Below are 130,936 nucleotides of genomic sequence, written 5' to 3' on the forward strand. Positions count from 1 at the left end.
CTCATATTAGCTTGATGGAACTTGACTATTGTGACAGATGTGGGGGGAAAAAGCAAGGTTCAACGTCAACAAGATTTTGAAACCTGGCTGCAGCCAACCCTCTGCAGCCAGCCAGTGATGGCGGTTGGGGAGTTATGTTGGGCGATAAGGTGTGTGATGAGGTTGAGGAGGTCAGGGCTTTGTGAAAGTGCACAGAACAGTGTGTCCACATACTTATGGCCATATAGTGTAGCTTTTAGTTTATTCTCAGGTTCTGGTATATTCAAGTAAAACTGAAGTAAATGGACTGAATTGTTTGGTGATCAAAGCATTTAAAATAAAAATGATTAATCCACTGACCTTGCTTTGGATATGGAAATTATATTGATGTATTCTACTGAGGGGTGTTTCTATTATTCTGTCAACCCTTTGTGGAGGCCTTAATATAATGCAATATAACTATAATACTTAATCTCTGACACAGTTGTCAACTAAACTGAATATGACAGAAGTTTTGACTTTTTCCACACGTGTCCATAATGGGCTGACAAAAACTGTCGTGCACGTGTCAGTACACTCAGTGACCGACACACGGCCTGCCCCCCCCCCCAGCCTGGGGCCGTACAAGTGCTTCGTGTACAGTGTCGGAGTTTGATACAAGTTTTGCACATTTTGTTTCTCTTCTTCCCCCGGGGGACACAACTTGTCCACGAGGGTGCGTCAGTCGCTGGGTCCTCGTGCTGGCTCCCTGGCGTGTCTGTCAGACACACCTAAGTGGAAATGAGCCATAATTAATGTAATTAGTTTCACCTGTGCTCCAACACGTCTGCCTGGGAAACACACGTGTATTATCTTTACACACGTGTAGCCTATTGTACATACCTGGGTTAAGTAGTGGGCTACTATTGGCCTACTCCAATTGGGACTTCAACTGCGTGTTAGCTTAAAGTTAGCTTCTTTCAAGTTTTAATATACCCCCACATTATCACTTAAATAAAATAGTTGTATCTTATTGGTGTTATTCGCATGCACCACGTGGTTTTACATTCGCTTTTCATATAGACAGAGACAGAGCTACAGGTGGCCTTTGTAACTCTAATTACTTTGTAGTCTGTGTTTTATGACCCAATTCATTACATAACGAACCATCTCCACTCCACTTTTCTTTTTTTCTTTTTTTTTTTGCCTTAGATAATCTAGACGCAGCTCCGATTGGCTGTCACTGCTGTTGATGGACACACTTAATTGACCAATCGGCGCTCTTTTCGTCGATTCCTGAGGGGGAAGCACGCTGGTGAATGGCTGCGCAGGAGATGGGGGGGGGGACTGCGTTAAGTAACTTGTTGACAGTTCATAGTGTGTGACCCGTTGAATTTATAATATTCCCAACACTTCTGGAAGCTGTCAAGTCCGTCTAGGCCTCAGTCGGCCTCCTGGATCCTGTGCGGTTCTTTTACTTTATTCTTATATTACTTCTGGCGAGCTGTCGACCAGCTCTGAAACATTTGTTGACTTTAACTGCAATTTAAAGGTAAAAAAAAAACATGACTACAGAGATCCCGGAGATTTTCAGGGCCCTCCTTGAGCATCCATTTACTCTCCCGACCTTTGACGAGAATGGTAAGTGGCTGTCAAATCAAACAGTGAGGTGTGCTTTGTTGGAGTTTTCATTCAAGTTGCATGCAGCACCGTGACCTAAGAGTTTGTTTTTTATGCAAAGAAAGTCGCCGAAGTAGGACCACCGAAGTATACTGTTTCTGAAGTATCTGCAGACAACTGCGTGCCTGTTGCGTAATCCCTATCAGCCGAGCTGGATGGGAATTTGTGCCAGTTGCTGGACTGCAGGGGTCCCTGGCTTTTGGTTAGAATCCACAGCAGGATTAATTCAATCAATTTCCATCTGAAGCAGTGGCCTTCTGACTACAGTCTTACAGATACTGCAGCAGAAACAATGCAGTGTTTAGTGTTTTGCCAGCACCTTGTTTAAAAAAAATAAAAGCGTCTTTAGTGGTCATGGGGTTGGGAAAGAGGAGTGGTGACATCAAGATGGAGCAGGGAGATATAGCTATTGATATTGTGATTTAAGACTACATACTATTGGTGATTTCTGCATATTGTAATGCAGCCTTTTTAATATGTTGTCTTTCTTGACATTAACTGATGGGTAACATGATTTCTGAATCTCTTTGGCTGCTGTAGCTGAATGAGAAGAACAGACAGCTTGACCATTTTAGCCATTAAGTCAGCTAAAGTTTAAAAAAAACAAAAAAAACCTGCACAGTCAGCCCCTAATTATCTCTGCATTATCACCGTGAAATAGCCAGTGGGGAACAAATGTCAATTGGAGGAGGACATGTCAATCCACATGGTTTGTCTGCTTAGCAACAAGACCAACGTCTATCCTCTCTGGCCTCTCTGTCCTGTTGCCTCTCTTGTTAAAACAAATGCTACGTGTCCTTTAACTCCAACTGGATCCTAGCAGCTTAATCAGATGTTTGGTGTGTGTGTGTGTGTGTGTGTGTGTGTGTGTGTGTGTGTGTGTGTGTGTGTGTGTTCTTTTTTTCCCTGGACAAATCCTGTCTCTGGGATGTGTCTTATCAGGTCAAAGAAAAAACATGATGGTCCTATTATTGTCCTTCTGTTTGATGTTTTGGTACTGAGTGAATGTCTTGGTAAAAACTATCTGGTGGTTCTGGAAACTCTGTGCTGATATAAACCAGTCTGTGTGGTCCTGTGTTTGTCACCTGCTGTTATCTGTCAAGGGATATGTGTGTGTGTGTGTGTGAGAGAGGGGGGTGGTGGGCTTTGAAGATTCATGATTAAATCACTAGATGGCTCTGTTTGCCTTCTCTGGACCGTGTTAGGATAAATCCGATTAGTGTTAAGTCATTACATTGAGACGTGTGCTGTTGCTGCTGGCCCCATTTAGCAGGATGTCACAATCACTTCTCAGGAGCTTCTAAAGAACCCTCACAATATGCATAATTAATGACATGTCAATCGTTCATTATCTTCCACTAGATCTTCCACTTCCATAGATAATAATAATGACATTGACAATTATAGATTCATAGTGCTGCAGTTTTGTTAAAAAATAATTAGATGGTGCTACACAAATATTAGATTATTTTAAGGTTTTTAGAGCTGTTTACAGATGTCCACATTAACTTTAGTTGTTTGGAGTCCCAGATGAACTCATGGGGGTTGTCACTCAAAGTGTCTTTGATGGTCATATAAACGTGGGCTTGAAATTAAATTTTTGGATGAGCTGGTCCTTTACTCTAATAATTACATCAAAGAATGACATCATACAGTCTGTTGGCTGTGATCATAGGCTGCAGGGCTTGCGTGAGGTTAATGTACCTCCATAAAAGGGACCTTCTAGGGACGAGTGTTGCAAATTAGCATCGGCTATAAACATTATGATACTTGCATCGCATAGCTGTTTTCAGTTTGTCTATGTATACTGTATCTGTCCCTATCAAATAAACCATAAGCAAGTAAATACCAGCAACTGTCAGTCAACACTAGAGTACCACTGACCATAATTACAGTAAATGTGTGGCATGACATCACACACACGTATGACCAGGACAGAGTAGATTTCATAATTCTGTGTGTGTGTGTGTGTGTGTGTGTGTGTGTGTGTGTGTACTGCTCCGAGACCGTCAGCATGCAGTTGCTAAGAATTTGCTATTCTGGTATTTCAAAGTTGTGGTTTCCTCTATTTTTAGATTTTGTTGTCGACTGTAGTACCTGTGGAAGAGTGCTTAACATGTGCACTGTGAGCGTCACATTTCTTTATGTATATGATCTGCCATGGGTACCATTATCTGTTCCCCTCTGAGTTAAGATTGCCTTCACTGTGTGTGATATTTCATCATGTTCATTTTTGTTAAACTGCACAGTCATGCTGACGACAAAGCTTGTTTTCAGAGAAGTCCATTCACTTCTTATTAACTTTCCCAGAAAGGGAAATAGCATTGTAAACAGATTAAATTTGTTGCCATGCATCTGCGTGAGCCAAAACAGTCTGCGTCTGCTGCTGTCTCTGGCCATATCTGCACCTGTTTGTCAAGTCCCATGACCTATACCTTGACTATAAGCATCACATTATATGATCACATCTTTGACCAGCTCCCAAAGTTTAAACAACTCTGTACAATGTGTGATTGCTGATGCAGAGAAGAACTGCAATGCGTTCTAGAGAGAAGTATTTGATTGTATGTGTGCAAAAATGTAACTAAATGTATGTCTAAGCTTTTGTCTATGTTTGCTTTTCTTAAACTGTCAGATAGTGTGTTTATGTAAAATAGCAGGGTCAGAGTTGTTTCTGTCTCACCACTCACACTCAGCACATGATGTCAAGATCGAATGGAAGTGGCTTGCTGTAGGCCTTGTTCTCTAGTCTTTGCACACTGCCTCTAAAACAGAGTTTTTGTGAGACTGCAGCATAGAATTAACAGCTGTGTAGGGATGTGCACTGCACACACACATGTTTTTTGTACATACTGTACATCCTTCATGGTGATTATCATTTCGTATTCCAAGATAACAGGTAGTTTAATGGGAGGTTCTTAACTTGACTCATGACATATACTTAAGGATAATATTTCTGGAGTGTGAGGGAGGAATGTTTGTGTCCTTAGTTTAATGCCAGATATTTTAAATGAGGCATTGTGGTACTTCACCAGGTGTTGTAGAAGGTGATGAACCCCAACCACCTTCACCCAGCTCTCGTGTGCCCACTGTAGCAGCCGACCTTGAAGGCTGTAGCAGCCGACCTTGAAGGCTATGTCCCCTCGTAATGTTGTGCTAAAAACAGATTCTGTGTGACATATACAAGCAACACGGGAGGAAAACACGCCCTTCCCACCACCACCGCCTCAAGAAAACCCTAGGTTGGACAGTGTTTACCATGTTGTACAGAGCTGCCTTATGCAATTTATATTACTGATGTTGGTGTAGAAACGGACGCATCCTCTATTTAAATAAATTCATCTGTCAAAGAACACAGGATGTACTTGCATTAGAATCATGTTTTGTTGAAGATCGAGTGCACGTACATCCTGTTTTGATTGCAAGAACATCCTGTTTTATCTACCTTAATAAATAAAAAAAATAATGTGTCAGTTTCTTTTGTGAGTGGGATTTACCTTGTATTTAATGTGCATATGAATACATTAACACATAGAACACATCAGGACGAACAAGACAAAATATTGGATGATTTTTTGGGGTTAGCACAAAATTGGCCTTCTTTTTTTTTTTTTTACTTCTACATAAGCAGAACAAGCGCGTTACTACTGGCTGAAGGTGGACAGGCAGAAGTACCCACCTGCATAAAGCTGTTGTGGGACTGACATACCAATACAGCATGTTCTGTGCTGTTGTGGCAACTCTGCATTAGGACTCTGGGGTTAACACGCAGATCTTGGGATGTCTGCTCGGCTGCAGCAATGCACCCATAAGTACGTCGACACTGTAATGTAAACCTAAAGGTAGGGCCAATTACGCTTTTGGACTGCAGCACTCCCTGCACGTTTCTGCATGTGAATGACATGCGCAGCTTCATTGGACGGATCCTGTAGACATGTAAGGGGCGGCAGCTGCACATGTTTCAGCATGTGAGCGGGGCGATGTTGGCGAAGCAGCATATAGGCATGTGCGTTGACTATATGTTGAATGCACTTCTTGGGCAATGTTTTGCCAGTAGTTAAATAGTGAATGAAGTTGCATGATAAAAAATATATATATATATATTTCTGAAGATGGTGTGATGGCGCTGCAGTGACATATATTTGACTCTTTAACTAATCATACTTTGCTGAAAGTTGTGAAGCCCGTCTGTGCATATAATATGAAACATTTTTAAAACAAAGATAAGAAAACAAACGACACAGATCACTGCAGGAACAACTTGGATACAGGTCAGGCTTCATAGCTATGTGTCATGTCTATGTTATTTGCTAGTGACACGGGTTTTTTTTGTTAACGTATATACTGGAACATATATAACTCGGTCAACCAATGACATCTCAGGTAGTTGCGACGTGACAATCACTATTGGCTCTTCGCTAGAATTCCCGCCCCCCTTTCAACAATGTAATTAATATTCATAAAAGCAGGACACGGCCCGCCAATCAGCCCAAGGCTGGGCGGGACTCTTTGTAAAGAGGGTAAGGTTGTTCGGAACATCAAAACCTCTCGACTCCCAAATTTCCCGAAGAACTGGGCCAAAGCTACCGGGGATGTATTGACGGTCGTAGTCACGCTTTAACGTGGATTTAAAACCATTACCGACAGTGGTGAAACCGGTTGGATAGCTAACGTTACCGAGCAAACGGGACAACTGCTGAGCTCTCTTCTTTGTCAGTTAAACTACGTGGATAACATTAACAACAAGGGGAAAATGTCGGGAGAGCCACTTCTCATCACACTGGAAACGGCCACCGGGGCCCCGAGTTCATTCCCGGTGGTTTTGAAGAAAATAATGGAAATGCCTCCGCCGAATATACTGGACGGCGACGACGGTAAGTGCAGTAAAATGTCGGAGAGGAAGGGGCGAACGATGTAGCTCGGTTAAAAACGAGTTCCGCCGAAAAAAACGTCTAACGCTAAAACACGTGAAAAGAACGGGTTTCATAACAAAGTGCTGGATATGTTAACGTATGTGCGGGGTGGGGGGGGGGGGAGCTTTTTGGAGTCACTGTGAACCAGCTGTGTTGAAAATTGTTCACCGTTTCGAAGCATTTGATAGTTAAAAATGGCGGCATCTGCCGGCCAAACCCGTTTGTGTTGCATTTGTATGGATGGATTACATCTGAGACTAGAATGAAATCGTCAAAATACAAGTGGTTTCACTGTTTCCATAATTGTTGGCTTCGAAACATCTTGCCGCGGAGCTTGTGCCTTGAAAGGCCGATACTGCTTCGAGCGTATCACTAGACCTGCTTCACCATCTAGATTTTTCTAGATACGCACCTCATTTTCAATGCAGTGTTGTTGACAGAAAGTTTCTCTTTCCTAGTTGCTTTAGATGATTCAGTATTTTGTTGACAGAAGTAAGGAAGTTATAAATATATGAATGTCAAAGTTTGTGTTGAAAGGCGTCACTTGCCGGCTAATATTTAGCCTACAGTTGTTTTATGCCTCTGATGTTTTCACTGTCAATTCATAAATCTCCACTGTGTTGTCCAGTAAACACTTAACTATGGTTGACAAACTCTCATTGGATGAATCTGGAGCGCCATCCAAAAATGTTAAAATACAGTTTTATAAGTTTAGATTGCTCATACAATAAACACTGTACTTGTGACTGTATATTGGTCTCATGAGCACTCAGCTGAGCATTAAGTAGTGCGGAGAGGACTTTTTACAATCAGAAGTTTTCCACATTTGAAATGATAAAAATTTGAACGTGAACAACAATGGGACACAGATAGTCCCACAGACTGATGAGCTTCAGCCAGCGTTTTCTGCCAAGTTGAGATGTTTTGTAGCAGCTTGCAGTTGAGATTAGGTTTATCAACTGAAGCAGTTGTGGAAACGTACGACTCTTTAAGTTCTTGGGTTTGGTGCCTGAGGGACATTTCTGGATTGTGTTTCTTTAGAGAGGAAAAACAAATATAATCTACCTCTTTAAAAAAGGGTGAATTGTCAATTGTACTTTACTTGAGCAGTTTTCCCGTTGACCTCCGTAAGATTAGACACACAACTGCGTTTACCCATTTATGTGAAAACTGTCTTATATTTAAATGTGTGTCTTTACTGTGTTTCAGATACCGATAAGGAAAAGCTGTGTCTGGGAGATGATGTTGACCTGGGCGGAGGAGGTAGCAACATGGGTCCTTCAGCCGCCCTGACCCCCGCTATCTGGGACAAAACCATTCCCTATGATGGTGAAAACTTCCACCTGGAGTACATGGACCTTGAGGAGTTCCTCATGGAGAACAGCATCCCCATGTTGCCTGACGAGGACTCCCTAAAGGGCAGCCCAGCGGTGAAGACAGAGAAACCAAAGGCTACCCCCTCTGCACAGATAAAGGTTACCAAAACAGCAAGCGGGTCTCCACTGGCCTTGCTGCCCATTCAGGAATTGGACAAGTGTGAGGAGGAAGTGATGATCATCACCAAGGGCGACTCTATCATCTGCGATGTTACTGCAGGTGAGAGGATGTTGGAGGATCAGAGACTAGAGGGCTGCAGGGTTTCACTAAACTCTTGCTGAGTATGTATTTTATGAAGCAGTAAACCAGATGTTTGGGGGGTCAGATGACTCAACAAGTTAAACCCTAGTGTTTTGGAATGGGAGCTAGGGTTCAGGACATGACTATTCACTGTGTCATACAGATGGACCTAATCAGAAGATTTAAATGTGCTAGCATTGATTAACGAGACGTCAACACTATGACCTTCAGTCCAATATTAATGCTTTTAGCCTTTTTGTTCATGTTTGCACATAGCCATTTTTTCAGCTACCTCAAAAATCTTTGGAACAGATCTCCATATTACAGTTATGTATATGTATGTATACTATTTGACTCATAAGTTTACAAATCTCTAGGAACTTTTTCCCAGCCGCGATTTAAAACATAGAGAACAACTTTAAAACCAGTCCCTGAGTTTTTTTTCTGAACAAATTTAAACCGTTTAAAAATGCTTGTTATTTTTCTGATGCATGCTTTCATTGTACTGACAGTGTCGCTGACCTTCAGTTTCACCTGCAGCAGTCTAATATTTCAGTTCTCATATTCCTCTTCTGTCTTCTCAGAGGTGACCACTGAAGAGGACAGTGTGACCTCTGATACCATCAGCCCTGATGAAATTGAGGTCGATATCAACTACGAGCCAGATCCCACTGACCTGGTCCTGTCAAGTGTGCCTGGAGGCGAGCTGTTTGACCCCCGCAAACACAAGTTCTCTGAAGAAGAGCTCAAGCCACAGCCAATGATCAAGAAGGCCAAGAAGGTGTTTGTGCCTGATGAACAGAAGGTATGCTGGGAGAGAGACAAGGGGAGCCTCTTAAACACAAAAACCCACTTTTGTGTTTGTGCACAGTCTGTTTTATGTAAAACACCACAATAGACAGGAAATTTGAAAACATCTGCTATTTTCCAGAATTTTGTAAATTTGATATCACCATACAATAATGTTTCCTGAAAGAAATGGAATGTAGCCATTTTATTGCCTTGTAATTTCATCAGCCGATTTCCAAACGCAGAGGTGGCGAGCATTTGAGTCTGACTTGCTGTGTAGAAATCAGGCCATGTCAAAGTGAAGCAGTTCTGGCGACTCACTGTGACTCAGCAGTTTGATAATCTTCAAATTGATGTTTTCCTTCCTTCCCAGTTTGCTGAGAATACAGGTTTTGTTTACATGCACAAAGGAGCCTGGCTGCCGGCCATATAACACACTGAGCTGTTTCAGATTTGGGCCGTGTCTGTAATAAGATACATAGGCTGTTAAATCAGGTTACCATAGTAATGGAGCTCAGAAAGCACGCTCTGGGTCCGGTGTTGTGTTTCTTTGGCTCAATGCAGCCCTGCTGCTTCTTTCTTCTCCACCTCTCCAGGATGACAAATACTGGCAGAGAAGGAAGAAGAACAACGTGGCTGCCAAACGCTCACGTGACGCCCGCAGGCTAAAGGAGAACCAGATCACCGTCCGAGCTGCTTTCCTGGAGCGCGAGAACACTGCGCTGCGGTCAGAGGTCGCCGAGCTACGGAAGGAGTGCGGCCGCTACAAGAACGTCGCGAGTCGCTACAAAGACAAATTTGGACCACTGTAAGAGGCCATGAAAAGCAAATACATGAAACTGTAAAGACATCCATGTAGCAGACAGCACAATATCAGTCTCTTTGTTTTTACACGTCAAGTTAGAGACATTGTTTGGCTGACAGTAACCAAATCTACTGTACCACTGAGAGGGCGGTGTTAGCCACAGGGGAGGGGGGAGATAATACCCCTTTTATGACACAACTGGAAAAAGTAGACCCTCCTCCTCCTCCTGACCAGAGCTGGCTGTGATGAACAGGCATTACTATTAGAAATGGGAATATAATGTAATAATTGACATTGTTGACTTAGAGAGCCCTAATGTACATGAGTATGAGTTTAATGTTGGCCTCTCTCCCTCCTCCTCCCCTTGTCATTCATCCTTGTTCTCTTCTCTTTCAAGTGAGGTGCCGGAAGACCAATAGACAACACTTGATTTATTCATTTATTTTCCTAATGAATAAATAAATCAAACCTGTGGGGGTGGTATGTGAGAACAGTAGAATCGATCAGATGAAGAAGAGGATAAAGAGGAGAACATGTATGAGGGCGTGACTGATGTTGCCATGGAGATGCAATAGCATGTAAAGACCCCATATGTTTTTTATTTCTTTTGTTTTTTTTAATTCTATTTACCATCCACGAGAGCGAGACGAGTGTGAGAGGATATTCAAGTGCTTCTTCAGTACACCTCCTTCATAAAGTGTACTTTTATCGTGTTTTGTATGCCTTTGGCCGAAAGAGATCATTTGTAATGTCTTTTTGAAACTGTGGGTTTTATTTTCATTTATTTTTTAAATGAGATAGGTAGGTATTTGGGTAGCAATAGCAAAAGTTTAGACTAAATTGTTAGTCATTATTATGGTATTGTAGAAATATACAGATTTGCAGGTTGCTTCCAGTTCTTTCCACATTGTAATAAATTCTGAAACCCACATGTCCAGTTTAATTTTCAGATATATATTAGATTTAGATTTATGTGAAGAGCTGGGCTTTTCTTTGCCCACAAAAACTTTTTGACTGTGACATTTCCAGTAATTTAAGCTTCTTCAGGGGATTACAGTGTCGTGGCCAAAAAAAGACAAAATGCAGCCACGTTTCACTTCTCTTCATGTACACATACTCATTACCAGCAACACAGAGCTGTGCATAAACACTCTGCCCTAAATGTGTCAGTGTGTGTCTCGCTGTCGCTCATCACAGAGTAGGACGCCTGCTTCACTCCCTGCAGGTCGTCAGGGTTGACTCGTCCACTTGTGTCAGTAATGCTTCAGACGTGACGTGTAGAATCCACCGATGCATGTACTGTAAATAGTTGTAGCCTAAAATTATACTTTCGAGACTTCAAACTCTGACACAGTTCAAGTCAAGCTTTTCGAACAACTGTTAAGTTTTGGATCAATATCAAGCAATGAGGCTGTCGGATGCTAACAGGACCTTAGTTTGTGTTTTATTAAAGGCAGCTGGAGGTGAAATGTTCAACTCCCGCTGCTAGCATCAGATCTATATGATATGTATGTTGTCTGTTAATTAAAGTAATCAAGCTCCTACTTGCTTATTATCCACAATATATTGCTTGAAATGAACAATCACAAAACTAGGTATTCCAAAACGTTTGACTTGGGGTGTGTGTGCATTTAGATCGTATCCACTGTTAAGTTTTGAGGATGTGTTGGTGGACACATTTATCACCCAGCTGTTCTGAGGCTTGTAAACGAGCAGTTTTTTTAAATTCTTTTTGGACAAACCAGGAAGCCTAAATAGGTGCAGACTATAATGGGGCATCTCTTCATGGAACCCCCAAAACTCTTAAAGCCATTTAAATGCAGTTTACAGGGGGGCATATTGTGTAACATAACATCCCAAAGTAGAGTTGAGGATTTTTTTACTGTCCAATTCTGACAAAAGAGGAAAGCTGTTATTTTGCTGCTGTGTTTCCATCTATAGACATAGTGACTTTTTACCAAAATAAATTTTAAAAAAAATTTGGGGGAGAGGGTTTTCATGTGTGAAGAATGTTACTCAAGTTTAAACTAATGTAGGTTATTTTTTTTAACATTACAGCCTGCAATAAATACAGTTTCATCTGTTCTTGCGTCGTGCTTTTGTGTCAGACAAAGTTCGAGCTTTCTTGTGGAGTAAAACTAAAAGTCAGGGTGTCCACGGTGTTCTTTGTGGAAACACTTAAACTCCCAGCATCATTAATGTCAGTCAGAAACTGTCACATTCTCCATCATACAGTCTCTGAAGTGTAATTCTGACATGAATGATACTGAGCTTCCTGACTCATTTTAATACATTTTTAATGCTTTCTGCTATATTAGAGATTGCATCTGCCTACTCTCTGGAACAGGTCAATTGGTTAACTTTGATGGGTTGTTTTTAACCTTCCTGGTTCCGTCTTTGTATTTCTTTGTAAAGAAACGTCTTGGCATTTTGAGTGTGGCTACCTTCTGTGTCTTGTATATACAGTATGTAAAAAAATAAAGCCTTGTTGAGAAAGTCTTCCGAGTGTTGAGTTCCTTCTTACGGAGGTGTTTCTTTAGATTGTAGCAGCGAGCAGGTCGTTTAGAAAAGTCCAGTCTCAAGAAATTGACGCTCAGATCCACAGTGACAGGCTGTTGCACCAATCAATACAGAAATGATGAACTACCTTCTGATTGTATGGAATATATATACATACAGTAGTTGTATTGTGTTCTGGTATACCATATTGTCTTCTGATTTGAGTCAGAAGTGAATACAATTATGATATATATAATTTATATATAAATGAATAATTGTTGCACGAGTAAAACAAAACAATGAATTAAAATAGACCAGTTAAATATTAAGACGTTGCATTAAGAAGAACTCGTTCATGTGGAAATGTTTTATCCAGGCACTAGATTTGCGTCTGTCAACGCCTCAACACTCTTAACTCAGTCATTTCTTTCATTTGGTTCTCCCCACAGTATCCACAGACAGTGTTACTCTGTGGAGGTGAGAACCACTAAGTGTTCAGTTTGGCGTTTAGGTGCACCAGGCCAGTGTGAACCGTTGGTGAGCACAGCTGAAAGTGTGAAACATCGCCATCTGGTGGAGGAAGTTAAAAGTGAAGAGAGCTGGACAAAATGTGATTCAGTGTTTCAGATGACTTTGTACCAGGAGAGGCGCTGCCTGAAGTATCTCTGAAGAGGTTTATACAAGCAAAATAATACTACGTTCAATCTCAACTCTTGATCACGATGGAATAGAGAATACTTAAAACATTTGTCAGTTTAATCTGCAAGATTGTGCATTGCTCACATTTTACCTATGAACTGATCGTTGATGGTAATTAAAGTATAAAACAAAATAAGCAAATCAATAATAGGTAGATTTATTTCAGTTATCAGAGTAGTAAGATGACAAAAACCTTGAAAAAAAACCAAAAACAAATTCCCACTGGATGAAGCGTGGCTGAGTAGTAAGAGATCTTTAAAGTCCATTGACGATTTTGTTTTTATGTTGCTGTACAAAGAGTTCATTATGACACTTGAGTGTTTTGTGACTATCAATATCCACTGTGTGAGCATGGGCAGGCTTATTCTTGAGATTTTTTAACATTCAAAGCAGAGGGAAAGTGAAGACAGAAATATAAAAGAGAGCTTTATTGACAAGTCAAAAAAAAAATGTTTCTTGAGGTTTCAAAGAAAATCTGCAAAAAGCTGAAAAACTAATGAAGGCTCAGGCCATGGCGTCTTCACCTCTTCTTAAAGCCATACTTCTTCCTTTCATAAAACAGATCTGTTTTGGAGCTGCCCAAATTCACAATCTTGGGACAGCCGTCTCGCTGTGAAGGAAACAGAAAGAGGAGAGATTTAAAAAACATTTTCATCTCAAAGAAGCTGGACAGTATTTACAGCAGGGATCAGTTGTAAGTGCTGTTCTGTTCTTCAAGGCTTGTTAAATCATAGGAAGTAGTGCAAGATAAGAAAAATCTCACAACTATGGCCTGGTTAAATCCTTATACACTCTCTCTTTTCTATCTAGTTAAGAGGCTGAGTGTGCTTAAAAGACACTCACATCCTTCTCCTGGATGGTGCACTCTTTGCAGTAGTAGGCATCAGACACTCCGGGCCCCCCGCAGATGACACAGCGTCCCTGATAGGAGCCGTAGTTACACTCATCACAGATGCGCACCAGCGTGCACGGCCTCACGTAGGAATCACAGATGACACATTTCCCATCACCTGAGAGGAGCGGGGGACAGGACGGATGGGAGAATTAATTAATTAATTAGATCATTTCGTATTTGTACAGTTTAACTCAGCCGTCACCATTATTTCATAAAAAAAACGACAGCAACGAAATGCTCGTTGAAACAATGTGTCCCTTAAGTCTTCCACAGCTGCAACCTGCATTATTTTGAGAACTGGGGACATTATAGTCAGCTGAAAAAGGTGTTTTTAAGATCAATCTCGACGCTGACGTAATGTCACACTGTAAAACAAATGTGCTTGTTTGGGTGTGTGTCGAGGTACAGCAGCCACAAAGGTCAATCATTACCGATTGATCCAGATTGATAATGTAGTCTATGAAATAATGGGTATGAAGACAAGTCCTCATAGAAAACACAACTCAATGAGGTATCTTTGATCTGCTTTCTTTCCCAGCAGTCCACTATAATGTGAAATTGTGGTGCTGCAATTTACAGCTTTGCTTGAAATATTAATAATAACTTACTACTATGCTATACTTCTCTTTTAAGCTGGAAAACCATGATGGGCTTTCTGATTCTGATTCTGGAGGTGAGTGTGAACAATTGTCAAGGCAAAACTTAAATTGTCTGATTAATTGCTTATGCAGACCTAAGGTGAGTAAAAAATTAATCAAGTTACTTACTTATGACAACAACAGACTTTAAGCTTAGAGGAAAACACATTAAAACACTCAATCTGTTATATTAGTCATAGATGGAAACACTTACATTTCTCGCAAAGTCTCCCGATAGCTGAGGAATGAAAACAAAGCAGTCAGTGTCGTCAGGCTTGTTAACTCATATCGCTTTGCTAGATTAGAGGAAATAAACTTTTCCTTTCTCATATTTACAGTAAAGTTCATTATTTAATACAATATTCTGTGAAACTGTACCATTGGCCACCCTAGCGACATACACTTGTAGACACTTCTAAGCTAACACCATGGCTAACATTCTTTCAATGAAACCCATGCTGTAACCGTTAGCATGGTAGCTAACGTTATCTCGAAAAACATCAATAAAGGACATCCAGCTGCAGCAAAAAGAAGAGTGTTAGATAACGCGTGGAAGGAAATAGACTAAAACTTACCAACACCGGCTTGTTTTCGGCAAAAGATCAAATCTGGATGATGTTTAGCCATTGTCGGCTAACGTAAGGCGAGCGCTGCTGATTTGGTTCAACTTTCACCTTTGACCGGTAAACTTTGTATGAGGAGTTCCATTACCGCCACCTAGCGTCTCCAAAAAGAGAGAGGACAGAAAAGAAAAATCGAGTGCATCTTGCTACATATCCCCCTTTTTTGTATTTTACCAAAAGATACATCATACCAATTTATTTTCATAAAAAAATAGCTGTGCACGAATTATATCTTAATAATTAAAAAGTAGAAATAAACATTTTTTTAAAAATGATCCTGATCCTTTCAGATTTATAAAACAAAATTAACCATTAAAATTCTGTCTTGCATGGGTACATTTTCAGTTTATATTTTATTAAATGTACAAACGATATAAAACTGAGACTGATAAATCTAAGTTTAAATTACATTTTGTAAACAATCTGAACAAAAGTCAAACTACCGTGAGGATATTGTCCTTTAAGGACCTGCAAGACCGCGGCCTATAAATTCGTGACGTCACCCCTGACCGACACATCTTTGTCAGTGAACAAAATGGCAACCTACTGTCTGACTGCCACCCGGCTCCAGGTAAGAGACGAAAATTGGCTAATTGTACCATATTTACAAACCATTGAAGGATGCCAGCTGCTTTATTAGACCTAACAAATCCTATGTAATGTTAACCTGGCCTAATTAAAGCTCCAAGAGCGGTGGCCGAGGGTAAATAAGATATGAAACGGTCACCGGCTAGCTGGCCAGGTCATCGTGTCCTGACTGACTGAACGCATCCATTGGGCAACAACTAGTTTGGCACTGGCTTAATAAAACATGGCTAATGTCTCCGTTTACAAGAACTCATTGCCGATACCCCCAGCCCTTAAATGAACATAGCTAGGTTAGTTTTAGAAATGGAGTTTGGTGTTCAATAGCAAGGTTAACCACAAGGTTAGAGCTCCCAGCAGACACACAGGCGAGCAGCGTGTGAAAGACAGAAAACACATGTGTTAAATTATAACAAATAATACAGCAAACACAGTCTTGCCCATTATTTTTTGGGATTGCTTCAACAGAAAGTAATTCATTCAGTCTGTTTTGAAGTTAGCATGATATGTGGCATATGTTCAGAAAGCAGCAGTGTGCTGTCAAGACTCTTGCAGCTGACTAGTGAAAAGGGACCAGCAGGTGTCTAAACTCCTAATATCTGAGCCCAAAGTGACCTCTAATTGACGTCTGTTCGAGCTCACTTTGATGTCTACACATCGAGCCGGGTGATATAGAAGAAAAAGAGCAGATAACGAGAACAACCTCTTCTGTCGACGTAATAAACAATATCTTTGTAGGCTTGGAAAATCACATCTTGTGTAGTTCATGACATTAGACTGAATAATTCAGCTGGCAGTGAAAAGTGTTTGGGAAATTCTTGGAGAAGTCAGTCAAAGCTCTTTAGAATTACTTATGTCAAAAATCTGTGCATGGCAACGCAGTAATAAATGCCACAGTTGGTTTACACCAATAGAAAGTGAATAATATTTATATATGAATAGAACACCCAGCCTCAATTTGAACCCTTCTTTGGCTCTGTGATTGATGTCTAAATCATAACTGGATAACTAATTACAGATATAGAATAAAAATAGATATCTAATAATGTATTGTAACACTTCAATAAGCTCCTTAATAGATTGACAGCAAAAGTCAACAGATTTAATGGTTGTAGGTTCAGCTGCTCACGGTCTTTCACTGAATGACAGCTAATCTGGTTCATTGAAGACCTTCAGTTGTTTGTTCTCTTGTGTGTCCTCTTTGATAACTGAACTCTATTTGGAGACAGTCTACTGCGCAGCCTTGCTTATTTCTGGTAATAACCCTGCTTTACAATCACACATTGGTACGGATTTTGCCTGCAGGGGGAAGGGGGGGGTGCATCATGTTCATCTGGTGTCCCTCTGATACCTGACACTTGAGTGGACTGCAAAACAACATTTCATTCTCCTTTCATTCACCTCACCATATCAATACGATTTTTAGGCTCAATATTTTCCTCAATGCTCTTTTCAGTTTTATTCCAAGAATATTTTCAGGAGGAATGAATACAAAATTGATACAAAAACGTACAGAAATCTTTTTTGGATGAGGGCTAATGTATTCGTTTAAGCTGCCTTAATAAAGTCTGTATGTAGGGAAACAGTGCTGAAGTTTGTGTCAGGTTTTGTTCACAGCTCTGTGATTATGCTCATGCTTGTATGTTTTTGTTGTTGTTGTTGTTGTCTCCAGCTGGCTCTGGGCCATGGTGCACGGCGCCTGCATGTATCCGCAGCGTACAGAGCCAAGGCCAATGTGTCTATGAGCCGCTTTGAGCCCACTTCCTTTATCAACTATGAGAGGCTCCAGTCCAGCATTGATATTGTGCGAAAAAGGTCAGTGTTCTCTTCTTCTACTCTGTATTTGCTCTGGCTCACATCGCGGTTTCCTCACAACACTCCCTTATCTGTGGGATTGTTTGATTACTAGTGTGTGTTTGCCCTTTATCACAGTTTTTCATCATAGTTGTAGCCATAACCAACTCTCGTCAGTCAGCCCGATTCAGTGCATCATCTTCTCACTCCTTAAGTATTCCTATTGTAGCATATTGTATCTGCACAACTCAAGTTTTCATTTATTATTTTTATACAGTAGCTGTGGTCTCATTGTTTGACCTGCCCTCTGCTGAAACTTCCTCTCATGTTGCAGCAGCCTACTACCAATAAAATGTTGTTTCATTTTTCTGTCCAGGCTCAACCGGCCCCTCACCTTGTCAGAGAAGATTGTGTACGGCCACCTCGATGACCCCCACAACCAGGAGATCGACCGCGGGCGCACTTACCTTCGGCTGCGTCCCGACCGTGTGGCCATGCAAGACGCTACGGCCCAGATGGCGATGCTCCAGTTCATCAGCAGCGGCCTGCCGACGGTGGCCGTGCCCTCCACCATCCACTGTGATCACCTGATCGAGGCCCAGACCGGAGGAGTGAAAGATCTGGCCAGAGCAAAGGTTAGCGACCTTTATATGTTTACGGTAATTGTACTAGTGTCTCACAAGTAATGTTGTAACTTGTTAACATGAGTTGTCATCATGGTTCTAATCCTAGGAAGTCAACCAAGAGGTCTACAACTTCTTGTCCAGCGCTGGTGCCAAATATGGAGTTGGCTTCTGGAAACCAGGCTCTGGAATCATCCATCAGGTATTATTGGTTAAAGTTTGGATGGAATGCCGTAAGGCCAGTCTTATTTGTAGCACGCTAACGTTTAGATTTCATGTACAAACAGATCATCCTAGAGAACTACGCCTACCCAGGAGTGATGCTAATTGGCACAGATTCCCACACACCAAACGGTGGCGGGCTTGGTTCCATCTGCATCGGAGTTGGAGGAGCAGATGCTGTAGATGTCATGGCGGGAATCGCCTGGGAACTCAAGTGCCCCAAGGTTAGCTGAATACAATATGTTGCACACATTCTGTCGTTTGTGCCGTCTTGGACCTTTTGTTTCCTGTCACCTCTATCCTAAAATTTCCTGTATTTTCTTTCTCTAAAGTAACAGTAGTTGTTTTTCTTTCCACCTCTTCCTTACTACAATGAACTTGCCAATCTCTTCGTCAAAGGTGATTGGTGTGAAGCTGACGGGCGCACTCTCAGGCTGGACATCTCCGAAGGATGTCATCTTGAAGGTGGCTGGCATCCTGACAGTGAAGGGAGGCACTGGAGCCATTGTTGAATACCACGGACCAGGAGTTGACTCCATTTCCTGCACTGGTCAGTTTAAAAAAAAAAAAGCATTTTCAACCTTCAACTTTTTTTATTTTAATTTAGCTTCTCAGCTGTTTGGCTCAAATGTAATAATAATTTATTGTGTGCAGGAATGGCCACCATTTGCAACATGGGAGCAGAGATTGGAGCCACAACCTCTGTGTTCCCCTACAACCACCGCATGAGGACCTACCTGGAGAAGACTGGACGTGGACGTATGTTTAGGGATTTAGTCCTTCATAATGTCATACAAATGTTACATTTGTATCACTTTGCATAGTGACAGAGTGTCCATAGACAATAACCACTAAAAGGTTGTGTTTAGATAGTGATGTCCCAGAATTTAATTCCATCAAATGACATATGTTTGCATTAGATTTGGACGTACAAACCTTTTCACCTCCTACTTCACAGAGGACGTAGAGGTGTACTGTGTCAGGCAGTTTGGTGTCTTGTTTGAGTGTCTCACACTGCCCCTCTTGTTGTCTCCCAGAGATCGCTGCCCTGGCTGACAAATACTCTGACTTGTTGGTACCCGATGAAGGCTGCGAGTATGACGAGCTCATCGAGCTCAATCTGGATGAGGTCTGTCTGTTTTTAGAATTATCTTTTGGAGGGGGGGAGGGGTGACATGAAACAAAGGCCAGGGATCACTTAACACCACTTTTGTGATTGATGAGGTGTAGCCCAGAAGGAAAACCTGAAGTTTCCACAGAAAATTCAGAATTTGATTGGCATTAGATCGTAATCATAACCCTTTTATTGCCCACTAGAACCAAGTTTTATATTATTTCCATCTGGGTTGTTAGATCCAGGTTTTGGTGGGCATAGAGCAAATAAGACTCTGAGTGTGTGTTCTCAATGCTGGAATACCGTGATATCTCAGAATGCTGACAGAATTGTTCTATACATCTCTAAATACCCATTGCACCATTCATATTAAACGTCAGTCATAAATGTAGCAAAACACATGTGTAAGTCATGCATCAGTTCACGGCTTCAATTACAGAGTTCGGTTTATTTGAGAATAAGTTCCTTGAACATTGTCCTGTTTCTTCCTCTAGCTGAAGCCCCACATCAACGGACCCTTTACCCCTGACCTGGCTCACCCAGTGTCTGAAGTAGGTGTTGTTGCTGAGAAGAACGGCTGGCCGCTGGAGGTTAAAGTCGGTAAGAGCCGACATGGGATGGATTGGCTGCACAGCTGTAGTCGCACTCCTGCTATTTACCGTGTATTTCTATTTACCGTATTTCTGGCTCCTCTCCCCTTCAGGTCTGATCGGCAGCTGTACCAACTCCAGCTACGAGGACATGGGCCGCGCTGCCTCTGTGGCCAAGCAGGCTTTGGATAAAGGTCTGAAGTGCAAAGCTCAGTTTACAGTCACCCCCGGCTCCGAGCAGATTCGTGCCACCATCGAAAGAGATGGTTATGTGAGTGTCGGTGCACCTCCCTTATACTGATTGATGATTTAGGTGATGTGACAAAAAAAACTCAAAAGTGTGTGTGTGTGTGTTTTCCTGTAGTCAAAGATCCTCGGTGATGTTGGAGGTGTGGTCCTGGCCAACGCGTGTGGACCCTGCATTGGTCAGTGGGACAGGTAGGTGACGGCGTAACTTTGGAAGTATTTGCACCATGCCTGACAGTGTCAAAATAGTTCAATTTGATTTAAGTTTTTTTTTAAGTGAACATATTGTGTGTGTGTTTACATTCAGGCAAGATGTGAAAAAGGGAGAGAAGAACACAATCGTCACGTCCTTCAACAGAAACTTCACTGCCAGGAATGATGCTAACCCTGCAACACACGCCTTTGTTACCTCCCCTGAGGTAAACTCACTTCACACTACCAGATGTTGCTAGTAGTTGCTTGGTTTGCTAGTTGTGACTACCAACAAACACACAAGCTTATATTTTGAATCTAAAGGCCTTCTATCTCCTCCTCCTCCTCCTCCTCCTCAGATTGTCACTGCCCTCGCAATCGCAGGCACATTGAACTTCAACCCAGAGACAGATTATCTTACAGCCCCCAACGGTGAGAAGTTCAAGCTGGACCCCCCCAACGGAGATGAACTTCCTGCCAAAGACTTTGACCCGGGCCAGGACACCTACCAGCACCCGCCCGCTGACGGCCACAGCCTCAGGGTGGACGTCAGTCCTGAGAGCAACCGGCTACAACTTCTGGAGCCCTTTGACAAATGGAGCGGGGGTGATCTGGAGGACATGAAGGTCCTCATCAAGGTCTGGTCACCCTCCTGTTGCAGTTTGTCGATGAAACGTTCTCACTGCAGCTGTGTTGAGAACGGAGATGTTTTCAACTTTCCCTCTCCCGTCTCCACAGGTGAAGGGCAAATGCACCACAGACCACATCAGTGCTGCTGGACCTTGGCTGAAGTTCCGCGGTCACCTGGATAACATCTCCAACAACATGCTGATCGGTGCCGTCAACAGCGAGAACGATGCCATCAACAAGATCAAGAACTACCTGACAGGGGAGTATGGAGGAGTCCCTGATGTGGCCCGTCACTACAAGGTGAGGATAGGGGAAGGGTACCAGGTACTGGATTATTGGGCCAAAGCTGCTACTTTCTTTAGGTAGTCTGTCCTTTAGCATTGAGTTACTTTGATGTAACTCCAGTTCTATCTGTACGTGTATAGCCCACTGTCACTCTGCTCACAAAGTGAATAAAAGAATGTAAACACGGATACTGTGGGGAATATAATTAAAGGAAGAAACAGCCTGATCAGGTGTCATACATCTGTCTAGTGTTGCTATCAACAGGTGACCTGACCTACAGCATATATCTCTACAGAAGGACTCCCATTAATCCCTTGCATCAAGTATAAATCTGGCTTAATACTCTTTCCATCCTCTTGTGTGTAGGCCAACGGTGTGTCCTGGGTGGTGGTCGGAGATGACAACTACGGTGAGGGCTCCAGCAGAGAGCATGCTGCACTGGAGCCCAGGCATCTGGGAGGAAGAGCCATCATTGTCAAGAGCTTCGCCAGAATTCACGGTACTGCACAAAAACCCCTGGAGATTGTACTGTCAACCTTCAATATATGAAGAGAAGTCTTAGAGGGCCCATTTGGGCAATGTCCGGTGATTTTTTAATAGCCTGTCATTTTAGTGGTTTTCATTCATTGTCTCAATTTACAAACATGGTCTCTGTCCCCAGAAACTAACCTGAAGAAGCAGGGTGTGCTGCCACTGACCTTCAGCAACCCATCAGACTATGACAAGATCCGCCCTGATGACAAGATCTCCATCAAAGGACTCAAAACCTTCACTCCAGGAAAGGTAAGCAGGCATGACAGCTGAACAATGGCCTGCTTCCAGTTTGTTGTTTCTCCTGACTTGCTGACAGCTGTTAATAAAAAGCGTCCGTAATGAGAGCTCCTTCTCTTCACCTCATTCTCCTCAGTCTCTTAGTGCAGTCGTGAAGCACAGCGACGGCAGCGTGGAGACCCTGGAACTGATCCACAGCTTCAACGAGACACAGATCGAATGGTTCAAGGCGGGATCCGCCCTCAACAGGATGAAGGAGCTGCAGCATTAAAGAAGAGGAGCGGGGAGAAATTTCAGGGGGAAAACAGGGTGGTGAGAATTGTGGGGAAGAGGGGGAGGGGTGGAGTTAATGATTGGTCCATCATCTGCATTTTCACACAGTTTGGACTGCAGTAATGCGTCCGTATACCTCTAAGAGTTCAGTGTTGTCAGTAGATTACTTCAGACATGTTGCCAAGCTAATGTTGATGAAGGAACAATGGCAACTGGTCTGCGGTCAGATATTTCTAAAAGCTAAAGTATTTATCAGTGCAGAGTGTTCTTGAAGATACTGCAAGCTGCTATGTTTCAAACAGTGATAACTGGTTAGAAATCAGTCCATTATAAAAAAAACAAAGGGGACACACACACACACACACACACCAAGCTTTGGCGACATAATACTCTGCCAGCTGATGTGCTGCCAGTGTTTTTGCAGCTGTTCAAACAGGTCAGTACAACCTGGAAACCACTTCACACTGGAGCTCAGCCAGCTGATCACACTCAGTCACCTTGTTGCTGTAGGATTGTGTTGCACACTGCATGGCAAAAATAATGATAATAATAAGCTTCAGTCAACCTGCCCCAGTGTCATTTACGCTCCACCCTGAACAGGTAAACACTGCTATCTGTTGCATCTCTGGGTCCATTTGTTGTTTAGTGCAGTTGTGCATAAACTTGTGGGCACACATTCATTTATTTTCTCACGTACTTCTGCCCTCTGGTGGCCATGAGGAGATACTGCAGCGTGCACAAGGCACTAATTGTATCTAAATGCCCACTTTGAAAGCAGCACCTCTTTCACACAGCTGTTTTCTATGGATTGTTGAAAGGCGTTCTGGGAAACACAAGTGCATGAGGCAGTTTTGAGAGAAAGTGGATTCCACATAAAATTAAATGAAGCTAACATAGCTTAACTTGTGGGATGAATTGAACATAACACATTGGTTACTGTGTATCTAACAGTGAGAGCATTTAGTTTGTTTTTGTATTCAGCGAACTATGTCGTTATCCATCACAGTACACAGTAGTGTTACTAAAGGTTGCAGAGAACCATTGCATTACCTATGATACATAAGGACTTGTACGCTTTAACACTGTGTAAGAATACAGCAACCAACCTTGTCTTCCCTGGCACCACCACCATCCTTAACCTCTTTATAAGGTCAAACAAATCGTATAGTTTTCCCCATTCTTTATTTATTTATATTTTTCCTGCAAAAGGTTCAGATCTTGTATTCATTTTACATATAAGGCTTTGTTAAAATCAGTCTTCTTCTTGTACAGGGGAAACTTTGACTTGTGTCCTCTTCCATCCCATGTTTCAGTGCCCTTTTTGTGGGGTAATAAGTGACTTTTTGTATTACTTTTACCACGACAAAATGAAATGAAATGTAACAAAGGGAAAGTAACAGCACTCTTATACTGTAAATGACCACTTGTTTTAATTAAGTAACATGGCTACTCATTAGAAACCCAGATTACTGTGTCAGCTGGTTTTGGTCCTCTGTGGATATAATTAACTGAAATTCACTCCAAAACATCAACATGGCGGGGGGGTCATTCCAACAGATCACAAGATGAGTTTTTGTCCTCATCCTTCACTGTTGCAGCCCATGCAGGCAGAATGCAGTTTTGAAGAAGAAGTTAATCACATGAAGTTTTACCACTCTCTTCCTCTGACCCACTGTATGTAAAGTGTCTGGTTCCATGTACATTTAAGTGTTTGTGTTTTTTTTTTTTCCTCTCAGATGATCTTTTCTGTGTTACAGAAATGCCAATGGGTTGTAAAATAAAAATTCACAGATCTCATTTATTTACATTGGCTCCAGTGATGTGACTAAAATCTGTGCACGGTCGAGTTACTGGTATTTGTACGTACAGCGATATACTGATCTGATATATATATATATATATATATATATGATATAAACATGGATCATTGAACAAAGTAAGCAAGTGCTCATCATCCTCGCAAATATATAAGTGTAAATCACATTTAGAGCGACAGGTTGTTGACAGCTCAGATGTATCTGCACACCAGAGTTCACACATCTGGAAAAAAGAGAAAACAAAAAGTGAATAAATAAGGTCTGGCTTGCTTCCACAGAGTAGATTTCCATTTGACACATTTTGTTTTCTGACTCTGTCATGTTCTCTTAGAAGCGGATGTATTAGAGAAAGTAAAATGTCTTTGTTTTTGATCTTGTTTAATAGCAGTTTGACTGGTCAAGAGTCGGCCTTAAGATGTTTTGACTCTAGCACACAATCCGACATAATAGTATACACACAGGACACGCTGTCAAGAGTGTGGCCTCAGAGAATAGAAGCTCAGGCCTGAATACTTAAAGTAGTGTACACATGCCTTAGCCTTGCCCCTGACTGAAACACTGCTAACACTGATCAACTGAGAAGAGGATGAACTGGAAGGGAAACCAGTCGAGAGAGCATTTAAGCAGCCTGTTTTTGCATGCATAACCTCTATTCATTATCACGGTCCAAAGTGGCCTTTAAAGAATGTTGCCGTCCCTCCATAATAAGACACATGTCTCCTCTAACCCAGTTTTCATCTCTTTCAGACAAAGTGGCCGTTCTGAAGTGTCACCGAAACGAGAAGCAGACATAAAGGCCCGGGAACTATGTATAGGGCGGAATTTCCACTTGTAGAATGAAGAAACCGCAACGTGCTGCACATCAACAATAATGTACCATAACATGGCAAATATACAGTACCAGGGCAGTAAACATTAGTTTGTACTCTGTGTTTGAAGAACTCCTCCACACATGTTTTTAGATACCAAAATGGTGCATTAGTTAATAATAATAATGAGCAATATATTGTACAGGTGTGCCTGAGTGTATATGGTAGCATATGTGCAGATGGTAGGCTGCTTTCCACAAACTGTCATTTACAACTAGATGATGTCACCAGAGACGTCACGGGAAGGAAGTGGTCCATTGAAATTGAATGACTGAATGGGAGAGGGGGGATGGATGCCAGTACAAAGCTGCCAGACACCGGCTGTGATGCAAGAAATACATCCAGTTTGGAAAGAAAATGACTCCACACCATAGCGTGACAGGAGCAATTAAACACTGTAGAAAAGATGAAGTTATGACGTTTGGTTTAAAAAGAAAAGGCATATTATACAATACACTGTAAAAAAAAACCACCACTTGTAACATGAGTAGATTTGACTTCGAAATCATTTGAAAGTCCGTTCAGCATCGATCACTAACAAAATAAAGGCCCAGTCCATTCAGCATCCAATTAAATCTCAGCAGTCCGATAGAAAACATGAAGAAACGTCTCCATCCGTGCAGAGAACAAAGAGTGGACTGTAGTGTGGAGAAGCCCGCTGTTGTTTTTAGCACAGTAACCCCCTGCACCCCCCCACCCCCCCACCTCGCCCCATCCCTGCTGCCTCCCTTTCATTTGCTGCTTATTTCATCCCGCCTGTGTGCTGCGCCGCATCCATACCAAGATCCACTGACTGACTCGCCACATGTCCCCGCCGCTTTCGCCGGGTCTCTTCGCATAATCGCCTCGTGTCGCCTCGGAACGCGGGTGGGGGGGGGACCGTGTCGCGTGTGACTGACAGCTGATCGGCGCCTTGACGGTAAGTGATCGTGCAATCGATCGGCTTTATGGGTGATTTGCAGCGTGGCTGTAGCCTTTTATTCTCTGTGTCTCAGACGGCGTCGGCTGTCTTTGGCTCGGAGAACCGATTCACCTGAATTCATCATCTTTGTGTATGTGGCGGCGTTTTTATGTGCCGAGTTTTGGTGCCACATTTTTTTTTTTTTGGGGGGGGGGGGGCCGTCAGTTGAGCATCCTTCTTGTCTCAAGCTGCCACAGTGTGAGAATGTTCTGGAAACAGCCCGCCTGAAGGGCTTTTATTTTGTAGTGAATTATTTAGGCTCTTCCAGCCTCACATGCGAACACATTACACCACAAAACAGGCTGTGTGTGTCTTTAAAAGGTTAATATAAAGTTTAAAGACTGGCTCCCTCTGTGTGTGTGTGTGTGTGTGTGTGTGTGTGTGTGTGTGTGCAGAGTAGCTGACGTGCCTGCCATGCTGATGCAGGGGAGTACAGACAGCCACAGTGCCCTGGTTTCACAGGGAGGGTGCTTTTGGCCTTTTGTCTGTCTTTTCAAAGCCCCTCCAGCTCTCTTCCTCCTCCTCCTCCTCCAGTCCAGTCTGCGATCATGGCTTCAGTTTGTTGATGCAGCCTCCTGACTGAATGTTTTATCAACTCATCTGACACACTGAAGCACTGCAGACTCATTAGGGGACTCCTTCCCCCGGCCTAACAAAAGGGCTAATGAAAGAGGAGCTGGGCTTGCTGAATTATTTAGGCTACATATTTATGCCTTGTCATCCATCAGTCATGGCAGCCTATCAGCCGCCCCCCCCCCCCCCCCTGTGCCACCGTGACGACAGATGTGTGTGTTCATCAACGCAGCATCAGGACTATCCAACATGACACCAGGAGGATAAAAGCCCCCACTCATCACCAGCCATTTGCAGGATCTTTTCCGCTAAATGATTTTATAAAAAGAGAGATTAAAGCCACCCCGGCGATGATGATGATGAAGCTGGGGACCTTTGAACCCTTGTACTATTTTAGACGTGTGGTGGAGCCTCAGAGGAGCCAACCTAACCCTCACTAGTTCTCTCATGTTACTCTAAAGTACAACCCTTCTCTAATCCTCTTTTTTTAATCCATTTGATCGGGAAAATATGTTTTCTGAAAGAATAATAATAGAGCCATAAGGCCTTTTTAAGTACGAATGCTGGAAAGTGTTGCTTATAGTACCCATAAATGCTAGCCTGCAGTACACAAGAATTACATGAAACCCGATATTAATGTAAATTGTTACTCCTGTAATGTACAGTCTCAAGCAGATTTGTTATCGATTACATTGGAACACTTTATCCTCCATATTACCACCATTTCAGTTTTTAGTTCACGTTCATTTGACATTATGAGATGGAAGACATTACACCATTGCAGTTCTTTATAGCAAAGACGCAGGAGTGGCAGGTGACGAGGCAACACCATTGTAGCAACAAACTAAATACCTATATCGTCTTAATAAAACACCCCAAGACAAACGTAAGAGCTAGACCTGAGAGCAGGCACACGGGGGTCCAAGCAACTCACTCAGGACAACCCGGAGAAAAGTTAGTTGGTTGTTTTTCTTTTTGTTATAAGAGGTTAATCTATCTGTTACGCAAGCTGAGATTTGTTTTCAATGCCATTATCTCGAGATCACAAGTGAATTGTTTCCTTATCTCGAGAAAACGAGCTTTGTTGGCTCAAGATCACCAGACAATCGAGTGTCATGAGAAAACAAAAGGTCGTCTCCACTTATTAGCCTACTTATTCTGTTTGTCAGGGATCAGGAGTGCCATGGTGGACCGTACAGTCTGATGCGTTGATCAATAATGGGTTCTCCCTCATTTGACATTTTCAGCTTAAATCAGCTTCAATTAAATTGTGTGCATGTTAGCATGCTGACGTTAGCATTTAGCTCAAAGCACTGCTGTGCCTGGTACAGTCTTAGCCGTTAGCTCGGCTGTAGACTCTTGTTTTAATGTGCAAAGGTGACTTCCTGCTGCCACAGAACATAAAGGAACAAGTGTCCTTGTTGGTATTAAACCTCTTATGTAGCTTGTATAATGTGCTGCTTGAATTTCATATATTTAATGAACCAAAGTAAACCAATTCCACCTTGTAAAGCTAATCATTTATTTAGTATTTTTCTGGAGTAAATCTTCTGTTTGTCTCAAGAAGAAATGCCACCATGACTTTAAAACTAGTGAGCTATCCATTCACGAGAAATATTCCAAAACACTGTTAGTCTTTTAACAATTCATTAACCAACAAATGTTGTTTTTGCATTCATATTTACGTGATTGTAATGGACTGTTGTTGTTTTCTTTAGTGTACCTTCACAATCTCTGCTTACAGTTGTACATGCTACAACTACTACTGATTAAACAAAGAGAAGAGTAAGTTACAATCAATAAGAATCATTTCAGCTCAGCAGATGGAGGCTGGAACAGTGGGGACACCTTGTGACTCTCGTTGTCCAGCGTGAAAGACAGCTTCCATATAAACCACACACACACACACACACACACACACACACACACACACACACACACTGCTATATTTAGACTGACAACGAGAGAGGCAGAGTGTGATATTGAATGGAGCCTGTGGGATTCACTCTGACACGCGCTGAATTCATCAGTCTTTGTCAAACATTCAGCCTGCAGATGTTACATCAATACTAAGATTCACTGGGAGGTGGCTGCCGAGACCACAAATAACAGGCTTCAGTGTAGAACTATGCCCTGCAGCCCTTTGTGTTTTTGTAGCGAGTGTCAAAACGATGAGCCGGGTAATGATACACACATCACAACTCCCAGTTACAAGATGATAATTGGATTTGTGTCATGGCATGGTGACCGAGCTCACTCGTCCTGAGAAGACAGAGCAGCTTGTTGTTTGAACACAGACTGTGAGGAGCAATCCTGTAATGGGTGCTAGTGGGGATTTTAATATAATAGAGAGTGATGAGCTGAGCCGTGCCGAGGCCCTCCGGGGCTGGATTGTTATTTACATGATCTCGGGACCTTTTTCAAAGCCAGAGAGATCACAGCCTGGCGCTCGCAAATCAAATTGCTTTGTTATTCTCATTTTACTCACTTGCCTACAAGCTCTACTCTAAAACACTTTAACACTGGTAAAAAAAAAAAAACAGCTGCTCGCTTGTTTTGTGATTCATTTGTTCTTTTAGAACCAATGTGACAACTTTAACAATATGTGATGTTTCTCCCACACAGCTACAGTGGAGTCTGAATGGAAACCTTCAAATTTAGGTGTCAGTCCCTCAAAAATCAAACAGCACGGGCGTCTTTCTAGACTCACGATTTAGCCTCAACATTTAACATTCACGCAGAGAAAAAAAAACATTTCTGCACTGACGAGAGCCTCAAAGGACCAGAATGCAAAGCAGTCAGAGGACGTGTGTGTTTTGAGTAAGACCCTTCTTGATCAGGGGTCCACAATATATCAGTACTGGGCAATCATTTCTTAAAAATGTGTCCTCCTTATCATAAATACGCCTGATATATGACACAGAGTTAACGTGTGGGTGATTCTTTTGTCAATTATAATCGCAGTTTTAGATCATTTCAGTGGACTGCAATTATAAATGTTGATATCTAACCAACAGTGTGCATTTCTAAAGCCTCTCGCGATGACTGAAGGGAGCCGCTTTCCCCTTTTTATATTATTATAAATGATATTATTATTACAGGTATAGTGATGCACTTATCTCTTTGAGTTACTGCAGACATTTGGAAAGTTTTGGCAGTATATAAATGATAAGTCAGAACAGGTACTAATGAATCCCTGTTTTTTGACATCTGCATTATATTTATAATAAAATGAAAAACATCTGCATCAGTACGGTACACAACAACCATGAAAATGATTGGTTGCTGGATATCAGTCAAAACTGAGTAGTATTTTAATTGATATGAATTGGAAAAGCTTCTCCGGCTGCTGTCGTTATTTAGAAATATAAGAAATGAACGTAGACAAAGCTGTTGTGTGTGTGAGTACAACCAGGAAGTAAATGACAGCACACACAACGTAAAATAACATTCAAAGGTCACAAAACTTGCACCTGAAGTTTCTGTATGTCTTTGTCAACTTTTGATATTTAATAAAGCCTTTATTTACCTTATCTCCCCTGCTCCTTTATTGCAGGGTGCTGTTGCTCCTCTCCTCCACCTATAAGACCTCCTCGCTGATCACCTCTCCACCCTCACACACCCTCTTGCCATGCAGGAGGTGTAACCCTCCTCCCTCTTCTTCCTTGTGCCCCACCGGAGGAGACACAAAACAGAAAAAAACAAAACCCAAAACAAAAATCTGTAACCAGTCAAGATGTCAGACCCTGATCCCTCCTCGCCGGCAGACCCCCCGCTGCCACTCACCTCCCCCCGAACCCCCCTGCAACTCTCCTTCCCCTTCCTGAGGGAGGGCAGTCGGGTTTGGGAGAGGGAGAGGAAACCACCTCAGCCTGGAGAGCTGCCCAGCCCACTGCCCACCAAACGCACCCGCACATACTCAGCGTGAGTAGCAGAGATGCAAGTCTTTTATAACCTTGACATTAATCTAATGGTCAGTAAGTGATTTATTATTGCTTTACACATCAGTAATACGTTTTATAAAGTACAAATAAAACAGAATAAAACCTCACTTCAGACATTTTCTGCATGAATGTCTCAAATTTTGGTCATGATGTATGATGCACTGTCTCTCTCTCTCTCTCTCTCTCCCTCTGTTTCGGTCCATGTCTCTCTTTCTCTGCAGGACAGTGCGAGCCAAATCAGGTCCAGTATTCAAAGGGGTGTGTAAAAACTTCTCCAGGTCTCAGGGTCATGGATTCATACGCCCCTCTCGCGGCGGAGAGGACATCTTTGTCCACATCTCTGAGTGAGTGAATTTGGTTGGTTAGTTGACCATGTTGTATTGTTTGGACTATACATACTATACTATACACCAACTGAACCTTTAACTCATAGAACAGTGTATTTAACACAATATGACATTTCTGCCATCATTTCCAGGGATGTGAGAATTGGCGGGACTTTGGTCCACATTGGATATACAGTAATATCTGCTAATTTGGATGAACGTGGCTAATAAAATTAAACAAAACACAATAGCATGGTATTAGACTGTTATCTGAAGAATTTGCAACAAAATGTGCCACTGTAAAAGTAGGACAACATTCACAAAAGAAGACAACTAATGAAATATACATGTATTTATATTTGATTATTTATATTAAAGGGGCACTCTGGTCATTTTACACGTTAAGATGAGTTCATGGGGAGTACCACTCTGCCTCTGAAAACAGCTGTATAATGTCCTCTGTGGCTCTGGACGTTTCCAAAGTCTGGAAGACATGGGCACCATGGGAAGTGTAGGATCTAGTGTTGTAAGTCAGGATATATAGGCTGCCTCTATTTTGAACATCGTGCTCAACTTTATGGAAGTGCAGTTTTGAATTGCTGGAGTACCTGTTTGGGAGCAGGTGGCAGGTAGATGCCTTTGCCTTGTTGTGTGGAAATGGAGGCTAGTGGTGGTGGAATGCAAAAGAAATCTCATAACCTGATGTTAGTTTCTCAGTAAATCATGGCCATTAAATCAGCGCTCATACTTGGAGGGTTACTCATTTCAGTTTCACCAGGCCACAGCTTCTCCTACTCATTGGAGAAGAAAAGTAAAGGTTGACAGAGACGATGCCAACTCCAGCTTTACTTAAGTTAGTCGTTGCCCATGAATGAATCAACAATACTGTGTTGACTTTGACATTTCGCTTGTGTTTCCTGGACAGCATTGAGGGAGAGTACGTGCCTATGGAAGGGGACGAGGTCACGTACAAGGTGTGCCCCATCCCTCCCAAGAATCAGAAGATCCAGGCTGTCGACGTGGTGATCACCCACCTGAACCCGGGCACCAAGCACGAGACCTGGTCAGGTCAGATCATCAGCTCCTAGACTGGCGCTCCAGGTTGCGAGGCTGCAAAGGCAAAGCAGGGGATTTGGATTTTATTTTAGGTTTTATGTTTTCAGGGTGTGAGGTTTGGGACCAGGTCTAGGGAAGAGCTGGGTCTGAGGTGGCTTGGTTATGGAAGGATGTTGGTGAACGTGTAAAGGATAGGGTAGGAAGTGAAGCTTTGAATGTATTTGTTTGAATGTTTTCCTTTGAAGGTTTCATCATTTGGGTTTGAAAGTTTTAATTTAGGGTTTGAAAGTTTGGATTCGAAGGTTCGGGTTCAGGGCTTGGTGCTAGAATTTTTACTTTGACCTAGGGAATATATTTTAGATGAGAAAACAGTGGTTGTTAGGGAAGCGATGTCTTCTACGAGTTGGGATGCTGAAGAGGCCGAATCACATTTAGAATATATTTGACCCAGTTTAGCGACACTGACGCTACAGACTGGAGAGTTTAAGCTTCAAGGGATCAGCTTCAATCCCACTTTTATTTTCCCTCTTTTTACAATTAAGCATGGAACTGATATAAATGATGTGCCATCACTGCCAAAAGTCATGTGACAAACATCTGATTGAAAAATGCACGTTTTGGCCACATTGTGTCTGTGTTTACGGCGACAGATGGAGACGGTTGCCTCACAGCAGAACATCTAATCAAAAGGAAATAAAAGATTTTGAAACAGCCCTTTCTGTTGTTTATGATCAGGCTCGGCTTGAAAGGAACAGCTGCTCAGATCTGCCTTCATCTCACTGCCTTCGGAAAATTGAAACATTTTCAAGGTGGTTTGACGTACCAAACACTGCTAGTGCGTGACTGCCAAATGAAAACAGTGAGTGCACTCACAGTGGAAAGTAAGCCTGACAAAGATCCAAATAGCTCTTAATGCGTTTCGGCCTCCAGAGCTGTGATAAGCTCTACATATAAGGATTTACTCTCCTTCTTAATATTGTAGCACTACTGTATTTTGTCTACTTGGCAAATGTAGAAATCCAGTATCATTGTAGCCAGCTCCTATGACGGTCTTAAGTTTTGGTGGTAGAGACAGTAGCTGGATGTTGTGAGGACCTGCCACTGGGAAACCAGGCCAGAGGGCTTGGGGAAGGAAAACCGGAGAGGGAGGAAGGTCAGGGAACGGGCAGAGGATGGAGTGATTAACTATAGATGTACTTCAGCACAGATTTGCAATGTTTTAAAGCAGGTGTAAGAAGAAAGACCACGATTAAAGTCAGCAGTTCTCAGCCTATGGGTGGTCAGGTTAACTTGATGAAGTTAAAGAAATAGTTTGTTACACTGGGAAAATATGCTTACTTGCTTTCTTGTTGAGAGTTAGATGAGAAGATTGACACCACTCTCTTGTCTGGTAAATATGAAGCTACCACTAGCAGCCAGTTAGCTTAACTTAGCAAAGACTGGAGACATGGAAACAACCTGGCTCTCTCCGAAGGTAACAAAATCCATCATCACCTTTGAAACTCACTAATACGCGTTACATCTCATTTGTTTAATCGATACACAAACCGTGTAAAAATGACACGGTCTGTATGCTAAGCTAAGCTAACCGGCTGCTAGCTATAGCTTCATATTTAGCATACAGACATGAGAGTGGTATATGAGAGTGGCATTGTTCTTTTCATCTAACCCTCAGCAAGAAAGTGAATACGTGTGTTTACCAAAATGTTAAACTATTTCCTGAAATCATTCATAAACTTTATCATTGAAAAGACAAAGTTTTAACGGCCAGATTTTCCTCACGTTTTCTAGCGTTTGCGATACGTGACTCCCTCTTGTGAAATAAAGGTTTTCTCTCAATATTAATCAGGTTAAATAAACTGATGAAGGAAAAAAGGGAATCACCACATCACACTTGAAAGAGGAGGGTCAAGCTGAGGAGGACGAACTGCTGCTTTTTAGGTGAAAGGTTGAACACGGCAGTCCAGCAAGTTTCGTACGTCACGGCAAATGACTGTGGAGAAAAAAACAAACAAACAAACAAACAAACAAAAAAAACAGAGCAGCAAAAGCTTCCTGTTGTAAGTTTAAAAGGACTATTTATTTATTGACTTATTTATTTTCATTTGTAACTATGAGACCATCAGGTGTTTGGTAATTAAAAGCTGCATTTCTAAGTATTTGTGCAAATGTCAGCCTATTTGAATACACTGCACACCTCACTCTAATGATACTACCCTGTTAATATCCCTTTGCTCCTGTCAGGAAATCATTGACAGGCAAAAAAAACACCAACCCTTTCAACCTTTCCGAACACAAGTTTCTAATTTCTACATAATCCTTGTCTAATTTTTAATAACTATGTGATGTTCAAAATAACAATAGCAATTGTTGTTTTGGAAATCGGCATGTTCCGTACCGTTTGTCGTACTTTTTACGTAGAATGCGTTGATTCTGTTTGGACATGCACTAACACAGTTGGAGCCTTCAGAGAGGCGTCGTCAGGTCTCCTATGCATCTTTGATTTCACGCCGTGAGAACATCATAGTAACACTGTTTAACTCTGTTTGCTTTCTTTACTGTGAGAGAAACAGGTTGAATTGAGTTCGCAAGCACTTTTTATTTTTGTCAAATCACTGTGACAGTGTCTTTTGGTCATTAAGATAAAGTTTCAATAAAACTTACTACTGTATTCACAGACCTGTGTGGAGATGTGTTTATTATTTCGATCATATAGGGCAAAGACTGTTCTGTGCTCGTTTTGAGTTTAGATTTTCCCTCAGTCTTTGCAGTCTTAACCGGTGTCAGTACAAAGTGGAATAACTAGGGCGGTTATTTTGAGAGCCCTCTTTGACAAAGTTTTTGCTGTGAACTTTGCCTCAGTGTCTGTCTGTGTTTGGGGAAAATGTTCGTCTGGGTTTGTCTTGGCACAGACTACGTTAAAGAGTTAGAGGACACTCCAGCACAAATAATCTGCTAGTTCATTTCATTTCTCTCTTAAAACACATGGGTTAAAAAAAACAACACACCAAACACAAATGTACATGCATAGTAGTTACATTTATTTCTTTGGCTGTAGGCAGGTCTCAAAGGACTTCATGGAGAAAGATCAATATCAAAACCAGGTTGCTGCAAGACAGTTTGCAACAAAAAGTAAAGAAAACACAAGCAAAGGTAAAACACGTCCAATCGACCAAAAAAAGTAAATCACACTGTCTTTAAACTCCTTGAGAAGAAACAGGCCACCACTGACCTGACCTGGCAAACCAGACACAGCAGACTGGATTCCTACTTATATCAAGGGCAGTGGTGAAGGAAGTATTCAGGTCATTTACTAGTAAAAGCAGCAATACCACACTGTGAAAATACCCCATTAAAAGTAATTCATTGAAGATGTTACTGAAGTAAAAATACGTAAGTATAAGGAGCAAAATGTACTAAAGTGCTCATAATACAGTAAAATTGCCCCTTTTTACTGTTGTAGCCGGTTGGGGTTTTAATTATTGGATATACTTTTGGGTAGTTGATTGATAACAATGCATCATATTTTATAAGCTCATCATATGTTTTGTATGAAAAAGCTTAATTTGCAAAGTAACTAACTCTGGAATAAATATAGTGGAGAAGAACTATAAAGTGGCATAAAATACTCAAGCAAAGTATAAGTATCTCAAATTTGTACTGAAGTACAGTACTTGAGTAAATATACTTATATTTTACCACTGACTATAGAGACGGTTAGAGTACTTTATATTTGAGTTATCCTGTTCAGATTCTACAACAGGTTAATGGAAATCAGCTGTCACCGACTCCTAATAGCTTCCATGTTATTCAGTAAAGAGATGAATGATCCAGCATGTCTGCTGTCATATACGAACCCTATCTCTAGTGCATCTTGTCATATTTACATTCTGACTCCATTACAAAGCATGTTCACAAGGAAATGAAAGGTAAGAGGGTAATATTGTGAAAAACTGTCCAGTTTTTTGTATTTTTATGAAGCCCCTCATTTTGACCACTAGGTGTCAGTAATCTGCAAAGTGTGTTCCGACTGCAACTGAATCTCTGATGAGGGAGAAACCTGAATTTGTTTCTGATGGTGCTGTACTTATAGGACTGCATTTGTAGTATTTTATGGACAGGACATTTTCAAACATAGCATAACATCCTGGATGTTTATTTGTTGACAAAAAGGTTTTCAAAAGCTTTCAAGCCCTTATTAAGCCAAAACTGGAATGAACCATCAAGAGTGGGTGGAACAAAGAAACAGTCGGCTGCAATTGGACTACGAAGCGAGGGAGCCAGGGTAAGTGCTGCACTCAAAATGAGACTGGACTGCACACACCAGCCTCCATAGAGACCCAGGCTGGACATACAGGTTCCAGATGAAAATGCATCCAGTAGGACAAGCAACAGATGTTTGCAATAGTAATTGTGAAGTTGGAGGTTTGGTGAGGCCATGCCCCCAACAGGTTTTGGTCGCTGAGTGAGAGGTTTGTCATTCCAAATATATGAAGAAATAAAAGAAACAAGGGTCTTGTTGAAAGATTTGCGAATAAAAACCGGAAGACATTGAAAAGGACACAGAATCTTTGGGAGAAGCAGCAATATGCAACATGAATGTATGTTAACTGAAAAGCTTGATTTTAATGCTTTGTTTTTGCTGTTTTAGTTCAAGCTCAGACACAGACACATGCTGACAGACAGTGGACACGCACAGATAGAAGCTTGACACAACGAACTGTAAGTGGCTGAACAGAAGAAACGTGAAGAAGCTTAGTAAATATACAAGGGGGAAAAGTAGTAGTGAAACAATATGCTGAGAACAGGAGCAACAGCAGTGGGTAAAAATATATAAATGGAAAGTAACTGAGAGGCACATTTTTATTGATTGATTTTGTTTATTTTACACATCACAAAATATCAATTACACCTACAACGCAGACGGCCTGAATATGAAGCACACATATCACACACACACACACACACACACACACACACACACTTATAAAGTTTGTTGCCATGTTCATGTCAGTTCCCTTGATGTCATGGTGATGGATGAGTAACATTTATGTCGGGGAAATCTGGTGTGTGTGTGTGTGTGTGCGGGAGAGAGAGAGAGACACACACACACACACACACACAGAAGGGAGGTAGAGATAGTAATTGTAATTGTTCCAAGTAATGAGCTGGTAATGAATTCCTGTCATTAAATTGTGTGTGTGCCTACGTGTGGATGTTAATGGGTCACACTGCTCCGACCGTCAGACACCAGAGTTAACTGACTGTGTGTAACCGGACATTTAATTAGGGTGAGGAGATGAACTGCGTGAGGACACTCTCAGCTGAAAACAATTGTCTGCAGGACTCATTTACTGTGTTGCAGGTTGTGGATGTGCGTACGTGGTGCAGATAGACACAAGAAAAAGCCTCTGAACTGAATCACAGAAGTGTGTGTGTGTGTGTGGTTTCACTGCGCCTTATCTGTGTTGAGTTTTATGGCCTGACAACCTTTGCTCTTCTCTTTTCTCTCCTTGATTTCCTTTTCCTGGGGTGTCGGAGAAATTTACAAGCCGTGTGTCTGTTTGTCTGCCTGTCTCTGACACATACAGGGAAACACAAACACACACACACACACACACACACACATTTCACCATAAACTACAAAACAAAAAATAGTTTTTTATGCTTATATCATTATGTTTGTGTATGTTTCCTTCCAGTTTACCTTTAACCTCCTCCTGTACCAGCAGGCAGAGATTACAGACATAAAAGCAACACAGAGTTTCTGAATACCATGTAGGAAAGGCTAGTTTGCCAACCATAAATGGGTCAGACACTAATGCCACAGCTCACTGGGTGAAGCAGCAGTCCCTTAAAGGAAGACTTTGGCCTTTCTGGAAATTCAATTGTCTGCTATCCTCCTCAGTATTAGTTGGTGAGACTGATGTCAATTTCATTGCTGTGTGTTCAGTAGAGAAAGTGGTCAAGGAAAGTGCTAGAAGCAGAGGGAAACAGCACCTCTACCAAAAGAGGAAAAATAAACCTTCCAATTGCTCCAACATTTTATATTATATTATACATATATTTCTACACCATTAACTTGTTATCTGGCCACCTGCACATTCATGAGTCATCTGGGTTTTGTTCAGAATTACAGAAATGTACGAAGCGGCATCTTCTAAGATGCTGCGCACATTCAGCACACGGTATACCACAGAATTAGTTCCAGAGGTTTCATATGTGCAAGGCCTCGCCACCCCCTGCTGTCTAAGGTCATTTCAGCTTATTTTAGGGCTTCATTACTAACATCAGCGGCATCAACCTAGAATCATTTTTATTGGCATTCCCTTTAAAATGTCCATCTTTTGTTATTATGAAATCTGCGTTTATTACCACCAAGCTCCCAACCAGCTCAAATCTGTGCTCTGTGTGTTTGGGTGTTTGCCTGTGTTTCAAGCTTGTAATTCATGCAAACCTTGGCACAACAGTGAGAAGGTTATATGGCCCGCCTCTGTGTCTTCAAAGGTTGTATATTAACAACTTGATATGGAAAGAACAGGTGAGCGGCCACTTAGAGGAACAGAGGGAGTGTGAATCTGAGAAGCGAACGCCTCAGAGGAGAAAACAGACAAAGATTTGGGCACTGGCTGTTGCTCTGGTGAAATAATCTTTCAGCGAGGCCGTGGTGGATCAGACAGCAATTCATTTCTGGAATTTGCAGCGCAATTAAGAGGAAGTTCTAGGAGCCTTTACCTGATCATGGACTGTCTTTGACAGCCGAAAAATATAAATGCAAGGAACGTCAGAGCTGAAAATGGGAACGCGGTGGTGCTGGCTGTGTTTGTGTGTGTTGGGGACTCTTGCTGCTCCGTGTCGGGGCGTCAGGCAGTGTCTGGATGGGACTAGGCCTACAATCAATGTGATCCTGCTGGATGATAAAGTGTCTCCCTGGAGTCTGGCGTTTGTGGAAGGACAAATACACAAGGCCCTAGAGACAGATTCAACCATTAACGCTGCAGAAGGTAATAACATACAGTATACAATACGACATGAAGACGGCTGCGTGTGTACACAGACTTATGGTGCATTACATATGTTATATATAAGACCTGACACCACTTGTCCAAAATTGCTTAGGTTTGTCATATATGTTAGTAAAGTTGCAGTTTTTTTAAGCGCTTTTTAGGATTTTTAGTCTAAATTTTAATTTTGTCTCATAAAAGATCCAGCGTTTTCACTGTTAATGCCTACCAGACTTAACTAAACTAGACAAGTGATAATATTTCTTAGATTTCAGTGAAGAAATGACTGATAACAGTTAAAATATGATTTAATCAGTGTAATGAATTATAAGATAAAGGCCATTATACTATGGACCAAAAGGAAACAATCATCCTTACTTACTTAATGTTTTGTGCTAGCTTAGCCTGATCTTTGGTGTGTATGACGACAATAACATTTAATTACGTTTTGACTCACTTAGACACTGCTGGATTAACCTGCTATGGGCCCCCCAGGAAAAAGCTATTATGGGCCCCTATTTGTAACTGTTCAAGGCCCAAAGAGGTCGGCTTCAATATTTTGTAAAGAAATAGAAAAGGTCCTAAAAAACGAAAACAGATGTATGTATCAGAACTTAGTTTTTGCTTCTTTCCTGCCCAATTAATCATCTCGCGACCCCTCTGATTTATCGTGAGACTGTTTGGGGGGCCCAACCTCAAGGCCCGCACCCCTCGGCTACTGGTCCTACCTTGATGATACAAATAGAAGACATGGAAATAAAGAAACAGCATTGCTCTTGTTAGTCCCAGTTTTATAAGTATGATGAAGTAAAGGAAAAGATCAGATAGCCGGACATGCTATTTGCAGCTTGTGTTAGCAGCACTTTGCTTAATACCGTCCTTACTCGGACAAAAGAAGTAAACCACCATCCAAACTCTTTAGTGCAGAGTAGCTCTTACATCCGCTACGATTGAACAATCAGTGTTTGCGGGAGGGATTTAGCTAATGTCAAATGACACCCATTTTAATGAAACCCACAAACTTAAACTATATAATTCATGAGATGTTTTTCTGCCTTTTTTTCCCCTGTCTTTCTTTCTTTCCACACACCACAAACCAGGTGTGAAGTTTAATCTCACAGCCACATTTGGTGGGTTCAACACGACCTTTTATCGACATACAGGCTGCCAGAGTAGCGCGTGTGAGGGAGTGGATGAGCTAAAAAACCTGATGGTGAGTAGCTACAACCACCTCAGCTCATGATATTTTGTTTTTAACAACATGTACGCATAGACTCGCTTGCGTCCTCAGTGTGTACCTGGAGCTACAAATCTACCAGGGGGCAAATCAGTGATGGATCCCTCCTAACTGAGCTGTGCACACAAATGTGAAACACCACAGACAAACTCTTCTGTTTTCTTTTGCAGAACTCAGGCAACATGGGATGTTGTGTGCTTGGGCCCACCTGCACCTACGCTACTTTCCAAATGGTTGAGTAAGTGGCGTTTTTTCCAAGGTCACGTTCACACAGAGTTTGACACGTATAAATGCTCCAGTATGGCGCACCTTGAACCTGCTCCTAAACACACTTCCTAACATTAGGTGGTTTTGTAGAGGCTGTGTCTGCAGCTACATGTCTCTGCGATGCCCCTTACCATTTCGTCTGTTTTTGTCTCTCTGTCAGTGTGGAAAAAGGTCTGAAGTTCATCCCACCTATCATCTCGGCAGGAAGCTTCGGTCTCTCCTGCAACTACGCGCTCAACCTGCAGCGCCTCCTGCCGCCGGCACGCAAGATCTCTGACTTTTTCACCCACTTCTGGAGAGCCAACAACACGATCAAATCAGAGTGGGACACGGCCTATGTTTACAAGAAGCAGAGCAACACAGAGGATTGCTTTTGGTGAGTCACCAAGGAGATGTATTTGAAAAGTAACCCACTTTTGTGAGTAAATGATCTGTACAGGGACTTTATTGTACCATCAAGGGATTCTGCTCTCAGGAAAGGTTGACAGAGCTGGAAGGAAATGAGAGACTTTCCTCCACAGCAGCCTGACAAACATCATCAAGATCAAGACTTTTTTAATCCGACATCTGTGGTGGTGTTTATGAGGAGGCCATACGACCTCCTCATAAATGTAGACGTGGGTTCCCAGCTTTGAGAAAGTCAAAGGAGGCTGTGTGAACCGATCAGGATCCAAAACATTTGACTCAAGTTTACTATATTATGAGGAGGTCAGACTGAGATATGTGGATATGCTTTGGGTTTTTGCTGTTAAACATAACGCTGTGTTATCTTTTACATCCCATAAACATATTTTTAAGTGTGTAGCTGTGACATTAATATGTGACATATGACAGTAAATGTGTCCTCTACAGGTACATAAATTCACTGGATGCAGACTCCAGCAATTTTGCCAAAAATATTCAGAGAACGGTGCTGCGCAAATCAGAGGAACTGAAAAAAGTACTTGCATCACCCAAAAACAGGACAAGCAACTGTGAGTCTAAATACAACACGCATCCGCCTGTCTGATTTAACTGCTCTGCTATTGTCATCGATGGACGTGCATTTAATTACTGCACATTCTTGCAAGTTTTTACAAGCTGTCAGGAAATAAACACACTGTATGCCTGCGCACTCACAGACTTGTAATAAAAGGTGTACAAATTTTGTACACAATGGTTTGCAAAGAAATGGGGGTTGAATTTGCTGTGGAAACACACACACACTACACACAAAAAGAAATAAATGAATGTGTTCAGTTAGTCAGAAGTCAGAACTCGAGTTTCCTTTTTGCCTAACATGAAGTTTCTGGTCATGAACTAGGTCCACCACATGACATCAAATGGATATGGCAGCAGTATCAAATTATTACTTAAATAAGAGTGTAGACTCAGGGTTGCCAGCTCTGTCTCAGCTCTTGGCTTGTGACACCCGTTTTTTTAGGCCTTGTCTCACGCTTTCACGCTGCCCAAACAAATCTCACGCCAAATAAAAAGGAAGTCAGCCGCTCCTTCATGAAAAATATACCTATAGGTTTTACAGAAACATCAATATATTTGCCCACACTGTTTGTATGTAGTGTTCTTTTTAAGTTTAATAAATACCCCTGGCCATCTCACAGCAGCAGGAACTTCATGACTTACTTAATTCAGTTAAAGCGGTTATTATATTGATGTTCTGAGCTTTTCTATACATCGGGAGGTAAGATACAACACACAGATTCTAGGCTTATGCAGCTTATTTGGAATAAAGTAGCTCAGTCCTGCAACTCCATCAAACCTGTCGGGACATTTCAATTATGAGTAAAAGTGCCTCGTCTGACAGAGAAAGCGAATCTGAATCTGACTCCAGCTGACTGACGAAAGTTGGCAACCCTGGTATACTTTTAAAAGCACTTGTACGTTTAACTTTCAGAGGCTGACAACTTTTCCACTTCCTATTTTCCACCTTCAAAGTAGGACCATAAATGCAAAACTCAACAATTGGTCAAGAGAAATATTTGCGTTACTCCAAACCACTCTACTGTACAACTTTGTCTAAACTGTCCCTTCCAAAGTAACCACATAGGTCATGCTAAATTACAGGGGAAGGTTAACTTGTGCACCAACCATAGCTTTTTGTTTCATGTTGATGCAGCTATAAAAGAGGGTATTTTGGGTTTGGTATTAACTTTAACTTTTCTTTAACTTTAACTTTCAAGGTTGAAGCAGAAATTTAAATGGAAATCAGGGTCAGGGGCTTGACTCCCTCCAGGGCTACTATGCTAAAAATCTATTAGTCTGTGGTGTAATATACAGCCTCTATGTTTGCAGTGTTCATCATGTGCGGATCACCAATGGACATAGTGGAGGTGAAAAATGGCTCCAAAGAGGCCGACAGCAGTGATATTCTCTTCGTCCTCATTGATCTTTACAAGTCAGTGCTCTTCATTCATTTCATCTCTTATTCCATCTCTAATCTCCAGTTCATATATCTTGTCTTTTTCCTTATATTGATGCTCTCTGCATGTGTGTGTGTCCTGTCGACATGTTTGCACTTACTGGACTGTTCATGAATGGATTCTCTGCATTCCCACATCCTTCTCTTTGGCATTTAGTATACAGCAGTGATTCCCATCCAGCATTATTTGTATCCCATAGGGTATTTCTGCTGTTGGGAGTACATGGAAATATTGTGGAGTATCCCATGTAATGAAATAGAAATTTGTCCACATATTGAGTCATCTGAAATTGTGACTAAGAGGGCATGAAAAATAGTTAGCAAGCAAGCAGAGAAGCAACAGTTAGCTAAAAGTCATGAATACACAGCTGAAGTAAGCTAGTTAGCTAAAAAGTTATGGATACACAGCTGAAATAGTTAGCTAAAAGTCACGGATACACAGCTGAAATAGCTAAAAGTCATGAATAAACAGCTGAAGTAAGCTAGTTAGCTAAAAAGTCACGGATACACAGCTGAAATAGCTAAAAGTCATGAATAAACAGCTGAAGTAAGCTAGTTAGCTAAAAAGTCACGGATACACAGCTGAAATAGCTAAAAGTCATGAATAAACAGCTGAAGTAAGCTAGTTAGCTAAAAAGTTATGGATACACAGCTGAAATAGTTAGATAAAAGTCATGGATACACAGCTGAAATAGCTAAAAGTCATGAATACACAACTGAAGTAAGCTAGTTAGCTAAAAAGGTATGGATACATCGTTGGAAATAGTTAGCTAAAAGTCATACACAGCTGAAGTAGTTAACTAAAAGTCACGGATACACAGCTGAAGTAGTTTGCTAAAAGCAGTGAATACACAGTTGGAAGTAGTTAGCTAAAAGTCATGAATAAAGAGTTAGAAGTTATGGATAAATGGTTAAAATGTCCACTGCCGGTCCAAGTTGCTGTAATACACTTGCAAACTTAACCAGACCGCCTTAACTTTGACATGTCTGTTGTATTATTGTACCCTCCATTGATGGTTAAAATCAATTGAAACACATGATTATGACCTGATTGGTGCTGACAAATAATTACTTGAGTTCATCTGACAGGGCTGTGGGGATAGTCTGAAAGGGTTGGGAACTACTGGTGCACACTAATAGCATTTCATAATTTTCATTGACAATTCAGTTTATTTATCTTAGAGTTTTGCTGTAATAAAATCTAATAAAAAAAGATTTGACTGAATCTGTGAGCTTCAGATCCTCCGGCAAGGAGGTACTATTAAGTAATTATAAAATGTGTGAATGATGTATTCTTGTAAGGATGATGCACATATAGCACTTATAAGAGCACCTCTCCTGTCTCCTCTCCTTAGTGATAAATACTACACCAACACATCGTCACTGCCGTCCATGAGTAATGTGTTGGTGCTGACCATGCCCAACACCAGAAACTACACTATCAACACAGACCTGAAAGACCCCAACACGGTGAGGATATCAAAATGACTCAACTCCCTTCTTCCTCGTTCTGCTGTTTAGAGGAATAGTTTGTATTTGATAGAAATACACTTACTTGTTTCCTTGCCATGGCCCGCCTGGCTCTGTCCAAGCTGTTTGTCTCTCTCTCTTTGCAGATGAATGATTACATGGCTGCGTACCATGATTCGGTGCTGCTGGTAGGCCAGGTGATGAGGGAAATACATGGAAAACCTCAGTCGAAGATTCAGCAGATGGAGTTTCTCAGTGTGAAGTATTTCAGAAACATCTCCTTTCATGGTAAGGAAGGAGGAGGAGATAGTGGGAGGATGAACCTCGAATGTACTTAACATTAATGCCAGCAGTCAGTATGGGTGTAATGTTGATTTCTGGGATGAGACAAAAAAAAAACAAAAGAAAAAATTACCTGCAAAACAAATGACCCATCGGCTTCAGCTTTACTTTGTAGTTTAGTGCTAATTAACAAATGTTGCTAACACGCTAAACTAAGATGGTGCACATGATAAACATTATACCTGCTGAACAGCAGCATGTCAGCATTGTCATTGTGTGTATGTTATTATGCTGATGTTAGCATTTAGCTCAAAGCACTGATGAGCTGAAGAACTAGCGCGGCTGTGGTCTGTTGTCGGTTAAAACATATTGAGTCTAAACACACTGGAATCAGCTCATTAAATACTCACAAGGGGCAAGGTTGTAATTGTAAAATTGAAAAGCTTCACAGATTGAGAGAAAATACTGGTGACATGACCTTAATGGCCCTGAGAGTTGATTTTGGTTACTGGTGTGTGTGTGTGTGTGTGTGTATGTGTGTGTGTGTGTGTGTGAGGCCTGACAGATGGAAGCTGTTATCACTCATTTGTGTTTTTCACTGACAAGATGAAGCGATGAGGTGTTATAGCCTGCAGGCTGTAGCTGTAAGTAGCCTGTGTGTAATTGGGTGTGTGATTGAGAGACACACTAAAACAGAAGTCCCTTCACAATGTGATGCATGTCTGTCAGCCTCTTTCATCCTTGAATAAAGATGTTTCTATGATTCTGCTCAGGAAGTGCTGGAAACTACAAGCTGGACGAACATGGAGACAGAGACGTGGCTCTCTCGGTCATTTACACCACTACTGACAGCAAGGTACGTTGTTCTCCTGTCTTAGTTATTATGCCATTTAGCAGTGAAATATATATATATATACACATAAGAAACACAGACCACTCTTCTTTCACAAACAAGTATTTTCTCAGCAATGTTTCACAAAGATCTTAGAAAATAAAACCCTTGAATCTCTTGCTGTCATACAATGTTTTATGCTGAAATGTGATTTTCTCCTCTCGTGTGATCCTCAGTACCAAATTTTATTCACGTTCGACACTGAGCTCAACCAAACCAGCGTGGTAGAGACAGACCCTTCCTTCATCTGGGGAAAAACACTGCCTGTTTCCAGACCAGACGAAGGTACAGCTAAAACACACGCACACACACACACACACACACACACACACACACACACACACACACACAAAGCCACGACTAGTCTGATTGTGTCAGCCGGCCGCCACAACCTATAATCATTAACTGCCGTCCTACGCACATTCACACACATGTGCACACATACAAGTGCACAAGCAGACACATAGCACATCTGTCAGGTGACAGTGTTAAGTGACCATTGGCTTTTTATTGCTGTCAATAAGGTTCCAGATGTGTTATAAAGAGGGAAACTTTTTATTTGTATTGAAGGTTTTACTGTCTCTAAGGTGAAGTGGGAAATGTCTCAGTTATTGTTTGGAGTGGTGTCTCTGTTTCAAGGTCTAAATACTGTTAAATAACTGATAATAACTGACAGAATTTACCTACAAGTGATCATGAACATGTTAAACTGTTAAAATCAAGTTGCATTTGTTACAATCAGGTAAAGTTCAAATGTGTGGCAGCTCTTATTTTGTGGCACATGCAGAATTTGCCCTGCGGGTGTCCTTCGAGACACAAACCTGTTATGGCATGAATTATCTGAATTATATGTCCACTTGCATTGCGTTCATCTATTTCCCTGTTGTTATACATGTACAGTGCCCTGAATGAGTGAGAGTTTGCTACAGTAAATCCCTAAACTTTAAATTGTAACCTTTTTTGGGGCCCACAGCTTCAGGCCTGCCATATCATGACATCATTGTCATCGTGTTGGCTGTTACAGTGTTTGTGGTGGCCATCATTGCCTTCATTTTCTACGGGTGAGTGATGAAACAGTGTACTTTTAGTGCATAACACCTCTTAACAAGTACATCAACACTGACCAACCTGAAGAAATCCAAGTCGAATGATTTCTTTGTCCTGATTTTAGAGCCAAGGGAAGTTTTTGTGTAAAATGTACAAATTAAACCAAACTAAATAAGGGCGATCATTTGTTGAAAGTGCACATCTTGGGTTATTTTTTCCCTGTGCAGACAGAACCGGAGAGAGCGTCTGCTCAGGAAGCGCTGGTCCCACATCAGCTCTGATCTCATCACACTGCTGGAGAACAACGAACTCAACGTCATCTCTCTTAAGGTGAATGAGGTCTACACCTTTCATCACTCTCTCACTCACTGACCCAAACAAATCTATGATCGAGTGAAACCTTCGACCCAAACTCATTTTCTACAGCTCCCACCGCTTTTCTAACCATTTGTTTTTCTCTTTAAATGCTCGAGTTGATTTTATTCTTGAACATGAATGCACCAGAGGGGTTTGGCTCTGTTAAAATGTCCTTCATCTGCCCCCGTCAGATTGAAGACGAGAGGAAAGACATGAATTTCAAGATCCGCCGTGCACTCTACGATAGGAAGGTAGCTGGACACGACGTCCTGCAGTAGTTTTCAAATCAATCAGCATGCTTTTGAACGTGTCGATTTGACTGCTGGTCTGACTGATGCTGCTGGAATTCTTCCAGATTGTGATTCTGAAGGAACTGAAGCACTCAGACGGGAACTTCAACGAGACCCAGAAGATAGAACTTAATGCGGTAAGACAATACGGTGCCTGTCCTTTTGTATTAATGTTTTTCCATGCGAGCCTCTGTGCCATTTAAAGAGCTACTGTTTCTTCTTTTCTCTGCAGCTCCTGCAAGTCGACTATTACAACCTCACAAAGTTTTATGGCACGGTGAAGTTTGATCAGGGTGTGTTCGGAGTGTTTGAGTACGGAGAGAGGGGGTCGCTCAGGGTACGTATGGCATGCACACACTCACTTCAAGTCCTTTCAGGTTTGAATGGAAGTTCAGTTGGCATATATCAAATGACTATTTTGATTGACAAGTCAAGAATATCGGCACGTTAGCACAGAACAAACAAGACAAGATCAAATATCAGAGTATAATCATTTCACCAGCTTTCCAGTATTTGTTGAGACTTAAAGTAGCAGCACTCACAGGCATCCACATACACAAATGCCCTCTTGTCCCTTTCTTCTTCCAGTATGTGCTGAACGACAAGGTTTCGTACCCAGAGGAGACCTTCATGGACTGGGAGTTCAAGATCTCCGTCATGTACGACATCGCCAAGGTGAGAGAGAAACGCGGGGCTCTGCTGATGAACAACTCCTAATGTAACTCTGAAGTGCCATATTGTGTTTGTATGCTCGCACATGATATCGTATGGAGCTTTATGAATGACTGAAGAGCAGGCGCCATATGTTCAGCTCGGCACAAACGCACGTCTGATGTTATCACATCACAACATGCAAGACGTACTCAATAATAGTAGAAGTGTCAGGGATTGTATGTTGCAGTACTTTAATATTAAAAACTTAAATTACTATCATTACTGTAATCACTTATTACCAATAGGAATTTCCCAAAGTGGAATCTTGGTTTTTTGACATAAACATGGATGTAAAAAGAAAACTTGAACTCCTAACCTAACAAAAATTGAGTACAATAGGATTTAATGTATGTGGGGGTTTATAAGGTTCATATCAAGCAGAATGTGTTCGTTAAGACCTGAATGATACACACTTACACCATTAGCAGTTGTTGTTGCAGTTCCTCCTGACAGCCAGTAGAGGTCACAGATGACTTACTGCCCCTTTAATCCAAAGCTTCTCACCTCCTCCCCTGGTGTAGGGCATGTCCTATCTCCATGCCAGTGACATCCAGGTGCATGGTCGCCTCAAGTCCACCAACTGTGTGGTGGACAACCGCATGGTGGTGAAGATCACAGACTTTGGCTGCAACAGCTTTCTTAGCCCCGGCGGAGGTAAACCGTACTAAAAAAGTTTTATTAATTCCTTCACTTTCAGCACTTCACATAACACATCTCCTTCCTCTTTCTACTCTCCTCTTCCCCCTCTCAGACTTGTGGACTGCTCCGGAGCATCTGAGGAGTCAGGGCACCTCGCAGAAGGGAGACGTGTACAGCTTTGCCATTATCGCTCACGAGATTGCTCTCAGAAAGAGCACCTTCTACACCGGGTGCTGCTCCAACCGAGCAGGTGTTACACACTGACACAACCAACTAAGCTTTCCCTTAAAATGTACACATTTAAACTCTGTGGTTTGAAAAGCCTCCTATATGTCTTTACCCCAATAAACGTAAGAGTCCATATTGTAACAGTCCTTACATCTTTAAACAAACTAATGCAAAATGGGATTTGAAGAGGCACACAAGAAGTATCCAAGTACCTTGCTGTACTGCATTTTTTTTAAGTCAAAGAAATTATTGATAATGCTGGAGAGGGCCTTGCTTTTTAAAAAAAACTGAAGAAAAGAGTACTCTAAGAATCTAGAGCCTCTGATCCAGAGCCAATGTTTTGCTTCGATACACACACTCAGTAATATTAAAAGTAACTTTGTGGGGAATTAATGTCTGTGTGTTTCCTAACAGAAAAGCTATCCAAGGTCATCATGTCCTACTTCAGACCTGATCTCAACTTGGAGACGGCTTTAGAGAAAGAGTTAGAGGTGCGTTAATGCCCCCTTTATCTGTGTTTATTGTCTGGTATGTCTTTAAAGATGTGTGTCCTCCGTCTCCCAGGTGTACATGTTGATAAAAAGCTGTTGGGACGAGGATCCAGAAAAAAGACCTGACTTTAAGAAGGTAGAAAACTGTTTGGGGAAAATCATCAGGTAATCGCTGTCTTTACTTTCATGAGCTGTTGTTGCCATCAGATTTGTGATCCATGTATCCAATTCTAGCCTGTAGAAGCTCTGAGAAATGGATCGCATATTTGTAGTTGGTTTTCTTCTCCTCACCTTCCCTTGTATGTCCCTAGTAAAATCCATAACCAGGACAATGAGAGCTACATGGATAACATGATCAGACGGCTGCAGATGTATTCCAGAAACCTGGAGCACCTGGTGGAGGAGAGAACGGTCCTCTACAAAGCTGAGAGGGACCGAGCAGACTGCCTCAACTTCATGCTGCTTCCTGGGTCAGTTTACACTTAAAGGAGATATTTTGTAGACACTGGCCTGAAAACACATATACCAAAATCATACATGTACCCCAGTAAGACGTGAACTTTTACACAACACAGTGAGTTACGCTGTGGGCTACAACTTGAGCCTGCTTTTAGCACTTCCTGTTTGCTATGTACCATTGGATGTACTGACAGCTATCAATGAATTACTTTGATACTGAAGAAAACTCAACGATTCTCAGGCAAGTTCTTTAGTTATAAGGAGTGTCTTCTTTCTATGATGTCTAAGTGGGTTTATGGACGTTTATTTTCAATGGACATTGGAGATAATGATATCGTCAGAAGGTGTAAGTCACACTGAATATGTGATCATGTCTGTGTGTTCAGATTTGACTGAATTATGACTCCGATTTGTGAAACAATCGGAAAAAAGATGCTCTGGTTTAGCCAATTTGACTGGACCGGAAGCACAGGTGGATCATTCTGTTTCGCCTGTCTTTGCACACGTTTCTCTCTGTGTAGCCCAGTGGTGAAAAGCCTGAAGGAGACGGGTGTAGTGGAGCCAGAGCTCTACGAGGAAGTGACAATATATTTCAGTGACATAGTCGGCTTCACCACCCTGTGCCAGTACAGCACACCGATGGAAGTTGTGGACATGCTCAACGACATCTACAAGGGCTTTGACAGCATCGTCGACCACCATGATGTCTACAAGGTATTGACAGGGGATTGAAATTCAATAGATAAACAAATAGACTGATAGACAGACCTTGGACGTCATCATTTCGTCCATCCACACTCAGGTGGAGACGATTGGCGATGCCTACATGGTAGCCTCCGGGCTCCCAAGGCGAAATGGGAACAGGCACGCAGTGGACATCTGCCGCATGGCGTTGGACATCTTGGCCTTCATGGGGACCTTCCAGCTCCGACACCTGCCCGGCATCCCTGTGTGGATACGCATCGGCGTTCACTCAGGTAGACGGCACAAAACTCAGGGATCGCTCATTTGTAAACAGAACTGAATGCTTAAGAGCTAAGACAACGAGAAAGGTCCTTCATGGCCAAGTGCATCCATTCTCCAAATCCTTCTAAAAGACTTTGCTCTGTTGATTCACCTCCCTTTGATCTGTCCACTCCGTTTCTTTTATCCTGTATACAGTTGTAATCAATGAATGTTTGCGTGTGTGTGTGTGTCCAGGTTCCTGTGCAGCAGGTGTTGTGGGGATGAAGATGCCCAGATATTGTTTATTTGGAGACACGGTCAACACGGCATCTCGTATGGAGTCTACAGGACACCGTGAGTAGATATATATAAAAATACATGCATACCAGGAGACATTTAATCAGCAGACTGATTTACACTGACATTCATGCTGCCAGCTAGTATGATCTAGTTATGTTGCAATAGCAATGGCTGCTCATTGCTCTGGTGCAATTACAGAAGCTACCAATCAACCTAATTAAATAAATGTACCACACCCAAGGCCCTGTAAAAAACAAAACAAATGATGGCTGTTGTTTTATCTTTTAATATCCTCCAGCCCTGCGGATCCACGTCAGCCAGCCTACTATAAATATCCTGCAGAGGACAGACTGCAAGTTTGAGCATGAGGTCAGAGGAGAAACGTATCTGAAGGTAAAGATGGGCCTCTTCATTCAATTTACCAAACAAGTCAGACAAATAAACCATTTTGAAATGAATCCAGAAACACTTGATTCAGCAGAAAGCACCGACACTGAATGTCTGCAGACTTTATTGCCACATTTGGATGCAAAATGTAAATGTAAATGTGTGTGTATGTGTGTCTTTTCCAAGGGTAAAGGCACAGAGACAACCTACTGGTTGACTGGTGAGACAGGCGAAGACTACGACCTCCCAACTCCACCCACAACGTAAGCAAACCCTCCACCTGCTGAAATTTGTTTGAGGTGTTTGAGGCTCAGTGTAAATGTTGCATCACCGTCATTGTGAACAGGTTACAGGAGGCTTTTTCTTTTTCTGGAACATACGCACTCTCAACAACGTCTGTAAATCTGCATCAGGCAGGATCATTTACAGTCAGTAAAATATGGGAAATTTGCTTAGTAGCTTTCATGCGGCGAGTTAAATGAGAAGATTGACACCACTCTCACGTGTGTACAATAAATATGAGGCTACAGCCAGCAGTTAGCTTAGCTTAGCATAAAGACTGGAAGCAGGGGGAAACAGCTAGCCTGGCTCTGTCCATGTGTGGCATGTATTTGGTTTTCTACTGTACGCTTACTGTAGCTCGATAGGATGCTTGAGACTGACCTGTTTTAAACCTGGTTCCTGCTCTCCCAGGGAGAACTTCCAGCGGCTCCAGCAGGACCTCGCCCACATGATCCTAGCGTGTCTGGTGCACCGCTCTCGAGGCTCTGTCCGGAGTAGGAAGCCACTCTCCAGTCAGAGCAAGGACGACGATGAGGATCAGGAATCAGAGGTGGAGTCTGAGAGCGACCATCCTGAGTACCTTCATCTGGCTACTGTGGATAACACCCTCAGTACCTTCCTGTAGTACAAGCCTACTGTAGAGGAAAACACTGACACAGTCTGACTGGATGTTATTACACTATTCAGCAAGAGCAACAGCACGCCGAGATGTGATATTAACCAGTTTGTTATAAAATGATCAGTTCCATCCATCCGAGGCTAACATAATGGCAGTAAAAGTATGAATTTGTCACTTGGCAACAATTACTAACAATTATTAGATTTGGTTCAAATCTATAGATCCTGGCCCTTATTTGTGAAGCTTTTTTAAAAAAAATACACTTACCAACTTAGTAAATAAGGAAGGAATAAGACACATTTATCAAGTGACTACTTACAGCAAAGTTCTGTATAGGAAGAGCAACAATTAATCACGTTTGCTTTGAGCACATCAGACACAAGGATGTAACCTATATCTGCCACGTTGTTCATCCTTTAAAAAGTCCTGCGTATTTTACCCAGTGATATGTTATTTTGCAAAAACATACGTGACAACTACTAAAGTGAAGCAGAAAGGACAAAGCTGGTGGTGCAGACTATGAAGATGAACGGAAAGAGATTGCAAACAAAGCCAAAGCCTGCGTTAAGTGGTGTAACATTTCAATCAAATAATAGGCTAAAACTACCTTATTCTGTACTGGCTTGTTCTTGTACAATCACTCCAAAATGTAAAGTGTGTGCTCGCCTCTGTCTGTCATCTAGGATCTACTCTTAACCACCTTAAGTGACTTTTCTTTACTTTGATCTTTACGTTTTCAGATTTTCTATTTTTAGAATGTGTTTAGTTTGCACTTTTATTCTTGTACTGGTTACTTTATATGCATTTATATTTTTTTTTTACCCAAATGACATATCTGTAGACAACTGCTTTTGACCACAGTTGCATCTCTAATGGAGCACTGGCTGCACATTTCAACCTCTGAGAGGGTTTCGAAGGTAACTGCTACACTGCAACTGTTGACTGCAGAACTGGCTTTGTTATTTCAGAACTCTGTACAGTGACATCATCATGATCGTGTCATGGTTGTAACATCCGGCTCCAAAAAAAAACCGAGATTTTCAAATCTGTACTTTAAACCAAAAGGACAAAGATTTATTTTTGTTGAGTTTGGTGACATTCATTTACATTAAATAATAATAAAAAAAAAACAACATTTTACCTTCTGTCACATTGTTGAAAATGTTGTATGTTGCTCAGGTCCTGATGAAACACAGCTCAATGAAATCAAAACACACAGCGTTTCTTGAAGCCTGTATAGGTTCATTTGAGGTGTTACAATGCATGTGTCACATGGTTTAGTTTTATGTATACAGACACTGAGACTCTATGGACAGCAGAAGAAAGAAACTCCAGCATCAGATACAAATGTTTTTCTATCCACAGCTGCCTGACAGATTTGTTTTTTTGCACAGAATAATGAAAGAGGACCACTATGTAGACTTTTACATGTCAAATACTATGAGAAAACACACTCGACTGTACAGCAGAAACAATTCAACAAACAGTGTACAAATGAAAGAAAAAAAAACAACGTGCGGATCCAGCAAACCAAACAAGGTAACTGGACATGCAAATGGTGCGTTATAAAACTGACCAAATGGAAACACATTTTCATTTGAGGGGAAAAGTAAAGTCTATTCTTGGGGAAATGTCTGTTCAACAGCATTTACGTTAACTAGGACTAAAAACTAGCATGTTTAGTTAACCTGACGCATTTTCAGTATTTCTATATACTGATCATCAGGTGAGTCAAAAAAAAAGAAGCTAGTTATCAAGTAGAAAAAAGCAAAAGTCACCCCCCCCCTCTAAGAAAAGTCAAAGCCCAAATTATTTTTTACTGTGTAACATTCAAAAACAAACCTTGAGAATAAATTAGACAACTGAATGTACAAAAAAATAAAAAAAAAAGGCATGACATTTTATACAAAACAGCTTCAGCCTTCAACGAAAGCTGCATGAAACCGCTTCCCCTCGCTTCCCCCCTCACGTGCGGCTGCATGCGGTGTACTTGCCCTGTCTTTATCTTTAACACCTTATGAAAAATAAAGTTCTCAGAGCAAATCACTGGAAGAAATGTACACAAATGCCAAACCTGGACTCTCAGCGAGACTGTAAACTACCTATTCGTCGACTAAAATGTGAATACAGCTATATTTGAATAAAAATAAAAATGCATGTAATAACACCTATGATCATTTTGACACGTCTGTCCTTTGACGTGTCCGTTTTGCTGCTTGAACTCAAGGCACCGAATGATCCAAGTTAAAAAGAGCCACAAGAAAAAGCCGAAGTAGCAAAACAATAAACATAATTGTGTCTCTTTCAGTCTTCTCCCTCCTGCTAATATCACTGTTCTGATTATCATAAGCATGACGAGTAACAGTATCATCACTACTCTAACATTTACTGTACTAATCCAGCTAATAAGGTATTGCAAGGACCCTTAAAAGGTCCAGGATATCCGTTTCTATTTAACGCTTGAAATGGACGAGACACACACACACACACACACACACAATATTGTATCTGCAGCCTTTTTTTTTCAGATTTAATTATCAAAATGTTATCAAAAAAGTTGCCAACCATGATCTTAATTCTGGATTGTCTCACATTGTTACTGTAACTGCTTATTGCCTGTATAAAACAACCCGAGTGTATCTGTGTGTTTCCCTACCGAGTGTTGGTGCTCAGTCAGTGTTTAACAGCGGGGGGGGGGGGGGGGGGGGTTAAACATAAGATGCTGACAGCCAGCGCTCAATATGGCCGCACAAGTCTTCGAGGCAGAAATAATCTCTCTGCTTGAGGTAAACCTCTGTGGGCAGGGCCAAAGGGCTGCTGATTTTACACAAACTTTACGGGATAAGTCTACTGGTGTTTTATATTTTTACAAAACCAACAAAAGCACTATTTGCCTGTTTGAGTAATGTTAGCTCAAAACTGCAATTAGCCACTTTTTTTTTTTTTTTTTAAATGAAACTGTATATTTGTGAACATAAATGAAGATGGCCCTGTCCTCTAGAGCTGCAACGATTAGTCAATTCATCCATTAGCCGATTCATCGTCATTTTTCAGGCAAGAATGTGAAACACTTGCTGGTTCCGGCTTCTAAAATGTAAGGATTTGCTGCTTTCTAATGAAGAGTTTTTGGGTTTGGGACTGTTGGTTGGACTAAAGAAAGAATTTAAAAGACGTCACTTTGGGCTCTGGGAAATTGCCATGACCTTTTTTCACAGTTTTTTTTGGACATTCTACAGACTAAACGATTAATCGTGAAAATAATCAATAATTGCCCCCACTGCCCTCTTATTCCACTCAATCATCACGTCACACAGGATGTTGGACAGCTGTTAGCCAGTATAGCTTATATGGCTAGCATGGCTAACTAGCTAACCTAGATGACGTCGTTTGGCTCCAACCGCTGCGGATTAACTCAGTTATTTCAGTTATTTATGCCTCCAAGAAATGCTTCAGGAGAGACCTTGTGTCCTGCCCCGTTTCTCTTAGCAACTGTTCTACAATTGATTATGTATGTTTTGTTTGGTTAAATGTTTTCTGATAAGCTACATGACATTGGGCTATTGTAGACATATTGTAAGCTAAATGCGTATCGACACATTTTATTACCTGCTGATAGAAACCGAACACCCTGTTATTTTGAACTTATGTATAATCCTTTATTTTCCAGCATTCAACAACTGTACCTCCAGAGTTTTACCAGTGCATTTACAGTAAATGTGCTGTCAAAACCTTGTGGCAGGTGTATCTGCTGAATGAATTCATTTAATTGCACACCATTATACAAACTACTGTCAGGGGTTGTGCCACAGACTTGTGCAGGGGATACAAATTTTGGTCTGTGGTGCAGTTCCTACAAGTCCCCAATAGAGGCTGTCAAAAGTCACGTGTTTCCTAACTACCAGCTCCATAAACCCTCCTCAATCATACACCTGCACTGCGGCAGATCTGCCCACTGTGAGAGTTGATAGTATGAGTTGAGTGCTGTTCCTTATTCTAACAAACAAAGACAACGACAGAAGACATCGTGTGACCATCACTATTACAAAATGGAGATACACCTCACTCTGCTGTCTCACCCTGTCCTCCTCATTTTGATCTCCCTCCCTCCCTCTTCTCCTCTCTGTTACAGCCTTTCCTCACTCTTGCCAACATCCCTCTGTCAGCTGGGATCCAGCCAGGGCGACAGGCTGAGACGGCGCTGCTGCTGAGCATGCACCGGCACGAGGTGATGCAGGTGTGTACCAGCGCACCGCAGGGTGTTGGTGCAGGGGGGAAATGTAGAGCGGTGTGTGTTTCTGTCTGTGCAGTGTGTGTGTGCGCTGGTTGTTCTGGCTTTGAGCTGTTGGACCGTGACTGTTTTGGTCTCTGAAACCTTTGTAACCACCAACAAATGCCCTCGTCTGTCTCCAGCTACACTGTTTCCATGTGTCAATTCAACACCAACAGAACCAACAAATGGTGAAACTAACATCTAATATCACAAGATCAAACCAGCGTTAACCCGTGTTCACACTGAGAGCAAATAACAAGACCTGCAAGCAGGTATACCAGGGTCAGTTAAGAATGGAAGATGTGCTACAACGGGTGGGATGGGCTAAACAGGTGGTTTAACAAGTGTTTGTGTGCAGTGCACACTGCCAAGATCTGCTCCAGCCTGCTACAAGCTAAACAACCAAGTAAAGTTGGTCCTGGCTGAAATGTCTGCAGTCAACAGCTGGTGGAATCACTGTGGTTGTTTGGTATTAGAGATTTCCTTTCAGGAGGGACCTTCTGCCCCACATACAACATACAGCTGCATCCATCATTGGGATATGATCTGAAATATTTAGGTTAATGTTGATTAACTACTTAATACCTCCGTCTGTGTTAACATTTGGAAATGTAATAATCCAAAGCTGCAGAGCACCGATGTAATCTGATCCTCACACACCATTCGACCACTTATCAGATCACAGTGACGCAGCAAAAACTCCTCGCTGGGTAACGACAGACCGTGTCAATTCTCTTCGGGCAGATTTTATATTCTCTGTCACATTTCGGTTCAGCACCTTGGATCAGCCAGCTTTAATCTGGATCTTTGGTTATAATTTACTAAGCTCCACTACTGCACTTGGCAATATGATGTTTGCACAAACCAACACTAGTTTTTACTACTAAAATTAGTTTCACTGAAAAATACTTTCGAAGATATTGCTGCGACTGACTGTGAGATTTAGGTCATTTAGTAATCTTTCTAACTGGCATTTTGTCAGTGAACTGATAACAATGCTACAAATCTGTTTTGATGACTGTCCATTGAGGCAACACGCATATACACCATGTACAGATAATGTCATAACAAGCCTAGAAAAAAAAAAACTTAAAATTCTTGTGACTTCTACATCCGGGACCCATGGATCTGGAAAAGCTGTGAAATAAAAGAAACAGACATTAGGACATTGCAGATCCATAGCAACGTAGTCTATAAACATTTAATACAATCTATGCTATGTGATGATGGTGATGATGATGATGAAAATGGTGACAGAATGACAGCAAATGACTGTACTGACATGCACAATGTCTGGAAACATCAACAAAAACACACACAGCCATGTCTTAACCACTTATTACGTGTTAATGTGTGCCCCTTTAAACTCTACTTGACTTTGTATGTATGTTTTTGTATGTGGTGGGTGTGACTGTGTGTGACTCTACATTGAGACTGTATATACAGTATGTACACAGACTGGGAAGGACACCACTGCACTGCTGCTGCACTGAAAGGTCAGAGATATTTCATGTCACAGCATCGGTAATGAGAGCCCACAGAGTCGCAGCGCTCGATCAATATCTGTACCACTGCGTCGGGTCACTGATAGACCACACCGAGCGCGTCCATGTTTACACACACGCACACACACACACGCATATGCAAACTGGTGCAGGTCAGTATGACAAACAGCACGAGAGAGTGATGTTTTCATCGCGCAAGTGTTTTATCAAATGGGAAAATGCTGAAAAGTGTTCTACTCCTAGCCAAAACCTAAGCTGAAGCACAGCAGCAGCTCTTTCTAATAGATGTGGGTCTGCCTGCTGTAAAAAAAAAAAAAAGACAACGGAGGAAAAGATGGCGGTTGTTGTTCCAGCCCGGTTCATTAGCAGAGATCATCAGGACTGGAGGCTTGTGACTGAAATAACGATGACAATGTTCCTTCTTACTTCTTGTGTATGTATGTATCTTATCTTATAATATCATTAATTAATGTCATCAGAAGGGCTGAGCACTAATTCAATTCCATTACTGTTAGACATCTTTCTGTACAATTGTTTTAAAATTCTCAACAGAGTATGGTTCACATTTCTCATGCTCTACGTGTTTCAGTAAGCACTGGGTTTACTGAAACAGCTTAGAGGTCGTACTCAATGCAGTGCCATGAAACACCCCAGATCTCTGTACACATCACACACACACACACACACACACACGCACGCACACACACTAAAAGGTCTACCCACTAGCACATCTATTGCACAGTTCCTCACCCATTGGAACAAAGAAACATGACTCCCTCATTCTCTAAGCCACTCATTTGGTGTGGTATCTCTCCCTCCCTCCTCCTCCTCCTCCTCCTCCTCCTCTTCCTCATCCTTCGCGGCTTCCTCCTCCTGCGTCTCCGCCGGCTTCATTCGGCATGAAGGACAGAGCGGAGAACACAAAAGAAAAAAAAACAAAAACAAACAAGACAGAAAATGACAAAAAAAAAAGAAAATGAACACGCTGATGAGTGTCAGTGAGTGGACAGTGAGGAGCTGAGACAGATATATTTCTATATATCCACATGAAAGAGAGAGAAAACAGATAGACAGGAAGACAAAGGGAGGGATCGATAACAGCAGGAAAGAGAGGGAGAGCTGTGTGAATGATGGAGTGAATGATTTTGTGAATGACATTTCGAGGTGAGTGACATTTGGAGCGCTCAGGATCAAAGCACACTTGCATCCGCTTCAATGAGAGGAGACACCCCCACCCCCTTCTCTTTCGCACACACCACAACAAAAAGAAAGACACCCATCCAGAACAAGGGCAGGACCACACATGGACACACAGCCAGGCAGCTTGATCCTACAGCGAGTCTGTAAACATACAGCTGTGTGTTTTGTGAGGGGGGGAAAAAAAAGACAAAAGACTCACCTTGGTTTTGTGGCTCTGCTCCGTACCCAGTCCAGATCCAGCGGTGTGAAGCTCTTTGGACACAACGCACAGGAACTCAGCCTGGTCCTCGGTTCCATAGCTGTATGACGAGCCGATGTTCACCATCTAGAAAAAGACGGGGGACACAGACGCAGAAAGATATACAGAGGAGAGGGGGACAAAGACAGAGAGACAGAGTGAGTGTCAGGAAGAGTTAGAGATCACAGCAGAGACAACAAAAAGCAAGAGAGAGAGAGAAAGTGACTGAGAGGGCTGAAATCCCATTCTACAGCGAGGAAAGAATCTTGTGCTCATGCATGGTGGGGGGCTGGGGGGGAGGGGGACAGGCTGCTGTTAACACACTCAGCAGTGGACTCAAAAAGAAGCATCTCTGACTTACTGGGAACAGCAAAACAACTGTGGGTCAGCGTCTGCAAATCATAGCTGTGCAGCATGCAGTGGAGCTGAGTGCCAAAGCAGTGGGAGAGGGGGGGTCTCGACGTGATTTCTAGGCTACAGTGAGGACAGGCTGACCTATTGAGACTCCATGAGGCACTGAAGTGTTAGTCTGAGTGTCAGTACGGCCATGTTAACGCTGATCCCTATTACTGACATTACAGTGACTCAAGAGATCAATATAATTGTGCCGATTCTTTCTGTGTGTTCACACTGCGAGCGATGTGGCAGCTCTGTTCAAACAGACCGTCGATAGTGGCACAGTAAATCTACTGGTCTGCAGCTACAGCGTTTTAAATATTTATGTGCCACAGTTAGCCTCTTAAAGATGTAAAGTTTAGAGGAGGCTGCTGATTTTTTTTCAATTAATCGATTTATCATTTGGTCTTTAGGGTGCCAGAAAATAGTAAAATAAACCTTGTTTTGTTCAACCACCAAACCAAACCTAAAAAGGTATTCAGTCTGGACAACTAACTAAAAAGTAAATATTCACATTTGAGAAGTTCAAACCAGTGGATTTTTCCATTTTCACATTATCATAATGTTGGATTAACTAAATGATTGATTGACTAACCGTTTCAGTTCTAGTACAGTCAAGTGTAATATCTGCAGCCAATAAAGTAACATAAAGTAGATAATGAACACATAAGAGAAAATTATCATGGCAGAAATGTTCTCAAAATGAATGCATGTAGTGGTGTGAGTGGTACGCATGGGCATTAGCTCAGCCACGCAAAAAAGTTTCATGCATCCACAACGTAGTTAGTGATGTATTTGCTTTTGTTGCTCACAATGTGAACCCGCAGTTTGTGTGATATAAGGTGTCTAAGTCCTGTAATCTTTAGTAGACTTAATTAACACACAGTGGACATTTGATTGTCTATGACTTGCATAAATAAACAGAATGGTTCTCCAACATTAAACACAACTTTTTAAAAATCTACAAGCTGTAGACAAACTCAACTCGCAGGATATGGCCCTCATATGGGTTCTGAACCCTTCGTTAGAGGCTGAAGGTAAAAGACACTGAACACTAGCATGTGCTGCGCCTGTGGTGGCACCATGTCTTTATGTATTTACTTGTTGGGATCATCTGTGAAAGCATACACGGACTCACTAGATTAGTCCTACTAATGGTAAATGAATCGAGACTAATGCAATGTGGGAATCCTAAACTCATTTTGGGAGGGCAGATAGCAAGGCTCAGGTCAGGGCCAAGGGGTCAAGGCCAAGGGTCAAGATTTAAGGGTCAGCAGCAGCGTGAGTCCAACCCACAGTCCAGAGCAGTCCGGTGCGGGGCTTTCTGCAGGCGCGCACGCTGACCTGCTCAAACTTCCAGCCATCCGACATCGTGGAGACCATCTGGGTCAGCTCCTCCTCCTGGCACTGCAACACCCGGTAGACGTGCTTGGGGGGCACCTGCTGGGTAAAGAGAGACGAGGGGGTTGAGGAAACAGGAGATGGAAGAAAAGGGAGGTACAATCATCTTTAAAGCGAGAAATAAAAGACAAACAATAATGTAGCGACAATCAAAACAGGAGGCCCCTCAACAACATCACAGTCACACAATGACCAGATGCTTACATAGCTGCTCCTAGGTCTCATATTAACATGCCTTCTCCAAACCTTTGCAACCTGACATGGAGGTGGAGGACAGCAACCAAAAAGAAAAAAACGAATGTAGTCGTGGGCTAGCTACAAAACCATCACGTCCATTTTCATACTTTTGCACCATATTTAGCCCGAGGCAAACACTCGCAGTCCAGTAAAGTACAGTAGCATGCAGGGAGAGTGGGTGTATGTTTGGGAGGGCAGAGGGATTATGTAAGAGCGAGTGCAGCCATCCTGAGAAAAGAAAGGAGAGAGAAGCCTGATGCACAGCAGCGCTCTCTTTAGCGAGGCACAGAAGGGTGAAATCACCAACAAAGAGCAAATGACTGAAAGGCGCTGCACTTACACCACCACCATAATGTGTGTGTGTGTGTGTGTGTGTTTCAGATGCAGACAGTTAAGTAGTGAAATATGCAGTACAGTACATATTATAACTGCCAGATGCAAAAAATGCAAGTTACTCTTCAACATTATATACACACGATCTGCTGTATTTGGTAGTTTCATTAAAAATGACTGCAGTGACCAGGGCAATCTGTGTTTTGATTTTTAGAGGCACAGAAGAAGACACTCTGTGTATACCTGCGTGGCTTTGGAGTCCCTCTCCACGATCCTCTCCTTGATCAGTTTGATCAGCGGAGTGATGTTGTAAAACTCGGCCTCCTCCAGGACACCTTGAAACAAAAGCAACACACGACGACTCAGCTCCTGTGTGCACGCTGCAGCGAAGTGGTTCCCAACCCTTAATGTCAACCATAACCCCACAGCCCTGATCCACCCCTGGTACCTGCCTGGCAGGAAATCACTGCTGTAGCGTATAATATTACTAATCTGTATATATATTGTGCATTTTCACATTGACTAAACTAAAACTAAAGATACACACACTATGGATCTGAGTAGAGTCAGAGCATATCAAAGACCTTCTTCAGCCAGCTCCTTGTTGTAGACCAGTTTGCCGTGCCGCAAGTAGTTGAGGATGGGGCCGAAGTAGGTAGGGTCTCTGTCAATCACATAGGCTCCCGTCTCGTCCTGTTACAGAGGAGGAATCAGAGAGGCAGACACTGTCCATTACACCATTATCACATCATAAACGGCATGTATTTACATTACTGCAATAAACCATGGGCTTTTAATTGACCCCGAACTCGGGTCGTGTTCAGCGCAATGTTATTCTATCTACCTCTTCTGTAACATAGTTTGTATTTTCAGACCCAAAAGCTCACTAGCTGGAGAATAACATCCTGGTTGGCTATTTTCATCTTGTGTATGCAGTGCTGGCAGCCCGGAGCGGATGTACGTATGCAGGATGCATTGCAGAGGTCTCCAAAATAAAAGCCTAGAGTATAGAGTGGAGGTTCTGTTGATGTTAGAAAGACATGATGCTTTATGGCTCTTGAGGGGAAAATGTAGGCTACTTAAAAATGTACACATTTCTAAAATGTTTTGGAATATTTCTGTGTTTCCATAATATTCCATTAAACCCTGTTTCACATACAACACTGCTATTTTTGATTCCCTCGAGATCTTCCTGCCATAGCAACAGCAGCAGAACACAGAAGACAGAAGTTACTGCTTACTGGCGCTCCAGAGTACTTGCTGGTGACTTTGTTATCATCACACGTGTGTCGACAGCCTGCTTCTCTCCCACCTCCGGGTGTTATGTCATGACTACTGCCCCTCCAACACCCACACACACACACACACACACAGACACACACACACACACACACACACACACACACACACACACACCCTCCCCCTGCTCTTCCTCGTGATGATCACTTGAAGCAAAGCCCCCTTTTTAGAGTTGAATTCACAGAAGAGCCACTGCTGGAAGAAATCCATACAAACAACACACAGGCCTTCGGGAGACTCAAGCAGGGGGGTACAGAGGGGGAAGAGAAGAGGAATAGTTGGGAATTGTGTGAAAGAACATCAGTCAACCAACATTTGGCTGTTGGTATGTACTAAATCTAACTGATATGTTGCGAGCCGGAGAAGGCGGATAGTCAAAATTTGAGAAGATGTTCAGCTTAATAAAAAGAAACCTGCTGCATTCACATGACTGATTCTTTTTATGGCTGTTTGCTGAAGCGGCAACGGACAACCTTAGCCTCCAGCGGCATCTAATACAGATGCATATGTGTTATCCCTTTTATTAGTGGGCCATTACTCATTCTCACACACACACACACACACACACACACACACACCCTAACCTACACTGTTATGACCTTCTATTATTTGATTAAAATCCTAACCCCATAGGCTGAATCCAGACAAAACATTTCTACATTGTTAAAACAAAATATAAGGTCCATTCCTGGTCTAGTCTGGAGGTGTATTTTGACTGCTGCAGGTAGACGTAATTAGGATTTAGTGCTGCTTTAAAATAGTTTTTAACTGGACTTTCAGGTTGTTTATGCAAATCTCGGTTTGTTTAATTGGAACTGCAGTGTCATCAGCTCCTTTCCTCGATTTGACAGTTCCAGGTTGTCCAACTGGACTGTAAACAAACAAGCTGGCTTACAGACAGTTTACAGTTCAGTTATGAGTATAGCAGGCCAGTCTTCTTCGTCCTCCTGTAGGGGCTTTTAGGTCACTCTGAGGCCCGGGTCTGTGGAAGTGGCTTCCTCTACCCCGGGTCCTCTGTTCTCTACTCTAAATGTTAAAGCAGTAACTCTTGCGTAGATAATTACGTCAGCTAACTGACAGACTAGAAAGAGAAGTAATCCCGAAAGAAAAACACAGTCAGACAGAAAGAGTCAGGAGAATAGGGACGTTCTGCTAGCAGCAATGAGACACTTTTGAGTGATAGATGGTGTGTTGTCAACCCAATTTACATGAGGAGTGTCTCTTTGTGCCTGACACTCATCTCTGCCACTCCAGCCAATCTTTGCTGGCGTAGCGTGAGCTTCTGATGAGCCGCAACCAACGTGAGACGTGAAACGAATGCAATGAACGAGGAAACCTACATACAAAAATGGACGGATGCAGACTGTAAAGCAGTCTGCAGGATGGTGATGAGGCCAGATGAGGGACGGGAAAGACAAGACAGCCAGGGAGAGACCTGGAGATCGACAGCCATGACAAATAACCTCCTATTAGAAATGAAGGGTAAATGCACCTGCAAATACCAAATGAGCATGGAGGGACATAAAGACGAGACGAGGGATGGAAACACGTGGGGTTTCTGTGCTTGTGTGTGACAGAGAGACACAAAGATGGAGACTGACAAGATGGAGGGATGGTGTAAGAAGACCAGGAGGCAGCTTCTATAGACACGAGCACGATGTGTGTTTGAGTACGTGTGTCTGCAGTGAAAATCACAGTGATTAGAGTGTGGAAGGACTGTGACTGCAGCACAGAGCATAGACACACACACACACACACACACACACACACACACACACACACACCATCCTAAATGAGCAGAGGAGCTGCAGTGGAGGACAGACCGACGCCTCATCAACGTGACTTGACTTGACAGTGTGGGCATGACAACACTGGCAAAAAGCTTCCTGAATGTGTCAGAGCTCGGTTTCTCTCGCGCTCTCTCTCTCATACACACACACACACACACACACAGAATTAATAGTTATTCATTACAAGAGACGCATTTACAGCCGCAGTACTTTGACTTGCTCACAAAATAATATTTTCTGCAGTTGAGAGGACAGGGACACTAGTTGGTGAGTTAATGTTTTACACAACATTTGTTCAGGGAAATAGGATGTGACTCCACAACATCTCCCTGCAGAGGTAAGCACATCCCACAGGCTACCACCAAACAAAAGCCCTGTTCACTTCTCAAAACATGCACATGCACACCCCCGCCTGCCTGCATTCTGCTGCTTGCTGGAGCATGTGTAAACATTAGGGCTGAATGATACTGAAAGAACATGTTTGCATTATCCATTTTTTTTAAACATTACTTGCCACATGACATACTTCTGTAGCTTCATTTGGAACAATATCACTCAAGAGGCAGATCTAAGAGAAACTAGGGCAGTGGTTGAATTTTCTGGTTGATTGAACGTGACACCTACCCATCAATCTCATTCAGTCAATACTCAGCGATCAATCCAGACTTGTCTTACACTTACTGTAAAGCCCTGGCATGGCAAGCTTGGGGGGGAAAAGGTGCATGATGGTATTTCATTCCTTTTGTCAAGGATTTAGATCAATATTTAGAAGGTTTTCTGAAAGGTGGGAAGCTATAGCTCATTATTTCTTTAAAGCATTTTTATGTGGCACCAGCAAGAGCATCCTGGCGTCTTCCAAAATGTGTTTTTTTTAACTACAATTTTCAAATTCAACACATAGGTGCTTTTAATGTGGGGTAATGAACTCATCTTCAAACAGACTAAACTATGAGGCTTAACAATAAGCCATAAAACAAGCTAACTTTGCCACATTTCATTTTACATCAAAGTGGCTTTTGTACCACAGTGGGCCAAATTTGACCTATTGTGGTGAAAATGCGGAAACACACTCGCATATTTGGCCTGTCCGTGTAATTCTGATCTAAAGAGTTGTGGAAACACTCCGGACACGAGTGTGATTTCTAATTAGGGATCTGGCTAATTCATCATCCCCAGCATCACAGATGGTCTGGCTGAACCACTGACTTCTCAGCGTTGGTGACATTTTTGATGTAGGAGGCATCACGGCAGCTCCACACTGATAAACACATTTGATTTTATGTGCTTCTGCTCCTTCCTGCTGGGTCAATGAGAGTTTCCGGAGGGAATTAAATGCATTCTTTGGACGTTGCCTTAGCAAAACTTTTAGGAAGTATGCATGTGTAATGTTTATCTAGATAGGTTTAATCTCTTGTGAAAATACTTTTTTTTTTCCTGGAAACGTTTCCAAAATGGCAACCACATGTTTATAAGCATATAAAATGGAGCTAGCTGCAACCTATATTGCTTCCCCTTACATTGATTTAATTAAGTAGTTAATAGAGCAAAGCAGTTGAGGATATAATGAAGCACTGTCATGTTTTTTTCCTGGATTCTAGCTAAATTCTATTGTGTGGCTCAAACCAAAGTCTAATTTGTGTATCCTGATAAAAAGGTAAAAGTTTACACAACTCTGTACTGTTTATTCAAATAAAAACCTTGGCTCTTGGTTTCTTGCTTCATGATTACTGGTTCTTGCCAACGCCTCATATTAGATACCTCACAGCACAGATGAGGAGATAAAGCAAGTCCAGGCATGTGGTGGAATCCACACTGTGAGATGGGACAGAGACTTCAACAGAGCTTAAAACTAAAAACAATTATCTGAAAATGTGTGCAGACAACACCACGTTACAGCATCAGGCCACCACAGCTCACCTGTGTGATGCCCCTGGTGTTTAATATGAATCATTGACAATCACAAATCCGCGGTAATACGATTATGTGGTTATAGTCCGGAACTGGCCGTCCCGTTACACCTGTTCGGCTAACATCATCTCGCATCATCAAGGATGAATCTTAGCTACATAATGTAATTGGCTTGGGACGGCGCGAGGTCAGCTCGGGTCGTATTAACGGCAGAGAGCCCTGGGTTTTGGTTCGGTGAGGGGGCAGGGCTGGCTGAGGTGCTGGTAATCTCATTAAAACAGTCGCACACCGCCAGACAGTGTGTGTGTATGTGGGTTTAAAAAACAGCCACGAAGCCCTGAGCAGAAACACGCCAATGTCAGCGGATTAGAGGGGGACTCCTGCGCGGATAAAATCAGCTTCTCTCCTGAGTGAGAGAAGAAAAACACACGGGCTGAACTGCCCCTCTGCGTGACTCAGCTTCAGATTGCTCTGTGTACTAAACAACCCGAGCAGAGGCTGGTTTCAGCCTGGTGTCTGCTGGGAGAGGCAGTATGCTGGGACACCGAGCCCCTCCAAGGACACTTGCACTTCATACTTTACCAGACCTAGTTCTGTGTTTAATTTCCCTAATAGCCCATGGACAAGTCAACACCAGGGTTTCTTCTGGACATTGTTCAGCAGAGGTGATAAGCCACCCAGATCCTGACGCATCCGGTCTCTTGATCCATTTATTTAGTAGATGACGGCCTAAACACAAGCAACGGCAGCTCTTTTCCCCAGAAGGTTAATGTTTTCATAAACGTGCATTCACCTTTTAGGATTTTAGTGGAGGCAGTCTGTATTTTAGGCAAGGCGGCCTGCAAAACCTGTGCAGCACCATCTGTAGAGTTTGGTAACGTGACGCCACGCAACACTGATCTGCCATACATGCATGATCATTGTTATGTAGGAAGCTATCTGTAGTGGTGTGGTGTTTGTTTGTTTGTTTGTTGTGGCTCAAATTTAGCAGGCAGCTTGTGCTGGTTGGTCTGTAATATTAAACCGCACTTAAACATTTCCTCTAATCAGTTGCATCTGTGTTGCCTTTTGGAAAATGCTAAATTCATGATGACAGATTTATTTTTTTGTGCGTGGTTAACTGCGCACCCAATCTGTCGTATCATTCCTGCTTGTGTGCATTCACAGCTGTTAAGATCAGAGGGTGTCACTGATTCAAAGAAACATGGTTTCATGTTCATCATGAGGCCCCTGAAGGGTAAAACTGCAGAATAAAAAAACAATTGCTAAAAAACTTTTCCTCGTTTTGTCACATTTCCACTGTAATTATTCTTGTGACTTACTCCAGCATAGTGATTATCCAACCACCCTACATCTCTCCTTTGGCTACTGGATTGCAGCTCTGCATACATCTGACGCCCTTAGCTGCATACATATTTATGCTCAGTAAGTTCTTGACTTTGAAAATCAGAATCTCTGGGTATAATAAATAAGAACTTGTCCTTGTTACTGGAGCATTAACAACTTACATAATGACACAAGTACACACAGGCACACATTACAGAGGGGCAACAGCACCTAAGAACAGACAACAGATGATACATATCTCTAGGATCAATTGACAAACCCCCTATAATAACCTGAAACATGCCTCTCTCTGGTTAGAAAATACTACAATACATCAAGTCTTTCTATAGTGTATAATCTATTAATATATAAATATTAAATACTGATTCTGGTGGCTGTGTTAGATGCCTGACAAAAAGCAGTTCTGATGCTTCTCAACCATCATGTTCTTAGGTCACAAGTCACAGAGGATCCAGAGCCTCGCCTCCAGCTCACTTCATGTTTTTATGGCGCCAGAAAATAAAAAACACTAACATGAAGTCTGTCTGTGCCTCTCCACATTCAAGAGTTTGCGATTAAGAGCAGAAATGAAAAGACGGCGGACGAGAAAGGAATAATAAATATTCACAGTGCGTCAGCTGCTTAGAGCGAGGATGAGGACGATGAAGAGCGGGCATGAGGGGAGAAAAGAGATGTAGGTGCGTGTTGGTGCGAGTGTGTGTGTGTGTGTGTGAGACAGACAGAGATTCGGTGTGTGCGTGAGTGTCTCGAGGCAGTGCAGAGGGAGCTCCTGTTGGGTCGCGGCTGAAGGTCACATGGGAATATTCTTTCCACAGAGCCTTGCGGCGCAGCAGGGGAACAGCCGTCGTGTTGAAACCTCCCAACTCCAATTTTGGGTTGGTTGTTTTTGGCTCAGTCACTTAAGCTGAAGGAAAACCTGCTCTGAGGTTTTTCTTCTGCAAGCCACAGGCACATGACACTGTTTGGCGGTGGCGAGGCTGAACATGAGCTGATTAGGATTTGGCAATATGGCGATGGTTACTGTGAGATGATATAAAGTCAGATGCTCTGACATCAGTTTGTACTGTGGTTTAACATCTCTGGGTGTATTAGATCAGTAGGGCCGAGGCTGTAAATCAATGAGCAGGACTGTTTTACAGCAATAATGGATTTATATATGACCTCGATTTTTCAGATTTTATATTTTTAATAAAACATTTTAATTTACTGTCTGTTATTTTAGCCAGAAACAGTCCTTCAGTGGACTATCCAAAAAACTTGACAAGGGCTGCAATTAAACTATTATTTTCATTATTGATTAATGTACCGATTCATTTCTCAATTACAATTACGCATTACGCATTAAGTGTTTAATCTATAAAATGTCAGCAAATAGTGAAAAATGCCCATCATAAGTTCCCAGAGCCCATGGTGACATCTTCAGATGTCTCATTCTGTCCGACCAATAGTCAAAAAAAACCAAATATTCAGTTGACTATTTTAGAAGAATAAAGAAAACCAGAAAATATTTGAGAAGCCGAAACTAGTGCATTTTTACCATTGTTAGTTTAAAAAAATGACTCATTTGCTGTCAGCTCTCTACTGTGCTGTCTAACCAAGGCATACGGTACAATGGCCAAAACAATACGTATATTAATTCTCTCTCACACACATGCATGCATATAAAATGACATATACCATGATTGGACATTTTATCCATACCATCCCCTCCTATGGCTAATTTTCATACGGTTTCTTTACAGTAGACTCCAGGCTGTGAGGAAGACCTACTCCGTCCTCTCTCTGTCACACACATGCATATCAAAGGCCGCAGGATAATGGAAATCTGCATCATTTATGAGTCTTGCCAGCCAGTGTGTTTCAGTGTGTTCAGTCTACATGTGACTGGGAGACACACAATACATCCCCACCCCCCCCCACCCCATAAGATGCCAGCTGTACAGCCACTGACTGTGCAGCTCCCTGCAGAAGAGAGGAGGCACGTGTTCATCCATCTGACCCAAGCTACATTCACACCACAAAAGGATGCTGAGAAATAGTGCACATATACAGCATATCAACTGGTCATCAGACGACTCTGCGCCTGCTCTGGGGGCTGCAGGGGTGCATTTCCGGGGCAGAACAGAGTTGTAGTAATAGGTTCTGGGAATGGCACACAGATAACACAGTTATAGTATAATACAGTTAGTCCCTTTAAGGCTTCTGTGATACCTTGGGAGAGCATTCAGTCTCAGGCCACAACGCTCTTTACTTCACGCCAAGACCTGCACACGTATTTTAGTCAATCCCTTCAGTCAGGGTCAGGGTCTAACAGTGCTATTATCACCAGTGTTTTGCTTTCCAGTGTAAACTCACTACCGAGAGCAACTATGAGTCACTGCAGGAATGTTATAAAATGTTATTCACTGGCCATATAAAACTGACAAGAGGGTAATGCTGCCATTTCACTTCAGCCTTCTTCTGTACCAATAAAGAAACTAAATGTTGGCTGAATCACGAACACATGCCATGAGGAACATTAAAGCATCACCAAAGTCAAGACTGCAGGAGACAGTGAACGTTAGCTTGTTACTAAGCGACACAGACACATACCAAACCCCTGTTACAACAAAGTAATGATTATGTTCCGCCTGTTGCAACGTTCACCGGGAATGATTAACGGCTCCTGGCTGGACTCACCGTGTCAGAGTGCAGGTCCTGCTGTTGGCACAGCCGGTACAAGAACGAAGTTTGCTCTTTGAGGAGGGTCTGCCGCGTCGTGAGGAACACCGTGCCGCCGACGTTCAGCCGGACCCACTTGCCGTTATTCCCCCCGGTGGGGTTGATGACTGAGCCGTTACCGATGCTCTGCGACGCCGACCCGTCGGCTTCAGTCGCGCTGGCGGTGGCGGAGGTCGCGCTCTCTCCTGCCTCGCTGTCTTTGTTGTTGTTGTTATTGTTGTTGTTGTTGCTGTTGCTGTTGTGGTGCTGGCGGCCGAGGTGCGGCGACAGCGCGGCGACGTCCGCCGGTTCCCGCTGGTCGTCCGCTGTCGTTGCCATTTGGGAACAGCCGTTACAACACGTCACACACAAGTGGAGACGAGAGAGGGCGTCCGTCCGTGTCCGCTGTTGCCTCGGCTTTTTCTCTCCGTTACCAACCGAGTACGCTCCGCCCCAAACCCGCACAAACTCAAACATCAGCCGCGTGAAGTTACCGGAAATGAGACATACTACATCCTATAGCTACTTTCAAAATAAAAGCTCTATTCACCTACAGTAGATAACTGGCTTGAAACAATCAAGGAGAATCATGAGATGGAAAGCCTGACTTTCCAAATAAAATTGAGACATGTGTACGTTGTAAGATGGACGGAAAATATAACATATGTGTTGGAATAAGGAACCTGGCTGGTGGTTTGCTGCATTAAAGACCTGCTGTTCATAATCCATAATAGAGCATATAACGTTTGTGATGTTGCTGTTCTGCTGTTGTTCTTGACATAAAAAAAGATCAAATGTGTGTCAAAGTGTCAAAAAAGCTCTCCCCGATCTATAGCTGCCAACTGTCAACATGAAATGTACTCATATATGAAGTGATAAAATCAAGGGTAAGTATTATTAGATATGTCAGCAGGCTGTATCTTTGATATGTGGGGCATTTGTGTTTGTGTATGTTTGTGCAGCAAACCTATGCCTCATAGAACTTAAAAAACGTTCTGTAGTTCTCTTTAATTTTGCTTCTTGCTTGACACATCCTTTGCACCAATACTGTCACAATTATTTCTGTTCCTACTATTACCAAAATGTTTTACCATAATGTATGGCATGCAGGCTGAGTTGTCAGACTACTGGTAAAAAAGATAACTATTCTAACTATTCTGCAAATCAAAAAGTAGCATGCAGTGTATTACCAAGAACCAAAGTTAAATATATAGGAAAAGGTGGATAACCTGATGTGTCATACAATCACGTGCCAGCGTTCTTCAAGTGAAAAGTGAATTTAAACGTTTTATTTTGAAAGCAAAAGGTTTAGGTGGTGTAGTTCTCTCTGGCAAACTTGGCAAAGACCAAAACAACTGGGACTTGTAGTTTTTATAAAACTATTCTGAATACTAAATAAAGTTGAAAAAGCACCACATTTTACAATATAGGAAGACTTTATTATCGTTAATATTTACATAGAGTCAGTCCGATCATTTCGTTCCACACTGTGTGAACCTGAGTAAACATTGCATAGAACTTAAAACAAAAACAACAAACAAAGTAGTATTTATTGAAAAAAAAAAAAAAAAAAAAAAAATATATATATATATATATATAACGCATTATCCTGATGGCTAAAATCCCAAACTTTGAGGACCAAACTTTTACACAGTCTGTGCAAAAACACTGCTGATATGTCAATAATCCTCCTGTTCATAATGCTGCCGCTCTGGATACTGAGAAATGAGATCAGTAGTGATTCCAGCAGAAACATCTCGCTGTATTCAGTAGAAACAAGCAAATCTATTTCAGAATGCCTTTGAGGATGATGTAGCCTATTAATGGATTAGTAAATAGTTTAATAACAAACAATCAAGCTGGTAGAGCGTCCTTCCACCTCAGACTGGCATTAACCAGCCTTAAAATAAATGACTGTAACACTAAATTCAGATGGACTGCACATTTGACAATGGCAAATGAAGTCAATCAGACTGTCCCATGTCTGTATTTAAGCTCTTTTTCAGTTGTGATAATGCACTGTGTCTGAGATTTAAACTTTGCCTCTATTTCAGTTGTATTTTTGACCAAATTGAAGGGACATTTATGTCATATTTTACTGACATTTTGCCCAGTAATCACATGTGCACCAACAGGATGTCCAGTGTGTGACAGAACCTTTTCGGATTCCTGATTTGAACAGGAAAGCATGACCTGATATAACTGGATGAGTGGTGTCTTCTGTCTCTGCGCTCTCAGGGCAGACGCAGTGTGGGCCTCATGGTGACGAAGGGAAAGTTGTAGGTGTGTGGGAGACCCTGATGATTCGAGAGGTTGAAGGATTGCCATGAGAACGGACGCAGGCCCCCCTGCGTTGTGGGGCCATTTACTGCCTCCGCGACCAGCTGGACAGCCATCTGGTAGTCCGTCACCTGCACCGCGAGACAGAAATGGTTAAGGAGGGCACAAAGGAAGCAGTGATTGAGTGAGTACGAGGAAGAAAGTGAGGTCATTTAATATGGTTCAAATATGAAATATACATTGTGCACATCCATGAAGAAATCTCTGTTGCCACAGTGATTCAAAACTTCACTTAATGCCACTTATAATGGCTGGAACCATTGTGGGTTCCATGACATTTTAAAACTACTGATCAAATTAAATTTGACCTTTTTAAAGCCAGAAACTAAGAGGATTCAGTATTTTCCTTCAGTCTTATTTCTGTAGAGTGAAGAAAGCTCCAGACTAAGAAGATGATCTCCATGTTAGCAGCTCTTTCAGGCAGGGTAACCCTGGGCACATCTTCGAAACTCTGGGATCTTTGATTGAAAAATGTGAGTACTTTTCAGCGGCATGGCACTAAGCATGGCAATGTCAGTTGGAAGGGTCCAGTTGGATTGGGTTGCCATAACATTTCATAATTCATGGCCCCAGAAGAAGAATCCTAATGACTTTGTTAATTCCCTGACTTTTCCTCTAGTGCCACCAAGAGGTTCACATTTGTGTCTCATTTGTGTCAAATGTCTCTAACTATTGAGTAGACTGCCATGACATTTGGTACAGACGGTCATGTCCCCCTCAGGATGAATTGTAATCACTTTGGTGATCTCTGACTTTTCATATGGCGCCACCATCAGGTGAAAACCTCAATTTGTCCAATGATATGTACCTGATCTCATCAGTCTCAGCTGTTATTTAGTGCCAATTGGCAAATATTTACATGCTAACATGCTAAACTAAGATATTGAACATGAACATTACACCTGCTAAACATCAGTGTGTTAGTATTGTCATTGTGCGCATGTTAGCATGCTGAAGTTAGTTAGCTCAAAACACTGTGCCTAAGTGCAGCCTCACAGAGCTGCTAGCATGGCTGTAGACGCTAAGTCTTGTTGAACAAAGAACATAACTATACTAAACGGGAAAAGAACATAAAATATTATTGCAGGTTTTACAAACATTTAGTTTGGGAACAGAAAGGTCCCGTGTGACAGCGGTGACTAGACAATAAACTAAATCAAACAAAAGGCAATTCAGTATAATATCTTATTAATAGGACTTTTTTATATTCTTCCACTGAAATACAGAACATATCTTAAACTTAATGCTGGCACTAATGTTCTCATGACCTCTGACCTTAGTGTCATAGCAACCCCCTGGGCGTGGTCTCCTTGGTCTCAGGTCGTTACGGCAACAGATGGTTTTACATGGATGGCCCTTGGAGTAGGGGTCTCTCTTGTAGTCTGAAACAGAACCAGTCTGACTTTTGGTCATGCTGCTTACAGTCTGAAAATAGCAACAATATCCTGAAGTGTTTGTGTTTTCTGTCACACCTGAAGCCCTTTGAGTTCAGGAAAGGATATAAAATATGAGGTTATGGTTACACCTACTGTTGTATCTCATGATGTGTTTGAGGGAGCTGAGGTCAGACACCTTGGCCTGGTCCCTGCGGAGGATTTTGGCTCGGGGACAGAGGTCGTAAGAGAAGTCTTCTCCGTATCTCTTCCACATCACACCGTACCCACTCAGGTTGTAGATTTCAACATGAAACGGTATGTTGTAGGATGGCCAATAACCTGCCAAATGTAGCACACTAAAGGTGGAGGTTGTCCAGACACATTAGCACCTAAAATAGCCTTCCTGGATAAAACTGAAAAACCTGTGGGAACACACAAACAGACAGGTGTTTGTTTCTTACCTCTGCGTAAAGCTTGAGTCTGATCAGAGTGCATCACTCTCCCTGGAATCTGCTCCACCACAGTCAGAGCTCCATTCCTGATACTGTGACCCAGGGAAACCCTGCTCAGGTCCACCAGCATGTACTGGCTGTTATATGTACCTAAAACACAGAGGGGGACATGCTCTGTTTCCTGCCTCACAGACACAAAGAGTCCACATGGGTTTTCACTTCATACTAAAAGGACTAACCAAAACAAATCTGGATTTGCATGTTTAAGCCTGTTTTACTATGTTACATGATTACACCATAATTGTGTGGTACTACAGTTGCAAGCAGGGATCATCTTCAGAACTCTCCCTGCTGGCACATTCAAGGACGCTCTGACAGCTGAGACCTGAGTTGCTAAAACGCAGCTGTGTGGTTAGAAAAGAAATACAGAAGATAAACAAGCAACGAAAGGCTCAATTTTTACAAGACTATACAAGACTGCGAGTCTACAGCAACGCTAGCGCCTCTGTGAGGCTGTACTGTAACCTGCTGTACAGTGGTGCTTCGGGAAAGTATCTATACATCAAGTCTCTGCAATTAAATTGATACTGTATTAACATAAACTCCAGACTTTCTAGAAGGACGGAAATGAACTATACATTTTGGAAAGTTAGCATTAACATAAAACATACAAGCTTTGGGCCAAGGCATGCAAAACCACCTCTACAGTAGGGTGGCTTTATCTAATAAAAGATAAATATTGGAAAGACACATTATTAGTCTAACTGTAGCATCTAACTGGCACAGAAAGAAATAACATGCACAGTCTTGCATGTGCCTGAGGGATCTGGAACCAGTTGAAGAAACGAGGTAGTAAACTTCTGGCTCCGGACTTACTGACTTGCACAGACAATAAACCTAACACGATTTAAATGAAATGAAAACACAGGCCAAGGTAAAGGCTCTCGTGTTAATTGCCTGCAGGCCGCCACAATAGTTTGGCAGGACCGGGAGTATGAGAGCAGAGGCTGCTGGGTGACAAGAGGACTGTCAGTCTCAAGAACACTCTGTCCTGTTCTCCCCCGCCCTCCCATAGCAACATGATGAGAAAGATCAAAGCAGCTGCCCAATTAACACACACACACACACAAGTGTTGTGTAATGAGAAGGATGGTCTGTTTGAGAGTCTGCTAAATCTCTATGGAAACTTGTCCAGTCAATTCTTACATAGCCAGGGTTTTAGTTCAAGACCAAGGTCATAGTTTGTGTCCTTTTCTTCCTCTTGTCTGTTCTTCTTTCTCTGCCTTGTCCGACCTTTCTATAACTCAAATAGAGTACTCGTAAAGTAAAAGTACAAAAGTAATGTTTTTGGCATCGAATCTGAGTATTATTTATACATACCTATTTAAATGGCTCGACAATTGTTGGATGGGTTGTCATAACATTTGGTACTAACATTCATGGCCCCCTCGGGATGAATTGTAATTAAGTTGGTGATTCCCTGGTTTTCATTTCAATTTCTCCAATGATTTCTTTGGTTTTGAGATTGCAGGCAGGCAGAAGTTGGCTTGTTTGTGATCAAAAGGTTTGCTTTTGCTTTGGCTCTCAACCGCCTCGTCTGGACTCACATCAACAGGATTTCACCTGAGTTGTATTTGGAGAAGATGTGCGCCCACTCCTCTCCGCTGTGCGCCAGGCTGTTGGCCAGGCGGACTCTCTGCCAGGCCAGCAGGCTGTGAGGGCTGAGGTGGGAGAACAGAGAGACGTTGAAGACGCCGATGGAGGTCTGAGTCATCAGCAGGCCGCTACCAAGAAGGTAGAAGTCATCCAGAGACATCAGGAAGCCTGCAGGTGGAGGAGGAGGAGGAGGAGGAGGAATGGGTCCATGGGTCGAGGGAGTGAGAGGAGAAGGGTGTTTCAGGAGGACAAATATGAAAGAGGGAATATTTGAGAGAAGGAGGGACAAGTAGAAGAAGAGTTTTCAGTCAAAAGAAATCATCATGTTTTGATTCGCTCTCACGGTTCTCATGTTGTCGCTTCAGCATAAAAAAATGAAACGGGTAAACAGTTGGCCTGGCTCTGCCTGACGCTGACGCCTACCAGAACCTTTTACAAAGTAGACATAACGTGTTATTTAATGCGTTTTAGAGGTGCAGGTAGGTGGATTTTGTTTAGCCAGTGCTAGCTGTTATGCGCTAACTGGCTGTTGGCTGGAGCTGTATATTTACTGGACAGATATGAGCGTGATATCTGTCTTCCCATCTCACTCTTGGCCAGAAAGAAATTAGTATATTTCCTAAAATGAAACAACTATTGAACTATTGCATTAAGGTATATAGGAGTATTAATAGCAGCACTAGCTTATTACTAATATTGTTATTTCTACCAACAATACTGCTATTGCTACTATCATATTACTTTTACTCTTATACCTGCTGGTATTACTATTACTACATGCAGGAAGACAAAATACTTCTACTTCTTTTAGTATTCCTGCTACTATCTTTATATTACCATAACTACTATGCCTGCTGCTACTATTAATAATGAATATACAATACTGCTGCTGCCATCAATAATAAACAACACAGGCAGAGGAGTATTTCCACCACGCCTGCTTCTACTTCTGCATGAAGTATTTATATTGTATATTTTCTTGTTCCGTTTGGCCCTGATCTGCTGTTTGTGCTAAATGTTTCACATTGTCGGAGAGAAAGCAGCTTAAGAAGGCTGCAGGGGTCACAACCCACGTCCAGTGGCAGGAGGGTATTTCATCTCTTCATTTTAATATAGTGAAGTGATATCTTTGGCCTGCTGGCCTCTAAAAATAGTGCTTTAAAACCACTTGTGTTCTGATAGCAATGGAGCCTGTAAGAGGATTTTTATGGCAGGGCCACTCTGTAAATCTTTGCCCACAAAATTACTCGGTCTCCTCTGACTTGACAGAGAGGGAATACGTTTCATCGTGGCTCTGTTTTGGGTGTACACACACTGCGGTGGATGTTTCCTCGTCACTGACTAATCCGTGTGCTTAGCAGAAGAATCCATTGAGGATTTGGGTTAAGTCCTCGATGACAGTGTTTATATTTTCCAAGATGAAAACGAAACCGCGTGGATTAAGGACAACCTGTTCACCTCAGCTCAGAAAAGCCGTGCTTTGCTCAAAAATTCAGGTCATGTACTCAGAAAACAATGTTTCGCCTACAAGCTGTAGATCTCACTTTCGCCAACTTCACTTCTGCCTATGTCAGTCCTCTGACGACCTCTGAGGAGAAAGTGTAAATACACTCTTGTGCGTGTGATATTGCACTTCATGCGAGTGTGTCTGTGTGTGTGTGTACCGGGGTAGCTGCTGAACGACATCTTTCCAGTGGCGGTGTGTGTGTCAGACAACCTGAAGTCCCAGTGCTTATAGATTCGCATGGTGGCTGCATACGTATACCAGCTTGAGTGGCCAAACAGCAGGTTCTCAAAGCCTGGCAGCACCTTAGACACAGAGAAGAGGGGGGGGGGGGCTGTGGTGATGAACGTGTGCTCATTGTGTCTTATGTTGGCAGAAATAAGATATTTTTCTTACTAGGTAGGACATGTATGCTATTCAAAAGAAAAAGAATCACTCTTGAATTGTAACAACAACTGTATTGTAGTGATCCCTACATTTTTCATCTATCACCTGCAAACATTCCCATCAGCCTCAGCTGTACTTTGTGTTTACTGCTAATTGGCACATGTTAGCATGCTAACACACTAAACTCAGATGGTGAACATTAAACATCAGCATGTTAGCATTATCATTGTGAGCATGTTGCCATACTAGCATTAGCATTTAGCTCAAAGCACCACTGTGCCTAAGTACAGCCTCACGGAGTCGCTAGTATGGTTGTATATTCTCAGTCGTGTTTGTAATTAACCAGATGTTTTGTCATTATTAAGCACTAAGACTGGATTTGAATGACATTGTCATGTTTACATGGAATGCACCATGGCCCTTTGAACAACATTAAAACCTTTAGTTTAGTTTAACGTTTTAATTTCTTTCACTTCCCACAATGTGTTTCAACAACAGAAGCAGATGAAACCTGCTTTTGAATATTTCGCTCATTACTGGTAAACACGACTACTTAAATTATGAACTAGCAGATACAGACTGTTTTCAAATAGTAAGTAGTGCGTTTTATTTAAATTAAGGGCAACTTAAGTAAAATAATTAAAGAAAACGTATACACATACATAATAGCAACATTAGGGTTCCTGAAATAAAATCTCATGAATTATAACCTAATGATGTAGGATTTCTAATTGCACTGCATCACTCAGTGTCCTCACTTCCATTTGCACTTTGAAAAGGAAAACCCATGCACAAGGGCAATAAAACTAATTAGGTTGAGGCTTCCCAAGTGCTCCCTCACAGCATGAGCCAAATGAGCTTGGCCTAACCTTGATGAGAGCCGTGCAGTGGCCCATTCCTGGCATCCTGAAAGCGCCGGCCCCTGTGGAGGAGTTGGAGCGAGGTGTCAGAGCTGGGACGAGGTCCAGGAGGTCGCCAACACCATTCAGAAACTGGAAGGCGAACGCTGATAGAGGCTGGGCAGGAAGGAGAGAGCAGCAAGTGGCAGAGAGGAATGAAATGATACTGTGACAACTCTCTCACCATCTCTCCAACACACACACACACACACACACACACACACACACACACACACACACACACACACACACAGTCACACACACCTCTCTGTGCTTGCTTTTGGCCCACTGTGCTGCTCCAGCGTGGAGTCCGTCAAGCTGGGCCAGGATCAGTCCCAGATGCTTCCACAAGGGGTCGCTGTATCTCCTCAGTTTCACCTGCTCTCTGGCCCACTGGTCCTGTTTGCTGTGGGTCATTCAGAGAGCCGAGAGGCACTTTGGGCTGTTTCTGTTACTTCTCAAATATGAATGCAAATATTGAGCATTTCAACCAAGAAATTTAGTCAGATGAAAAAGCATCTTGACCACTTTGGGACATGATAACTCTCCATGGAAACTCCTTGCAAGTTTTACAGTTCTGCGAATATACGTAGGTTTCATCTTACTGTAAGCCATGAATGTGAACCTGAAGTGAGACTGTACCTTAAAAACCTTTTCAGGGGATTCAAAACCTTCTCATCCTTTATGAGTTGAGGGTACATGTTGGAGTAATGGTTGAACATCTGTCTGCGGATAAAAAGAATAAGAACAGTGGGAATTAAACCATTTATATGACACCAAGTGACACACACACAGTCCAACAGCTGCAGCTACAGTTATAGAAAAACAAAATAAAATAACATTTTCTGAAGATGTACAGCAGCTGCCACATTTTAAGGGCCTCTTTTACAGTACAATGTTGTGGTTATAATAGGCCTAATAGGCCTTTTTCACTGCTGCACCAAATTGTGCTGTTTGGCCCAGACATTCATGGGAGATAAGATGAAAATATTTTGTGCTTTATTCTCATATCTAGAACACAGACTTGAATTGATGACGTGTTCAGGTGAGCTTGTCCGTGTTTTCTTAGCCGTTCACTAAAAGACCTGTGACACTCACCCAGCAGTGAGATAACCCTCCAGGTACCCAGCCAGGAAGAAGGTGGTCTCGTCTTCCTGTGTGGTTCCTCCATGACCTGCACAGACCTCCAAAACGCCCCATCCAGAGAGGAGCAGAGTGTCATTGAAGTAACCGTACGCCCCCCCCTCCTTCTCCATAACCCCCTCCTTCAGGATCACACTTTTCTGGGCAGCATCCCAGTACACAGTGGCCTCTTGGAGCTCTACCATTGTAGGAGGATGGACAGGGTTACAGGGTTGAGGTTGGATAACACACATTATGCAAGATAATGTCATGACACCAATAGAATGAACCACTTTTTTTTTTTACATTTTCTTGCTTGACTGGTCTCAATAAAATGATTATTAATCTATATAGACTAGCACAAGAGTTCACATTGATCAGTGTTGTTACTTGGACATACAGGTAGAATATAATTTACCATTTGAAACAAAGTCTGATTTATTGTATGGGTAAGTTTGTGCATACATGGAAACATACAGCTAACATGAGTAAACACAAAGGGAGGCAAAACAATCTAAAAATAATTGCTAAAATTGCTTAAATATAGCAATTTGTTTCGAGGCAAATCATTATGTGTCATATTGTGATATATGTCAAATAGAATAGATTAGAACACAATAGACCAAACTAAATTTAGCATTATATAAAACCGAACATGTAGGTTCCACCATCGACTGTATCCACAATATCCACACAGACAAAGAGCCTTTGTTTTTTAACAGTAGGTTTAACGGAATTTATTGGATTCAAAATTAGTTTCCGTCATGTACACCCTCCACACCACGGGAACGCTACTCACGGTAAGTTTGCATTGAAGCAGCCAAAGTGCTCAGCAGCACGCACAGGTTGATGCTCTGCTTCTCCATGTCATCTGATATCTTCTTGCGAATCTCTGCCTTTCATACAATTGAATGATGTCCTGTTATTGTTGTGGTTAACTAGGCTTTCTTCATACCGCTTACTTCGGACGCCGGTAATGAAATGTGACTTCTCAGTCTCGACGGAGCGCAGTTCTTCGGTTGCAGTTCCTGTTAATTGCTTGAGACATATTTCGTCTCGATAATCCTCATATTAGTCTGTGCATCAATTTATCATACCCAGAGCAAAAGCAATCACCCCAGATGGGACTCGAACCCACAATCCCTGGCTTAGGAGGCCAGTGCCTTATCCATTAGGCCACTGGGGCTGTGTACAGCAGAGGGCGGGGTCTCAGTGCTTTATTTCCGGACTACCGGCAACTCGGTTTTGTAAATGTATTGTTTAAAACCTCATTTTTGACAAGCTAAGTTTCTGAAACAACATTTTTATTGATTTCTCTCCATACACAATATGTGCGTGGATATAAATGTTTGGAAAGGCCGAGTGATCACCATGGTGATGCGCCTACGTTTCATGGATGTTCCATTATCTCCCCTAACTAGGGGTTTTTATGTCATCCTAATGTGACTTTGACTATTAAAATGTGCATACAACGCTTTGATATGACGTTCAAGCAACGAGTTAGTTTTAAATGACACAAACTTGCTGGTGTTGGCAAATTCCTTCCAACTGCTTTATATTAAAGCCGTGCAATAATTCAGAGTGTTGTCTATTTTAGACAAATGGAACTTTCACACTTGCGCAGTAGCAAGCATGGTTGTGTTTGGAGAGAAAGGAGTTTCGACCAACACATTAAGAATTTAAGTAAATAGTCTGTATGGAGGTAAATATGTTAGCTATCTTTTTTCAGTGACACAACAACTACTAACCCACCTTTGAGACAGACGACAGTTTCAATTAAATGTCAGGTATGAGTAGTACTCACAGCTAGCGAGTGTTAGCCACCTAGCTTTAGCTCGGTAATGTTCCGTTAGTAATGCTGTGGCTACGTGATACCGTGATACTGCTATGTATAAATTACTAATGCCACCATTGGTATACCATCTTTTATACAGGACCTTAAAAAATCACTAAAGATGCCGCTCTTTGGAAACACATTCAGTCCGAAGAAGACTCCTCCTCGCAAATCTGCATCTCTTTCCAGCCTTCACACGGTGAGTTGAACATACTGTTCTTTGGCAGCTGCATTGTGCTAAAGACGCTGTTTAAATTAAGTTATCTCTCACCGATCCCTTATTAAATCTACACTGATAATTCAAGAGGATATACTTGGAGGATAAACAAAAGCAAACCAATTAAAGAACGTGTTATGAGACAAGTGAGATGTGGATTGTGCAAAAGGGGCTGCAGCTTAACATTGTGTTCACAATTGTTGATTGGGAGTGGAGTCAGACTGATCTGTTGTTGTTTTTTTTACCTTCTTATCTCTTTTAGTTGGACCGTTCAACAAGAGAAATAGAGCTGGGCATTGAGTATGGACCTCCTGTGATGAACATTGGAGGTCAGAGCTGGAAATTTGAAGAGGGACAGTGGATAACAGGTAATGACTTTGATAATGCTGAACACAGACCAGTGCAGTTTTTTTGCTCTTGCATGTGTTGCCACTTCTGCTGGATCACTGTTGGTCTCTGAATGGGCAACATAACATTAATTCTTTCTTCTTTTCTTCTGTTTTTGTTGAACCAGAATCGGGTGGGAATGGGTCTGGTAGGGAACTGCAGCGGCTTAAGAAAAGAAATGTACAGCTGGAGGAAGAGAACAACTTACTGAAACTAAAGATTGATATTCTCTTGGACATGGTAAGAACTGTGTACCTTTTGATTATGCCCTCACATTCTCAATAGCATTAAAGATGCAATACGCATCTTTTTACACTGAGGTAGGAACGTTTATTTTGACCTCTATCCCCAGTCAGACAGATGCAGTGACCTTGGATAAACCTGTGTTTGTCATTTGTCAAAGGGCCCATAGATATTATCACCCTCAGGCTCCATAACCATGCTTGCACCATAGGTTTAGCACAGGTCTGACACTGCTTGGCTTTGTTATTAAAGCTTGCTTAATACATTTTAATTCTACACTTACCACTTCAATGATTGGTGTGATTTCGGGTCTTACCAAAGCTGTTAAATAACTGATATTCAATCATTCCTTTCTAGTTGACAGAGACCACCGTAGAGTACCACCTGATGGAGAAAGAAGTGGAAGATATAAAGACTCAACATCGAAGGAAGAAATGACAAATCTGATCTGATGACTACATAATAGGAAATGTTCTTCATACGGAGTTTGGTGTTTGTTGATTTAAAAAAATGACAAAGATAAAATAAAGTGGTCTTCATTTTTTTCATAATGAGGTCTCATGTTCTGGGTCTCGGCCCTGCTTGTTGGAAAAGCAGGTACCGCTGAATCAGATTTCTATTTGTTCTGTCCTGCATTTGTTTAATTATATCACCATAATTCTGAAACAACTGTGAACATCTTTGTTCAGTACACAGCATATTTTCTACATCTGTATGGCAAGTATAGACAGACATTTTCTTTTTCAATTTTTTTGTATTAACTGTGTTTTCTATTCTGATTAAAATTAAAATCCATCATAAGGAGGCATTTTTTTTCCCATTCACATTTTATAGAATATTACCCTAACCACTTACAGGATCAATACTTTGTTGAGTTGTAACCAGTGACACATTCGCAAGAAGACGAGGAAAAAGACTTAAAAACTACTCAAATCTGAAACAGAATAGCATTTTCTTAACTATTTTGACTTCTCATCCAGCTCCATGGAATATGTGAGCAGTACTGTTGCCTGCTCTTGTATAAATAATCCTAGTAATTTGAGAGTTTATTCTTGACCTTGGTGACAGTAATTTGACAAAAAATGACAACTCAGTAAGTGGACCTTGAGCAAAATTTGTTGGTTTTTTTTGTCAGAATCCTAGTAATATTTTTTACTATCAGATCACGATCGTGTAATCTATGTATTTAGTACTGATTTTATATCAACCAGGATAGAAAATCTTGTGTTTTTATCTTCTACTACATCACTGATATTTCTATTTGATAGTAATATTACCAATATGATGATGTAATAATCATATTTCTATATCTCGTGAAATGTCGTTTAGAATTTAAATGTTTTTATAAGAATGTACCTCTCAAAATTGTTATTTTACTAAAGTAGAATTGCGCATAATGATTATATCCTGTATTAAAAAGCAATCAAGTGTTCATGTCAATGAAAGGTACGGCCTCTTATGAATTCGTTTTACTTTCTGAAGCTAATTGGTGGATGTACATGTCCGTCAAATGCTCAGTACAGCGATTGGTTGAATTGTTCTAAATGCGCAGGCGGAGACTGTCATGAGTCATTGCAGCGTTGCGACGTTTGTGCCTCCGACAGCGGGAGAGACGGAGTAGTTCCTAGCCTTGTCTTCTAGCTCTTTAAACCGCCGGCTTTGCTTGTATAACTCATATTATTCAGCCATATACTAGCAGACATCATCTGTACAAACTTCACTTTCAATAATGCCTCGGGGCGGTAAGTATTATTATTGAAGTTTATCTACCATGCTAATTTTTTAGCAAGCTAATTCTAGCTAGCGAATTGTTAGCTAAAGTAGCTAGGTTAGTATGAAATCCCGTAGAAGTCTCACATGCTTAGCTTTTAGCATGCTAACCGGTTAGCAGGGTGTATTGCGATTAAGGAAAGACACAGCAAATGTACCAATGGTGATTAATTGATGTTTTCACATGAACACAGCTACCAGCTTGTTGGTAATTTCAGCATCTGAAATGCTTTGAATGATCACAAGTTGGCCATTTGTCTTCAACCGCCAGTAACATGTGCACAGGAGACCGCTTTGGCTCACTTAATCATTTACTTTAATTCCTACTAGATGGCGATTGTTACTATTGCCAGTCGTTTTCACAAATGCTTTGTTTAAGTATTGACGAGCTATCTATCTGCCTGATTAGCCTTCGTTTCCCTATTTAACACTCACTAGCCATGACAGTGAAGGGAGCTGGCCTTCAGTGAACGTCATGTGTGTCTCCCATCTCTCACACACACATAATCTCTTCCCCTGTTCATTTAAATGTAGACCTCTAAATAAAAGTCTGAACTGACCTGAACTGTATTGGGATCTTATCACTGAGAGGTGGTCATTGACATATGTGTCCACATACAGAGGGTGAATCAGAATCAGAAATACTTTATTGATCCTTGGGGGGGGGGGGGGGGGGGGGACATACATAAATACATACATACATACATAATAACATAGCATGTACATAATAACAGCAGCAAATGCATCACTTAATGCCATTTAATATTACATCACCACAAACTTGACTTAAGAAATGATCATAGTGTGTTGTCTGGGCTATGCATTTATTCCTATTACATTGTACAGTTGTTGTACTATGTGTTCCTGCACTGAAAATTATTTTGTAAACTTTGAAACAAACTTCAAAAAACGGTTCAATGCAGTTGATTTGCCAGTTGATAACTTGGACAACTGTGTTACAGGGAAAAAAGGCCACAAGGGCAGAGGGAAGCAATTCAGCAATCCCGAGGAGATTGACAGACAGATGAAAGAGCAGAGGGAGTTGGTGAGTGAAAGATCTTTGCTGCAGATATGAAGTTACCTTCAGACCAGGCCTGTGTGTGATTTGAATGTGTATGTTAACAGGAAGAAAATGCTGGTGCAGAGAAAGGGAGCGCTGCAGAGTCTGAGGAAGAGAGCAGCAGCAGTGACGACGAATCTGAGGTGAGTGATGGCAGGGATATAATGTTGACAGTGATAATACTGGGTCTAGAACTTGGTGGTAGACACTGATTGTTGGCTTTATAGCGTTCAATGAATCCTTGGTGTTTAAGTAAATCATTAATTGTGTAATTTCCGACTCTTTTGTATCTCTTTGACACTGAAGGACTTGCACTACACCGAATGTTTAGTTTTCAAGTTTGGCATTGCTGAAATGTATTTAGCTTATACTCTATTGTAATGGCTGTTAATATCCTTATGTAAGATTGTTTACTTTTGGCCAGTGATCAGAGGGAATAAGAAAATTAAACGATTAAACTCGTTTGTACATGTATTTTTTGAAGGACAGAACCACACCCAAACAATGTTTGGGTATAGTAGCGGGTAGACAAACAAGCTTACCAGCCTCTGCCATTACTTACCAGGCTTCACTGGTGGTTTCTTGTCTCACTGATGCTACAAAGGTGTTTCTTTTTGCACACAGTCCAAAAAGAGGAGCGGAGTCGAGGGGCTCATAGAGATTGAGAATCCCAACCGCGTGTCTCAGAAGAACAAGAAGGTGGCTGAGGTAGACGTCTCTGCTCCCAGAGAGCTGTCTCGCAGGGAGAGGTAGGTGTCACACAGTCACTCAGGAAAGGAACATTTATACAAAAGTTATACAATGTCTTCAACTCTGGCGGCTGGCGTCAGGCTTTCTATTTTGACTAAGTATTACTTTATTTCATATGCATGCTCTCCTATTTTCTATATCAGAGAGGAGATAGAGAAGCAGAAATCAAAGGAACGCTACATGAAGCTCCATCTTGAGGGGAAGACTGACCAGGCCAAGGCCGACCTGGCCAGACTGGCCATCATCAAGAAACAGAGGGAAGAGGCTGCCAAGAAGAGAGACGAACTCAGGAAAGGTGAGAGGACACAACATTTGACACACGAACAGTTCTGTAAAGTTGAAACTTTGCTAGAGGTGGAAATGCTGGTTTGATAATTTTTATTCAGTATCAGAGTACAAAACGTAGGCCTATATAAGCACACCATCACACCATGTCTGTTTCTGTGGGTGCTTTTAATTTGCTAGATACATAGTATGTTTGTATAACAATGGTGCTTTCAGTCACCAGTGAGGGGAGCTCCAATGCAAAAAGCTACCGATTGTGAGATGATGATTCATTATTCTCAGTTCAGTTTGATGATTTGTTGTTTAAGATTAGTACTGCGTACACACTGTGTCCTGACATGTAAGGTCAGACTTCTAACAAACATCTTGGCATCATGCAAGATTTGCCACTTTATTGTGTTGTTGGAGCATGATATCCTCTTAATTACAATTTCCAACAGCAGACTGTAGTATTCACAGAACAGTTGTTTTTCTATGTGCTGCAATCTTATGGAAATGTTGACCATTTTGAAACTCAAAGCCTTACACTGTTCTCCATGTTGGTTCTTATGTTTTATCAGAAAAAGAAGCTGAAGAAGCCAAAGCAAAGCGCTAGTCCATCTGAAAGCTTCGACATGCACTTCAGTCTCAGAGGGATGGAGAGAGAAGGAGATACGGGGGAGGGGACCAATTCGAGTGGCATCAGATCAGGGGTGCTCCTGAACTCCTGTCCCTCATTTCAAATCAGAGGGGCGTGGGTCTTCCATGACAGTGTGGTGGTCAGGACAGGGAAAACGGGTGGAGCAAAGCGAGATGAAGAGGACTGCAGCATTTGGGATGCCTCTAGTTTTCTTTAAAAGTCCTTAAGAGGAGACCATCGCAGGTTTTCCAAGTGCTTCACTGCCTCTTTACTCTTCCCCACTCACCATGGTTTTAATTCTAAAGCTGCTGAAGTTATTTCCATTTATTTTGATTCATACATCTTACAAGCATACCTAATGCAGGTTTACTTAATGACTGGACAGATATTACATTGAGCGTGCATGAGGATTTCTTTGGTGCTTTACTTTTCCTTCCATCTCACCTGTTTTGTACAGTAAGAAGGCAAATCAGTGACAGATGAAGAAAAGAACACTATTCAGAGGATATATAGGAATTATACGATGTAGTTAGTATTTGTGGATATGTTGCACAAAGACATTTGTATAATTTTCTAAAGATTTGAGGGTTTGTTTGTTGTTTTTTTTCCCACCATCCAAACATGATTAGAATATTCTGCCTTTTCCTCCAGCCTTTTTTGTTTTGGTCCCACTGTTGGTTTTGCCTTGTTTTGAGCCCCTTTTTTCAATTTACAGTTGGAAGAATTAGCTGTCCTCCTGCCACAACACCTCTAGAAAGTAGAAATTTAGTTTCTTTTGCTTTTCTCCAAATTTACACTTCAGTTCAAATGTGTTTTGTACTCCTTTGCTCAAAGCACCAGGAATATTACTTGAATTGCCTATAATAAGCATTTTAAAGTTAAACATCAGTGCTTGAATCAGGATCAGGATGAAACAAGACTTTTATACACATACTGTACAGGTTCTCCTCAGATACAGGATATAGAATATGGTCAGGGTGGTAAAGCATCATCTCAAACTGCCTCAGTAACTGTGGCCTTGCCCTGTTTCTGATGGGATCCTGGGTGGTTCTATAGGAGGGATTGTGTCTTTTGTTGCCTTTTTCAAAGTTTACACAAGACCAGTTCACTGTCTTTCTCCTGTAATTAAAGTGCTACAGAGAACCTACACTGAGTTGGTTTATTAGGTACACTTACACAGGTGTACACAATAGACAGTACGCAGTGTGTGGGGGATTTGGAAATGGCTTGATCAGGAAAACAGTATTCCCTATAACGTGGAAGTAGCTTAAAGAACATACTGTTAAAACCACAAAGTGTGAGAAATGTAGCCACAGTAAAAATGAATCCCTCAAGTTTTCCATCATGTATTTGAAGTCATTTTTAAAAATAAATCCATTAATAGATAAATGACTATGTTGTATTTTATATTCACATTCTAAATGCTGGTTGTTTTTGTCAGTTGCTGGAATTTGTATTATGATTCATTCAGTCTCTCTTGCCTGCAAGTTGGTTTGGATGCTGAAAGCGATGCTTTGGCAGCAGCTGCAGGTGTCCTCTGTGAATCAAGAACACTTAATGTTGCAGAAGTTTTATTAGTCACATCCAAGAGCTATTTCTTAGTATTCTAAGTATTCCATAGTTAGTTCTGTGTATTTTGTTGTTGCCACCACTAGACTGCAGCATCTGACAGGCACCAGGGTTAACACAACCTCTGAACATCTGCGTGCAGCTCCTGATGCACTGCTGACATCTAATGGGATTAAAGTTGGATGCCATTTTGCTACAAGCCAAAGTGAACATTTATACAGACAATCAGATATCAACAGAAGCACTCGTGATGATTTACTAACCCAAAATATACATATATGACATGAAATTATCATATGAACAAATACAGGAAACATTTTAATAAATAACCATAATGAAATAATATAACCAGGTAATTGTAAAACAATCCTATGCTCTTTGCAAACTCGACTCATGTTATTTCATCCTACTTCTTGAAATAGTGAGAGTTTATATAAGTTTGTCACATACTCATATTTTCAGTATGTGCAGATACATGTGGGGGTGACATACTCTACAGAATGTGCTAAAAGGCTAATGTGCAAGAAAAAGTATATTACAGGTTATTTATATTTAATTCCAGCAATTCTTTCCCCTAAATTTCCTTTTGCAAGTCCGTCCTACATTCATTTTTCCCAATTACTGTATTTTATAATGCTGTGTTATCACAAAGTCTTTATCTGTTAATGAAAACAAACAGGGCAGAGCCAGCCATGTGATTGGCTGTTTGCTCATTTAGACCTAAGCAACAGCCAATCACATAACTGACCTGTTTGTCTTAACTGACAGATAAAAACAGAGTTTGAAAAATTTGAAATAAAAGCCCAAAGATCTGTTGCTTGACCCCAACTCAGATGATGAGTTCCAGCAAGTTCTTGAGGAACCTGCTTTTTTTTTACACAAATGAATAAAGCAGTAAACTCTGGCGCTCTGCAAAATAATAAAGATAACGTTTTAGGAAGTGACATATGATTTTAAAGGGATCCACTGTTGGCTCAAAATGTTCCGGGACGATAAAATACAGTTAAAGCGGGTATTTTATTAACAATGGATCACATGACTACTTGTTTGTAAAAAGGGGTCGCAGTTTTTATTCACTCTCGCTGTTCTCAAAGTGTCATTTTTCAGCCAATAACAACTGACCGCACACTTCCCGCCCAGCACGCGAACAGATGCAAAGTTAGCAAGTCGCTAGTGAGCAGCTAAAGAGGCAGCATTTCTCCCCAGGAGTCGGTGAAGGCCAGAGACAGAGCTGGAAGGAGGAGTGAATATTGGACTTATGTTCACGAGGTGACAAGAGGCACAACTCCATTCATGAAAGAGTGGTAAAGTTGCTCCGCGTCTGCTGGATGTGTAAATTAGCAACTGTTCGCTAACAAGTTAAGCATTAAAAGGTGGGAATCTGTCAATGTTTTATGAAGGCAAAAAAAAAAAAAAAAGAAAGAAAAAGGAAACAAGTAATGGGAGACAAGAATAAAAACTATGTTGAAAAGGTCTGAGTTCAACAAGAAATCGGAGGCTTTGACAACAGCCACACTGAAATAAGAGTCGTTTTTTTAAGCTGACTGATTAAACAAAGATCCTGTTACCGCCAGCAGCATCGATAGTTTCCGCTTTTGGCCTTCTCACATCCTTTTAACTCTTGAGCACATATTGTTAGCATTTACAGAAGTGCATACTGACCACAACCTGCCAGAGGGACTTTTTAAGAGCGTTAGCAGACCTGTGGCACAACACTGCACAAATGATGACGTTTAATGAGATGGCAAAATGTCCTGTTACCATCCAGAATTATTACATCGAGGTGTATCCCCCTCATGTAGCTGGAGGAAATACATTTTCCTTCTGAAAAAGTGAATGAAAACCAAATGTTCCGCCACCGTACGCCTGTAATCTCAGGGTTACCGCCTAATCACTCATCCCACTCTATAATTCCATTTCGATCTGTAGTGTCTTTATGGGGCTAACTTTTAAATCATAGTGTGACAACCGAACCTGAACAAAAAAAAATCTCTCTTCCCCTCTCTCGGCTGATACTTCATTTGTGCAACTTCCTCATTCGCTGGCTTGTGTTAGATGTGACTTATGAGCGCGCTCCTGAAACAAGAACGAAAACTGACGGCCCAAACACGCACACAAAAACAACAACGGCAGAGGCGGCCGACCTTCTGTCCCTGATGAAGTAACGCAGCAAGGGACCCTGTGTGGACGCTTCTGGAGCAGGACACCTTGTGGGGCTGAGCAGGTCTGAGAGGGTCAGGTAGAAAAAGCTGGTTGGACTCCACTGCCCAGCATGCTCCGGCAGTCTCTGAGCATCCTGAAGCAGCTCGGCTCTGCGGCGAAGTGAGTACTTTAACCTGATGTATCTCTCTGATGTTTGTGGAATACGCCGCATTGAAACTGAAATAAGCACGTCAAGTACTCTGAACTCGAGGTGCTTTCAAGATCTGGTGTGAACCCAAAAGCGGCATGTTTTAGTGTAGGGTGGGATTTTGGTCTGATCTCAGGCTAAGAAATCAGAGTTTAATTGATTTTAATTTCATCCCATATACAATTCAGATAAAAAAGTTGAATTCTTACACGAGGCGGTACACTTTGAGGTTTTGCCCTTACACGTTATTTGGTCTGGTATGGCCAGCAGCTTATGGCGGCTAATGTCAGTGTGCTGAGTTAGTTTGACTGCCTTTATGACTCTACTTTCCCAACCGTTACACTTTGTGTTATCATCTCCCGTAAGCGCTACACCATCTTTCGTTTAGCAAGTTATAGTGTCTACTTTAAAGCTGCTGCTGTGAATCTACATCACGTTTTCCTCTACCTGCCTCCCTGGAGAGGGTTTTCATTCCAGCGCAATGTTCTGCTTTTAGGAAATGTTGAATTCTGTTCTGCTTCCCATGTTCTCATTTTCGCAGAAACACACACGAGTTTGTAAAGCTGGCATGCCACAGTCGCTGGTTCCTCTTCACAGTGAAGCATGCTGTTTGGGTTTTGAGGGAAACCTCAGACTCTTCCACGCGTGAAAGCCTGACAGGTTCAGCGCGCCTGAGTGAACAAACTGACTCAAGTTTGTGGCTCATTGTTGGCCGCACACACATCGTGAAGCCGGTGGTGGTGGCACTCTTTATGGTGTTGTGGCATATTCTCTCTGAGAGAAAACAAAACTTTGACACGGTGAAATAAGTCATTGCAATTTCTGTTAGAGTTTTATTGAAATTTCAGTAAGTTGATCATTACCCCGCATATGCAGCCTGTGCCTGGCTCATGATGATTAGGTGTCACTTTGTTTCAAGCATCCATGTGCTACACAGACTGAACACCTCTGATCTAGAAAGTTTGTGCCTGTGTGTGACCAAATCCTACACCTACACCCTCTTTGGTTTTCGTGTCACAAACTTGCATGCAGCAGGGCAAAAGGAGTGAGTGAGTGAGTGTGTGTGTGTGTGTGTGTGTGTGTGTGTGTGTGTGTGTGTGTGTGTGTGTGTGTGTGCAGGCCATGCAGCCTCTATACCTCTGACGCACTCTGGTTTAATAATAAACCTACACAGCGTGCATCTGCAGCAGAGCAACCAACGTGGGCTTCAGCTACCACAGCAGCACACCCAGTTCTCAGTTTGTACTGACGCTGTGACCTTGGACGAGATACACACATATGTACTAAAATAAGACACAACACACAGTCAAAGTATTTACATGTACTGTACCTTACGTATGAAGGGAGCAGTTTATGGACATTTAATACCCCAAAGTGCAACAATACATTGATTGTGATATCTCCATTACATCAGCAACACTTACATACACACCTCCACTGAGACACACACACTTTCTCAAAGAAGCATGCAGCACGTCTGCCCACATGCTCTGATGTCATTTTACTCTTTGTGGAATAATCAGTCTTTTCCGCCTCAAAAGGAAAAGTTGAAATGAGAGTCAGACATAAAAAAAAAAAAAAATAAGGAACAGGCGTAAGGCTCAAGGACACTGGGGAATTCTCCGCTTTGTGTTTTGAAACGTCAAACGTCGGATGTCAGGTTCACTGGAGGAAACAAGACACCTTGGAGGTGCTCGCGCTCATCCGACCTCTCTGCGAACTGGGTTGGGCTTCCTTTCTCACTGTGACACAAGCCTGAATATGTTCTCAAAGCTGCAGAGGAGTTGTTGTGTTTCTCCTCTCTGTTCACCTCCTTCCCTCCTTTTTAAACGGCTGAGTGTTGCAGCAGAGATGGGGGGGGGGGGGGGGGGGGGGGTTCTCAGCAGTGCTTCTCAGCAGGCAGCTTGTAAACGTCTTGTAAAATCCTGTATGTCAGACTGTCCCACTGGCACGCAAACGCAGCACAATAGTTTTATTGTTTTTCATTCAAAATATAACATAGACACCATTCCTCCTTGAATTGGTGTGAAAATAGTTCTTCTGTAAGAGTTCATTTGCAGTTGCAACTTTTGAACTTTTTCCACTTCATTTCTTTGTATATTGCATTTTAAATTGATTTTACACATGATCATTAGGCAATGATCACTCATTCTGTCCAAAACATCTCTTCTGTGTCTTCTTAAGAAACCCTCTATGAGGACAGCTTACCGTTCCAAGGTGGCATCTTCTAGTGTGTTTTGTCGAACAGTCAAAAAAAACAACAACAACTATCTAAAACACAGCAAAAGCAGCACAACCTCACATGACAGAGATGAATAGTTTAGCTGATTGACAGAAAACTGAATAATAGTTTGACATTTTGGGAAATATGCTTGTTCAATTTCTTGCCGAGAGTTGATCACACGGCTCACATGTCTTTACACTAAACATGAAGCGAGCACACCAGCACCCACGTAGCTTACTTTAGCAGAGAGACTGGGAACAGGGAGAAGTCACTGCGGCCAGCCGAGAACACAACACATAGCGACCCGTAACACCACAGCTTGTCATTTTTACACCTTTTGATTTTGTTTCCGATGAAACAAATGAGAGTTAACGTGTTAATTAGGGAGATTTAGAGGAGCTGGAGGGTGGAGTTTTGGCACTTATATAGACTAAATAGCAAATGATCCTCAGATGAACTGACTGTAAATTGCAGCTCTAATTTATGATAAACGCATATTTGAATATCAAAACTGTAGTTGAATAATGTTGGACCACTTCTCTTTGGCATTAGTTTGGATATTAGAGTTACAGTCGCCTGTATGTTCACTAACCAACACAACATGCACGTCTGCAGGTCACAAGATGCCACTGAGCTCCTACATGAGGACCTGGTTTTGGTGAGAAAAAAGAAAATTGTTTCATCCCTTCAGTTCATAAGTCTGCTATAAATTGCTTTTGACTACTTTATATCTTTGTCTGTGTTTTGTTACATTTTCATTCAAACTTTATTCTTTGTTATTATTGGGTTCATAGCACACCTCACATTTGATATTACTGACTTTTTGCCTGATAAAAACACAAGACAACATAAAAGCACATTAAACAAAGATAACTGACCACCACAACAAGTTCATGACATTAGACAGGTGGTGATTAACTCTTTAGCAGAGTTTCATGACACAGCAGACACTAACACATGCACCAGATCACATTGTTTCAGCTCTAAGCGTTACTGCATGTGTATATGTGTGTGTGTGTCTCCGACTGAACGAAGGTGGAGCAACGGGTGGAGCCGGCCAAGAAGGCGGCTCAGGTCCTTCACAAGAAGCTGCAGGGCTGCATGCAGAGTCAGCAAGGGCTGGACGCTGAAAAACGAATGGTACTGAAACTATTTCACCCACGGGGGCGGGGCGCAAAAGAAACAACAACATGTGATGCATCTGCTTCTGTCTCCGCAGAAAAAGCTGCCTCTGATGCTGCTGTCCGTCAGCATGGCAGAGAGCCTCAAAGACTTTGACGCAGAGTCCTGTATCAGGTGACAGCTTTGGCCCTCTGCAGTTACCCCTCCCTCCATGCTCTTGACCTGAACTCTTGACTTATGGCCGTGTTGACCGCTGTCATTTGAAAACCTCGTGACAATATAACGGTGGATTTCAGTTCTGGATGAAAAAGAAAGAGGATCCTACACACTGGCCACAGTTTTGATTCTATTCATGTCTTTTATTTATAGTTTGAGGCTCTGATAGAGCAGCTACGTGCTGCATGTTGATATTTAGTTCTTGTTGCAAGCTCCCCTCCTGCGTTTGTGTATAATGGTTTCTTTCTCTAGATCTTACATGTAAATGTGTTTTTATAGTTTTTAGTTCTGACATCCATCTGAAAATATATGCATTGCGAGACAAGAGTTAACCTTGAGGTGTGTGTGTGTGTATGTGTGTGTGTGTGTGTGTGTGTGTGCGTGCGTGTGCAGGAGGGTGTTGGAGATGTGCTGCTTCATGGAGAAGATGCTGGCCAGCATGCTGGCAGACTTTGAGATGAAAGTGGAGAAGGCCGTTCTGGAGCCTCTCAACAAGCTCAGCGAGGTGAGAGTGGCTCGTACCGCTTGTTGTTGAAATGTTTACTGTCATAAATTGGAGAAACAAAGCCAATAAGAAATGATAATCTCTCTCTTTCATTATCGTTCAATCTCCCATCGTTGTCCTTTCCTCTTCATTTTTCAACATCAGTACAGCATTGTATTGTCGGGTGTTTGTGTTATTTTTTCCATCCTCAGTATGTATTCATCTAAAAGTGCACAACATGCACATGTGTCGACGTCTCTTTGTTCATTCCTGTCCCTGTATGTTGCCCGAATAAATGCAAGGACGACTAGCTGTAGCTGAATGGAAATAAAATAGCAAAATATTCGCTCTTGAACCGATTCATTTTACTTTTAATGGGTTTTTTTTTCCTTTTAGGATGATTTACCAGAGATTCTCAAGAACAAGAAGCAGTTTGCAAAGCTCACAACAGACTGGAGCAACGCAAGAACCAGGTGAGTTACGCAGCCTCAGTCAGTCCTACAGTTTATAGCAGCTAATTCACGTTTTACTAATATCTGTGTCAGGAGCCAAGCCAGCACTGGTGCCCAGGCAAAGCAGGATGGGCTCAGGGAGGAAGTGGAAGAAGCTTGGAGGAGGCTGGAGAGCATCAAGGTACTAGTGTTTCCACCGCTGGTGCAGTGTGCCACCTCTGTGGGATCAGACATGTTGCCTTGACCTCTGCCCTCTCTGTTTTTCTGTCTCTGTAGGACCAGTACTCTGCAGATCTGTATCACTTTGCAACTAAGGAAGAAGACTACGCTAACTACTTCATCCGTGTGAGTTGCAGCTGTGGTGGCTTGAGCTTTTCTTTCCTGTGTGCAAACAAGATAAAATGTAATTTCCTTACCAAAAGGCCGCTGTATTATTAATGTACCCCTCTTGTCTCTCCCACCACAGCTTCTCGAGCTGCAAGCAGAGTACCACAAAAATTCACACGAGTTCCTGGACAAAAACATCAGAGAGCTCAAAGAGAATTACAGTCAAAAAGGTGACGTTAGTTTGCACCAGTCTGTGCACTTAGTTGCTGCACCGTCATTAGATTTCTTTCCCCATGTGTTCTTATTTCCTCTGTGTACTTGTCTGATTCTGCAGGGCCGCCGGTCAGCCTCTCTAACCAGAAGGTCTACGGGGAGCCTCTGCTCTCTCATCTGTCTCAAAGCAACAGAGAAATCGCCGCGCCCATCCAGGAGTGTATTCACATGCTGCTGAGGACGGGCATGAGAGAGGAGGTAGGACTGACGGGATGAGACTACAGGGTTCACTGTCATAATTTGTGTCCAGCAAATGTAATCTTTTGCAAGCACTGCTCTGGTCTTTGCATCTGGCCATGACTAAAAGCCCACTATCCCCAGCTCTTTATCGCCATCTTTCCTCCCCTTTTCCCTTCCTCCTCGTCCCTCAGGGTCTGTTTCGTCTGGCAGCAGCGGCCTCAGTGGTGAAGAGGCTGAAGACTTGTTTGGACCAAGAATCGGTGGACCACAGCGAGTTCAGCATGGACCCTCATGCTGTGGCCGGTAAGTTATGTGTCCAATTCTTTTTCCTTAGGTCTCACTTTAGTGGAGTTTCTGTTGTGGGCTCTCTTCCTCGTCTCTTCGGCCGACGTGACTTTGGCGGCTAATTCTAACTCTCTAGTTCCTCTTCTGTTTGCTCCAAACACAGCCCCTGTTGCAGCTTCCAGTAATGTCAAATACAGAATGTGTAGAACAGTAATATGAAAGCTTTCACGGGCTGAATAAAGCAAGAGAAAACAGCCAATATCTAACGTTACTATTATATTATGTAACAACACAAAAATGAGCAGTAATTAAGTTAACACATTACCTCAGCTTGTTTCATTGTGATGATTTATCTCTGAATGTGTCGTGACAGGAGCTTTTAAGAGTTACCTGCGAGAGCTTCCTGAACCTCTAATGACCTTTGAACTCTACAATGACTGGTTTAAAGCAGCAGGGTGGGTATAATATCTACACTATACATTTCTTATTTTTCACTGTGGTCTCAAGTCTGTTTCTTTGAGTTTGATCTCTTGTCTTCGCAGGGAAAAAGACCAGACAGAGAAGCAGGAGCAGTTCAGAGTACTGCTGAAGAGACTGCCGCCTGAAAACTACAACAACCTCAGGTGCGTGCTCATTGTTGTACAGAAGCACATGATCAAACGTCTCCTTACGTTCCCAATTTTCTGTCCCTGGCAGTCGAAAATGTACAAGTCGCTACTGTTTTGTATTAAATATTATCTCAAAAGGGTCAGCACTTACTGTCCACACATTCATGGTCCCCCAGAGAATGAGGCCTACGGACTTTGGTGATCCCCCGACTTTCCCTGTAGTGCCACCATGAGGTCGACATTTGTGCGTAGTGCTCCTATAATTAGCGCTTGTTACCATGCTAACACACTAAACTAAGATGGTGAACACGGCAAACATTACGCCTGCCAAACATCAGGACGTTAGCATTGTGAGCATGGTAGCATACCGACATTAATGACAGCACCACTGTGCTGAGCCTCAGAGAGGTGCTGGCATGGCTGCACGCTTGTGTTTGGTTTATCCAAAGGGGTTTTGAAAAAGGTTAAAACGTGAATATCGTCACATTTGGATATCTCAGTTCCCACCTGATAGCGTTAATATGCCATTGAGGGTTTACTGTTAGACCACTGGGCTACAACCTTTTCAAGTAATTTTTAGCCACCTTTACACTCCTCTTTGACTTCCTCCTTTTATCCCTAGTCTACTTGTTTTTTCCTCTCTCTCCCTGTCAGGTACCTGGTCCAGTTCTTGTCCCTGTTGTCCGAGCAGCAGGCCGTAAACAAGATGACGCCCAGTAACATTGCCATCGTCCTGGGGCCCAACCTGCTCTGGCCACGGGCTGAAGGGTGCGTAGTGCCTTCACCCAGTGTGTGCTGTTACCATGCTCCATTCACACACTCCCCGTCCTGCCCGCTCTTCCTCTTTCATCATCTGTTGTGTCCTAATACGAAGGGACGAACATTGGTGACACATTTCATCAACCAGACCCGCTGGTCACGTGAAACTGAACCGCAACATCCTGTTAAAAGGGAAACTGTGAAAGATGGTTTCCTAGGGTAACACTTTCTTTGCAGTGAGGATTTTTTTGTTTGTTTTGTGCATTAATTGCAGGAAGAGATTTCAGAAATGGTCTCAGTGGTTAAACGTCAATGGGGGGGTTTTCTAGCAAAGTAAACAACTGCAACTTTACTTTTTACTTTAGTAACACTCTGGTTGAATTTGTCTATGAGAACTGTGAAGAGTCTGCAGTCTGAGCCCTTGTCCGTCCCTCATGTTGTTCTTCTCTGCTTCTTCAGGGAAGCTGCTCTGTTTGACATGGCGTCAGCTTCTTCAGTCCAAGTGGTGACAGTCATTGAGCCTCTTATTCAGTACAGCTCCAGCCTCTTCCCCGAAGGTACGCTAACACCAAACGCTGCTGTACCCCCTTAATGTGACATCAGCGTTCAGTCTTTAAAGGCTGATTCCGGTTTACTGCAGCTTGAACTTGTAGTTTTATCATTTTATCATTTCTATCAGTTGTGATAAAATTGTACTTTTCAAATTCATCGCTGAGATCCAAGAATACGACAGCATCACTACAATGAATCAGATCACATAATTTGTAAACATCTGGGCCAGATTAATCTTTAAGGGGGCCTCGGGGCAAAAATGAGCAGTGGGCCCCTATTGACACCTCTGTTTCTCCTGCTGTCTGTGTGTTGAGTATGTATTAGTTAGTAAATAATATTTTTTTGTAATACCTTGTTTAAGCACAAAATTAATTTATTATTTATATTACCAAATATTAAAATGACAACAGGCAACTGTCATGGCATTCGTTGTGGCATAATTGCATATTAAACAGTTTTTTTTTTTAATGTGGTGATTTTGATTTTCTTCTATTTTTTATGTCAAAAAACAGACATAAACATAAAATGTATTTAATCTAAATCTCGCCTCATTTTTTAATGTAGTGAAATGGTATTACAATGTACAATAAAGAAAAAGACAATGAACAAAGCTTGCGGCACCATTGGCCCGTCGTTAAGCCACCCCAGGGTGCCGCTGCACCCAGTCTGGGAACTGCTCATCTGAGCAGCTTTATTTAGAGGTAAAACTGAAAGTCGCCTCACCCATTGCACCCACTGCACAGGAAACGACTACTGCAAGTACAGCAGGTCAAAGTTGAACCAGGAAGTCAGTCTGTAAACTGTGATAAATGTTTACAACAGACAGCCTGGGTTGTTTTACTTTTCCAAATAAACTTAGCTTACATGTGGGTTTGTTTAAAATCTGTCTGGTCGTTTGACTGATACTATTTATTTCCCAATTGGACTTATTGTTAGCGATGTCAGATCCCAGCAATAAAATTGGTTGTACAATGACATTATCACTAATGGGAAACACATAAGAACCAAGATGTAATAACCTAGAATTATTCTTTAAATGAAATGCTGATGTAGCAAAGTTGATAAATTGAATGTTTTACTTTGTTTTGTTTGGGTCAGCTGTACCCTTTGAGATCCCAGACCTTCCAGAGGTCCCGGATGCGACCCTGCCAGCTCCTGTTGCCCAGTCCCTGATCTCAGAGAAGGAGAAACTGGGCAGAACAGTCTCCTCTTCATCCACAGCCTCCTCCTGCTCCTCTCATCACCTCCCTATCTCAAAGACAAACAGGTACCGCTCTGTGAGGGCAGAATTCACTAATTGCATTTCACAGTGCCGCCTCAAACCATCATTGTGATGACAGCACGATCATAACACACTCAGTGCCTTAGGTTATGACATCATGACAAGCTGCTCTAGCTTTGCGCATTATTGGCTCCAGATGGCAGCAAGAGGTAATGAGGTCATGCCAATATTTTTACGAAAAACATTAACATTTCTCTATTTCTTTCCATCAGCACAGCCTCTCAGGACAGCGGTGGCTTCTTCCTGGTGAAATCTGGCTCTGTGAGTCGCAGCGGCACCTCCACATGGGCCAGCCCCGTAGCCGAGACGGAGGCACCCACCCAACAAAAAACACCCAGCAGCTCGTCCTCCCTCGATCCCAGCCTCGTGGCCTCCAACACTTCGGCTGCCTGTAGCTCGACAGCAAACCAGAGCCCAGCCCCACCACTTCCTGAAGCAACGGGAGCAGCATCAAACACAGGCCAGATCAGGAGTCCCACCCAGAAGCAGAGCTCGGATCAAGGCCCGCTGGAGCCAATTTTGGAGGCACCTCCAGACTCTCCCAGAGCATTCGTGAAGATGACCTCACCGTTTAAACGTAGGTCAAACCTATATGTTGGCTTGTTCAGTAAGACAAGGCAGGTTAGCATTACACTTTCGTTCATTTAGGGTACTCACAAGAGATTTTTTGAATTTGAAATTGAAGCAGCAGAGGCTTATATATCCCAACTTTTAGTTCCTTGTATGGGTCATGGAGCCTACATTTCCCATAATGCGAATCAATAGTGTCTTTTGTTACCCCCTTCCTGCCTGTTAAAATGCCCACATCCGTCAAATTAACGTCTTTGTTAACGTTAACAGCACAGGCTTTCTGTTAAAAGTTTGAAGTCTCAAGTCCAAGCCGAGATTTTCTCCAACTTTCTCTGATTTTAGAAAGCTCCTTTCAGAGCCACAGACGACATTATTCAACTGTTTTCACAGGTTGAGTAGTGACTAGAATACGCCATGTGTGTAATTGGTGTAGTGCCCCTTTTCCAACAGAGGCAGCAGCCGCTTCATTCAGTGTTGCCTTTGGGCTGACGGCATGAGCACGTCTCATTATTTACATGTTTTCTTTCTATTGTGTAACGTCCTGAACGGAGTCTTTGCTTTGACCCTTTTCCCCTCACAAAGTCAAAGTGGTGGAGCGTTAGGGAAAGAGAATAATAAATCTACTGCTCTTGTTGTAACAACCAGGAAGTGCACAGGAAACAGGAAGTCTCACACCACTAAACCAAAATATCAATCATGCGTCATCTCTCACATTGTTGTAACTGCCTCACTCGCGGGTAGAGGCTGAAATACTTTCCCTTGTAAGTCCTCTCTTCCTGATATGTTTGTCTGACGGCAAAACTGATTCCCATGACATTCTTACTTTTACTGTTATCTGACATAGTGTTAAGCATAATGTTTCACTGATTTTACCATCACACCCCACTGAGGTAGTTTATGATTGTAAAGTTCAAAGCACTTGGTAGAGCATATACCTCCAGCAACAAAACGATTCTCCTCATTTAAGTGTAGACTGTCTTCCAGGATTGGCTTTCTAACAAGAGAATTTAAATGCAGCCCTCTTTGTCAGCAGCCAGTCAAACAAATGTTAGACTTCCTTCCTTGAACTTAAAAGCAGCATAGTCTAAACTATGATAACCATCTTTAATCTCTATCCAAAATCCAGAGTGACAAAATCAGATTGGCTGGTTCAAACAAACTGAAGTTCTGAGTTCCACTGAAAACATCAAAAGCATGTAGATATACTATAAAGATTATGGTACCAAATGTCACAAATTGTACATTTTCCTTTTTTTTCATTGGTTTTATGTGTTTTATGTCAAATAAGCTGCATCTAATACTGTCTCATCACATTTGTCTTTAAAACTTCAGTTTAAAGTAAAATGATGTAACTTTTGTTAAACAGCTGCCACTGTGGCTTTGTGACAATTACGGGATAATCATAATAAGATGATGCAATGCTAAAATGTAAAGAAGAGTCACAGAGACAGGAAATGTTGTCAGTTTCACACAGCAATGTCTTTTAAAAGCTCACTGACATTAGCCAACATTGGCCACCTTTTCTTAAACTGGCTGTTCTCTCTTCCTTATAATCCTGCTGTTTTCCTTTTCTCACCCTACAGCGAAAAGATCTTTCAACCCGACCAAAGCCAACCAAGCTTACGAGCAGCCGACAGTTCAGTTCTCTAAACCCAGACCCCCAGCGCCTCCCAAGATCCAGGCCCCTTCGCCCCCCACCACAGCCCCAGCGGCTGCGGACACAAGGACCCAGCCGACACCCGCGCCCCGAGCTCAGCCGGGCAGCCTCAAGAAGCCTCCGCTGAAAAAGCCTGCACTCAAAGCCCCAAACTGCCCTCCACCGCTTCCTCCCCCATCACAGGCAAAAGCGGTTCCTTCTATAGCACAGTGAGAAAAATGACTGTGCCATTCATTAATCATGTGAATTTTCTTGTTGCAGTAACTTAACACCCCCTGAAAATCTCGTCTTGGCTGATCTCCAGTGGATTAACTTGTTGCAGTGATGTACAGGTGTACATGTACAAGACCCCATGATGTCACTGTCGGGTGTGGTTACAGATGCAACAACTTCTGACCACACCCAACCACAACCAGCAGTGATACACATTTTATGGAAATAATCGACCCCTAGATACGTTTGCATTGTTCAATATAGTCAATCTGTGCTGTGAGTTGTGTTAACTTTTGTTGCTCTACCATTTCTGTAACCAGTATCATTTATTTATTCTTTAGTTACTGATGTCCTGTGTTTCCCAGAATGCAAAGTAAGCGCCAGAAAGCGAGTCTTTCTGGTCAGCTTCTCAATAAATGAATGCCATCCAAAACAGGTTTGCCAGTTGCTGTTTGTGGTGTTTTTTCGGGTGGATTATTCCATAAATCTACAATTAAGTATGGGAAAAATGATTTTATGAACCTTGAGGCTGAACTGAGGTTCAATTTTCCAGTTGTTAAATGATACCCCGAGTCTGCTTTTCACGGAGGACAGCAGCTGTGGAAATAATAAACATGTTCCAACCACCCTTCAGGTCTACCTTTGAGGATTTTGGGTGGAATATCCCTTTAAACCAACCTTAAATATTAAACCAGAAAAACTATGTAAATAAATGCATTTCTACTAAAAACTTCTTTATTGTCAATTTATATCATCATAGTATATCATTGGTATTGACTGCAGCATATGGATGTGAATTGCAATATGTACTGCAGGTGCTCATACTGTAAGTACATATTTATAGGAGGTCAGTTGTATAAAAGAACATATAAATGACAATTCTTCTATAAAAAGCAATACAGGAGTCGGACTTCATAATCATAAAAGGTGCACGGAGTATCTATATAGAAGGTCTGCAGCATAAAATGAGCAGTTAAATGGTTCAGGCTTTAGTTGCAACAAGCAAATACCGGTAATACTTGTCATATTCCCTCAATCCATGTAGTTTAATAACTGAGATGTTTGTATTTCTCTGATTTGTCTAATGAGGCCTGAGATTCCAGATCTCTTATTTCCCTTCCCTTTTTGGTTCCTGGTAGTGTTTTCCTGAGTGAAAAGTTGACAAGAGATTGCAGTGAAGCCAGAAGGTTGTAGAAAGATTACATCTATTTTTCCAATCTCCACTTCCTCTCTGCGCTCGCATTAGTGACCGGGACTCTCACCGAGTGTGTGTGAGGAAGTGTGTAAAGTATAAAGTCAATGACAGGCTTAGTAACTTCTACATTGAGTCATGTTGGTGGTTCCTTTTGAGACGATCAACCACATTCTCCCTTTCCACACCTCTTCTTTGTTTCAGTCCTTTTTAAGTCGTGGCTTTTTGAATAAAGCGCTCTCCCCTCGTGTGCTGAGCTTGGAAACATGCAGCATCACGTCTTTCACTCCTTCTTAGATACATTCAGCAAAGGTTCTGCATCAAAACTGTACATCCTTGAAGCACGATTGCATAAAAAGTAAAGGATCCAATATTAAGGGTACTGGATTCACTTTGTAGTTTTAGTGGGAATCCTGTCAAAAGAGCCAGCCTCGTTGACCATAAAAAGATTTTGGAAGATTGACTTGATTGGAACTGAACAGAAAAATGATCAAAACATTTGCTCAGCTCAGACTTTGATTTCATCCTCGTCGTCCATGTAACTGTAGGACATATTCTTCGTGGGCTGGCTGATGATCATCATCTCCGAATCTGCAACCTCCATCCTGCTCTGTCCCTTTAAGAGGCCAACGCCATAGTGGCGCGCGAGCACATCTGTAGCACTCTGGAACCGCTCACTCTCCATCCCCATCCCCAGCCTCACTCGCTCAGGAGACCCCATCACCACATCAGGTACTTTGACAGAAAGCCCAACTCCGTTCACCTCCATCGCGCTCCCCTCCTCCTCTTCCCATTCGGCCCCGTGCGGGCTCTTCCTGCCCCCGCAGTCCTCCCTCAGCAGGGAATCCACGTACGAGATAGTAGCAGAGTCCATCTCTGATCCCTCATTGGTCAGCCCGCACGCTGACCCAGCCTCCTCCCCCTCCCAGGCGTGGCCATGATCTTCTGGGTGGCCGTCAATCAGGCCGAACACCTCGCTCATGAGGGAGGGGCCGAGGTCAAAGGTGAAGGTGTCCAGGGAGGTGAGGGAGGGAAGGGAGTCGGAGTAGGCCGTGGTGGTGGGTTTGGGATCAGAGGTCACAATGGAGGCGGAGCAGGTGGACAAGATGGCGTCAGTAGGGTCGGTCAGAGAGCCGCGGTGGATGTTGGGGGAGCAGGAGGTGGGGAGGGAGATGGAAGGCTGCTGACGCTCAGAGCGGGAGAGACGAGGCAGAGTGACGAAACCAGACTCCACACCTGAGGAGAAGACACAGATATCAATACATGAAATTCACTAGGAGGAATCTTGTCTGAGTGGTTTGTCTTGTACTTTTTCGACTGTGTCTTTTGACTTTGTAGGTGTAGATCGACATTTTGGGAAATACGCTTGTTTGCCTTCTTGGTGAAAGTTGAGGATGAGAAGCTCATTACCACTTTCGTATCTGACCGTTAAGTATGAAGCAACCGCCACGTGACACTTAGCTTAGCATCAAGACAGGAAGCAGCTAGCCGGGTTCTGTCCAAAGGTAAAGAAACGTCTACCGGTACATCTACGGTTCAATAACTAACATGTTATATCTTGCTTGTTTAATTATACAAAAACATGACGTGAAGGTGGTATTGATCTTCTCATCTGACTATCTAACTTTTCCTTTAAGTGTGTACGGATATATATAACTTATGTCTCAAACACTATAATACAATTCCATAAGGGGGCAGTGTAAACCCATCTGAGAACATGCTGTGTGATAATGACTGCAGCCTGTTAAGTGCTGAGTTGTTCTGCTCTGTGAACAGTGAATCATCTGCCCGACCCTGTCAGATCACTTAACAAGTCACACACTCACACGCCGTTGCCTTCATGACCCAAACGGGTAGAATTACCACGGCATCTCTCAATGCCAGCCGTATAGGGCCAAGAGCCAGGAGGTTTTTCATTCCAAACAAAGAAAACAGCGTCTGATTTCACAGACTAACACACTTTAACCAGAGAGTAAGAAAGAAGCAATCAGTGAAACCAACTTATGGAGGATTTGGTTGGATAAAAACATGCAGACTCTCCCACTCGTGTCATAATGGATACTTACTGTGGAGTAAAGTAGCTTCAGCTATCACTACAAAAGTAAACTGTGTGTTACAGTGTGATTTCTGATCACAGAGACTGTGAAGATGTTCGATAAAAAACAGCACAACAGATAGAATTGGGTACTTAAAATGTTCTCTCTTACACTTACTAGATCATCCAAAATGTAATCATATTTCAAGGATCATATATTTTGATCACTTTCAGATAATTTAAAAGAATAGTTTGACATTTTGGTAAATACTCTCATTCGGTTTCTTATCGAGTGTGAGATGAGAAGATCAAAACCACTCACATGTCAGTATGTTGGATGTGAAGCTGGAGCCAGAATGCGGTTAGCTTAGCTTAGCATAAAGACTGGAAGCAGGGGGGAACAGCTAGCTTGGCTCTGTCCAAAGTTAACTACATTTGGCTACCAGCACCCCTAAAGTCCAGCAATTAAGAGGTTATGTATTGATTCTCTCTCTACAAAAACCGAAGTGTAAAAATGACAAGTTGTGGTTTGACGGGGTACAGAGCTATGCTAAGCTAAGCTAGCCGTCTCCTGGCTGAGCGGTATCAAATCTTCTCATCAAGACGTGCGTATTTCCTAAAATGTCAAACTGTTTCTTTGACTGCCGTGTGGAGAAGAACTTTCCTCTGTGTTGCATTTACATTCACCTAACCACCTTCAGACACACACACACACACACACACACACACACACACACACACAGACACAGGGGAGGTCAGACAGTATGAGCCATGAGTGTGGTGTTAATGTGGGTCACACAAACAGCCTCTCAGACAGCTTGCTGCCAGCTCTGTCTGGATTTCTGTGTGTTATCAGTGCGAGCGCCGCTGATAATGAGCCAAGGTGATTCATAAGGACATCTGGAGCAAATCTGCCTCGATTACTGGGTAGAACTGATGGACGAGTTTCCCTGGACCTCTACAGATGGTTGCCACTTCTCTGCAGTTTCCAGTTAACACTGGTTAACTAATTTGACCTTTGCCCATTTTGTTTAGCAACAGTGCCATTTAATTTAGGGGAAGCATCTACCAGTAATCTTAGGGACCATTATGGGATTTGGTGGTGGTACTTTTCTTAATCCTTGAATGACTGGGCTATAATAGATGACTTGACATCATGTCGAGAACTTTTCCAGCGAAAATACACAATGCATCTTGGGTAACTTGTAACAGATGGGTTGGTAGTCTGGTCATTAACTTTGCCTGTCATTTAGTGCTGGGCAGGTAGCACACAGTGGGTTTATCTGAGCTTCTTTGCTGAAAACAACTGCCTGCTGCATCTAGAAATGAGAGTGAACCCAAACAGTATAGTTAAGGCTAGAAAACCAAAACGATTAGTTTAAAGACGCTAAAAGTCTCTCTAGAACTGAGGGAAAGCTGGTAATAGTTCTGTGGGTTTGTCACTATGAGTGACCCTTTTCACTCACACACACACACACACACACACACACACACACACACACACACTGTTCAAAATATTATTGTATCATAGCAGCTCTCAGAAAATAATATCACCATACTCACCATAAGAGCTTTTCATCTCCTCCGGCGTGCTTTGAGAACTGGGGAAGAGCTGTTTGGTGGTGGGACTCCCATTAGGCATATCCACATCCAGCCTGGGGAGGGAGACGGCGTTCTTGATGATGGGAGAAATGGTGGGAGGTGGCGGCGACAGGTCCTTGGATTCTGCTCTGGGTCGGTTGTCAGAGCCCCTCCTGATTTGACGGAGCGTCCTGGAGAAGAACGCTCCGATCTTGTTGTCAGGGGTGGAGACAGAATCCGTTTCCCCGTTGTTCCCGTTGGCTGTCCCGCCGTGGTTGCTGAGGAAGGAGGTGTCCCCGAACACATCGCCGCCGCGGCCCACATGCATGGTGTGGCGGAAGTCGCCCAGGGGAGGGCTGATCATGTCCAATGTGAGGTCGCCTTTAAAGCGGCGCTTGCTATGGGAGTGTGAGACCAGACCTTTCAGGCCTGACAGCTTTTCCTGAAGATTCATGGTCACAAGAGTTGTATGGCTCAATATTTCTTGAAAATCAACCAGAAAAATGTCCTGAATTGCCTTTGATCCCACTGAGTCTCCTCTTAGATTCAGCAGTCCAAAGTATGGACCTAAAAAACTGCTCTGAAAGGTCACTCCAAGATCTTGAAAGCGTGTAATTTCTAAGGCTGAAAAGTTAAACTCCAGGCCTGCAGCGCCAAATAGTTCACTGGAATATTATCTCTGTTTATCATGTGCACGCCAAACTCTGTCCCACTCTTTGTAGCTCGTCGTTATGCATAGCTGGCTGAATTAAACGGACATAAATTGAGGAGAACACTGTGCAGTTGTGTTCCTGGAAGCACCCGGGCCTGTTGGAGTGTGGTCAGGTCGCCTGGTTTCCCCCGCTTGCCTTGGGCTTTGGCTTTGTCGACATCAGCTCAGAAATAGGTCCGCATCCAGCTGCAAACAGCTCTGCGGTCGCACCATGGAACCATCTATTGAGAGTGAAAACAGGGAAAAAACATCTATCTTTAAAATGTAGGCAGGGGTGTATTTGATTTTGAGGGATGTTGTGAGAAATGGACGACAGTTGCAGTTTATTCTGTGGAAGTTGAGATTCAGCGAGAGACCACTGTGCCTTCCTATTCTGAACGCTGTATGTAGTTGTAAAGTAACCTCACTGCTTTTTGGATAGATATGTCTTTCCGCAGGTTTTTAGGGTTCCGCGTTCCAAAGGTCCGCTGGTCTGGAACCATCTAAATTTAGACCACAGTCACTCCTCTGTGCAACAAACCAAAGTCTGCTTCTTATCCATAAAATGGGTGGACTTTCAGGGAATTCCGGCTTCCATTTTGTCCTGCTTTGTCTGGCGTGAAGGTTACACAAAGTTCATTCTGCATTTCACTGAAAAGACTGATCATGCTTTTAAAACTGAGCAGCAGCCCTCCTTCAACAGGCTTAAATTTGTTTATAAACAGGCAAAGTATGCTCAGCGAGATAGGAAGAGATAATGATAAGAAGAGCACTGCTGTACCACTTGTGTATGGAGCCCCGACACAGTCGAAAGGCAGCAAAAGATTTTCAGATGACTCAAAAATGTAATACATTAATGAATTATACTTAATGGAAAATGGAGTGTGAAAAGTAATATAAAGCTTTGTACTTTGCTTTTTCCAATCAGTTGGTAAAAAAAAGTGAAAAGCTTATTATTTGTAAGTATTTTTCTCTTTCGCCTGCAATATGTTGATGAAATAAATGAAAACTTCATTAATTGTATTATCTTTCAGACTTTATTTTTCAACTTTTTAGGTCTCCTATTTTCCTCAGCTACTTTATTGTCTGTGTGTGTTTAGGATCACATAAATAAACAATAAATAAACAATGTGCACCAGCCTTTTCAGCTAGCTGAAGCGAACATTTTGGCCGGCAAGCTAACGCTAACAAAGTAGGCTAACTAACATCGGATATACTAACAATATTATCTTTCATTAGCTGCAGCATTAGTTGCAGTTTCTCTCCATTTTAATTATTGGACTAATCGTATTATCAATTGATGTATTCAGTTATATTTTTTCTTGACTGACAGACTTTTACTGCCTTTTGTCGGTTTTGGAGCTCCATACCTCCATAAGTCTAAGTCTGTAATGAAGGCAGACAAAAACTTGGCCTTTTCTCGTGTGTTGTTCTTTGCCAGCAGAGTAATGGATATCCACTTCTAAAATATTTTGATAGCACAAGGCAGCCCTGACAAGGACCTCTGGTTCTCTTTAAAAGCTTTCCACTGCAGCAGCTAAATGTCGGCGGGCCTCCCACGCATGCTCAGCCCCGTCTGGCTTCATTAATGACCTGCTATGGTTCGAGAGATGGGGATTGCGTCAGGTCCAAGGCAGCCCTTCTAATTTGCTACTGACCGCAGTCCCAGGCCCTCCGCTCCACTTCCCCTGGCTGGCGTTTTAAGAGGGGCATTTGGGAGCGGAGAGGGAGGAAACACGCCACATACCAACACTGAGCAGAGCCATATCAAGGCTCAGAAAGGGACGCCAGGGACCAGTATGCCGAGGTGTGATGTCGGATCTAATACGGCGTGAGCCTGCAGGGACCTTGTGCACGTTCCCATGAACCAGCCGAAGCGACAGGCCACGTCTCTGATTACAACGACCCAGTGACAGCAGTCACAGACACAATGGCACTATCCCAATAAGGGAAAACGTTTCCCTTGCTCCACCAAGGTTGAACAAGAAAAATCTCAGTCTAATTGATATCCTACGGTATTACGGGAATACACATGGGGCCGTTAATTACTCTGGCTGTGTGCTTACAGAAAGCTCTGGTGTTTTGTCTTTGCCTGTAATCCCGTTAAAGACCTTTGACCACAGCTCAAAGGGGGTCGCTCCCTCCGACTCCTCTAATGTATCTGGACCCTCCGGGCAAAGCTCATTTTATCTGCACATATGCTTCCATCCTACTGAAGTCTCCTTCCCTCCTCTCTGTGATCCTTCTTTGCACTTGCTCCTCTGTTTGCTGAGTTACACAAATAACAGCAGCCGGCACCCTCGGGCGTCAGAAAAAATGGCCTCAAAAGCACCACAAGGACGAAAAAACTCGTATTTTGAGTCTTTAAAATGATTAGTGATTGATGCTATAATCCCAGAAGCAGCCTGCCTGCCTGTGTCTTGGATGTCAGAAAAGAATGGGGAACCTCTCGACAGGAGGTACTTGGACGTACCCTGGATTATCCTCTAATCGTTCATCTCCTCCGTTATCCCCCGCAGGGTGCCTCTTTTCTGCCAAGGCCTGGCTGCTCCCACCCTGGTGGGCTCCTCCACAGGTTCTGATTTCTGTCAGAGAAGGAAATAAAATACAAAATGAGTTTGAGGGAGGGAGGGAGGGAGTCAATTCATAACTGAAGCGAGGCAGGGTGAGAAGTGATGGAAGGAAGCAGGGGACGGAGAAAAAAAAGTTCAATTTCCACAAAAAGGAGTGAAGGGGGAGGCCGGCAAATCGGACAGGAGAGGACGCTGACAGAAAGGACGCGAAGAGAAAAGGTCAGATGAGGAGAGGAAACGAGGGGGAACGAGATGTGAGGGGAGGAGGGCAGAATGATAGAAGGAAGAAAAATACAGGCTGAGGAAGAAATATGCAGTTTAGGAACACCTATAATCCGATTGGTCATCTTTGATAATACTGATAACCACCATGCCAACATTTATCCTGAAATGTCTCGACAACTGCTGGATGCATTGCCAGGAAATCTGGTACACACGTTAACTTTCCACTCAGGATGAGTTGTAATCATTTTGCTGATCCCTCAGCTTTTCCTCTAGCACCATCATCAGCACCTGCAACACTAATGACATTCCCATCAGCCTCAGCTATTTAGTGATAATTATCAAATGTTATCACGCTATCACATTAAACTAAGTAAACTTTACACCTGCTAAACATCAGCATGTTAGCATTGTCATTGTGAGCATTTTAGCAGGCTGGCATTAGCATTTAACTCATAGCGCCACACAAAGCCACTAGTAGTCTGAAGCACTGTGTCAGATAATGATTGTAAGCTGTTTCAATGCTGTTCAGACAAATCTGAACAGAAATCTCCAGACGCATCAGTAGGCCAGACTCAATCAGTGTTGGTGGAAAAACTCTTTCCCGTCACAGCCCCAGTTTGTGATCAAATCAGAGCATTTTTGCATTAAAACTTCTGCTCAGTTCGACTTTCTGCAGCAGCTTTGAGCTGCTTTCTTTGGGCAAGTCACCATTCAGGGGATTTCGGTGCATTCATACATCACAGACAGGCTCAATAAAATATTTCCATGTCACTATGTACAGTATTTGCTTGAGGTGGCTTTGCTGGATATAAACCAGAGTAACCACAGTCTAATAGGAGCCGTGTGTGTGTGTGTGTGTGTGTGTGTGTGTGTGTGTGTGTGTGTGTGTGTGTGCGCGCGAACACATTCCTGAGCAGAGCATCGGTCGGTGGAGTTTCTTTCTCTCAATTACGACCATCAAACATCCTTCTTCTCGACCTCAGCGCTGATTGAAACCACGTTTCGGTCTGAACCATCTTTATTCTTTTCTTTCATTCGCTCTCCTCCTCTATCCTCACTTTTTCTTTCTCTTTCTGCATCTCAATTCTTTCCCTCTCATTTCCTTTCCATTCTTGCATTGTTTATTTTCCTCTCTTTAATTGTCCCTCCTTCTTTTGTCTTTACACTCATTCTGAGTCTTTTCCTCTCTTTGTTTATTCCTCCTCTGCTCCTTCTCTTTCCCTCTTTTTTCCTCTCTTTTTCTGTCCCTGTTTTGTTTCTTCTTCTTCTTCTTTCCCTTTCATCTCTTCTTCTTCTTGCTTCTCTTTGAGTGTCTTGACTGACTTAAGAAGGCTGAAACAGCTGTTGGGCCCACACACACACACACACACACCCATTAATCTCTACTTCTGATGACTTTAACTCAGAAGTGTTTACTCTGCTATAGTTTGTCTTGAGTAGAATCAGCGACGGACTTTGTGTTTCATCTCGGGCCTCCCCCTCCCTTCTCTCTCCCTCTCCTCTCATGTCCTTCACTCACTAACCCCGCTAACCAGGTGAACAAACATACAAGATAAGGCCACATTTTTTAGGCTCACCTACTGACTTTCAATTACGTTCCTATTTTCGCCATCCATGCTCAGCCTGAATCCAAGCAAAACACGGCTACACTTCCTCCTCAGCCAAGAAAACATTTTCATGCTTCGACAAATATCCATACTCTCCGAGGCTCTCTGCTTCCTGCATCTGCTGGAGCTGGCAGTCCCAATTTGCCCTCTTTGTTGCCTCTCTCTTTCAGTTTCTATCTCTTCTGTGCTCATACACAAACTTTTTTTCTTTTCTTCTCCCTTTCATCCACTCACACACGCACATTCCCTCCGTCTTCCTTTGATACTTGGCATATTACAGGTTAGGGTTAGGGTTTTAAAACGGCCAGTTTACCTGTCAAGCGATGAGAGCATACATAGACACTGCAGCCAGACTGACACATGTGCATCATTGTATATGTCGGCCAACAGAAACAATATTGCAATACTGGAATACCGAAGATATGTTTAATATCATTTAATAACAGTATCACCCTTACATAGTTTATCCACCAGAGAGCAGTGGCAAGTCCAGCTTTGTATGTACCCTGGTCACAAGTCTTTAAAGGAAGAGTGACATTTTGGAAAATACTCTTTCTTGCTGAAAGGTGATGAGAAGATAGATACCACTCTTATATCTGTACGATGAATATGAAGTTAGAGTTAGCAGCTGGTTAGCTTAGTACAAAGGCTGGAAATAGATAGAGATATGAAGGTTTAATCAGTGAGCTTTAGACGTCCTAAAGTATTTTTTTAGAGGTGTCCGCAGACGGATTTTGTTACCTTTGGACAGAACCAAGCTACCCGTTTCCTACCGCTTCCAGTCTTTGTGCTAGGCTAAGCTAACTCTCTTGGCTGTAGCTTCATATTTACAGTACAGACATGAGAGCGGCGTTGATCTTCTCTTCTAACTTTCAGAAAGAAAGCAAACAAACGTTATTTTCCAACATGTCAAACCCTTGCTTTTACCAAATGTAAGAGATCCTTGTCACAAATTGTTTTACTTATTTATGTTAAAAAACGGATATCAGGTGATATTTTGTTACCATATTTTTTTCAACTCTCAAATGTGCCTCAAAAGTTAAGTGTCTGTCAGGCTCTAAGACAGACGCCCTGATGGTGCTCCATGTTCAATGTTTTGCATTTGCCATTTCGAGTGATTGCAAGCAGCTGGCACGATTTTGAGTTTTAAAAAAAGACTAAAAGTTAAGTTTAAATTTGCTCTTGAATAATGGTACTTAGCTACTATCCCTCAACACGAAGCCTTGGACCAACTGATTCTGTTGTTTGTCTATGTTCTTATCACTTACACCAACAGCACAAAATATTGTTTCACATTGTATAGTTTCAGGGGGGGGGTGGAGACCTGCCAGAGCGGGGGAAACATTACAGTCGTCACACATCAATCGTTATCTGAAAAGTTCATGTTGTTGGATGAATGAGTTGTGACCATTTGGTGACGACAGATCGTGGCAGAGCAGTTTTCCCAACATCACCATGTGTGGCAAAAAAGAAAAAGAAAAAAAAAGCCAGGGAATCTATGGTGTGAAAACAAATACAGCAGCCGGATTCAGAGTTCGCACCTCTGCTACTGACCCTTTCCTGGTTGGTTGCGTCAATGACACCCAAAGGTCACAAAGGGTCCTCCTCAAAGGAATGTAGAACTCAGGTTAAAAAAAAAATATGAGGAATAGCAGGAAAAAAACCACAGGGAACATCTGTACTCATTTAGTGAATCAAATGCTTTGAAAAGCCCCGTATCATTACTGCGACTCATATGAGGGGGATGTACAGGAAACATATTACATGCATGTGTTAATCATCTGCTGCTGGCTGAGGGCATACAGGAGGCCGACAAAGAAATATCAGAGTATGTACTCAATAATATACTGTACGCCTACACTGGGGAGACTAACTGGGGAAATTACAGTTCCAGTTAAACATGAAAAAGTCACACACTGTACAGATCCACAGTGAGACTAAATTCATCCGTGCACGTTTTATTGGATTTTGTGTCATTATCACTGATGCAGGCTGGCCTTTCATTGATCACCACTGTGTGCATGTTTGTTTATTGACAGGCTTTAGTGGGCCAACAAGCCCTTCCATCAGTGTGTGTGTGTGTGTGTGTGTGTGTGGTATTTCACATGGTGGCCTCCCTCGAGGCCTGCTGGCAGGCTGCAGGGGTCAGAGGGCCACTGTCCCCAACGTGTAATGAGTCCAACACTGTGCTGCCTGTTTGCCTCCATAATTAAAAAGCCTCAAGGCCACCAACTTCAACTTCACCATGTCATGTTCCACCGATTCAGAGAACATCTTGGTCACTTCAGTGACATGTATGAAAATGAACAGGTTATGTCATCTAACTGCTGTAATTACAAGGCAGAGTGATAAAAATCAAAGACTTTATCCTGACCGTGGTTGCAGTGGGGAAATACTAATGATATGCTGCAGCTGCTGAATATAAATATGTTGCAGAGCGGTTCAAGTTTCATGTCAGACATCTGAGAAAAGACTCTCACAACACTAAAACAACTCACCCACCAGCATTACACAGTATGACCATTAACGCCAAGTCTGATAACAGCTTGGATTCAGTCCACAGTTTTACAAGTCTTGATGGACCTTATCTGAAACTGAACCTAATATGTTTGCTTTCTTTCTCTGATCAGCAGGACACTTTCTCTCTCAACTGGCCTATTATACTGGCCTATTATATATTATATATATATATATGTGTATATATATAGTTTTTTTAGTAGAAAAAAACAGCATTGCTAATTATTTAATATATCACATGATATGCAGGTAATAAAAATGAACAGTTAATTGATAGGTCCTTTCTCTTTAAAGTTATTCCCTCTCCAAACAGTAATAAGTATCTGAGGACACAATACAAATATCACAGAAACTCTTATAGGATGGTTATACAAATCACATAGGAATATTACAGGAAATGTTGAGTACCCCCATTCATAAAACTACATCGCACGTCTCGATATGCACCGAAAAGTCACTTAATTTACTGCAAACACACTCAAAAGTCTCAACATGAACATTGTGTAAAATATACGTGCGCAGAAGGGACGGAGTATAACAGACTCACTGTGTCTATGTGAGGAACAATGTAATATAAAAGTCAACATAAGCTCACCTAAAGAAACTGCGACACGGGGAGTAGCAGACCGGTTGACTCCTGTTTAATTATCTTTCCAATAGAAATGTGTTTTAGGTTCGCGTGGTCCGAGGGAGCCGGTGGCGCAGGCGGACTGTCCCGCTGCTGGTGCGCCGGGTGTGTGGAGCGGCGCGGCGCGGAGGATGAGGAAAGGGGCGGGCCGTGGATCAAATACCAATGAGTCCGTGAGAGGGCCACACCGGGAGCCCCCACACGGCCTCGTGTTTGACGCTTCGGTTTGGTGTCTCGCTACAACACGTCAAGCGGCCCGACAACACGATTTGAATCAACAAGTAAACATGGAGAGAAACGAGGCAGTGCTTTCAGCCAAACACGGGGGCGCCGCAACGTGACCCTCATATCAAGTGCACTTTTTTGAGGCTGCCCCCCCCATCAAGTGTTTTCACCTTTTCAAAAAAAAAACATTGTCAAGTGCTAATCATCAGACTGACACACAGCTGAGTATCTGCTGACTGTTAGAGGGGAACACACAATTATGAAATTGTTTCATGATGACTCATGTTTGCCTTAATGTCCAATGACTGACCACATGTTAAAGTAACTCAATTTAAAAATCTACCAAAGCTTCTATGTGCCTCAAGCTAACACAAATGAAACTAGCTCTTTTAAGATAACTGTTGGTGCTAACATGAGCAGTTGTGCTTTTAAAAGGAATAGTTTGACGTATTGGAAAAATACGCTTTTTCCTTTCTTGCCGAGAGTTACACGAAAAGATTGATACCACTCTCAAGGTTTTACAGTTAAGACACTACAGCTCGGAGATGCTTAGCTTAGCTTAGCTTAGCTTAGCATAAAGACTGGGAAACAGGTTAGGTAGCTTGGCTCTGTCCAAGGGTAACAAAGTCTGCCTACCAGCGCCTCCAAAGAATCAGAATCAGCTTTACAACATGGCAATGTTTGAAACTGAACTGAAATTCCTTGAAACCCTGAAAGAAATGTCCATCTGCTCATGTTTGTGATGATTCAACTCAAGGAAAACAGATAAAGAGTTGCATCTAGTGAGTCACTGGACAAATGACTTACTAACTGCTGTTTACTGCGCTCACATTTTGAGAAGTGTCCATGCATGATGATTTCATTTGGGCAAACAGTATAGCATTTCCATCTGAGGGATTTCCAGACCCACTTTCAGGTTTATGCTGATGAGGTAAGTAGAGTTTTACATTGAAATCTCAGCAGGTTCAGCTTTAAACTTCACTTTAATTAACTGCTCCATGACTGACTTCTGCAAAACTTCAACCAACACTCAGGGAACAACAGCCGTCAGCGGTGTAGCCCCATAAAGTGCACATGTCAATGGCCCCATGCTGACCTGTCCAACAGGAAACGAAGCCTTATCAACAGGAACAGAAGCATCCTCACTCCGTCCTCAAAGGCTTCTAACGGGCCTGTCTGTCGTTAAAGCTCCAAGGTGGCCTGTAAGTCTGCCAGCGTACACCACGGCCGATCACGCCGCAGCCACATGCCACCTCTTAGTGCTTCAGCACTCCCCTGCTGCTCCCACACCCCTGGTGCAGCGCACACACACACACACACACACACACACACACACACTTACAAGCTCACACGTAGGCAGGCGGAAGTAAACACAATCACACACAATCTGGGAAGCTACCATGGCTCACTGTTTCAGACAACACCCTTCCTCATCTCTCAAGACTCAAGTTGGTCTCTGTTTGCTCACATTGTCAAAGATTTTAGAAGAAGTTCTCATCACTAATGTGTTACTAAAATATATCTATTCAGGACACATTTGAACCAGAACATGTTCAATCAGTAGGTTTTCCTCATGGTCTACACATTGTCCATCAGTTCATTCCTCCACTCGTCTTTCCTCTCACGAACAATATCTCACACTGATGAGACTTTGATGAAACTTTGGGGAATGATCCATGTTGTTTGTCTGTTTTAGCATTTTCAAAATGACTAGGATTGGACTAAACCAGGTGGAGCATGCACTCACTTGTTGCTGATTGGTCCAGGGAGCCTGCATGCGTTTGTTGGGACAACAGGTGTGCTTGTCAGCCAATCAGGATCCACTCAGGACTGTGCCTTCAGATGTAGTCAGTAGGACTAATTTAATTGTTTAATCAACGTTATCATTAGAGCATCAGCTGATTCATAGTTTGTTTAGTGACAAAGGGGCAGCTGAATGTCCTTTAAACACAGACACTGTTTAATACATCTCTAATCTGTATGTACAGTACTGGAGGGCATCAGCTAAAGGATTAGTGTGTGTGTGTGTGTGTGTGTGTGTGTGTGTGTGTGTGTGTGTGTGTGTGTGTGTCTGTTTGTGTGCATTCCATGCCCGTGTGTGTCAAACAGCATGTCTGTATTTGGTCTGTTTTGTCTCCAGCTGCCACCTATGCCCACACTTCTCGGGCACGAGGTGCTGGCATGGCCGCTTCGCTTTCACTGCGGCTCCAACAGACATTCATTTAACACCGCCAGCGACCAGGCTTCACTAGGTGACATTCACTTTGGATGTTTGTTGACCAAACATCCAGGCTTTTTGGCTCAGGTGGCAAAAAAAGTTGCCATTCAGTTTCCAGTCAGAATCAACAAGCTCCTTTTCTGACAGAAAATCACAGTTTGTACTGGTTTACATTATCTCGCACTAATACATTCCTTTACACTAGTGGACAACCTCCATTGTTGTTGTTGCAATGGGTAACATGTTACTTACAATAAACATATTTTAAGTCAATCCCACATACAGTCATGTTGCTCTAAATACTCACTAAACCAACAAATGCTATTTTCTATGTTAGTTATTTAAGCTTTTTCTTTCATTGATGAAACTATACATACAAAACACAACTCCAATTGAATGCTAACGTTGCTACGTGTCTGTTGGAAGGGTAAATACGCAGCTGTGTTTGTAGCTTGTTGCACTGCCCCTGAGCGGCCAGAAGAATCAACTGATGCAGGTTTAAGCTACAGTATCTAAAATTACAACCCTTCATTCACCTCCGTTTTGTAGATTTGAAGGTGTAACTTGCCAAGAGCTAGATAGACCGTGTTTTCCTTTCTTGGGTTTTTGGCCTTGGTTCAGTGATGGACTCAATCTGACCTTGTAGTGTTTGGACGCCTGAGTCATTACAGGGACTTGTAAGGGGCTGCTTTTACGGTTGCCTTGGTAACAGGTCTATATTTGAAGTGTTTATGTAGTAAATGGTACACAGTCCTGTTGTTACAGCGGTGTATATTTTCATTATGTCATGTCTTTGGTTAAATATGTCATATGTGGTATGTAATTGTTAGTCAGTGCTTTTGCTGTTATCTTAGTTGATATGTTATCTGCATTAATGTCAGCACTTCTGCCTGTAAATGTGTTTTGTGTAATTGTAGACTTATGTGGAGGCTGATGAGACTGAAGCATAATGTCTGACTCCTTGGTGTTGTCCAGTCCTCTCCTGTCTTTCTAAACCACTCTGTGACTCATGTGTTTGAAGACATGTCTTGACTTCACACTCCAGTAGATTTATTCTTACACTAAACCTCTTGGTTTGGGCCTGTTGGTTGTCTTGATTTTTGGGCTGCTCTCGTCTTTGTTGCTGTGAGTTTGAGAAGCAAAATATTATTCCTGTAGATCTGCCGAAACTGTCATTTGGGTTTTTTTTTATGGCTCTGTTTCCCAAGCATCTCATCTCTCTTCTGCCTCCCTTTTATTTCTTTTGTACAATCTCAAATCCTCCTGTCCATCTCTCTGTTCCTGTTTTTTTCCCCTCCTCTCTCTCCCAGGCTTTCCTTGCATCCCTCTCCTCTCTCCCCTTCAGTCCATCCCAAGATAAACAACCTCTGTTCTGTGGCATGTCAGCTATTTGTTCAAAAAAGCTCACAAGTTTTTGGATGCCGTTCAGAGCTAGGTCTCCAAAGGGAGGCAAGATTACAAATTTAGTGCTTTTTCACAATCTCTCCCTCTGTTTTTCATTTTTCTTCGTCTAAGCTGCTCTTTTTTTCCCCTTCTTCCAACTCTCTCACGACTTGTACATCTCTCACTTGAAACTTGGTGATTCCCAGATTTGCGAGTTTCGACACTCTGCCATCTTTATGTTTGACCTTATGTTCCTGCTATTCCAACCAGTTTGACCATATAGAGTCCTCAAATTCCTTTCTTGTTAAACGCTGATTTATTTTCTGTCAGGAACTTTCATCACTCTTCTCTGATTAACATACGAGGGGAACTGAACACCAGTTCTCATGCCTCTGGGCACCCCCTTTGAGGGTCACACACAACACACACAACACACACTTCAGGGTTTTGACTCTGTGGCAAAACACTCCCAATTTGGCATTTGCTTATCGCTGAGTTGTTTGGAAAAGCTTTTTCAGTGCAATGACCTGAAGTGGACATTTCTCTGATGACAAGGATGCGTGTAAGTGTGTGTGTGTGTGTGTGTGTTTGTATAGTGGAATGTGGTGTTCTGTGGCGAGATAAAACCAAGAAAAGTCAAAGTACTCACTTCACACACTGGTTCACACACTTTTCCTTGTGTGGTCTGCAGACTTGCAGTTGTGTTGCGTGTTTGTCTGCCAGCGAAATGTTTCTAAATTCAATATTTTCCACCGCAAATTACATCTTTTCTTTGTCTTTTTGATCTCAGTGTTTATCTCAAATTCTCAGATGTCTCCATCCTCCACAATGTGATTGTGTGTGTGTGTGTGTGTGTGTGTGTATCCCCATTTTGAAGTGCCCCAACATGCTCAGTGCCTAGCCGATACTTTTGTATCTTGCATCTTGTGACAAACACACACACACACACACACACACACACACACACACACACTTACACACATCCTTGAGACCCACAGCCAATGTTGGGTACTGACACACCTTCTTCTACCACTTCTGTGTGTAACCTGCTGGTGACACATGCTGAGATCTGCTACTTTTTAGACAGACACACACACACACACACACACACACACTCATGCATATGCACAACAACACAGCGGCAGTGTTTAGACTAGGCCACCATTCCTATATGGAGATTCAGATCACTGTTTTGCTTTCCCGAGCATGATGAAGGGGTAATTATATCTAACCAGAGGGAAAACAACAGAGAGAGGGAGAGAGAGAGAGAGTGATGGGGAAAGAGGAGGGGGGTGTTGGAGCACAGACCCGCAAATTGTTTTAGTGTCAAATCTTTTCCCTGTGCCACCAGTATTAGCGATGATGGTGAAAAATACAATTATATGTTTGACCCCTAAACCTGCCCCCTGCCTCACAAGTAGGGGTGTGACGACAAACGTCATTTCCTTTGTGTCTGAGGGTATCGAGGCTGCTTCTCTGGCCTCAACCCATTTGTCTGTGGCTTGTTGCCTCTGTGAATCCCTCCAAGTGGCGTCTAGAAGAGAGATGATTCAACAATGATCTTTGTCAGCTGGAGTGCACAAATAATGTGTTGTCGGATGCATCTGCCGGCGTGGAGTCACGGCATTTTGCTCGGGAACAAGGAGAATAGTTTTCCTTTAAAACCTTGAGTAATCAAAGCAGAATCGTTTGTTGTGGGTATTTATGAAATATGCAGACAGCAGGGGAAAAGGGAATTTACCGTTTGCTAAACAACCTCCCCTGAACAATGACTGTCCAGTCATAGTTTAGTAACCGTAACTAGGAACAGCAGGCCAGTCAAGATTTAAAGTTAAAGCAATGTGGATGTATGAAGATGGTTTGGAGGGTTGTGTCTTTTTATCACCTCTCCAAAACCAGAAAAAAAAAATAATGTTTTGGCTGCAAACTTTAGCATGTACGGCTAACTAGCTTAGTAGCTACAGTCGTAATCTAACCCAGTGTTCGTTCCAAGACCAAGGAACATTTCACACCATATTATTTTGTGGGGTTAAAGGTGCCCGTAGTTCATAACTAACACTTGCTAAGTTAGATGCTACGATATCAGAGTGTAGTCAATGTTAGTGGCTATGTTGCACTCTTTATTGGATTTGAGGAAGTTTAACACTCCAGAAACAAAAATAGCATTGGGTTTTTCCAACACATTGGTTAGTCCTCATCCTAACAGCCTTTTCTCTTGAAACGTCAAAAGTAGAAGATACTGTTTGAAAATATGAACAAAAAGGCAAAAAATAACCTGTGTCTTGCTTGTCCAAGTATGTTAGCTAAGCAGCCAAAAGGGCTGTGTTAGTCTGATAAGAGTATGATCCATATCACACTAATAATACCAGGATTTACTAGCTCAATATATGTATGTTTCTTTATTTACAGGTCCTCTACACGGATCAGCAATTGGTGGTGAGGATGCTGTGCCTCTGTGTTTTAGCAATTTCTCTTGTTTTAAAACAAATCAGCTGGAAACATTAAAAAGACGTTGCATTCAACCCACTCATGGAACTAATGTTAGCTCAACTTGCTAGCTAGCTAAAGCTGATAAAATAGCTAGCGACAATTGTCATTTTAGACAATAGACGATAGTTGGATGCTCGGCTAGAAATGAGAGGGCTAATGAGTGGTAAATGTGCCACTCTTACCACTGTAAACTGCGTGAGAGAACGGACAGAAGTAGGAACAGTAACTAAGAAGTGGGACAAACAGTCAATTCAAAGCATCCTATGTCAAAGTCGGATCTAAAAAGCTGACAATGGGATGGAGGAGGTAAAGTATGCGGAAGACAGGATGAGGGAGGTCGGGGGAGAGGAGGAGAGAAGATGTGAAGGGAGTGAGGTGGTGTGTTGAAACAGGGTGAATATCTCAGACAGAACGTGGGGATGTCTTCCCAGGAAATTACTTTCACACAGTGCAAGCGCCTGCCAGATATGCTGAAACCGTTTCCAGCAGCACAAGCCCGAAAAGATTCAACCAAATTACCAAAGTAATTTTCAAAGAAATCACCCCTGAGCCAGCCGTGAACTGTAATGTATTTTCATTTGAGCCCAGAGACATTTTCAGGTAATGAACAACAGCCCTCTGAAATTATAAGTAATGGTTTGGGGAGGAAAAAGTCTACCTCCCAAATTGTGCAGCAACACTAGAGAGTTATGTACTGCTATAATGTGTGTACTTACAGGAATAGTTGTGTTTTGGGTGAATTTTATTATGTTGCCGCTACTTGATCCCTTAAACGTGCATGGATTAAGGCAAAGCATGCCATGAAAATGCTGAGACATTCAAAAAGGCAGCTGTGACTTCTTCTCACTGGTAAAGTAGGAAAAGAGTAAAATCCGCCCCAAAATCCAGCTATGCTTTTTAAGTGGCCCAGTGTCCTTTGTGCGAGTTTTGGACACTGAAGCAGACAATCGGCCTGCCAACAGACAGTTTTACAAAGCACGAATTCACAATTCACTCACTTTCAAACAAAACCAAACTTAATTAAATTCAAACTCTCAGTCTAAGTAATATCCTCATTTTTTTTATCGCAGTGGTGCACATTAAAACAGGGATTGAGTACCAGTTAGTAAATCCTGTTTCTGCGGCACAATCTGCTCCCCAGCGGCCAGACTGGTTTAAATTAGGCCTCTCCAACCTTCAGCGGCCCGTCCGCTAATTTGACTCCTAGAATAACAGCAGCTACTGTGTTTTTCAGGAGTCTGGAACCAAACGTCCGTCTAGGGAGTCTGCAGTGGACACAGGTGCTGGCTCTCTCTCTCTCTCTCTCTCTCTCATGCTCTCTCGCTCTCGCTCTCTCTCGCTTCCTCCATGATTTTGGTTGAATTATGAGTTCAGGAGGGACTGTTTTACTATTTTACTGAAAAAAAATCCCAAATGTCTTGTTTTCATCAAGTGTGTTTCCTGAACCAGTCTTTGCTCTCCAGTCTGTCTGTGGACTGTGGCAGCACATGTGTGTGTTAGTCCATGTGTGCTCATGTGGATGTAGTGTAAATGTATGTGCATGTCTGCCAGTTATTCCCTTTCAGAGAGATTACCGTTTTCCAACTGTAAACAGCAGTTTCAGTTACTTTTCCCCCTAAAAATAGATACACCAACTGTGCCAGAACATGTTCATACAGTCCAGTCATCTGTTCATCTGTAGGAAAATATGTATGTACAAAGGCAGCCATAACACAGAAACTCTTGGCCTGTTGCACATGCACACACATGTGCGTCCACACACACACACACACACACACACACACACACACACAGTCCATAGATCCACTGAACAAACAGTAGTCGAACACAGCTGATCAAAGGAGAGTCCAGCGCTATGCCCTGCTCCAGCCACGTAGGAATTATTGACACAAAGACACACATGCTGACACACACAGATTAATGGTATGACCTGGACCACCTGATAACAACTGGGAAGTTTAGTCGTATATAAATATAAGTCCTGCATGAGTTTGACGACAGACAGAGGTGATGGAGAGGAATACCTGGTCATATAATTCAACCCAAAACAGTAGCCCTGCAATAGATATAACCTCTGTCTGTGTATGGCTGTTATATTGGATTGAAGTGAATTGGATTACAATTTTACATTGGATTCTATTATGTTGTAAATGTGTTATTTTGTCCAACCCCTGTACTTTGATACTTAAGCAGCTCCAAGTTGTCCCTTTTAAAGGAATAGTAGAATAGTAGAAATATGTTTCGTACGCCTTTTTACAGTTAGGAGAGAAGATTGATACCACTTTCAAGTTTGTACGCTAAATCTGAAGCTACAGGCAGCAGCTGGTTAGTGTAGCTTAGCATAAAGACTGGAAGCAGGAGGAAAGGGCTAGCCTGGCTCTGTTCAAAGGTAAGGTAAGGTAAAATCCACCTATCAACATATCACCAATTAACACCGTATAGTATATCTTATTTGTTTAATCCATACAAATATGTCCTGCAGAGACTCCAGGAAGTTACTGCGTCTGGCCAAATAAATAAATTGATTAAAATAATTAAAAGATAACAAACTTCTTAATTAGTGAACTAATTAACTATCTTAGAGGTGGTAGGAAGCAGATTTTGTTTCCCTTAGACAAGACCAGGCTAGCTGTTTCCCCTATTTTTCAGTTTTTATGCTAAGCTAAGATAGGCTAATCAGCTGCTGGTGGTAGCTTCCAATTCAGTGTACAAACATGAGAGTGATATCATGTTTGTACATCTTCTCATCCAACTTGCCTAAATGTTGAACAATTCCTTGAATGTCATTCAGCCTTTATATGTTGCACAGTTCATTCTGCTAACAGCTGCAGATTCCCTAGACACCACAATGACTTCACAAACAGTGTTTCATGAGCCAATTCAGTTCCTTGTTTGCACTGAACTTGATGGCCTGGAGTCCACAAGCATTAGTCAAGAATGTCAGATAAAGGCTTGTATTCACACCAAGCATGTTTGGGGCAATTCATTCAAAATCTGGCACGTTACCTCGTCAAGGTGAGAGTGATGTCATTCAAACTCAGATGGCACAAACAACCACATGATCAGACACGTGTCATCGCTTCTTGGTTTGGTTCAAGGCTTAAAACTCTTTATTTAGTGATTTAATGAAATGTCTTTGAAGGAAATGAAAGGGACATTTTACTTTTGAAACCCAGGCCGTTGAAAAAAGAGACTGGTCACGTTTCAACTATATGCACCTAAACATGAAAATGTGAAAAGTCCACTTTCCCACCAAAGAAAACCAACACACTGTAGGTGTAATCACACTCTGTTTGATATACTATAAACCATAAAGGCCTCTGGTGGAAATCCCCACCATTCCTGGTTTAGTCTTTCAAACCCCAACCCTTCTGTACTGCACCCTCCACCCCTCACCACCTCCTGCTCCAGTCCCCATCATTCTACATTCACACGCATCAGAGTGCACACATGCATACTGTAGATGTGGATCTCTTGCATTCATCAAACTGGGATGCGACGCTGATTAGCTTCCTGGCAGGAACGCCACCGCCCACTCCGGCAGTCGCAGCCGGGCTCCTCCTGGAGGGCCCGACAGTCGGTGGAGAGATGTTTGTTTGCACTGTGCTCCTAATTTCCGTGAATTCTGACCTGACAGGAAGCGTGGAGGGGAGACGGGACAATGGGCTATTGTAAGACTGCACTTTATGTCCATGCGAGGCTAAAACAGGAAAGCGCACTAAGACGGGCGCATGCATAGGCTACACACACTCTAACCTGCACAAACACACAGTCACAGAGACCCCAGCGAAGACCGTCATGCTCCCTGTCCTGTTCCTTAATCACGCACACACACACACACACACACCCTTATGAGAATATTTCATTGACTGCACTATTTCAACCTTTCCTTATCTTCCCTTTAAGTAACCCTAAACTTTAACCTTCATCCTAAACTCACCTCAAAGCCAAGCCCAAACCCCTTTTCAAAGTGAGAAGCAGGAAAACTGGATTTTCACTCTGCATCCATCCATTCGTCTGTTTTTCATACCATAGTAAGAATGAAACACACACACACACACACACACACACCAACAGCTACAGCTGATATCTGCTACTTTCACAGGTAAATAACTCCTCATGAAAATAGAAAAATCAGCTTTATTGTATCTTGGATGAACTGCTCTTTAATAACACACACACACACAGTATGGGTTCCTGATCACCATGTCCATGTCTCAGCCTGTGACCTCGACCATGTCACCTCTCATGTCAGCTGGGACACCTGAGCTCTGACGCCAAATGATCTATGGATTCACACAGGCTGTCAAAAGACGCAAAGGAAGGGAAAGATGTAGAGGAAGGGGGGCTATTTACAGACTGGTATGTGGCAGAGCAATGCTGTTTTCTGTGCCGTGTGTGTGTGTGTGTGTGTGTGTGTGTGTGTGTGTGTGTGTGTGTGTGGCAGAGAGTATGGATTCTCTCATCAAAGCCTGTGAATATGAAGGTGTGATAACAGAGACTCCTATATAAACTGTACCATGTGTTTACTTAGGTAATCCATTGGATGGAGGTGCCCAAGGCCTCGATAGAAGAGAGGTCAGGACAGGAGTGTGTGTGTGTGTGTGTGTGTGTGTGTGTGAGTGTGTTTTCGTGCCATGAGGAATGTCAATGTCTAACCTTTGTGCTCTTTGCGTATGGATGATTGACCTGGAAGACTGACCCGTGTGTGCTGGCTTCACTCACACACTCACACACACACACACACAGTCACACAGGCATGCCTCTTTCTCAAAGCATGAACAAAAAGCCCAATCATGCTAACCAAAAACATGCAGTACGTGCGTGTTGGACACGTTTGTCAACAAGTGGATGCTGATCTAAGCCAGTGTCTGTCAGTCTGTGTTGGGCGACGTGTGTCAGTCTCACTCACCTCTCTGTAATTAGTCCTCAATGTGTTTGGCACAGTGGCATCTAAATAACAGTGTGAGTGTAGCTGCGGCGGTAAGTTTGTAAGTGTGAAAACAGCGTGTGTGGAGAGAGTCTGTTGCTTGAAGTTTCTATTTCAGTATGATGAGGAAAAACGGGTTTAAGAGTGGGGTTTGTGACTGAATGACTGCAGCTATACTTTGTCACATTCTGGGTGTTTGTTATTGCTTGGAGTTAACAATGATTGTATGTCTGTGTAGGAAGAGTACTGGTAACTAATGTTTTCAAACTAACAAAGTACCAAAGCATTTTTTTAATCATGCTACCCTGGAAACTACATTTCCCAGGCTGCCACTGAAAAACAACCAGTGAAGGCAGTTCTCAGATCTCAGAGCCGTATACGTAAACTGTAGAGCTGGAGAGAGTAACGACAATGCCACAGTGCAGTTTTCAAATGAAGGAAAGTGACGGTGTTAGTTTGCTCAACTTTTTCAAACTCCAGGGAATACAGCATGTCCAACAGCCGCTATTTAAAACTGTTTTAAGGGGGACTTGTCCTTCACTTAGTCTTTTTCAGGTGTCCCATGACATGTTTGGGGAGCTCAGTAAAAACCTGCAAAGACAAAAGTGGCCCAGAAGAGATGCAACTGCTGAAGCGAGACGTCTTCAGCAGTAAAGGCCTATGATATTCTTTCAGGCAATGCTCTCTTTTCTCTGCTCTTTCAGTCTCCCTCCTGTCCTTTCATTGCGTCCTTTCTCTCTTTCTCCTCATCATTTTCCTGCTCTGCGGCTGTGATTGCCTGTCTCCTCGTGGCCCGATGCCCAGCCACCACTGGGTAGCATTCCTCACCCCGAGCCAACGGGAAGAGAGGGATGGGAGGGCGGGGGGGGGGGGGGGGGGGGGGGGGGACAAATGGAAGGAATGAGAGAAAGAACCACAGCGGGTCTCCTTATATAGAGTGTGATGTTATATATCTGTGACCTCGCTGAGGGGGCGAGGAGCAATTTCTTCTCCAAATTGTTTGTCTCGCTTTCCAGCTTTTTCACTGTGTCATAAACCTTCCTTTTCAGCCCTTCTGTTTATAGTCACGTCCACTCACTCTTCAGCAGCCGCTCACTCATTACAACACTCTCACTCAGGCCACAAGGTACCCATGCAGTTTGACCACGCAGGGGTCTACTAAAATACACACCGCACACAAATACACACAGCCTCGCTTTCTTTTTTTCACAGTGGGAACTGAAATGCTATATCTTGAAGGTAAGTTATGATGCCTGCGCTGCTGCTGAGGTGCAAAAATAAAAGATTTGCTGAGAAAGCAGAATGGACTCCACCCTGCCCTTCAGCTCTTATTTCTTCTGAGCACTTTGGTTTATGTGTGTGTGTGCTAGTTTTGAGGCTTGTATGAGCATGTGTGCAGGCAATACAGAGGATTTTGTGTGTGTGTGTGTGTGTGTACTGTGTGTGAGTGTGTTTGTGTGTGGCATCTGCTGGCAGATGCAGCAGTCAGACTGTGGGTACAGAGGGACGGATGAAGTTTGGCTCAGCCTGCAACTCAAGCCACACTGGAACAGAAGAGCCACGCATACAGTCCTTTCTTTTTCACTCTCTCTCCTTCTCTGTGCAGTTGTCTCTAATGGTTCAACTAAACACGAATCTTCATGCCTTGGTCCTTTTCCCTCCCGGTTAACACACAATCAGTCACACAGTCAGATGTTTTAATTACATGAATACTGGTCTTGTCAATTAAACCTCTTTTTGAGATTTGTGGATTTTTGAGGTAATTCATAGATTAAAAAACAGCTCCTGGGGAGTAAGAGTGTAATACATTACTTTGTAATGTGTTAACGCAGTGATTCCCAAGCCAGGGGTACGAGTAGCCTGAGACCTACCAGGGAGTACATGGGAAGATGAACCCACTGACAAAATGAAAAAAAGTAAATAAGCCCTGACAGTATTATTGTATGGGGAAAAATATTAATAACAATATCCACTCGTAGGCTATATATCCGGAGGAAGAGTTTGACATTTTGAGAAATATGCTTATTTGCCTTATTGCTGAGAGTTCGATGAGAAGATTGATACCACTCTCATGTTTGTAGCTACTAAATATGAAGCTAGTGCCAGCATTGTTAGCTTAGCGTAGTGTTAAGAGTGGAAACAGGGGGGAAAGGCTAGCCTGGATCTGTCAAAGTGTAACAAAATCTGCCTACCAGCACCTCTGAAGCTCATCTCATGGCGGCACGGTGGCGCAGTGGTTAGCACTGTCGCACGGGAGGTAAAGCTGGTCGCCATTGGTGTGTGAATGTGTGAGTGAATGGGTGAATGAGACTTAGCTGTAAAGCGCTTTGGGAACCGTGAAGGTTGAAAGGCGCTATATAAGTGAGATCATTTACCATTTACCATTTATAGCAAGCTGTTTCTCCCGTTTCCAGCCTTTGTGCTAAGCTAAGCTAACTGGCTGGTGGTCGTAGTCTTTTATTTTGTGTGTGTGGTATCAATCTTCTCCTCTAACTCATGGCAAGAAAGCAAATAAGAATATCTCCCCAAATGCCAAACTATTCCTTTGATAATGTTAAATAACACCCAGTTTAAACTCAATTGAAAACTAATTTAGCTAGTTGATTTTTTTTTCTTCAAATATTGTAATCTATCAATGGTACTTTTATTATTATTATTATTATTATTATTATTTTGTACGCTTCATATTCTGTTCATATCTATATCCAATTATTTAATCAAAAGCGTCTCGTGTAGACAATAATCCACTCTAATACAATACAAGTGAGAGAAGCTGTTTTTCTGCAGCATCTGTTTGAAGTGAGTAAGAGGACTTTAAGTAATTTGGTGGGTTATGAAATAATGGCTGTGACATTAGTAATATTCCTCTAAACAGTTATATATTCATAATCAGCGGCCTAAAGGTCACTGAGGAGGGTTTATGACGTGGAGATTGGCAGTTGAAATCCCTGTATGGACTGTGAGAGTCTGACAGTGAACACACCACCCTCCCTTTGCTCGGTCGCACTCGTGACCTGTAACTGTCCCAGTGGAGCAGTTTGGTGGAAGAGTGTGGTTTTACTCGGCAGTTCCAATGAATGCCCCTCTGCTAAAATATAATGAGGATATAATTAGGGTTATTGAGGAACTGAAAAAAAACCAACAGCAAGAGTTTAGTTTGTCCGTGCACATTGAAAAAGTTAACCACTTGCTTGTAACAAATTTCAGGACAAACAAATAGTTTACAAAGTAAAATATTCTGTCTCAGATTTGGTGGAGATGTTGTGGAATCAGCAATTAAACCAGTGAGAAGGTGTCCATTTTTTATACATTGCAGAATTCCCATGTCAGTGAAGGGACCATCTGCACATTTCTTACTGACAAAGACACATATATCGTCTGGTACAGCTTATAGTATAATTAATTCATGCAAACTGGGAGCCACCGAGGACAAACACAGAAACAATGTCTTCATTTCAACTGTTTGACATTTCTTTCCAGCTTCGCTTTGGCAGGCGCTCATGTCCATTTCCCACAGCAGCTATCAGTATGGAAACTGAGCCCAGTGAGCGATCATCAGTTGGCTATTCACAAGCCACTGAAACAGTCTAACCGAAGATATCTGGAAGTATTTACAAAGTTGTGTAATTAGATCAGTGGCTTTAGGCTGCAGTGGAAAATATTCACAGCATAATGTA

At 42.4% G+C, this 130,936-nt stretch overlaps 11 protein-coding genes and 1 non-coding gene across 19 annotated transcripts; 7 read left to right on the forward strand and 5 right to left on the reverse strand.

The window, feature by feature from the left end:
• The first annotated feature begins 1,376 nt into the window (after positions 1-1,376).
• tefa (TEF transcription factor, PAR bZIP family member a) lies at positions 1,377-12,261 on the forward strand. 4 transcript variants are annotated; one of them, XM_070927021.1, is made up of 5 exons: positions 1,377-1,599; positions 7,761-8,147; positions 8,753-8,973; positions 9,554-9,765; positions 10,160-12,261. In XM_070927021.1, the coding sequence occupies exons 1-5, from the start codon at positions 1,524-1,526 to the stop codon at positions 10,179-10,181; spliced, it is 918 nt and encodes a 305-aa protein (XP_070783122.1). In that variant the 5' UTR covers positions 1,377-1,523; the 3' UTR covers positions 10,182-12,261. The 4 variants fall into 4 exon arrangements, with proteins under 4 accessions (XP_070783122.1, XP_070783120.1, XP_070783121.1 ...); XM_070927019.1 differs by lacking the exon at positions 1,377-1,599 and adding an exon at positions 6,194-6,512; XM_070927020.1 differs by lacking the exons at positions 1,377-1,599; positions 10,160-12,261 and adding an exon at positions 6,194-6,512 and having other exon boundaries at positions 9,554-9,769.
• Positions 12,262-13,365: 1,104 nt separating this feature from the next.
• phf5a (PHD finger protein 5A) lies at positions 13,366-15,175 on the reverse strand. The gene is made up of 4 exons (XM_070927428.1): positions 15,069-15,175; positions 14,708-14,731; positions 13,804-13,970; positions 13,366-13,570 (listed from the first exon to the last, which is right to left on the reverse strand). Exons 1-4 carry the CDS (start codon positions 15,118-15,120, stop codon positions 13,481-13,483), a joined length of 333 nt encoding a protein of 110 aa, XP_070783529.1. The 5' UTR covers positions 15,121-15,175; the 3' UTR covers positions 13,366-13,480.
• A 471-nt stretch (positions 15,176-15,646) lies between these two features.
• aco2 (aconitase 2, mitochondrial) lies at positions 15,647-25,115 on the forward strand. The gene is made up of 18 exons (XM_070926858.1): positions 15,647-15,687; positions 17,374-17,516; positions 17,872-18,130; positions 18,228-18,320; positions 18,406-18,564; positions 18,740-18,890; positions 18,995-19,099; positions 19,378-19,469; positions 19,949-20,054; positions 20,158-20,315; positions 20,409-20,482; positions 20,598-20,709; positions 20,842-21,120; positions 21,221-21,412; positions 21,764-21,896; positions 22,059-22,180; positions 22,305-22,480; positions 25,006-25,115. Exons 1-17 carry the CDS (start codon positions 15,652-15,654, stop codon positions 22,437-22,439), a joined length of 2,349 nt encoding a protein of 782 aa, XP_070782959.1. The 5' UTR covers positions 15,647-15,651; the 3' UTR covers positions 22,440-22,480; positions 25,006-25,115.
• Positions 25,116-30,397: 5,282 nt separating this feature from the next.
• Positions 30,398-32,019, forward strand: csdc2a (cold shock domain containing C2, RNA binding a). Its single transcript, XM_070927422.1, has 3 exons — positions 30,398-30,585; positions 30,827-30,949; positions 31,857-32,019. The coding sequence occupies exons 1-3, from the start codon at positions 30,398-30,400 to the stop codon at positions 32,017-32,019; spliced, it is 474 nt and encodes a 157-aa protein (XP_070783523.1).
• A 6,740-nt stretch (positions 32,020-38,759) lies between these two features.
• On the forward strand, positions 38,760-52,322 carry gucy2cb (guanylate cyclase 2Cb). The gene is made up of 27 exons (XM_070926777.1): positions 38,760-38,991; positions 40,092-40,204; positions 40,399-40,466; positions 40,656-40,871; positions 41,348-41,469; positions 42,788-42,890; positions 44,270-44,384; positions 44,531-44,672; positions 45,440-45,522; positions 45,735-45,843; positions 46,532-46,619; positions 46,833-46,935; positions 47,154-47,213; positions 47,318-47,389; positions 47,485-47,589; positions 47,841-47,927; positions 48,488-48,620; positions 48,718-48,855; positions 49,248-49,324; positions 49,398-49,489; positions 49,636-49,794; positions 50,305-50,497; positions 50,586-50,760; positions 50,984-51,082; positions 51,327-51,421; positions 51,602-51,678; positions 52,109-52,322. The coding sequence occupies exons 1-27, from the start codon at positions 38,760-38,762 to the stop codon at positions 52,320-52,322; spliced, it is 3,270 nt and encodes a 1,089-aa protein (XP_070782878.1).
• Positions 52,323-53,363: 1,041 nt separating this feature from the next.
• kctd17 (potassium channel tetramerization domain containing 17) lies at positions 53,364-71,329 on the reverse strand. Of its 3 annotated transcripts, none has more exons than XM_070926953.1 (7): positions 70,920-71,329; positions 62,481-62,589; positions 62,140-62,231; positions 61,222-61,368; positions 59,491-59,616; positions 58,842-58,979; positions 53,364-57,723 (listed from the first exon to the last, which is right to left on the reverse strand). In XM_070926953.1, the coding sequence occupies exons 1-6, from the start codon at positions 71,277-71,279 to the stop codon at positions 58,869-58,871; spliced, it is 945 nt and encodes a 314-aa protein (XP_070783054.1). In that variant the 5' UTR covers positions 71,280-71,329; the 3' UTR covers positions 53,364-57,723; positions 58,842-58,868. The 3 variants fall into 3 exon arrangements, with proteins under 3 accessions (XP_070783054.1, XP_070783053.1, XP_070783052.1); XM_070926952.1 differs by having other exon boundaries at positions 61,270-61,365; positions 70,920-71,306; XM_070926951.1 differs by having other exon boundaries at positions 61,270-61,368; positions 70,920-71,306.
• A 1,845-nt stretch (positions 71,330-73,174) lies between these two features.
• plbd1b (phospholipase B domain containing 1b) lies at positions 73,175-81,542 on the reverse strand. Its single transcript, XM_070926612.1, has 11 exons — positions 81,476-81,542; positions 80,653-80,875; positions 80,197-80,280; positions 79,819-79,960; positions 79,525-79,671; positions 78,429-78,573; positions 76,732-76,932; positions 75,118-75,258; positions 74,810-74,995; positions 74,556-74,662; positions 73,175-73,351 (listed from the first exon to the last, which is right to left on the reverse strand). Exons 1-11 carry the CDS (start codon positions 81,540-81,542, stop codon positions 73,175-73,177), a joined length of 1,620 nt encoding a protein of 539 aa, XP_070782713.1.
• Positions 81,543-81,789: 247 nt separating this feature from the next.
• Positions 81,790-81,862, reverse strand: trnar-ccu (transfer RNA arginine (anticodon CCU)). Its single transcript has one exon. It is a non-coding gene; the product is annotated as a tRNA-Arg (tRNA).
• A 437-nt stretch (positions 81,863-82,299) lies between these two features.
• On the forward strand, positions 82,300-84,117 carry cby1 (chibby 1, beta catenin antagonist). Of its 2 annotated transcripts, none has more exons than XM_070927107.1 (5): positions 82,300-82,378; positions 82,611-82,709; positions 82,990-83,095; positions 83,242-83,354; positions 83,715-84,117. In XM_070927107.1, the coding sequence occupies exons 1-5, from the start codon at positions 82,373-82,375 to the stop codon at positions 83,793-83,795; spliced, it is 405 nt and encodes a 134-aa protein (XP_070783208.1). In that variant the 5' UTR covers positions 82,300-82,372; the 3' UTR covers positions 83,796-84,117. The 2 variants fall into 2 exon arrangements, with proteins under 2 accessions (XP_070783208.1, XP_070783209.1); XM_070927108.1 differs by having other exon boundaries at positions 82,316-82,463.
• An 835-nt stretch (positions 84,118-84,952) lies between these two features.
• pdap1a (pdgfa associated protein 1a) lies at positions 84,953-89,224 on the forward strand. 2 transcript variants are annotated; one of them, XM_070927105.1, is made up of 6 exons: positions 84,953-85,099; positions 86,090-86,172; positions 86,253-86,330; positions 86,812-86,936; positions 87,081-87,232; positions 87,783-89,224. In XM_070927105.1, exons 1-6 carry the CDS (start codon positions 85,087-85,089, stop codon positions 87,815-87,817), a joined length of 486 nt encoding a protein of 161 aa, XP_070783206.1. In that variant the 5' UTR covers positions 84,953-85,086; the 3' UTR covers positions 87,818-89,224. The 2 variants fall into 2 exon arrangements, with proteins under 2 accessions (XP_070783206.1, XP_070783207.1); XM_070927106.1 differs by having other exon boundaries at positions 86,821-86,936.
• Positions 89,225-91,584: 2,360 nt separating this feature from the next.
• On the forward strand, positions 91,585-103,399 carry sh3bp1 (SH3-domain binding protein 1). Its single transcript, XM_070927030.1, has 18 exons — positions 91,585-91,732; positions 94,600-94,642; positions 95,020-95,124; positions 95,204-95,280; positions 95,716-95,827; positions 96,203-96,279; positions 96,352-96,439; positions 96,535-96,603; positions 96,725-96,815; positions 96,920-97,056; positions 97,230-97,341; positions 97,697-97,778; positions 97,866-97,946; positions 98,586-98,699; positions 99,150-99,247; positions 100,341-100,509; positions 100,737-101,101; positions 102,678-103,399. Exons 1-18 carry the CDS (start codon positions 91,683-91,685, stop codon positions 102,962-102,964), a joined length of 2,157 nt encoding a protein of 718 aa, XP_070783131.1. The 5' UTR covers positions 91,585-91,682; the 3' UTR covers positions 102,965-103,399.
• Positions 103,400-103,677: 278 nt separating this feature from the next.
• Positions 103,678-116,088, reverse strand: cdc42ep1a (CDC42 effector protein (Rho GTPase binding) 1a). Its single transcript, XM_070927257.1, has 4 exons — positions 115,981-116,088; positions 110,937-111,048; positions 107,755-108,705; positions 103,678-105,392 (listed from the first exon to the last, which is right to left on the reverse strand). The coding sequence occupies exons 3-4, from the start codon at positions 108,224-108,226 to the stop codon at positions 104,665-104,667; spliced, it is 1,200 nt and encodes a 399-aa protein (XP_070783358.1). The 5' UTR covers positions 108,227-108,705; positions 110,937-111,048; positions 115,981-116,088; the 3' UTR covers positions 103,678-104,664.
• Positions 116,089-130,936: the final 14,848 nt, after the last annotated feature.

The sequence above is a fragment of the Enoplosus armatus genome, chromosome 20 (genome assembly GCF_043641665.1).
Source record: "Enoplosus armatus isolate fEnoArm2 chromosome 20, fEnoArm2.hap1, whole genome shotgun sequence".
NCBI lineage: Eukaryota > Metazoa > Chordata > Actinopteri > Centrarchiformes > Enoplosidae > Enoplosus > Enoplosus armatus.

Bases quoted from the DNA above. Each gene is read 5' to 3' on its own strand.
- csdc2a (XM_070927422.1), top strand. From the start codon at position 30,398: ATGTCAGACCCTGATCCCTCCTCGCCGGCAGACCCCCCGCTGCCACTC. The intron at 30,586-30,826 runs GTGAGTAGCAGA...CTTTCTCTGCAG, and splicing joins CGCACCCGCACATACTCAGC to GACAGTGCGAGCCAAATCAG. The intron at 30,950-31,856 runs GTGAGTGAATTT...TTTCCTGGACAG, and splicing joins ATCTTTGTCCACATCTCTGA to CATTGAGGGAGAGTACGTGC.
- cby1 (XM_070927107.1), top strand. The intron at 82,710-82,989 runs GTGAGTTGAACA...TATCTCTTTTAG, and splicing joins CTCTTTCCAGCCTTCACACG to TTGGACCGTTCAACAAGAGA. The intron at 83,355-83,714 runs GTAAGAACTGTG...ATTCCTTTCTAG, and splicing joins TTGATATTCTCTTGGACATG to TTGACAGAGACCACCGTAGA.
- gucy2cb (XM_070926777.1), top strand. From the start codon at position 38,760: ATGCAAGGAACGTCAGAGCTGAAAATGGGAACGCGGTGGTGCTGGCTG. The intron at 44,385-44,530 runs GTGAGGATATCA...CTCTCTTTGCAG, and splicing joins ACCTGAAAGACCCCAACACG to ATGAATGATTACATGGCTGC. The intron at 46,620-46,832 runs GTGAGTGATGAA...TTCCCTGTGCAG, and splicing joins ATTGCCTTCATTTTCTACGG to ACAGAACCGGAGAGAGCGTC.
- kctd17 (XM_070926953.1), bottom strand. From the start codon at position 71,279: ATGGCAACGACAGCGGACGACCAGCGGGAACCGGCGGACGTCGCCGCG. The intron at 62,590-70,919 runs GTGAGTCCAGCC...CCTCTGTAACAG, and splicing joins AGGACCTGCACTCTGACACG to GACGAGACGGGAGCCTATGT. The intron at 61,369-62,139 runs GTATACACAGAG...CTCTTTACCCAG, and splicing joins GGGACTCCAAAGCCACGCAG to CAGGTGCCCCCCAAGCACGT.
- pdap1a (XM_070927105.1), top strand. The intron at 86,331-86,811 runs GTGAGTGATGGC...TTTTGCACACAG, and splicing joins GCAGTGACGACGAATCTGAG to TCCAAAAAGAGGAGCGGAGT. The intron at 86,937-87,080 runs GTAGGTGTCACA...TTTCTATATCAG, and splicing joins GAGCTGTCTCGCAGGGAGAG to AGAGGAGATAGAGAAGCAGA.
- plbd1b (XM_070926612.1), bottom strand. From the start codon at position 81,542: ATGGAGAAGCAGAGCATCAACCTGTGCGTGCTGCTGAGCACTTTGGCT. The intron at 78,574-79,524 runs GTTAGGCCAAGC...TCTGTGTCTAAG, and splicing joins ACTGCACGGCTCTCATCAAG to GTGCTGCCAGGCTTTGAGAA. The intron at 75,259-76,731 runs GTGAAATCCTGT...TCTGTGTTTTAG, and splicing joins CTTCTCCAAATACAACTCAG to GTACATATAACAGCCAGTAC.
- tefa (XM_070927019.1), top strand. From the start codon at position 6,392: ATGTCGGGAGAGCCACTTCTCATCACACTGGAAACGGCCACCGGGGCC. The intron at 6,513-7,760 runs GTAAGTGCAGTA...ACTGTGTTTCAG, and splicing joins TATACTGGACGGCGACGACG to ATACCGATAAGGAAAAGCTG. The intron at 8,974-9,553 runs GTATGCTGGGAG...CCACCTCTCCAG, and splicing joins TTGTGCCTGATGAACAGAAG to GATGACAAATACTGGCAGAG.
- cdc42ep1a (XM_070927257.1), bottom strand. From the start codon at position 108,226: ATGAATCTTCAGGAAAAGCTGTCAGGCCTGAAAGGTCTGGTCTCACAC. The intron at 105,393-107,754 runs GTGAGTATGGTG...TCTTCTCCTCAG, and splicing joins GGAGATGAAAAGCTCTTATG to GTGTGGAGTCTGGTTTCGTC.
- aco2 (XM_070926858.1), top strand. From the start codon at position 15,652: ATGGCAACCTACTGTCTGACTGCCACCCGGCTCCAG. The intron at 19,470-19,948 runs GTCTGTCTGTTT...TTCTTCCTCTAG, and splicing joins TCGAGCTCAATCTGGATGAG to CTGAAGCCCCACATCAACGG. The intron at 20,316-20,408 runs GTGAGTGTCGGT...GTTTTCCTGTAG, and splicing joins CCATCGAAAGAGATGGTTAT to TCAAAGATCCTCGGTGATGT.
- sh3bp1 (XM_070927030.1), top strand. From the start codon at position 91,683: ATGCTCCGGCAGTCTCTGAGCATCCTGAAGCAGCTCGGCTCTGCGGCG. The intron at 96,604-96,724 runs GTGAGTTGCAGC...CTCCCACCACAG, and splicing joins ACGCTAACTACTTCATCCGT to CTTCTCGAGCTGCAAGCAGA. The intron at 98,700-99,149 runs GTGCGTAGTGCC...CTGCTTCTTCAG, and splicing joins CTCTGGCCACGGGCTGAAGG to GGAAGCTGCTCTGTTTGACA.
- phf5a (XM_070927428.1), bottom strand. From the start codon at position 15,120: ATGGCTAAACATCATCCAGATTTGATCTTTTGCCGAAAACAAGCCGGT. The intron at 14,732-15,068 runs GTAAGTTTTAGT...TTCATTCCTCAG, and splicing joins CCGAAAACAAGCCGGTGTTG to CTATCGGGAGACTTTGCGAG. The intron at 13,971-14,707 runs GTAAGTGTTTCC...CGCTCCTCTCAG, and splicing joins CGGGAGACTTTGCGAGAAAT to GTGATGGGAAATGTGTCATC.